At 45.0% G+C, this 106,722-nt stretch overlaps 2 protein-coding genes across 3 annotated transcripts; both read left to right on the top strand.

Moving 5' to 3' along the window:
- The first annotated feature begins 37,712 nt into the window (after positions 1-37,712).
- RNF145 (ring finger protein 145) lies at positions 37,713-89,574 on the top strand. The gene is made up of 11 exons (XM_044281261.1): positions 37,713-37,972; positions 42,027-42,242; positions 46,345-46,453; positions 49,556-49,647; positions 52,735-52,970; positions 55,331-55,506; positions 71,543-71,683; positions 71,806-71,988; positions 72,067-72,214; positions 77,108-77,464; positions 87,897-89,574. Exons 2-11 carry the CDS (start codon positions 42,059-42,061, stop codon positions 88,353-88,355), a joined length of 2,085 nt encoding a protein of 694 aa, XP_044137196.1. The 5' UTR covers positions 37,713-37,972; positions 42,027-42,058; the 3' UTR covers positions 88,356-89,574.
- On the top strand, positions 63,258-68,457 carry LOC122928435. Of its 2 annotated transcripts, none has more exons than XM_044281260.1 (2): positions 63,258-64,010; positions 64,094-68,457. In XM_044281260.1, the coding sequence occupies exons 1-2, from the start codon at positions 63,963-63,965 to the stop codon at positions 65,351-65,353; spliced, it is 1,308 nt and encodes a 435-aa protein (XP_044137195.1). In that variant the 5' UTR covers positions 63,258-63,962; the 3' UTR covers positions 65,354-68,457. The 2 variants fall into 2 exon arrangements, with proteins under 2 accessions (XP_044137195.1, XP_044137194.1); XM_044281259.1 differs by having other exon boundaries at positions 63,259-64,010.
- Positions 89,575-106,722: the final 17,148 nt, after the last annotated feature.

Here is a 106,722-nt window from a genome sequence, read left to right as displayed (position 1 = left end):
TCACCATGGGAACGCCTCTACGTTAGAATATACTGTCGGATATGAGTTAGATCGTGAAACTCAGATCCGACAGTATATTCTAACACAGAGGCGTTCCCATGGTGATGGGGACGCTTCAAGTTAGAATATACTAAGAACTGTGTACATGACTGCCCCCTGCTGCCTGGCAGCACCCGATCTCTTACAGGGGGCTGTGATCCGTACAATTAACCCCTCAGGTGCCGCACCTGAAGGGGTTAATTGTGCGTATCATAGCCCCCTGTAAGAGATCAGGGGCTGCCAGGCAGCAGGGGGCAGACCCCCCTCCCTCCTCAGTTTTAATTTTATTGGTGGCCAGTGCGCCCCCCCGACCCCTCTCTCTCTATTGTATTATTTTCATTGGTGGCCAGTGTGCGGCTCCCTCTATTGTATTCTTTTCATTGGTGGCAGAGTGTGCGCCCCCCCCCCCCCCGGGCCCCCTCCCTCCCTCTATTGTATTCTTTTCATTGGTGGCACAGTGTGCAGCCCCCCTCCCTCCCTCTATTGTATTCTTTTCATTGGTGGCACAGTGTGCGGCCCCCCCGGCCCCCCCTCCCTCCCTCTATTGTATTATTTTCATTGGTGGCACAGTGTGCGCCCCCCCGATCATTGGTGGCAGCGGAGAGTTAGAAGCATCATACTTACCTGCTGCGCTGTCTGTGACTGGCCGGGAACTCCTCCTACTGGTAAGTGACAGGTCTGTGCGGCGCATTGCTTAATGATCTGTTACTTACCAGTAGGAGGAGCTCCCGGCCGGTCACAGACAGCGCAGCAGGTAAGTATGATGCTTCTAATATTGCTAAGTAACCATGGCAACCAGGACTGCAGTAACGTCCTGGTTGCCATGGTTACCGATCGGAGCCCCAGCAATTAAACTGGGACTTCGATCAGAACTCTCCGCTGCCACCAATGATTGGGGGGGGGGGGCCGCACACTGTGCCACCAATGAAAATAATACAATAGAGGGAGGGAGGGGGGGCCGCACACTGTGCCACCAATGAAAAGAATACAATAGAGGGAGGGAGGGGGGCCGCACACTGTGCCACCAATAAAAAGAATACAATAGAGGGAGGGGGGGCGCACACTGTGCCACCAATGAAAAGAATACAATAGAGGGAGGGGGGGCCGGGGGAGTCTGCCCCCTGCTGCCTGGCAGCCCCTGATCTCTTATAGGGGGCTATGATATGCACAATTAACCCCTCAGGTGCGGCACCTGAGGGGTTAATTGTGCTGATCACAGCCCCCTGTAAGAGATCTGATGCTGCCAGGCAGCAGGGGGCAGTCATGTACACAGTTCGTAGTATATTCTAACTAGAAGCGTCCCCATCACTATGTCGGATCTGAGTTTTCACGAAGTGAAAACTCAGCTCTGAAAAAGCTTTTATGCAGACGGATCTTCGGATCCGTCTGTATGAAAGTAACCTACGGATCACGGACGCGGATGCCAATCTTGTGTGCATCCGTGTTCTTTCACGGACCTATTGACTTGAATGGGTCCGTAAACCGTTGTCCGTCAAAAAAATAGGACAGGTCCTATTTTTTTGACGGACAGAAAATACAGATCACGGACGCTGATGAACAATTTTCTGAGTTTTCAACGGACCCATTGAAAGTCAATGGGTCCGCAGAAAATCACAGAAAATGGAACAATGGCCACGGATGCACACTACGGTCGTGTGCATGAGGCCTTAGGGAAAGAAAAGGTATTTGATACCTGGAGTAAAGGAATCGTAGATAAGACCCTACCTAAAAAAATTGTTCAGGGTTGGGGAAAAGTCAGAATGGCAGTGATAAGTGACCGTGAAAAGAGACAATATTTCGTATTATCCATAAAGCAATTTATGCATTTAATCTCCCGTATACTATTGCTCCAGCCCATTACCTAAACCAATGTCCGAAGTAGGGTCGTCACGATACCCAAATTTTGATTCAAGTTTGATACCATAAAAAAGTATTGCGATACTCGATACCATTCAATATCACGCAAAAGAAAAATAAAACACTAAAAAAGCCGTGTGCATTCCGCATTTTATGGAACGTCCAGCCCATAATAGAACAATCCTATCCTATTTTTTGGGGGACAAGGTGACAAAAAAATGGCGAATAACATGTTTTTTATTTATTTTTTCTGTTAGGGCGTTCACCGCATAGGAGATATTTTTTTATATTTTAATAGTTTAGACTTTTTTGGACGTGGCGATACATAATAGGTTTTTCTTTATTGTTTATATATTTTATATGTAAAATTGGGAAAGGGGGGGGGGTGTTGAGGGAAGTGTTGGATTGAAATATACTGTGTTTTCCCTAAAATAAGACCTACTTCTAGTTTTGCCTTGCGCTGTAATATAAGGCATCCCCCCGAAAATAAGGCCTCCCCGATAATAAGACATCCCCCGAAAATAAGGCCTCCCCGATAATAAAGCCACCCCAGTATAAGGCCCCCGAAGCTACGGTACCGTAAGGCGTCTGACTCCTCTGGACCCTACGGGCGCCGCCACGCAGCTCACTGATTGGCCGCAGCGCAGGAGGTGCGAGGTCTCTTTAAATCAGAGAGCCCGCGCCGCCGCAAGGATAAGCTGCCACCTTCTTCCGCCCGCTGCTCGCTCTGCCCTGACTGACAACTTGGCTGGCACGGACACACAGGGATGACAGGTGGGGGGGGGATATCTGATGGAAGGTGGGGGATGTCTGGTGAAGGGGGGGGGACTAAATACCTGGCACAGGGGAGGGGGATCATTTAAAATGACACAGGGGGATCACTTAAAATGGCACATGGGTATCAGGGTGGGTAGGGGGATCATTTAAAATGACACAGGGGGATCAGGGGGGGGGGGAATCAAAATGACATCAGAAGGGGGTACTAAAATGGTACGGTAATCCCCCCCTCTGATTCTCCCGTGCCATTTTGATTCCCCCTTCTGATCCCCCTGTGTCATTTTAAGTGATCCCCCTCCCCACCCTGCTTTTTTTGTTCAACAATAAATGTGTACCGTATTTTTCTTCATGGAAAAATAAGACATCCCTGAAAATAAGACCTAGCGAATCTTTGGGAGCAAAAATTAATATAAGACACTGTCTTATTTTCGGGGAAACAGGGTATATGTATGTATGCGCTTACATATATGTATATACAGTTGCAAGAAAAAGTATGTGAACCCTTTGGAATGATATGGATCTCTGCACAAATTGGTCATAAAATGTGATCTGATCTTCATCTAAGTCACAACAATAGACAATCACAGTCTGCTTAAACTAATAACACACAAAGAATTAAATGTTACCATCTTTTTATTGAACACACCATGTAAACATTCACAGTGCAGGTGGAAAAAGTATGTGAACCCCTAGACTAATGACCTCTCCAAGAGCTAATTGGAGTGAGGTTTCAGCCAACTGGAGTCCAATTAATGAGATGAGATTGGAGGTGTTGGTTACAGCTGCCCTGCCCTATAAAAAACAAACACCAGTTCTGGGTTTGCTTTTCACAAGAAGCATTGCCTGATGTGAATGATGCCTCGCACAAAAGAGCTTTCAGAAGACCTACGATTAAGAATTGCTGACTTGCTTAAAGCTGGAAAGGGATATAAAAGTATCTCCAAAAGCCTTGCTGTTCATCAGTCCACAGTAAGACAAATTGTCTATAAATGGAGAAAGTTCAGCACTGCTGCTACTCTCCCTAGGAGTGTCTGTCCTGTAAAGATGACTGTAAGAGCACTGCTCAATGAGGTGAAGAAGAATCCTAGAGTGTCAGCTAAAGATTTAGAAAAGTCTCTGGCATATGCTTACATCCCTGTTAGCGAATCTACGATACGTAAAACACTAAACAAGGATTGATTTCATGGGAGGATACCACAGAGGAAGCCACTGCTGTCCGAAAAAACATTGCTGCACTTTTATAGTTTGCACAAGAGCACATGGATGTTCCACAGCAGTACAGACAAAATATTCTGTGGACAGATGAAACCAAAGTTGAGTTGTTTGGAAGAAACACACAATACTATGTGTGGAGAAAAAGAGGCACAGCACACCAACATCAAAACCTCATCCCAACTGTGAAGTATGGTGGTGGGGGCATCATGGTTTGGGGCTGCTTTGCTGCGCCAGGGCCTGGATGGATTGCTATCATCGAAGGAAAAATGAATTCCCAAGTTTATCAAGACATTTTGCAGGAGAACTTAAGGCCATCTGTCCACCAGCTGAAGCTCAACAGAAGGTCGGTGTTGCAACAGCACAACGACCCAAATCATAGAAGTAAATCAACAACAGAATGGCTTAAACAAAAGAAAATACGCCTTCTGGAGTGGCCCAGTCAGAGTCCTGACATCAACCCGATTGAGATGCTGTGGTATGACCTCAAGAAAGCGATTCACACCAGACATCCCAAGAATATTGCTGAACTGAAACAGTTCTGTAAAGAGGAATGGTCAAGAATTACTCCTGACCGTTGTGTACGTCTGATATGCAACTACAGGAAACGTTTGGTTGAAGTTATTGCTGCCAAAGGAGGTTCAACCAGTTGTTAAATCCAAGGGTTCACATACTTTTTCCACCTGCACTGTGAATGTTTACATGGTGTGTTCAATAAAAACATGGTAACATTTAATTCTTTGTGTGTTATTAGTTTAAGCAGACTGTGATTGTCTATTGTTGTGACTTAGATGAAGATCAGATCACATTTTATGACCAATTTGTGCAGAAATCCATATCATTCCGAAGTGTTCACATACTTTTTCTTGCAACTGTATATACCTAAATGTAGGCCCATTTTTTGGATCTGTCCAGGTTGTGTGTATGTATATACATGTATACCTAAGTGCCCCCAGGTTGGGTGGGTATATATGTATATACTGATATGATCCCCAGGTTGTGTAATGTATATATATATATATATATATATATATATATATTGATCGGCCTAGTTCTGTTATGACGTGAGAGTGTGTGATGTTATGGTGTGGCAGCTGGGGGGGATGCTCTCATTTACACCTTGGGCAGGAAGTCCTTCGATTCAGTTCAAACATTCCGTCACACGCCCACGATGATGTCATCACCCTCCTGTTAAAGGGGGAGGGGCTGCTTTTGGGCTATATTAGCCCAAGCCAGGACAAAGGCGAGCTCTTGCAACTGGACTACAAACAGAGACACATGAAAATAGCACCCTGAAGGAAGAGAGGCAGAGCACCCCTGGAGTAGGCTGAGTAACCCTTTCCCTCCAGACCCCTAATACCCCTGCCCTGATTTACCCCTATTCCACCGACCATCCCCTAACCCCTGCTGCTGACCTCCTCCAGCATTAACCTCAGCCATGTCTGCCTCTGCCCATATCCTTAACTCCTGCATTTCCTGTGGGCAGCCCCAGCATATGCTTGCTGGGCTGTATTATATCCTGGTCCCCTGCAATAGCCCCAATACCCCTGACCCAGGTAACCCCAGCTGTCCAACCCTGGGTTGACGTCTTTATGTCCATCATCCCCTGCACTGTGATTATCCCTACATTGCAGTGATTGTGTGGTTTACAGCCCCGCTTTACATTGCTGGGCTGTATTGACCCTGTATTCCCTGAACCTGTACCCAGCTACAACCCTGTGTTCCTTGGCCTGCACATATTAACCCCTGCAGTGCCAAAATTGTGTTTTTACCCCTTGTACCCCGTAGGAACAGTGAGTAGCCAGGCGGGTGGGTTACTGATATTTGTGTGTATGTAAATGTATTATTGTAATTGTAGTTAGATCCTGGGGAGGACTTGGATCTGTGTTAGTGTAGTTAGAACCGTATTAGTATGTTGTTATAGTGTGTTTACTTATATTGTTGTGTGCTGCTATAACTATATATGTCTATTCCATTGATATAGCTATATATATTTATAAGCAAATATTGGACTGTAACGTGTAGTGTGTTAATAAATACCTTTTATTTAAGCACAGTGTGTAGTCTTTTGTAGTAGTAAGGTGCTGCAAAAATAGCCGCAGGTAGTTCAGTGTAGAGTAAGGTAATCAGTAATGTTTGTTGTTTATTTAGGCATAAATAGGCAGAGTCATCACTAGACGACTCACGCCTATTTATGAATATTAATTATTGAGATTTGCATAAATGTCAATAATTAATATCCCCTTTAACAGGGGGATTTAAACTTTAGTGTTTGGTTTTTACTTTTTATTTAATAACTATTGTCCTATTCACCCTGATAGAGATCTATTAGGGTGAATAGGACTTTACACTGTCTTTGCTGCTCTGTGGTTTGTGCACACAGCAGCAGGGAGCTTACTATGGCAACCATGGAAAGCTTTAGTAGCATCCTGGCTGCCATGGTAACTAATTGGATCCCCGCAATTTGACTGTTGGGGCTCCGATTGGAAGCTGACACTGCCACCATTGCAAATACTGAGGATGGGGGGCCCTGTGGCCACCAATGAATATAAGGGCTCATGCCTATGAATGTATTTTCTTTCCGTGTCCGTTCCATTTTTTTTTTTGCGGGCCATATGTGGAACCATTCACTTCAATGGGTACGCAAAAAAACTGAGGTTACTCCGTGTGCATTCCGTTTCCATATGTCCGTATTTCTGTTCCACAAAAAAAAAAATAGAACATGTCCTATTATTGTCTGCATTACAGACAAGGATAGTACAGTTCTATGAAGGGCCAGCTGTTCCGTTCCGCAAAATACGGAATGCACACGGATGTCATCCGTATTTTTTGCGGACCGCAAAATACATACGGTCATGTGCATGAGCCCTAACACTGAGGATGGTGGGGGAGGCCACTGCGCCACCAATGAATATAATTAACCCCTTTATACAGCTGGCACCTGGACTCAATGACAGGGATCCCGCCGAACCATGTCAATTAGCCCGTCAGGTTCCGCTCAGCGCACACCTTCTTCTCTAAAAGATACTAGCTTGCGCAGTAGTATCGGAAAATAGCAAATCCTGGTATTGTATTGATCCGGGTGCAGAAGTATTGATTGATTATTGAAAATGTGATACCCGGTGCAACCCTAACCTGAAGTGTGGGTTCTAAAAATTAAATCTCCTACTTGAGTTATGGGAATGCCCGGACTTAAAGGGTCGCTGTTAGACTCGCTGTTAATAAGCCGAGATGAGACACAGTTGCGACCACTTCTAGGGCGGGAAACAGCAGAGCAATCCGGCGCTCCGCTGTCCATTCACACGTCCGTTGTTTCTTTCCTGATCTGTTCCGTTTTTTGCGGAACAGATCTGGACCAGATCTGGACCCATTTATTTTCAATGGGTCCTGAAAAAAAGTCAGACATTGTGCTGTCCGATTTTTTTCAGGACCCATTGAAAATGAATGGGTCCAGATCTGGTCCAGATCTGTTCCGCAAAAAACGGAACAGATCAGGAAAGAAACAACGGACGTGTGAATGGACCCTAACTCTCATTGCCGTGAATGAGAGCTACTGAAACAGTATAGCACTGCAAACTATGCTGCTTCCCTAACTCAGAAACAGCAAAGCTTGTTGTGCTACGCTGTTTCAGTAGCTCTCATGCACGGCAATGTATGGCATTAGTAACGGCGAGATGAGAAAACCCCTTTAAGGAAGCAGTGGGTGGATGTAGGTACATTCATAGGGGTGGTTTGGGGGGGGGGGGGTAAAGATGCCACTCTCTCCTCAATATTGTATTTTTCTCTATGTGCCTACATCTAGAGAGTAACGACTCAGTAGTGCTCTCGACTAAGGGGGCTCATTTCACTTTTTTAGCTACTAAAAAATTTATATTGCGTCATTGACTTGAGCACCAAATCCCAGTGTTAGATTAGGTAAGGCAGGTACTGAAATGCTTATCATATATAAATAAGCTATATACTGAGAGGACAGAGGAACGCAATGGAGATAGTTTATTGAACATTCTTTGACACAACAGGAAATACAATTATTGATGGAACCTTTCAAGTACACGACACGGTAATACATAAAAAAAATAAAAAAAAGGCACCTTGGGTAGGGAGGGAGGATATTCCAGTCGTCACGTAATTGGAGAAGAGGGGACTTGTGGGAGGAGATATTAATGTTTCTGTAGCTATAAGTTCTCTTTCATACTAGCGTGACGGATTAGGTCCGGATGCGTTCACGGTGCGTTCAGTGAAACTCGCACCATTCAAGTTCAGTCAGTTTTATCTGCGATTGCGTTAAGTTCAGTTTTTTCTGCGCGAGTGCAATGCGTTTTTCATGCGCATGATAAAAAAACTGAAGGTTTACAAACAACATCTCTTAGCAACCATCAGTGAAAAACACTTGCTTGCGGATGCAATGCATTTTTCACGCAGCCCCATTCACTTCTATGGGGCCAGGGCTGCGTGAAGAACACAGAATATAGAACCTGCTGCGATTTTCATGCAACGCAGAACTGATGTGTGAAAAAAACGCTCATATACACAGACCCATTGAAATGAATAGGTGAGGATTCAGTGTGGGTTCTATGCGTTCAAGTCACGCATTGCACCCGCGTGGAAAACCTGCCCGTGTGAAAGAGGCCTGAGGTGAACGCATTGCACCCACACTGAATCTGGACCCATTCACTTCAATGGGGCTGTGCAGATGAGCAGTGATTTTCACACATCACTTGTGCGTTGTGTGAAAATCGCAGCATGCTCTATATTCAGTGTTTTTCACACAACGCAGGCCCCATAGAAATTAATGGGACTGCGTGTAAATCGCAAGCATCCACAAGCAAGTGCGGATGCGGTGCGATTTTCACGCATGATTGCTAGAAGATGATAGGGATGAGCAACCCCAGACCCCATTAAAGTAAATTCACTGTATTATTTTCCCTTATAACATGGTTATAAGGGAAATAATAGCATTCCTAATACAGAAAATGTCACGAACTATGGATCCGATCGCTCCGGATCCCACAGCTGTGACGTAGTGGTCTGTGACGGAGTCTGCGCACACACAGAGACCTCACGTGACCGGGGTATTACCATCCGGCTAACACCCCCCACTACACTTCGGTAACTGCCACCACGTGGGTTCCCGGTCCACGAGCCGACTATCCGGGTCATTCACTATCACACAGATCAGTGGATGAATCCGGATATCACTTACTGACCAACCACAGTCAATCACCCCCAGCTACAATTCCTAAATGCAATTTAACTAACTACCTGGTAACGTCTCTTCAAAGGCAAGGTACTTTGTTCAGCAACTTAGAATATGGAAGACTTGGCCACTTAGATTTTATAATCTTTAATAAGCGGTAAAAAGCAGTGCATACAAGTCTAATGAAAATGACTACAAATCTACAGAATAATAATAACAATATAAATAATCACGACAGTTCAAATGAAAGGGAAAAAGATGAAAGAATTCTTAGTTTCTCTGGAGGGTTTCAGATGGTCGTTCATATGTCCTTTTTGAATCCTTGCAAACCCCTGTTCAGTATGTATCAGGGGAGACCCTCAAAGTTCTTCTGATACAGGGATATGCCGTCAATGTCCAATTAAGTGTCTGGTGATGTTCCATGGGTCTCTGTTTTCTGTCCTTGTGCATGGATTTTTATGAACTTTCCCATGGGCAGGAGACTTACTCCTGTCAGCCAATGGCAGCAGAGTGACTGTGAAGCTTAGGGATTGGCCCCCAAGTGTTTTATGACCCTATCAAAGTTCAGTTCCTACAATGAGGATTATACTTAAGCCCGTATCTCCTTGATACATCGGCATATTTTTATACAGAATACATATTTGCTATCCTTATTTATTTACCTACAGAATGAGACCACACACAGTAATGCTGGGACCTGTAGTTCTTCTACCACCCATAGGTCAGCTACAGATTCACATCCTCTAGTCATATTTGATACCCAATTAACCACAATACTCTGTAGAGCCTGGATCTGGTGTCAGAAAGGGCATAAGTTGATTCATAAATGAAATATGAAAGTGGACTGGTTTTATGCCCAGAGCTAATTAAGGGCTATTAGCTCTCCTCAAACCAGACCTGGAAATTACTGACGTCACGCTCCAGCCAGGCTTGACAGCGAGCTGATCTTATCTTAAAGAACAGGATGAGCTGGGCCTGGTATAGCCTTTATGACCTTTTATTGCTGGCCTTACAGAGTAGTGGTAATAAAAGTGTCCATCTATATCATAGGCGACCCAGGCTTCAGGAAGATGAGAGTTCACAGTTTTTTTTACATATGCCAGAAGCATATAAGATGGCTACCCAGAGGAATTATGTATGTATGCCGGCACAGAATGCTTACTAAAATGTTGATTGAGGGGTTAAAAAATTAAATTAAATGAATTCACCTCATCCACTTGATCGCACAGCCGATATCGTTTTCTTACAGGACCTGCAAAAGGACCTTTGATAACGTAATCGCCTTCAGCGCAGGTCCTGCTGAATAAAGATAGAAAGATCCTTCTATATAGAAAACAGTAGACAGGCACTCAGCATCTGGTCCAACATATATAATTTAAGCAATTAATAAAAGTAATTAATGAAATCCACATTTATTCAAATATATAAGTTAAAAAAGCTGAAACCCCAAAGCAAAAATACATTTCAGAAAATGTATATAAGGATAATAAAAAATGAAAAAAATAAAGACAAGTCCCAATTGGAGCTTCCTGTAATATAATTTGAGATGAATATGTTCAATTCCAAAAGTTATTGCTGTAGCTTTCAAACACTAAAATTTAAACAAGCATATGATGAAATGTATTGAACTTTGTTCACATTGCTCCAGGTATTTAAAACAGATAAAAAGAAGTATATAATTGTGGAAATGTTTAAGTCTCTCAGTATGTGTGTATCACTCTGGTAATTCATCTGTATACACACCACTCTGATTTATATATGTAGTGTATACAGCCTTCGTTTGGGTGGTTTATCCCCAAGGTAAGTAAATAGTTAAAATATTAGTCGTTCATCCACACAGATAAGTAGCCGGTAAACATTTGAATGGTTAATATCTCATCCATGTGAAAGCTTCCATGTAAAAACTTGATACAGTAATTAATATTTCATAATGTTCTTCATGGAGAGCTTGTTTACTATTGAAATAACATTAATGTAGCCAACGGGGTATGAAGTATAGATGGTGAGTCTCTTAGTATATTACTCACTGTTCGGTGATCTGTTGTTAGCTGATACTGGTGGCGTCCCACCCGGTAATCAGCTTCACTCACCCTGCTTGCTGGTAGCTTGAAATTTTGGACTCTTTGACCTCGTAGTCAATGCGCTGAAGTTGCTTCTCCCTGTGGTCTCGTAGTCAATGCGCTGAAGTTGCTTCTCCCTGTGGTGTACTACGTAGTTTTGGCCGTATAAGCCGTGCGCCGAGGTCGGCGTCCCATGTGTTGTACCTCATGTCATGTGCTGTGTATCTGTGTTATTGCTCCACTGCTTCTGTTGTCGAGGCATAGTTTTAAAAAGTTGTGATGCCTTTTGAAGTGGGACGAAGAGGGTCTTGGTGGATGGTCTCTGTATTGCCAGATGCGTTTCGAGGTTCTCTGACCTCTTCCTCAGTGGTCATGCTTTTGAGTACAGGACTTCCCTCTCATATACCCACTTGAGCGAAACCCAACCAATAACCTGACATGGAATTAGTGCACTTACATTCCTATACTATTTTTGCTATAAGATAGTTAAAAATACAACCAATCTAATATTTGATCTGTTATCTCTATTCTTCTTGTTCTATTTCTTGATTATATATAGTTTCGTGTTGTATACAATTGAAAAACGCATATGCATTTTATGTGTGTTTTTCATGCTGTCACGAGAAGGGGATGGGGAAGATGCAAACTGACTCCACCCACTTCTAGGTCCCTGCCTACTTGCACTTTTCCATCCTAGGCAACGGAGCGCAACTGGGCGGCGATCCCTAACCTGCGTAAGTGCGGAGGGACAAACAAACAAACAGAGAGAGGTCGAATAGCAAGGTCAAAACCAGGAGGTCAAGGCGGTACAAGGGAAAAGGCAGAAGCAAAGTCAATGAGCAAACCGAATGTCAATACCAGGAGAAGCAAGTCAAACAAATGGAGCAAGCAAGAGACGAATTCAAGTAACAAGCCGAAGATCAAATACAAAGTCCAAAGGCAAACCGAATAACCACAAGGTATAGGACCCTAATCACAGGCAACCTGTGGCCAGCAGGCTGCCTGTTAAATAGGGGAGTGAAGGAGTCATGTTACGTGGCCAGCGTCACATGACTCATCCCCCTGCACACTGCTGAGCGCAGAGTGTCCAGTTCGGCGCTCAGACTTTTTGTCGAACTTACGGGAGCGAGGACGCCGGCCACGCTAAGGAAGTGTGCGCGTCCGGGTCCTCTCCACCCCTTGTTGCCTTGGAGACGAGGATGCAGCACACGTCCTTGCTCCGAAGTTATCGCAGGGCGCCGGCGAACCCGAAGGGAAGGAGGACAAAGCCAGCGCCCTGTGACAGTACCCCCCTTCTACGAGGGGCCACCGGACCCAACGTAGCTGGAGAAGGTTTTTCTGGATGAGCAAGATAACATTTTCTAATCAGCCTAGAAGCATAAATCTTATTCACGGGCACCCAGGACCTTTCCTCGGGTCCATAACCCTTACAATGAAAAAGGTACTGAAATAAATTGCGAACTTTGCTAACATCAATCATTTTAGAAATAATACATTTATTTTGACCATTCACTAGTACCGGCGGAGGGACTGCCTGAGACAGAACTACGGGTGAAATATATTTTTTAAAGGGAGTCTGTCACCTCCATATGGCCATATACAGGGCTTACATGGCTCTGTAGCACACCTATACAGGATTGTAACGGTACCTTTGTCTTTGTCTTTAGACTTGCACCAGCAGGAAAAACTGAGTTTAATTCATATGCAAATGAGCAGTCGCAAGTGCCCAGGGAGGAGTTCAGTGTGTAAGTGCCCAGGCTGCTCTGCCCTCTTTTCACTTTACTCCTCCCCAGCCTCTGCCTTTGCCCGCCCTCCAAGTCTCTTGCCTCATCGATACGTCCGGACTTGAGGGCGGGCAAAGGCAGAGGCTGGGGAGGAGTAAAGTGAAAAGAGGGCAGAGCAGCCTGGGCACTTACACACTGAACTCCTCCCTGGGCACTTGCGAGTGCTCATTTGCATATGAATTAAACTCTGTTTTTCCTGCTGGTGCAAGTCTAAAGACAAAGACAAAGGTACCGTTACAATCCTGTATAGGTGTGCTACAGGACAATGTAAGCACTGTATATGGCCATATGGAGGTGACAGACTCCCTTTAAGCAGAGATTTATGAAATACATTGTGGATACGAAACGAGTCTGGCAGCTTCAACCTAAAAGACACAGGATTAATGATGTCAAGAATTTCATACGGTCCAACAAATTTCCTAGAAGACACTTTTAAGTAAAAGTTTCAGTCACAAAGCTTTGAGACAAAGCATCAGCTTTCACATCCTGGCCTGAAAGTAATAGAAAAGTTAAAACGCGTGAACAATGCCCATCTGGCCTGACGAGGATTCCGGCGTTTCGCGGATTTGAGGAATAATACATTTTTATGATCAGTAAGAACAGTGATGCAATGTTTGGCCCCCTCCAAAAAATTTCTCCACTCCTCAAATGCCTATTTAATGGCTAACAACTCACGATTGACAATATTGTAATTCCTCTCAGTAGGAGAGAATTTTCATGAAAAGAAAGCACAAGGTCTTAAATTAGTGAGGTTAGAGGGTCCCTGAGAAAGACTAGCCCCACCCCATCCTCAGAAGCAACGACCTCCACCACAAAAGGTTTCTCTTGATCCGTCTGAATCAAGACTGGGGCGTTCCCAAAAGATTTCTTAAGAGTTTTGAAGGCTTTTATGGCCTCAACAGGCCAGTTAACAAGATCTGCCCCTTTCTTGGTTAAGACGGTTAAGGGTCTAGCAATTACTGAAAATGTTTTGATAAATTTACGATAATAATTAGAGAACTCAAGGAAGCGCTGTAATGTTTTAAGGGAATATGGCCTTACCCAGTCTTGAATAGCCTGTACTATACCACGATCCATCCTAACCCCTTAAGGACTCAGCCCTATTTCACCTGAAGGACTTGGCCATTTTTTGCAAATCTGACCAGTGTCACTTTAAGTGCTGATAACTTTAAAACGCTTTGACTTATCCAGGCCATTCTGAGATGGTTTTTTCATCACATATTGTACTTCAAAACACTGGTAAAATGAAGTAAAAAAATTTCATTTTTATTTATAAAAAATACAAAATTTACCTTTTTTTTTTTTATTTCAAATTTCCAAGTTTCAATTTCTCTACTTCTATAATACATTGTAATACCTCAAAAAATAGTTATTACTTTACATTCCCCATATGTCTACTTCATGTTTGGATCATTTGGGGAATTATATTTTATTTTTTGGGGATGTTACAAGGCTCACAAGTTTAGAAGCAAATCTTGAAACTTTTCAGAAATTTTCAAAAACCTAATTTTTAGGGAACAGTTTAGGTCTGAAGTCACTTTGTGAGGCTTACATAATAGAAACCGCCCAAAAATTACCTCATTCTATAAACTACACCCCTCAAGGTATTCAAAACTTTGTTAACCCTTTAGGTGTTCCACAAGAATTAATGGAAAATAGAGATACAATTTCAAAATTTCACTTTTTTGGCAGATTTTCCATTTTAATATTTTTTTTTCCAGTTACAAAGCAAGGGTTAACAGCTAAACCAAACAATATCTATGGCCCTGATTCAGTACTTTACAGAAACACCCCATATGTGGTCGTAAACAGCTGTACGGGCGCACGGCAGGGCGCAGAAGGAAAGGATTGCCATACGGTTTTTGGAAGGCAGATTTTGCTGGACAGTTTTTTTTTACACCATGTCCCATTTGAAGCCCCCTGAGGCACCTCTAGAGTAGAATATCCATAAAAGTGACCCCATCTAAGAAACTACACTCCTCAAGGTATTCAAAACTGATTTTACAAACGTTGTTAACCCTTTAGGTGTTCCACAAGAATTAATGGAAAATAGAGATACAATTTCAAAATTTCACTTTTTTGGCAGATTTTCCATTTTAATAATTTTTTTCCAGTTACAAAGCAAGGATTAACAGCCAAACCAAACTCAATATTTATGGCCCTGATTCTGTAGTTTACAGAAACACCCCATATGTGGCAGATTTTGCTGGACTGTTTTTTTTCACACCATATCCCATTTGAAGCCCCCCTGATGCACCCCTAGAGTAGAAACTCCAAAAAAGTGCCCCATTTTAGAAACTTCGGGATAGGGTGGCAGTATTGTTGGTACTAGTTTAGGGTACATTTTTGGTTGCTCTATATTACACTTTTTGTGAGGCAAGATAACAAGAAATAGCTGTTTTGGCACTGTTTTTTATTTTTTTTATTTACAACCTTCATCTGATCATGTGATGTGGTTAGATCATGTGATATTTTTATAGACCAGGTTGTCACGGATGCGGCGATACCTAATATGTATACTTTTTTTTATTTATGTAAGTTTTACACAATGATTCCTTTTTTGAAGCAAAAAAAATCATGTTTTAGTGTTTCCATAGTCTGAGAGCCATAATTTTTTCATTTTTTGGGCGATTACCTTGGGTAGGGTATGATTTTTGCTGGATGAGATGACTGTTTTATTGGCACTATTTTGGGGTGTGTGTGACTTTTTGATCGCTTGCTATTACATTTTTTGTGATGTAGGTGACAAAAAAGTTTTTATTTAAAATTTTTACGGTGTTCATCTGAGGGGTTAGGTCATGTGATATTTTTATAGAGCCGGTCGATATGGACGCGGCGATACCTAATATGTATACTTTTTTTATTTATGTAAGTATTACACAATAATATAATTTTTGAAAAAAAAAAAAATCATGTTTTAGTGTCTCCATATTCTGAGAGCCATAGTTTTTTCAGTTTTTCGATTATCTTAGGTAGGGTCTAATTTTTTGTGCGATGAGATGACGGTTTGATTGGCACTATTTTGAGGTGCATATGACTTTTTGATCACTTGCTATTACACTTTTTGTGATGTGAGTTGACAAAAAATGGTTTATTTGGCACAGTTTTTATTTTTTACGGTGTTCATCTGAGGGGTTAGGTCATGTGATAATTTTATAGAGCCGGTCAATACGACTACGGCGATACCAAATATGTATACTTTTTTTTTAGTGTCTCCATATTCTGAGCCATATATTTTTTTTATTTTTTGGGCGATTGTCTCAGGCAGGGGCAAATTTTTTGCGGGATGAGGTTACGGTTAGATTGGTACTATTTTGGTGGGCAAACGCCTTTTTGATCGCTTGCTGTTGTACTTTTTGTGATGTAAGGTGACAAATAAATGGTTTATTTAGCACCGTTTTTTTTTTTTTTACGGTGTTCATCTGAGGGGTTAGATCATGTGATATGTTTGTAGAGCCGGTCGATACGGACGCGGCGATACCTAATATGTATACTCCCCCCCCCCCTATTTTTTACCAATTTTTTTTTACTTTATTTGGGGAAAATGACGTTTTTGTTTATTTTTACTTGAAACTTTTAATTTTTTGGGGGTAAAACTTTATTTTTTCCACTTTTTTTTCACTTTATTTTTTGTCCCACTTTTGGACTTGAACTTTGGGGAGTATATTCCTTTACAATGCATTCCAATACTTCTGTATTGGAATGCATTGGCTATATGAGTAATACTGTGTGTATTACTCATACAGCTTCCGGGGCCTGTGAGATCCAGGGGGCTGGATCTCACAGGCTCTTCACCGGAAGGCAGCGCGATGCCTTCCTTAGACATCGCGCTGCCTTCCATGCCATCGGGTACCCCCAACAGCCGCATGGGGACCCGATGGCAGCGCCGCACAGCCGCCGCAACCGCAGGTAAAGCCGCAAACCACAGGTCTAAATTGACCTGCGGTTTGCGCCGACCGCCGATACGGGGGGTCACATGACCCCCCCCCCGGCGTTGTGACAGGATGCCCGCTGAATGATTTCAGCGGGCATCCTGTTCCGATTAACCCCGCCGCGCCGCAATCGCGGTTTAAGGATATAACCTAGATATAAAATTTCTTGTACCCCAAAAACACATTTTTCAAATTTTACAGATAATTGATTTTTTCCTAGAATCTCAAGCACTTGTTTGATATGAATAACATGTGAATGCCAAGTCGGGGAAAAAATCTAAATAATTTACCGATAAATTCATAAAAGTTTGAAAGATTGCACTAGCATTACTGAGCCTAAAAGGCATGACCGTGTATTCAAAGTGCCCCTCCGGAGTATTAAAAGCAGTCTTCCATTCGTCCCCTTCTTTGATATGGATCAAATTATATGCTCCTTTCAAATCAAGTTTGGAGAACCATGATGCCCCCAGAACCTGATTGAACAGATCGGGGATCAATGGGAGAGAGTATTGATTTTTAATGGTGATTTTATTCAATTCATGAGAATCAATACATGGTCTGAGGTCTCCATCCTTATTTTTTTACAAAGAAGAACGCCATCCCCATAGGAGACACAGAGGGTCTGATGTGTCCTTTATTTAGACTCTCCTTAATATACTCCCTCATAGAATTGCGCTCTGGCCCAGATAAATTATATATCCGACCCTTAGGGAACTTGGAATTCACCACTAAATCAATGGCACAGTCAGTGTCGGACTGGGGTACCTAGGGCCCACCAGTAACATTTATTTTGGGGGCCCACTGTACAGATACATTCCAATATAATAAATAATCTAACAAGTTTTTTATATGAACATAGGCTGGTTGAGGTGCTGTACATTGAATATATGTCTGTAGTGTAGTAAGTCTACTGTGTTATGTGCCACTTGTGCAGAGGGTGGGAGACTAGGGGCCCACCTTGCTCAGGGGCCCACCGGGGGATTCCCCTGTACCCCTGTGGGCCAGTCCGAGCCTGGGCACAGTCATAAGATCTATGGGGGGGCAGACTCCCCAGGTCAAATGAGGAGAACACATCAGCAAATTCCTCTATATATGAAGGTAACACCTTAGATTCGGCAGAGATACCCGCCTGTAAAATGGGTAAACAAGAGTTACATTCGGGACCCCATTTTTCGACCTCACCTCTGGTCCAATTAATGATAGGGTTGTGTAATTGGAGCCAGGGCATACCTAAAACCATTTCAGCTGGAAAATTTTCTAAGATCAACAAGGAGCAATTCTCAGTGTGGGTGACCCCTACAGTCAGGGTTATTTCAGGTGTACAGTACTTAACAGTTCCCCCCAGCAAGAGGGTAGAGTCAATGGCTACAATGTAAAAAGGATTGAGAGGTATCCCCACCTTAAGAGCAAACTTAAGATCAATAAAGTTAGAGGCCAACCCAGAATCAACAAAAGCACTACCTGACCCTTTGTTTAAACCAAATGAAATAAACGGTACCGATAACTTCTGTTTTTACCACCCCAGGGAGTACCTTATTCTTAAATCCCTCTGGTTTGGGTGATCTTCCGGAAGGAGGGACCTTGGGGCATTGCTGGATCCAATGATCGGAGTCGCCACAATAAAAACATGTACCACGGCGAGGACGTTGATCTCTTCTGGTCAACGCGAGCTGCATAGGTTCGTCAGTACTAGGCTCAGACTTGTTCCCCTCAGGATTTTTCTCTAGTTTGGACATAAACTGTAAAAAGCAATTGCTCCCGTTGTCTCTCCCTAATGCGTCTGTCCAGTCTCACAGTAAGAGTCATGGTTTGCTCCAAGGACCCAGAAGAGGGATAACTTACAAGCATGTCTTTGAGAGTCTCAGATAGACCAGACCTAAACTGACATTTAGGCCTCATGCAGACGACCGTTGTTGTGTCCCGTGTCCGTTGTTCCGTGATTTTCTGCGGACTTATTGACTTTCAATGGGAAACTATCATTTGCATGGCAAACTTGACTTAGATTTTTTTTTTCTTTCCTTCATGTCTGGAGATCCTCAAAAAATAAAGGAAGACACACGGAAACAAAACGGACACGGATCACGGAACAACGGAACCCCTTTTTGCGGATCGCAAAAAAATACTGTCGTGTGCATGAGGTCTTAAGAGCAGGTTCATTCCAACCAGAATGAACGCACCATTTACGAAATTGGGTACAGTAGTCTTCTACCGGTAGGTCACCCTGCAAAAGAGATTTTAACTGACTTTTGGCTACAGGCGCTCTGTCAGGTTCATCATACAAAACTCAAGGGCTTGAAAAAAAACGCATCAACAGACCTAAGACACTGAAAGTCGGGGGGTAACGAAAATGCCCAGTCTTAGGGGTCACCTTGTAATAAGGACATAATAATTCCCACTCTTTGTTGAGCAGAACCAGAAGAGTGAGGGAGCAAATGGAAATACATGAGGTTCCGCCAGTAGTGCGGATGACGAAGAAACAGAAAGGTTTCGGACAGTTTCCTGTGCTTGAAACCTCTCCCCTAACTCCTGGACAATCTGAGCCAGGTTTGGGACATGATCCGTGAGAGTTTGCAACGGATCCATGATATGATAGTATGGCCTGTGATTCTGTCACGAGAAGGGGATAGGGAAGGTGCAAACTGACTCCACCCACTTCTCTGTCCCTGCCTACTTGCACTTCCCCGTCCTAGGCAACAAAGCGCAACTGGCGGCGATCCCTAACCTGCGTAAGTGCGGAGGGACAAACAAACAAACAAACAGAGAGAGGTCGAATAGCAAGGTCAAAACCAGGAGCTCAAGGCTGGACAAGGGAAAAGGCAGAAGCAAAGTCAACAAGCAAACCGAATGTCAATACCAGGAGAAGCAAGTCAAACAAATGGAGCAAGCAAGAGACGAAGTCAAGTAACGAGCCGAAGTTCAAATACAAAGTCCAATTGCAAACCGAATAACCACAAGGTATAGGACCGTAATCATAGGCAACCTGTGGCCAGCAGGCTGCCTGTTAAATAGGGGAGCGAAGGAGTCATATGACGTGGCCAGCGTCACATGACTCATCCCCCTGCACACTGCAGAGCGCCGAGTGTCCAGTTCGGCGCTCAGACTTTTCATCGAACTTACGGGAGTGGAGGACGCCGGCCACGCTAAGGAGGCATGCGCGGCCGGGTCCTCTCCACCACTTGTTGCCTTGGAGACGGGGACGCAGCGCGCGTCCTCGCTCCAAAGTTATCGCAGGGCGCCGGCGACCCCGAAGGGAAAGAGGACGAAGCCGGCGCACTGTGACACATGCGTTTTTTTCCGCATGGATGCGTTTTTGTCCATCCTTGCTATTTTTGTATGTTATGTTGTTTTTCCACCTTAAAACAAAAATACGTTGAAAATATAAGATTTTTTTGGTCAAACTGAAAATGTGAGTTGGAGACCTACATATCAAATAATGGTGTTGATTTCCCATCTTTCTCGCTGTATAGTTCACATGTGTTTTTCGTGCGTTTTTTAAGCTGGTGTATCAGCTTAATAGTTTTTCTCCTTTCTACTCTGTCTCACTATAAGGCCTCATGCACACGACCGTTGTGTGCATCCGTGGCCGTTGTGCCGTTTTCCGTTTTTTTTCGCGGACCCATTGACTTTCAATGGGTCCGTGGAAAAATCGGAAAATGCACCGTTTTGCAGCCGAGGCCGTGATCCGTGTATCCTGTCCGTCAAAAAAATATGACCTGTCCTATTTTTTTGACGGACAACGGTTCACGGACCCATTCAAGTCAATGGGTCCGTGAAAGAACACGGATGCACACAAGATTGGCATCCGTGTCCGTGATCCGTGGCCGTAGGTTGCTTTCATACAGACGGATCCGAAGATCCGTCTGCATAAAAGCTTTTTCTGATCTAAGTTTTCACTTCGTGGAAACTCATTTCCGACAGTATATTCTAACACAGAAGCGTTCCCATGGTGATGGGGACGCTTCTAGTTAGAATACACTGCAAACTTTGTACAAGACTGCCCCCTGCTGCCTGGCAGCACCCGATCTCTTACAGGGGGATATGATAGCACAATTAACCCCTTCAGGTGTGGCACCTAAAGGGGTTAATTGTACTATCATATTCCCCTGTAAGAGATCAGGGCTGCCAGGCAGCAGGGGGCAGACCCCCCCCCTCCCCAGTTTGAATATCGTTGGTGGCACAGTGTGCCAACCACCATCGCCCCCCCCTCCCTCCCTCTATTGTATTACATCGTTGGTGGCACAGTGTGCCAACCACCATCGGCCCCCCTCCCTCCCTCTATTGTATTAAATCGTTGGTGGCACAGTGTGCCAACCACCATCGGCCCCCCTCCCTCCCTCTATTGTATTAAATCGTTGGTGGCACAGTGTGCCAACCACCATCGCCCCCCCCGCCCCCCCCCCTCTATAGCAGTAACATTGGTGGCAGTGTGCGGTCTCAACAGTAGAAGATTCATACTTACCTGCTTGCTGCTGCGATGTCTGTGAACGGCCGGGAGCTCCTCCTACTGGTAAGTGACAGTTCTTTAGCAATGCGCCGCACAGACCTTTCACTTACCAGTAGGAGGAGCTCCCGGCCGGACACAGACATCGCAGCAGCAAGCCGGTAAGTATGAATCTTCTACTGTTGAGACCGCACACTGCCACCAATGTTACTGCTATAGAGGGAGGGGGGGGCGATGGTGGTTGGCACACTGTGCCACCAACGATTTAATACAATAGAGGGAGGGAGGGGGGCCGATGGTGGTTGGCACACTGTGCCACCAACGATTTAATACAATAGAGGGAGGGAGGGGGGGCCGATGGTGGTTGGCACACTGTGCCACCAACGATTTAATACAATAGAGGGGGGGAGGGGGGCCGATGGTGGTTGGCACACTGTGCCACCAACGATTTAATACAATAGAGGGAGGGAGGGGGGGGGCGATGTTGGGGGCACACTGTGCCACCAACGATATTCAAACTGGGGTGGGGGGGGGCTGCCCCCTGCTGCCTGGCAGCCCTGATCTCTTACAGGGGAATATGATAGTACAATTAACCCCTTTAGGTGCCGCACCTAAAGGGGTTAATTGTGCTATCATATCCCCCAGTAAGAGATCGGGTGCTGCCAGGCAGCAGGGGGCAGTCTTGTACAAAGTTTGTAGTGTATTCTAACCTGAAGCGTCCCCATCACCATGGGAACGCCTCTGTGTTAGAATATACTGTCGGATCTGAGGTTCACGAAGTAGCTCATATCCGACAGTATATTCTAACATAGAGGCGTTCCCATGGTGATGGGGACGCTTCAAGTTAAAATATACCATCGGATTGGAGAAAACTCCAATCCGATGGTATAAAAGAACTCCAGACTTTACATTGAAAGTCAATGGGGACGGATCCGTTTGAAATGGCACCATATTGTGTCAACGTCAAACGGATCCGTCCCCATTGACTTGCATTGTAATTCAGGACGGATCCGTTTGGCTCCGCACGGCCAGGCGGACACCAAAACGACTTTTTTTTCATGTCCGTGGATCCTCCAAAAATCAAGGAAGACCCACGGACGAAAAAACGGTCACGGATCACGGACCCACGGACCCCGTTTTTGCGGGCCGTGAAAAAAAACTGTCGTGTGCATGAGGCCTAACTCTTCACGGATATGTGTTTTAGATTCCTGTTTCTATGCATTCTCACTTGGGGATTGAAATAGGGTGATCAACACCATTTTTTTATATGTAGGTCTCCAACTTACATTTTCAGTTTGACCAAAAAAGCATATATTTTCAACGTATTTTTGTTTGAAGGTGGAAAACCAATATAACATACAAAAATAGCAAGGACGGATGAAAAAACGCATCCATGCGGGAAAAAACGCACGAAAAACCTCAACAACAGAACTAGCGGAGCAATAACACAGATACACAGCAACGTCCGATCTGAGAGCACGTGACGCGAGGTACAACACATGGGACGCCTACCTCGACGCACGGCTTATACGGCCAAAACTACGTAGTACACCACAGGGAGAAGCAACTTCAGCGTATTGACTACACGGTCAAAGAGTCCGAAATTTCAAGCTACCAGCAAGCAGGGTGAGTAAAGCTGATTACCGGGTGGGACGCCACCAGTATCAGCTAACAACAGATCACCGAACAGTGAGTAATTTACTAAGAGACTCACCATCTATACTTCATACCCCGTTGGCTAAATTAATATTATTTCAATAGTAAACAAGCTCTCCATGAAGAACATTATTAAATATTAATTACTGTATCAAGTTTTTACATGGAAGCTTTCACATGCATGAGATATTAACCATTCAAATGTTTACCGGCTACTTACCGATGTGGATGAACAACTAATATTTTAACTATTTACTTACCTTGGGGATAAACCACCCAAACGAAGGCGGTATACATATATAAATCAGAGTGGTGTGTATATATAGATGAATTACCAGAGCGATACACACATACTGAGAGACTTAAAGGGGTTGTCCGGGTTCAGAGCTGAACCCGAATACACCTTTATTTTCACCCAGGCAGCCCCGCTGACAAGAGCATCAGAGCATTTCATGCTCCGATGCACTCCCTTGCCCAGCGCTAGATCGTGCAGGGCACGGGCTCTTTTGTTTATCCTAACACACTGCCGGGCGAAAAATTCCGCCCGGCAGTGTGTTTGGTGACTTCACCGGCTATGATGGGCGGGCTTTAGTGCTGCCCTAGCCGTTTTACTGGCTAGGGCAGCTTTAAAGCCCGCCAATCAGTGCCGGTGATGTCAATGGGCTTCCTGGCAGCCCCATGGAGAGGCCGGTTCGTCACCGGAACTCCTAAAAATGCCTTTGCCCTGCGCGATTTAGCGCAGGGCAAAGGAGAGCATCGGAGCATGAACTGCTTCGATCCTCATGTCAGGGGGCTGCCTGAGTGAAAATGGGGATATGTCCGTTCAGCTCTGAACCCGGACAACCCCTTTAAACATTTCTGCAGCACGCCAGACCTGCAGGATATTGCGAAGTGAGGTCACGGTTATGGGCAAACGAGGGTTACTCACTGTTTGTAGGAGAACCCTGGGCAGGCATGTGGCAGTGAAGGAGAGGCTGGCACAAAGTTCCTCTGGGGCACACTCTGTATGTAGGGACCAGCCCTGATGATGGATGAGGTGCCCTGGATGTTGCAGGTGTTTTGAGGGCCTGGGGCAAGGTCCCTTTAAGGATCGTGACGCCAGTGCCTGTAACGGTGGCACACCGATTTCCAGTTGTAATAAGTGAGGTACACAGATGGTATGGTGAACCAAACTTTGCTTTACTTGGAACAGTCCAACTTTATACAATAAGATGGTAATACAGTCCCTTCCAAATGCTTCACAAGCAGGCTAATTTCAATACTGGAAGGTATAATCTTGGCAAGATACTCGGAGGGCAATAATAATACACACACTCAGACCAGGCTGTACCTTCTCCTCAGATATAGAGTACGCTGTTCCTTAGAACTCCTGTCTGGCTTCTATCCCAAGGCCCGGACGCCTAAATGCTGGCTTTTATCCTTGGCAAAATAATCTTCCTCCCGTATTTATCCTTGCACTATATTTGTAATCCTTCTGCCCTTCAGCTTACTTGCGTCTAGCTGGATACACTGGCTCTGCTTGGCTCGAGGGTACTGCAGGTTTCTCCCAGGAGGCACATCTTTTCTACTGGGGTTGATTCTTCTGAGCTGGACATAAACTCAGGAATACTTCAGGCATGCTGTAATACTCCACTAGCCTCCTTGTGGCAACTAGAAGCCTGAACTATCTAGCTGCATGTCAGGAGGAGGCCCTCAGCATATCTCTGGCTGGTGCCCTCTCACTTCTGTCTCCACAGACTCCTGACTACAGACTCACTCCTCCCTGTCTGGGCCTGAACATTTATACTAGGGGCTCCCTATCTCCCTCTAGTGTCTAGGATGCTACACTACACCCCAATAGGCCTGCTGTACATGTCACAGGGGAACAATACATATCAAAACACATAGAAAATACATTAAAATGCATAGTTAAATATAATGCCACTGTCCCTTAGGAGTAGGAGTAACACGTGACCCAATTGACCCTTGTGTAGTGCCCACTCCTACCTAGTGGGACACTACATAACCCATGCTACAACGTTGCCCGTCCCCGGGGCAACATAAAAGGGGCCCTGCCCAGCTGGAGACTGCACCTGAAAGAGAAAAATAATGCAAAGCAGAAAATGCAAATCAACATATGTCCTTGGAGGCTCAAAGAACAAAAATGAGTCCGTACCCGGGTCTTTGTAAATGGCTAAAGCAAGTGATATATACCTGAGGCTAGTACATAATATAGCAAGCAGAGCAGCATCTCAGAGGCCCACATAAATTAGAGTCATCTCTGGGCACATTTCCTTGAAGTATAAGTTGCATATAAAAGTCACAGCACATAAAAGTCCACATTATTAAAAAATGGCATATAAAATAGTGCTGCAATGTCCCTTAATCAACCTGAAAAGGGGGTTAAAGGTGCAAATAAATAGGCACAACTTGGCTTGAGTTTGTGAAGCAGGCAGGAGGTCCTGTAAACAATATGGCAGCAGAGCCTGTATTATTCTCAATGGCCTTGCAACTGTCACTGGGCCGTGGGGAACTGGCAGCAGCTCAATGGTGCCAAAACAAAAGACTCCTGTCCTGAAAGGGTTAATCCACTTGAATAGTGTCCCTTGGCAAAAATGAAGCAGTATTATGGCCTAGCAGGCCTACTCACGGGTGCGCATCAGTTCCAATTGGCACATCGCGGTTCTGCTTGCAAACTGGGCCTGACACAGGGGTCAACATACAGATGGGCCCACAAAATGGTATTGGGTGCCAACTGCAGCATGAATGGCCCCCTTACAGGAATGGGCCCCATAGGCCTGGGGGTATATATTGCCAGAGATCTCAATGCTGCAGATGAATCACTGTACCTGGGCGCACATGAGATGGATGGCTCCACAGATCCAGGTAAGATAACTGCAGGTGGCTCAGTTGATTCAGGGGTGACAGTTTGTACGTGGTGGTGCACAGAATAGGAAGCCCTTCTTGGGGGTCTTACCGCAGCTGCAGCTACTATAGCGGGCCGGCTGACAGGGCTAGACACTTTTACCTTAGGCTCGGAGACGTCCGAGTCCTTAACCCCACTCTTCTCTTCCTTAGGCGGAGACTGGATCCTAGAGGTAGCAAGCTGGCGCAGGCCTCGCAGCTGTAATTCCAGTCGGACGATCTGTTCATCCAGACTCTCAGGTTCCGCGTCGCTGCTGGAGTCCTCCGTCATCACCGCGGGTGCCGGTAAGGGATCCGGCTTATCTTGCGCAGCCGCTGCAGGTTCGCATGTTGCGTCTGTCTTTCTTCCCTTGCGAATATCATCCAGCGCAGCGTGAAAGCGTTCCAAGTTCTCCAACTCTTTAATGGTCTTTTCCCGGCGAGGCAGTTCAGGTGAGGGACACGGGCTCACCCCTTTTTCCACCACAGTCGGCTGCCAAAATATGTTTGGTCCAATGAACGAGCACTGCTCCTGGAAGGTGGTATGGGCCGCCTCTGGGGAACGCTCCGGTTCGCGCCCGGGCTGGCAAATTCTTCTTCCTTCTCCCAATCTTCCGCTTTCGGCTTGGGCCGGGTCACAGCAGTGGCGTAGGGGCCTCGCAGGCCCTCGGCAGGGGTAAACTCTACCTCCTCTCCCTCGTGGAGGTTATGCAAATGTTCAGGGAGGTAGCTCCGTTTGACGGATCTGCGATTCACATAGAGATCTCTGCCGATCTCTGCCGGTCACATAATCTTTAATAAAGCTGAAGCCTCGGTCCTTGTCAAAGGCCACTACCAACCCCATTCTCCTTTCCAGGCGGGGTTGGCGTTCATACACATTTTTCGCCAACTCTTCAAAGTAAATCTTGGTTCGGGTGGTCTTTTTAATCGCAGGCTCCCGTACTTCTGCCATTAACGCCGACCATTGCATCGAGGGCCTGTAAAAGTCCTTCCATGAGCCATAGTAGGGCTCAGACTGGGCCCCTGGCGGCAGGCAGGTGGGTCTCTCCGGTCCTGGAGAGTAGGCCGGCGGTGCGTCATCTCGCTCTTTAGTAGCGGAATCCATTTTTAATCCAGTGGGTGCTGACAACAGTTCAAAGCAGTCCTCACTCGACGACATGCTCGATCCTTCTCTGGAGAGCGACAGGGCGGCACCCAGTATCTCCCCCCGGGTACTCCAACATGGGGGAGGCGGAGTCCATTCCAGCAAATGCTTCACAAGCAGCTAATTTCAATACTGGAAGGTATAATCTTGGCAAGATACTCGGAGGGCAATAATAATACACATACTCAGACCAGGCTGTACCTTCTCCTCAGATATAGAGTACGCTGTTCCTTAGAACTCCTGTCTGGTTTCTATCCCAAGGCCCGGACGCCTAAATGCTGGCTTTTATCCTTGGCAAAATAATCTTCCTCCCGTATTTATCCTTGCACTATATTTGTAATCCTTCTGCCCTTCAGCTTACTTGCGTCTAGCTGGATACACTGGCTCTGCTTGGCTCGAGGGTACTGCAGGTTTCTCCCAAGAGGCACATCTCTTCTACTGGGGTTGATTCTTCTGAGCTGGACATAAACTCAGGAATACTTCAGGCAGGCTGTAATCCTCCACTAGCCTCCTTGTGGCAACTAGAAGCCTGAACTATCTAGCTGCATGTCAGGAGGAGACCCTCAGCATATCTCTGGCTGGTGCCTTCTCACTTCTGTCTCCACAGACTCCTGACTACAGACTCACTCCTCCCTGTCTGGGCCTGAACATTTATACTAGGGGCTCCCTATCTCCCTCTAGTGTCTAGGATGCTACACTACACCCCAATAGGCCTGCTGTACATGTCACAGGGGAACAATACATATCAAAACACATAGAAAATACATTAAAATGCATAGTTAAATATAATGCCACTGTCCCTTAGGAGTAGGAGTAACACGTGACCCAATTGACCCTTGTGTAGTGCCCACTCCTACCTAGTGGGACACTACATTTCCACAATTATATGCTTCTTTTTATCTGTTTTAAATACCTGGAGCAATGTGAACAAAGTTCAATACATTTCATCATATGCTTGTTTAAATATTAGTGTTTGAAAGCTACAGCAATAACTTTTGGAATTGAACATATTCATCTCAAATTATGTTACAGGAAGCTCCAATTGGGACTTGTCTTCATTTTCTGAAATTATTTTTGTTTTGGGGTTTCAGCTGACTTTTTTAACTTATATATTTGAATAAATGTGGATTTTATTAATTACTTTTATTAATTGCTTAAATTATATATGTTGGACCAGATGCTGAGTGCCTGTCTACTGTTTTCTATATGATAAAAACCTTTTGAATCATTAGTGACTGGGTGAGTCGCAATAGTCAGAGCACCAATTCCACGACAGTAGGAAAGGAGAGCTGCTATAAAGATACTATATATATATATATATATATATATATATGTATATATAAAGAAATAATTCACCGCAGCTTGAAAATGGTCCCAGTAAGCGGACCGAAACGTCGCTGCTTGGGTGAATAAAGGATCCCACATTTTTTCACCATTGGATGTGCTGCGGTGAATTATTTCTTTACATTGATTCGACACTGCGGTGAGTGTTGACATCGCTGGCACCCAGTACCCGCAACCAGGTGTGCTGCCCTGAATTTCTGTTGCTATATATATATATATATATATATATATACACAGAATGATCCTTCTATCTTCATTCAGCAGGACCTGCGCTGACGTCACCGCGCTCACCACGTGGTCCTGAAAGAAGAAGAAAGAAGATGATGCTGGCTGCGCGATCAAGTGGATAAGGTAAGTTATTTTTATTTATTTTTTTAGTAAGCATTCTGTATTAAGAATGCTATTATTTTCCCTTATAACCATGTCATAAGGGAAAATAATAAAATCTACAGAACACCAAACCCAAACCCGAACTTCAGTGAAGAAGTCTGTGTTCAGGTATGAGTACCACATTCAGTTTTTTATTACGCGCGTGCAAAACGCATTGCACCCGTGCAATAAAAACTGAACAACGCAACACAATCGCAGTCAATCCCGCAATGCACACGTGACCCATTCAGAGCAAATCCAGAACGCCTGTGTGAAAGAGGCCTAAGGCCTCTTTCACACGGGCGAGATTTCCGCGCGGGTGCAATGCATGAGGTGAACGCATTGCACCCGCACTGAATCCGGACCCATTCACTTCTATGGGGCTGTGCACATGAGCGGTGATTTTCACGCATCACTTTTACGCTGCGTGAAAATCGCAGCATGTTCTATATTCTAAGATTTTCACGCAATGCTGGCCCCATAGAAGTGATTGGGGCTGCGTGAAAATCTCATCCGGAAGCAAGTGCAGGAGGCGATTTTCATGGATTCAGTTTTCTATCATGCGCGTGCAAAACACAGTAAATCGCATTGCACCTGCGCAATAAAAACAAAACTGAATGGCTTTGTTTGCAAAATCGCACGGTTTTCACTGAACGCATTCGGACATAATCTGGACATGCTCATCTGCAAGGGTCCTAAGGGCTCTTTCACACGAGCCGATCCCGTGCAGGTAATCTGCTGCATAAAAGAGAGTCAAGCCCTGCTCTGGACAGCAGAGACACGGAGTATTAACATGATTGATGATGCTCTGTGCCTCTCTGTGATCTTTTTACTACAAAATCACAGTGAGATAAAGTTGTCACCGTGATTTTGTAGTAAAAAGGTCAGAGAGAGGCACAGAGCATCATCAATCATGTTAATGCTCCGTGTCTCTGCTGTCCGGAGCGGGGCTTGGCTCTCTTTCACGCAACGGATTACCCGCAGGGGGTCCACTCGTGTGAAAGAGCCCTAACTTCTAACTACAGGCAGATATGGATGTTACTTTTACTTCCATGTATTATGTTATGATTCTCTTTTGAATGTTATGTAATAGCAAAATCTTATCCAATAAAACATTATAAAAAAAAAAGACTGCTGTAAACATCAGCTCTGGAGGCAGTTGAAGGAGGAAACTGAGCATGTGCGCGGCCTTCTTAGTGAGCTGGAGAAAGGAAATAGGGAAAGAACAAACAGCAGGTGGCGCTATACAGATACATTTTATTGAATAACTCAGTGTCTATACAAACATTTCTATTTATTTATTTTTATCCTTTAACTGTATTCACAGATACAAGTAAGGGTTACAGCGTGTACATCTGCAGGCAACAGAATAGATGCATTGGCGCTCGGCCAACGTTGAGTCATAAACAGATCAGATAAATCCTGCCATCAAAGTCTAAATGTACTCAAAATATGACAAACATCTGACAGAGGAAATGCATAAGAAAGAAGTGAAGCCACTCTATGAGCGGCACAGAACACGTGAGCTTAATCCAATTCAAAGAAAAAATATATAAAAATCACAGTTAAGACTAGACAACAGAAAGGGGTAACACAAGACTAACACACAAAAGGAAAGGTCGACCACATAAGGTTGGGGGGGGGGGGGGGGGAGAACAGCAATAGGATGGAGCAAGTAACAGGAGTAAAACAACCCCTTCAGGTGAATAAGGATTTGTATTCCGGGGAGTCCTGGAAGGTAAACCATACTGTAGTGTCCAGGCAGTAACAAAGGCCTTATAGTATTCTTCATAAACGCCGTTAGTTCCTCCATTCTCCGGATCTCTTCCACCTTCTGAACCCAAAGCTCAGTGGATGGCTGAATGGGGGATTTCCATTTAGCTGGAATGCAAGACCTGGGCACAATAACCAAGTGGCAAATGCAAGACCGGCGGAGCAAACTCCAAGGTAAGTCCGATAGAAGTAATAAGAAAAAAACGGGAATATTCGGTACAGAAAAAGCAACGAGCCATGAGATGCTTCGCAACGCCAACATAATAGGGAGGTCGTCGGAAACATTTTCTGAAAACGGGTCGGAACATAAAATCATCTAGATAGTATTTTGTAGCTGGCCTCTTGATACTTACTGGCAATGGAGGATTTATGAGCCAATTGGAACAGTTTTGGCCATTGGTCGGAGGAGATATCAACTTGCGAATCCTGAATCCACTTGTCAATAAACGGAGGGCGGAAGTCCGAATCAGGTAATACAAGTCTGAATCGGGTAATACTAGCGCTTGATAGAATTCTTAAAGAGAATGACGGTAAACTCCTGAGCTGATACATGCTTTTTCATATGGTGTAAGGGACCTATCAAGGCCCGGGGAGGAGGGGATAGAAGAAAGGAAATTATGTAATTGTCTGGATCTCCATGGTCTGAGGGCACAGGGGTCTGACAACCTCGACAGTTCAGCATACGTAAACCACCATCCAGAGGTTCTAAAGAAAGGTGTACGACACCTACCACTCGAACGCCACTGCACGAAGGGGCCCCAAGAACAACCTGCTGGAAAGTCTGGGTGTCCCAGGATAGGAAACATTGGATAAGGTGTTGGGGAGATCATGGGAACGCGTTGATATTTGTGAAATTGAAGTAAGGTAGGCCCAATAATGGGGTAACTGGAGAGTGCCGTGGGGGTTCTCCTCCCAGTCCATGGCAGGAGGGCCAGAGGGGTTAGGGAACAGAGTTGGAGACCCATTGTTTGAATGGAGCATGTCGGTCACCAATCTACAACCCTTGGAGCATAGAAGCAGCGTAATATTTCCGAAGATCAGGTGTCACATCTGTGACAGGTCCCAGAAGGTCTGAAAGATTATCTATGCATTAGTGATCTGACAGCCTCTTTTGGTTTCACTTTGTGTGTTGCTGGTATGTCCACACCTCCTGTTCAGGTGTGGATCATGTGACCTCTACATCGCCCTATTTAGTCTGACTTTTCCCATCCCTCCTTGCTTGGGATAGCTTCATTTGGTCTTGGAAGAGCTGGAGTGTGGTTCATGTTGAAGTCCTGTTCATCCTTCATCCTCTGAAGTTAAGTGTTCCGCTTGTCGTGTTTTGTATCCCCCCCCCCCCCTTGGTTCTTTACTAGGCCTTAGTGAGACGCTAGTTCCTTCACCAGGGAAGGAACAGGTGGTCTCTGCCCTGTAATTATCTTTAGGGATTCTGAGGATCACCAGGGTTTTCTAGGTTCCCGTGTATGGGTATCTCTACCATCGAGAGGTGTCCATACGGATAGTAGTTAGGGCCAGGAGCAGGGTTTTATAGGTGGTGACCCTTTTCCTTCCCTAGTGGTAAGGCCTAGTGTCTTTCCCCTTCCTTCTTGATTGTCTTTTGGTGTTCTCCCCTACTACATCCGTGACATCAGGTATCCCCAATCCTCCCTTGTCCCTCGGAACATGGAGTAGGGATCTGGCCAGTCTCAGGTTCCCCCCAGCCCAAATGAATCTGAAAAGGTCATGGTGTACACTATCAAAGAAGCTAGCTGGTATGTGTATAGGGAGAGTCTGAAAGAAGTACAGCAGACGCAGAAGAACATTCATTTTTAAGATGGCACAGCTGCCAAACCAGGTATATAAACCTTTAGCCCATCTCTTAAGATCTCCCCTAATCTGACTCAGAAAAAGGTGTAATTCCTGCAGTATACCTCCCTCAGGTCTCTAGGAATCATTGTACCCAAGTATTTGATAGTGCCCGCCGTCCATTTGAATGGAAAAGAAGTCGCCAGGTCAGTTTCAAGGGAGTTTGGCAAGGATATATTAAGTGCCTCAGATTTCAGAAAATACATTTACAGGTTGAAAAGGTTGTGGAATGCATTAAATTCAGCTATTAGGTTAGGGAAGGTGATCTGGGGTTTGGTAATCATGAACATCAAGTCGTCCGCGTAGGCTGCTATCTTGAACTCCTAGTCACCCACTACCAGTCCCAAAAATCAAGGGTGAGAGAGGGTACCCTTGACAGGTCCCATTCCTGATATCGAAAGAGGACGAGAGCACACCATTAACCTTTGTGGCCGCAGAAGGCGAGGTATAAAGGAAGCGGATTCATGTCAACATCGAACCCTCAATGCCCACGTGATTCAACACTGCAAATAACCAAGGCTATCCCACTCTGTCAAAAGCCTTTTTGGCGTCAGTGGATAGGAGACAGAGAGAAGAGCGTTGTAACCTGGCATGATGAATCAAGTTCAGCACTTTGGTGGTATTGTCTCTCGCCTCCCTCGATGGAACGAAGCCTACCTGGTCGGTGTGTATAAGATCAGGCAGGAGTGCGACTAAGCGTGTGGCCAGTACCTTCGCAAATAACTTAAGATCAACATTGAGCAATGAGATGGGACGATAACTAGCGCAAGCTGTAGGGTCCTTACCCTCCTTGTGGACCACTGTAATGTGTGCGTGTGTCATATCTTTGGGAGGGGTTTTTCCGAACCTACCCTATTCAAAGCATTGGTAAGTGGGGTCTGGAGGAGAGGGAGATATCTCTTGTAATATGAAGCTGGCAGGCCATCTGGGCCTGGAGCTTTGCTGGGCTGCATGGACTTCAGTGCCTCTCCAAGTTCCTCAGCGATGATCGGTCCGCCTAGGCGCTCAAGGGCCTCTCTCGGGATTTGGGTAAACCTGACTTGGCCAGGTATGTGTGCATAGCCTGGTCTAGAGACAGGCTATTGGGGTTATGATGTGTGAGATTGTATAGGTTCTGGTAGAAGTGGACGAAGGCCTCTGTTATGGAATCAGGATTATTCAGGACGTGGCCCTGTGGGGGGGCAATCCGGGGGACAAAATTTCTCGCTTTCTGTTCACATAATGATCGTGCTAGAAGTCTACCACATTTATTACCATATTCCAAGAAATGTCTTCGACCCCTTGTAAGGATGGTTTTCTTGCAGACATCTAGCTTGTCCCTGAGCTTACCCCTGGCCGCTATTAGAGCCGAGCAAACGGTCAGTGCATGGGAACGTTTATGTGTCTGCTATAGACTGGCAATTTTCAACAGAATCTGAGAAATTTCAGATGCCCTCTCCTTTTTACGTCGAGCTCCATACTTGATGAATTCCCCTCTTACTACACATTTGTGCGCAGCCCACACCGTAAGAGGAGAGTCATTGTCAACTTGATTTTCCTCAAAACAGCGAGAGAGAACCAAGCTAATTTCTTGAAAGACTTCCAAATCTTGTAACAGGGATTCGTTCAGGCGCCATTGCCAAGATCTGGGAGACGGAAGAGGGGATTTCAAAGAAATCCCATTGGCGTTGATTGATGCAAAGGCAATACCGGACATAGTCAAGGCCTGCAAGAGAACAAAAGGGGAGAGAGAGACAACAGGGGGAAGGAAAAGAACAGGAGGATAGGTGGACAGTACACAAAATTTAATTCAAAGAAAGGTAAGTATGCCTGTGAGGCTAAATACCCAAGTCAGCTAATCCAGGTCAGGTAAGACAAAATTAACCAGATAAGTAGGAAAGAAAATATACTAAATGAATAAACTAGAAATAAACTAAACAAAACTGTAGAAGAAAGTTTCCACTATGCGACTCTTGGCAAGCCCAAAACGAGCAAACCAAGACTCACGGTCCTAGTAGGGGTGAAGGAGAGCAATCAGAAATGCGTTCCTTTCCCCGGGTCTGACATATTCAGACAACGAAAGGAGACTGAAGATACAGAGGACAGTAAAGAGCAAGGGCTTAACAACCACCAACGGAAAAACCTGTCAAGCGAGTAGGTACCACATACTGGCCACTGTATTTACTCTTGATCGAGATCTATACTAGGCACTGCAGATAAAATAACGGGGGCCCACCTCAGCCCACAGGACCCAAAGCTACTCTTGAGGAAGTTCCCTGTCCTGGAGGTTACGACTCTTGGGAACGGTCTCGTAGAGGTCCGACATTCATAAGTGGTGGGAGCCTAGTTGTTGGAGTTGAGGAGATCGGGACATCGAACCAGTCCGGCCATGAAATGGGCGGGATGTCCAGGAAACATCCAAGATCCCCCGACTGGTCCGGGGTGTGTAGGGCAAAAGACGATCCATTCTTATGGATGATCAGGTGGAACGGATGGCCCCAGCGATAGGTGGCTCCAGCGTCCGTAATAGCTTGCAAGAAAGGTTTGAGAGATCGCCTCATAAGTAAAGTTCTCCTAGACACATCAGGTAGGATTTGAATCTGTGATCCAGCGAACAATGTAGGACCCTGCCTCCAGGCTCTTTGCAAAAATTCATTCTTTTCTCTGAAAAAATGGACTCTACACAGAACATCACGCAGAGCTGAGTTATCCGGACGCCTAGGGCCTAGGACCCTGTGAACTCTGTTGAGATCTATTTCTGACTCCACAGGCCTGGAGAGAAGAGAATTGAATATGGTGGACACTGCTTTGCGCAAATTTGTGGCGGGGCACTCGTTGGGAATCCCACGCAGCTTGATATTATTGCGTCGACCCCTGTTTTCTTGGTCGTCTAGCTGTAAAAGCAGGTGTCTGTTTAAAGCCTTTTAAGAGGCCATGGTTGTTTCCACATTCGTGAGACGAGCATCCAGTTCAGTTGAAACTTGAGCTTGTGATGCCAGTTTAGTAGAAACGTCTGTTAGGTCAGCCTTGACCTCTGCTATAGCCTGGTCATGCTTAGATTCGACCCTTTGTATGATCGCCTCCAGGTCCATCTTAGTAGGAAGAGTACTGAGGAGCGACCATATATCTTTTAGTTTCGGGCGCTTGGAACGTCTACCAGGCGAAGAAGATGCAGTCTCTGAATAATTAGAAACGGCTGGAGAGTGAAAAATAGCAGGGGTAGAAGGGAGATCTACATGTGAGTTCTGGGAGGGCCAATCGTACCTGTTCTCAACAGGTAAATAATCCTGGGCATGTGGTGAGAGTGTGCATGGCTGTGCCACTCATGGAAGTTGGATGCCGCCAGAATGTGGGGCCAGTTTCTCAGGCCGACAGCAGAGAGGTGGAAAGGCCGGCAGACTGCAAGTGTGAGGACTGGATGTGGCGCCATGGGGTATATCACTCACCAGGATAGGCAAACAGACGGCATTATCTGCTTCCATAGAGCCAGGTGGGGTCTCCAGGGCCAGTGGAAAAAGGTCTCCGGTAATCGATGCAGGAGGCTGGGGGGCCGTTCGTAATGATGCCGGCATGTTGAGGTAGTGGGTTTGGTCTTGTGGTGCAGGATCAGTTTTCTCATGTGCTCCCGAGAAATACCTTGCGATGTGTGGTTCCGAAGTCAAATATGTGGACCCACGGCGGCCCGAACGTTTCATCATCCTCTTCCAGTATGATAAGCGGTGTCGATGCGTTTAAAAGGCAGATGAGAGGGTCCAGGGTCTGGGAGCTCTGTAAAGTGCGTGTTCACAGCTCCATGCTCAGGCCACGACCCCTATACAAACATTTAATTTACATGCAAAACAAAAGTATCCAGATCCAGGTGCTGGCTTGAAAACTGCAGAATATTTTTCGTGGGACAACCCCTTTAAGTTACAACCGTGGCCACCTTATTCCTTATTCAATGCTAGAATTAGGAGCCAGGCCTACCACTCAGGGCAACAACAAAAAAAACGTCCTTTTCTGTTTGACTACACACACTCCCTTACATGTTGTAGAAGTCGGGTGGTCACCTGATACAGCAGCAGCCGCTGGGAACTGAGTTCTTTTCTCTGGTAGTAAAGCATCCAGTAAGGTGTAGCACTTTAGTACTCTCTCCCTTATTTAGGTTGCAAATAGGGCACAATGAAAAAAAAAAAGTACTTCTTAAAAGGATTACGCTTTTATCCAAACAGTGAAATATTTGGGGGTTTTATTGCATTATTGGACCTCTAAAAGTTCTGAAAGGGAGTGGGGCTTGGGCAGTTGTGTCCAAAAATGTTTTTTTTTTGCAGTTTATTTCCTTTGTGTTTTCATCCCAGCAGTATATTGTATGAACTACTTGTGCTCACTGCGGACCGCACATGGCCGGCCCTATGAAATAAAATGATTGCGGACAAGAATAGGACATGCTCTGTCCTTTTTGCGGGGCCACTTAATTGAAGTACAGATGCGGACAGCACACTTTATGCTGCCTGCATCTTTTGCGGCCCCGTTGAAATGAATGGGTCCTCACCCGTTCCACAAAATAGCGAAACGGATACGGATCCATGAATAGTGTCGTCTGAAGGAGCCCTAATTCTGTAGGAGTAAGCTCATGCAGAGACACACTGCATTATAAATCAGTCTAATGCCGTTTGCTCCTGCCAAAAGAGCAGTGTCCATGATGGGGAATCACGCTCGCACACGGAGTGTGGTATCCGAATACTACATGTTCATCTGAAACAGCCCTTAGGGTATGTTCACATGACTGTAGCTAAATCCCCCGCGTATCCCACAGCAGAAATCGCTGCGGTTTTTGCCATGGGTTCTTATTTTGAATGGTGCAGCCCAACTCTCGGTTTAACTTCATTGAATCTACATTTCCAAGCAAGGTGTCCGGTGGTAACACCAAGAATGGTCATGTATGGTCTGGAAAGCGATACAGGAAAAATACAGGGCCGCATGAACTGCAGAATGGCCTACCATTGAAAACAATGGGAGGTGGATTCAGCGCAGTATTCTGCACCGAATCCACATTGAAACAAAAAAAAAACATGTATGAACATACCCTTATAGTACCCTTTGGCTGGCACAATACATAGGGGCACAGCAGGGCCCAGCTGTTTCCTTTTTTTCCCAATAGCAAACTAGAGCCTCCCTAAAAACTTTTCTTCAAAGCTGAGCATATGAAATAACAAGTACTGAAAAGTAAATACATTAATAACATTGCTCATATGCTGCTGCCGTGGTGACAGAAATACATTTGGGACACTGGATAAAGTGATATTTATTAGAAAGGTCCACCGTGCGCTCCTGTGGGTTTGACCTGCGCATGCGCGAGTTTCGGCTGCCTCGCGTACGCCTTTGGATCACGGCGTTAACTTGTAGGCGGGGTTTAGTCGGTGAGTCATACCGCGCATGCGCGGAGCCGCCGCTGTTTGTTATTGTGGGCGGGTTGCGGGTTGTATGTGGATGTGCAGTTCGTGGACGGCCTGGAGGATTGTTGTGGCCGGAAATCCGTGCTAGAGAGGAGCCCGGAGTAGGGACATTGCGGAGTGACAAGAGCCCGCTGTGCTGTCTGGTACAGGCTGTCAACAGGCGGCGCTGTGTCGTGTGACGCGGGCGGAGAGTGGGCCGAGGCCTCGGATATGGATCCCAGGAGACGCTGAGGAGACGCGCACAGGTACCGTACAGCATTATAGTGCGGGGGGCCGCACCGGGGACTTGTGGGGTGTCGCCTGTCACCTCTGCACTGCTAGTAGGGCCCGGGGCCTGCCGTGCTGTCAGTGGTATGCCAGGCAGACCCTGGATGCCACTCTGCCGGGGCTGCCCATGCCAGTGATGATGTACCTAGTTGCCTTATCAGTGAGTCCTTCATGGGTACAATGAAAAGCTTGATCCCTCTTGACTCTGTGGGTGACGTATGGATGAGGGCTCCCACCCCTTGACCCTGTGTGCACTCCGTCCTTTACCCTGCCCACCACATATCGAACGGAATCACCACTCCTTGACCCTGTGTGGGATTATGGAAGTGGGCTCCCTTGACCCTGTCTGCGACGCATGGATGGGGGGGGCTCCCCACCCCTTGACCCTGTCTGCGACGCATGGATGGGGGGGGGCTCCCCACCCCTTGACCCTGTCTGCGACGCATGGATGGGGGGGGCTCCCCACCCCTTGACCCTGTCTGCGACGCATGGATGGGGGGGGCTCCCCACCCCTTGACCCTGTCTGCGACGCATGGATGGGGGGGGCTCCCCACCCCTTGACCCTGTCTGCGACGCATGGATGGGGGGGGCTCCCCACCCCTTGACCCTGTCTGCGACGCATGGATGGGGGGGGCTCCCCACCCCTTGACCCTGTCTGCGACGCATGGATGGGGGGGGCTCCCCACCCCTTGACCCTGTCTGCGACGCATGGATGGGGGGGGCTCCCCACCCCTTGACCCTGTCTGCGACGCATGGATGGGGGGGGCTCCCCACCCCTTGACCCTGTCTGCGACGCATGGATGGGGGGGGCTCCCCACCCCTTGACCCTGTCTGCGACGCATGGATGGGGGGGGCTCCCCACCCCTTGACCCTGTCTGCGACGCATGGATGGGGGCGGCTCCCCACCCCTTGACCCTGTCTGCGACGCATGGATGGGGGGGCTCCCCTGTTTCAGTTGATGTGTAACTTGATCACGTGGAGGCCGCCTGGCTTATAGGATGTGATGAACAAAACACTCACAATGGCTCATATGTACAAATCCAGTAGACCGGTTGTGTAGACCTGCACCAGATGTGTCCCAGGAGCTCAGGCTGGATGATATATCTGCTGCAGGGACACTTCTCTCTGTATGCCAATTATTGGTTGGGTTACATTAAGAGACATTTTTATGACAGAATTGTTGCACATTGTAGGCCACACCCCTTTTACAAAGTTATACCCCCTTCTGGTAAGCCCCACCTTTTTTTTCACGTTGGAAAAAGTGTAGAAAACCTACTTGCACCACTTTTTGACTGAATTCAGCCACATTAGTGGCTGCGCACGGTAGGTACAGCGGTGCGGGCTGTGGCGGCGCACGGTAGGTACAGCGGTGCGGGCTGTGGCGGCGCACGGTAGGTACAGCGGTGCGGGCTGTGGCGGCGCACGGTAGGTACAGCGGTGCGGGCTGGCTGTTGTGGCTGTGCACACTGGATGTACGCACTACTTGTGGTGATTGATGGTGAATACTGCTTTTTCTGGCGCTTGCTTTCCATTCTTTCTTTAATCTTCATGCCCTTCTAATGTTGGATTAAGTAATCTTCACTATTATATAATCGCTGAGTTGGCAGCTTGTGCTCCATTACCAGGTCTCCTACTGCTAGCATTTCTCTATTATATTGTACGAGATTCTATTCTCAGTCGGTGGGCCATCAAGTCTCCCAAATCTCTTGTAACGTGCAACCCTTCCCCTTCCCACGCAATAATAATGGTGTGGTCTCAGTATCATACTGACCACGGCGCCTAAGTGTTTTCAGAAAGGGTAGCCCATTGGCATCCGGCAACATTATTGTGGGTTAACCCCTTAAGGACCATCCACTTTTCTGAGTGAGCACTCCTGCTGTAAGAATGCATTGTAATCTACAGCTCCAGTTCTTAGAAACGGCCTTTTACTCAGCATCCATGATCGGAGATGGCTCCAATCCCTGCTGTTAACCCTCTGATTGCTGCAGACTGTGACCACATCATGATTGGATGCCAGTGATCTGATATTAGGCTGGGTAAGCCCTACAGTAATCCCACTGTTAGGGCACAGGGGTGTTGTCTGAGACACAGAAGTATGCTAACACATCACAAGTATAAAATAACAGTAATTCTTTAGTGGGATTATAAAAAGATCAAATCATTTTAAATAAAAAAAGTATAAACAAAAAAGGTTTTTTTTTTTTTCATTTAAAGGGGTTCTACACCTTTTGACTAGGTCATCAGCATGTGATTGGTAAGGTCTAACACCTGCCCTACCCCCCCTCCCCGCTGATTGGCTGTTTGAGAAGGCATCGGTGTTGATAGTAACGCCACAGCCTTCTGGTTGTTTCTCGCAGGCCAGGAACGGAACACTACGGAAGCACTACGGAACCTGGGGTTCCGTTTCGTGCCTCCGCACCGCAAAAAGATAGAATATGCTCTATCTTTTTGTGGAACGGAGGGATCGCGGACCCATTCAAGTTAATGGGTCCACGATCCCTATGCCGCTGCGCCACGGTCATGTGATCGAGCCCTTAGGTGTACGTGATGATACATTTGGATGGGCAGAGGTGATGACATAATGTGCATAGACAGAGGCCTTCTTATCTCGCTGTCATACAGGACCCTGGTGAGAAGCCTCCTAGAACTTTCCTGTGATGTCTGGGTAAGATAAGAGTCACACACTGTGATAGGCCCCTCAGCATAAGGGGAAGTCGCCTCCCCGGCCGCTGTCTGTGATTGCCTTCTGTGGGCAGACATGGCAATAAACCTGAATTATATTGCATTCGTAAGATATCTGTGCAAAGGGCTTTAGTTTACAGTCTTGTGACGCCTGTGGTTTATAAAGGTGAAACCCTCAACGAGTTGTCCATGATGTTACTATTGATGGCCTCTGAACTGCTTGTCGGCAGGATACGTCCCCAGCACCCCTACCTGTTCTGCAGTGTGTGGCACATTGTGTAGTGGATGGCGCCCTCATCCCATTCACTGAGACAGCTGATCGGCAGGGGTGCAGGGTGCCGAGCCCTCATGGCCAGAGAATAGGCACCCTAAACGTAGAGGGGTCCTGACGCCATAACGGGCATATTGAGCTATTCACATCGCTGCCAAGGCTCAGAAGCGTGTTTTCTTGAAAGTACCTGTGCCAGTGGAGTCACTGGGGCAGTCTAGCCAAGTCCCATACGGTAAGTCATGCTGGCAGTCCCACCCTCTCACTGTTCCCACCCATCAGCACCTTGCTGGATCAGCGAGCCAAGCTTGTGATGCTGTGCGGTTTCTCCAGGACTCATCCAAGTGTAACACAGCCAACACCATTTCTGTACTTGCCGCTACCTCTGGATTCAGTCGCAACCTGGATGCGGCAGCCGGCAGTTGCCTGGATGAGATTGTTAGATGTCTTATCTTGAGAATGGGACATCTGTCATGTCCTTCAAAAACTTCAGCTCTTGGGATACATTTTAGCTGCTGATTCACTAAGGGTACATTCACATGACTGTATTTATGGGGCCATAAAAGATGCGGACAGCACACCGCGTGCTGTCCGCTATCCCTACTTCCATACCCTTAGTCTTTTTTTCTCACTAGGCCTGATGCCACCCTGTTCCCGCGATCAGCAGGGTCACAGCAGTTGAACCCCTAGAATAGGATATTGATGGCATAGGCCATGGATGGCCAACCTGTGGCTCTCCAGCTGTTGTAAAACTACTACTCTCACCATGCTCTGCTATAGGCTGATAGCTGTAGGCAGTCTTTGCATGCTGGGAGTTGTAGTTTTGCAACAGCTGGAGAGCCGCAGGTTGGCATAGGCAATGGACATCCTGATGGGATGCATGTTAATCCATATCATCCTGATTTAGTGACGTAATGAAAAGAGTGGTCATTTTAGGTTCTGAGTGGTGTAATCCTAGGCTCCCCTACAATTAGGCAGGCGCTCCTAATTCCTTTGCTGTTTAGAGCCGTGTATGTATAGTGTTGTGTAATCCTCTGCAGATCCTTGATAATTAACATCCTTCATTTTTGTTTCCTTTAAAGCTTGACTTCAGTTTGCCGCAAAGGGAACCAACATGGGTGCAAAAGAGAAACTAGAGGCCATGCTGAATGTGGCCCTGCGCGTTCCAAGCATCATGCTGCTGGATGTCTTGTACCGTTGGGACGTCGGCTCTTTCTTCCAGCAGATCCAAAGAAGTAAACTCAACAACAACCCTCTCTTCCAGTACAAGTACCTGGCACTCAACATGCATTACATCGGTACGTCCTTCCTTCCCAAGCACGCCCATTGTGTTATACAATTTAAAGGTGGATTCACACAGATTTATTTATCCCCCCCCCCCCAAAAAAAAATACAAAAAAAAGGTCATAGCCATAGGTTATTTGTAGGACAATAGAAAACTATAAAGTCTCCAGCATACATTATTTTTTATTTTTTTTGTAGTGCCTTTTTAAGACTTTGTTTCCTGAAAAAAAAATAAAGTCTTAAAGGCCAGTAAAACATGAATTCCTGGTGTTTTTTTTTTTTTTAGAAGCCAAGAAAGGCCCTAAAAAACTACAGTGTGGCAGCACCCTACGAGCACTTGTAAGCTATGGCATGCAGTCATTGAGGTCACAGATCAGCCAGGTATACATAGGCGTGGAATGCGGATCAAGTGTTCCAGGCTCTCTGTGTACTTTGCAGAGGGATAATTGTCTCTTCTCCATCTTGAGGGTTGGCCAGGATGTGGTGCAGAGCTGACTGTGTTACGTGCAGTCTGAACTGAGGCAGACGGCTCTCATGAGGGTTGTCTAAGGGGGCTGACGCACGATCAGGTGTTTTAGGATCCAAAACGGGAGCGGATAGGAAAAGGTGGAGAGGTCCTTTCTCCCTTAATACTTTCTTTCCTGTCGTGTTGGCTTCAAAAAGCCTGAAAGTTTGGCAGCACCTTTAGACACCCCTCAGAACTCTGGGCTCTTTAGCTGCTGCCACACTACAACTTCCATCATTCCCTGGGAGTTGTTGATTTGCACCACCTTGCGTTCGGCCAGTGATAGGCAAACTGCGGCTCTCCAGCTGTTGCAAAACTACAACTCCCACCATGCCCTGCTGTAGGCTGAACTGAAAGATGTAGGCAATATTTGCATGAGTTGTAGTTAGGCGAACTGCGGCTCTCCAGATGTTGCAAATCACTGCGTTAGGCTATGATTAGATCTGCGCTAATATTTCCATTCTTCTCTGTTATGGAAGCAGTACAGAGAAAGTAATGGAAATGATGGGGTCCTCGAGTTTGTCATGGGGCCTAGCATTTTACTGCAGCAGGTTGCGCTATTTTGTCTGAATATGAGGTGCCTTCAGTGCTGATGTGACCGGAGCCGTAGTGATTATTCTACATAATATACAGATTCCGGTGCTTCCAGTGGTAGTCGGAGAAATGAGCGCACACTGTTGACAGGATATCTATGGACAGTCTGTGATTTATTGGTGTAGTTTGATTTGCTTGTATAAAAGAATCTGTAGTGCACTAATAGACAAAAGAAATCACTCATTAAGAACCTGCAGTTTCTTCTTTTTTTTTTTTTTTCCTGTTGGGTGTGTAAACCACTGATTGAAATGATATGTTCCATGGTTCTATTTAAAGAGGACCTCTCCCCCCTCCTGACGTCTGTTTTAATTACTACTTGCATTCTCCATGTAATAACGATTCTGGAAATCTATTCTTATGACTGTGTTGTGCCATTCCTTTACTATTACTGCTAGAAGTTCTGAATGAATTGCCAGAAGCTTGCAGTAAAGGTGCAGAGGGGTGTTACCAGCTAGGGGTGTGTCCCTGCATCAGACACACCCACTACTGGTAAGGGCCACAGACTGCTGGCAATGTATTTGTGAACTTCTAGCAGGAATAATACAGCAAGGGCACTGCACAGAGTCATAAGAATAGATGCTCCAGAATTATTACATGGGGAATGCAAGTGGTTACTAAAACTGACATGTCATTTAAAGAGGTTCTTCAGTACAGTGCCTCCTAATGAACACGCCTCAGCTGCGGCAGGTCCTATTTTTGAAAAGGATGAGACAGATATGGTAGCTTTTTGTGGTAAGTTATGAAGAACATTGGGATTTGGCTTTACGTTGCCTGACAAGTGACTTGCTTAGTCCCTGGTATTGATGTCAGCTGTATTAGAGCTGGTAGTCCAGTAACTAAAAAAAACCTTCTTGGGCTACTTTCACACTAGTGTTTTTACTGGATCCGGCAGGGTTCAGCAAAAACACTTCTGTTACTGATAATACAACCATCTGCATCTGGTATGAACGGATCCGGTTGTGTTATCTTTAACATAGCCAAGACGGATCCGTCATGAACTCCACTAAAAGTCAGTGGGGGGCGGATCCGTTTTCTAGTGTCAGAGTTAAACGGATCCGTCTTGCTCCGCATCTCAGGTCGGAAAGCAAACCGCAGCATGCTGCTCTCCGGTATGAGAACAGAATGCATTTTGGAGCATTCCGTTCTGTTCAGTTACGTTTTGTCCCCATTTATTTTCTTATTTATTGTCAATGGGAAGCGTTTTTTCCCGATATTGAGACCCAATACTGGAAAATATTAACGCTAGTGTGAAAGTAGCCAAATTTTTTAATCTTTATTTTCCCCTTTAACTGAAACGAGGATATCCCAAAACCGCTGGCTCCTTCCGCACTCAAGTATATTTGCAGAAATGCTTATTTCAATTTTCCACGAATTCACCAAGTGCCAAAAAGTGATTCCAAACCATCTGACTTGGAAAATTTTCTCCTGGAAAAACAAAGTATTTGTGTCTGAGTTTTCTGATTTCTTAAGACATTCTATTATTTGAGCACGAGACATCTTTACTCGTTAAAGACACAGCACATTAGAGGTGGTTATAAGTGGCCTTGGAGAACACAAGGAAGCCTGTGTCATTCTTAGGGTGCATTCACAGGACTGCAAGTCCACAATAGTTAGGACATGTCCTATACTTCACCTCAGCATGCAGACCATGGACTCATTGAAGTCAATGGGTACGCACCATTATGCTGCATGCGCACGGCCAGTATCCGTATTTTGTGAATTGTGGACTGCAAAACATTTAGGGGGAGATTTATCAAACTGGTGTAAAAGAAAACTGGCTTAGTTGCCCATAGCAACCAATCTGATTCCACCAAAGGAACTGTGAAAAATGAAAGGTGGAATCTGATTGGTTGCTATGGGCAATTAAGCCAGTTCTACTTTACACCAGTTTGATAAATCTCCCCCGCTTACAGTACGAAGGTGCAAGGCCACAGATCCCGGGGCTAGAATATGGCAGAGTTGCGCAGATTTTTATTCATCTATTTGGCATGCGGCCAGTGTTATCATCAGGACCTCCTCCCTAGGGTCTATTCACACGTCCGTAGTGTATTGCGGATCCGCAATACCCCCGGCCGGCACCCCCATAGAACTGCCTTTTCTTGTCCACTGCTGCGGACAAGAATAGGACAGTTCTATTTTTTTCCGGAGCCGTGAACCGGAAGTTCGGGGCCGCGCTCCGGAAATGCGGATGCGGACAGCACACTGTGTGCTGTCCGCATCCTTTCCTGCCCCATAGAGAATGAATGGGTCCACATCCGTTCCGGATAATTGCGGACACATTCTACGGACGTCTGAATGGAGCCTTCCCCCCAGAAGCACGAAAAGCTACATGGTGGCCTATTCATTTATACTCGTCATGTAAGCTGATCATTGGAGGTTTCAGCAGCCTGCTAAACACCAGGGCAACTTCTTTTGAGAAAGGCATTTCTAGTTGGGACAACCCCTTTTAAAGGAATCTTTCACTAGAACCAGACCCCTTTAATATGGTATTCCCACCTTAAGATGGCCACACGCATTAGAATAAAGAAGTCCAAACCTGGTCTACCATCTACTATTGGACTCTCCCCTGACTGCAGATGTCTGGGGAGAGGATCAGGCATTTGGATTTCAACATGTCCATTCCTCTTGGTGAGGCTTATTTGCACACTTGGCTGGGGATGCACGTGTATAGTGCAGTCGAAGGAACGAGCATTTGGCTGAGGGCTATCTAAGATGTGTGACCAGCTTTAGACATTTCTGGCATGTCCACAGATAAATCTGGTTGTTGAACAGGAGATTAGAATTCTGCTGTATAAGGTGCAGATTTTATACGGCTTTATAATGTTCCGCACTTCCACCGCTCACAGATGTAGACTTTGTACAGTTTGTTGGATGGGATCTATGTTGTAGGTCAGCATCTTTCAAGCCTCCGTCTCATGGTCTGCTGACAGGACACATATTGTATTGATCTCATTACCCTCCCATCTCATGAGTATTCCAGTCACATTGTCCTTACCGATTGCTTGTTCTCCTTGCAGGTTACATCCTGAGTGTTGTACTTCTGACTTTACCTCGACAACACCTTGCAAAGCTGTACCTATATGTTGTAACCGCTTTACTGCTCTATACTGGACACCAGATTTCCAGGTGAGAACCAGCCACTGTCCTGGTATCCTGCACTGCTGGCTTATGTATTACAGTTGTATCCATTGGCCATCAAACCCCAGAATCTAATGAAAATTGCACGTTATTGTAGTGCGACTTCACCTTCAGGCTAAATTCACACGAACAGGAAAAACAGACGTCGTACGGCTGTGTTCAGAGCCAATAGTAGTCTATGGGGCTAGTCACGTGGCCAATTTATTTATTTTTTTAACAATCAGTGTATAGTAGCAATTAAAAAATAGAACATATCCTGTTTTTGGACATTTTCACAGTCAGACGGACCCCACTGAAGTAATTGGGTGTTTAGACAGTAGTGCACGCATCTAGTGGCCTTTCAGGGGTAAAAAAAATCCCCCATCCACTTGAATGTAAGGAAACGCTCGCTCTGCAAAGGGGGGACTAGCGTAGTGACCTCACATGTCAGGTCCTCCTCCCTCCAGTGCAGGGAGTGTTCCCTTTCGTTCAAGTGGATGAGGTGAGTTATTTTATATATATTTTTTTCTTTTCCACACTACTGGGGGCAATTTTTATACTGGATAGTGGCCTCTTAGGAGCATTTTACATAGATTGCGCACTGAGGGGGCCTTATACTTGGCATTATAGACACTGGGGGGCATTATAAATACTGGGGGCAATATAGTGGCTATATTGGGGGTGTATAATATATACAGAGGGCTCTGCAGGGGTTGGGATGTTAAAAATAAATATTACATTCATCCGTTTTTCATAGCCGTTTTTAACGACCATTAAAAAGGATGCAGAACGGACAAATGGCTAGAAAATGGATGCACATGTGCATGCAGAATGGGAATGGAAAAATTGAGTTGTTTTTCACTGTTGTGTTAATGTAGCCTAAAGAGTGGGGGGGGGGGGTTATTCCTATTGCTAGTTTATACCGTCCCTTAATGTTCTGTGAGGATTCAACCTCTGGGACCCCCGTAAAATTGTACATGCTCCTCTATCCACTTGCTGTGCAGGGAACTGAAACACCGCACCATTTACATTTACCTCAGAACGTAGACAGAGAGTTCACACATACGTTGACTTGTCCGGTTTTCTCTTCTGTCAAAGGAACAGAAAAGCAAAAAACAGATCTGTTAAACGGAATAAATGATGGGTACAAACAGCTTCCCATTGTAGATGTCATCCATTGTCTTTAACGGTGTGAAAAAACAACAACTCCATTACCTTTGTCGGAAAGAAAACTTCTGCAGACAGGTTTCCGCTATTTCTGGCAGGAAAAAAGTCCTGAGTGGACACTAGCTGCTCATAAGTGATGCATGGAAGCACCCATTTATAACCCAGGACTTATCTGTTCTCCTGAGAATACTAAGGGTGCGTTCACATCACCGCTGCTTTCCGTCCTTCTGATCCATCGGAACAGGGGGAAAATAATCAGATCTGTTATTTTGAGCATCAGTTATGATCAATTTGTGTCACTACTGTCAGATATCAGATATTTTTTGGCAGGAGAAAAAGTCCTGCAAAAAGTACTTTTGCTCTCCAAAAATAACCTGATCTCTGACGGAAGTGACAACAACAGATGAGGGTACTTTCACAATAGCGTTTTATTTTTTTAGGTATTGAGTTCCGTCCTGGAGATCAATCCATTAAGGATGCATTACTTCAGTCCATTTTACGTTTTTGGACTGAGAAAATACCGCAGCATGCTGCACTTTTATCTCTGGCCAAAAATACTGAACACTTGCTGGAATGCTGGATCCGGCATTAATTTACATTTAAGTGTATTAGTGCCGGATCCGGCATTAAGTATTCCGGCAAAACGGACCCGGCTTTCCGGTCTGCGCATGCGCAGACCATCAAAAATGCAAAAAAAAATTTAAACCAGATACGTTCTTCTGGATGATACCGGAGAGACGGATTCGGTATTGCAATGCATTTGTCAGACGGATCCGGATCCATCTGACAAATGCCGTCAGTTTGCGTCCCGATTGCCTGCCGGAATCCTTTGCCGCAAGTGTGAAAGTACCCTAATATCATGCTCAAAAAAAGACTGATCAGGTATGTTTACTACAAACTGATGCTCAAAATAACAGCTCAGTGTTCCCCCCCCTATAATTCTGAAGGATCAGAAGAACGAATAGTTAAACAGTGATGTGAATGCGTCCTTAGGCCGTGTTCACATCCGTAACAAGAGGATCCGGCTGCCTGATCCAGCACAAATGTCAGCTGGATCAAAAACCGTTGCAAACAACTATTCGCCACAGCTTCCCATTATATTCAATAGGGAACCGGCGATGATCTGTAGAATCTGGCAATGCCAGAGCTGGTGAACTCCAGCAGGCTGTTCTCTGCTGGAACAGCCTGCCTGAAACTTTCACCGGAGATGTGAACACTGTCTTAGACGGTTGTTTCTGATGACTTTGGCACAACTCACAAGTGTGTTTTCAGTTGTGTGTTTTTTTTTTTTTTTGGTATGTTCCTAAAGTCATAAAAATATATGTTTTAAAGTGAAAGCACCCATTTATCAAAATTGGTACCCTTTTTAAGCTTTTTTTGTTCCAATAACAGAATATGGAGTGCGGATGTGAACACATACTGAGGATTGGTAGGAATCGCGAGGCTACCTTAGGAAATGATTGTATATCCTAGCCGTATGCTATCATGTACTGTGGTGGGGAAATCCCTTTGAATAGCATTTTATTATATAAGAGTATTCTCGCTTTCATTGACCATTTTCCGTTGAATGGGTATACTGGAGCTTTAACAAGTCCGATACCCACCTCTGTGTTATATGCAATATTAAGACCCCAGATGATGTTTAATGTTTGTTAATCGACAAAAGGATATTTACAAGTATCTGGAGAGGGTAAAGGCGATCTGTCTCCAGGTTTATAGTTATGTCCTAACTAAGGGCAGCATAAACTAGTGATGGGTCCCCTTAGCAAAATTAAACCAGCCATTTTGCTAAAATAATTAGTTTTATTAATAAAGGGGGCGCTCTCGCCGTTTCTTCCTCCTCACATTGATGGCTGGCTGTTGTGAATGCAGTCTGTCAATTACTGTGCAACTGTTTCTATATTCATTTTTGGACATAATGACTGTTTTCATTTTGTGTTTTAGGGACTATGTTCGCAGTGAGATAGAGTCCGGCTACGAGGGACCTATGCATCTGGAGCCCTTGTCTATGAACAGGTTCATCACGGCACTAGTAGGTGAGTGGCCTCTAGTATACATGAAGATACCCCACGTTTATATGCAATGTGTGAGTGAAGGAATTTCAGGAGCGCCAATCCGGGCTGTTTTAACCCTTAGATGCCGCGATTAATAGCGGCCGCTGCATGCGAGTTGTTTAGATGGAGAGAACTCCCTCTGTTTTCCATTGACAGTCCGCGAATGAAATTGTGGGGTGCCGATGTCTTTGGATGGCAGGCCTGGAGTTGGTGAAATAGCAAAATTAAAATCTCCACATATTTGGAATTGTTGCTAGAGATAAGCGAATTTCATGTTATGAAATTTCGCTCAACGCCTCGTTTGGTGGTAAAAGCAAAATTGCGTTATGCATTCCGTTACCACGGATCAAAAAAACAAGAACACCAGAATTGCCACAAAAATCAAGCCTTCCCATAGCTCTGTAGAAGGAAAAAAGTAAAAATAATAAAAAGTAGTAAAATGTATGCATACTGCCTGGTAGGGTTGATGATACGGACAAGAGGCCCTACCGGGCTATATGCCTAGTAGGGTATTGTTGATTTGGGTGACATTTCTTTTTAGTGAATGTCAACCCTTGAACACAATTTAGTTGAGCAGTCACCACCAGGGGGAGCTAAGAGGCTGACTGCAAACTGTTTAATAGTTTGAGTTCATTGTCAATATTGTATGCAGTAGGCTCCCTCTAGTGGTGGATGCAGGCAGCCAGAATTTTATAGCGTTTTCTCATGGCATGAGCCCCTGTACATGATAGGGCTTGTGGACTTTACAAAATATCACACCCAGAACATCTATACATAACATACATTTGCTTTATTGCCTGTCATGTAATGCTGTATTTCCCCTGCAACAGGGTGTAGCTGGGCACCCCCCCCCCCCCCATGATGACCTTGGTCACCGTATCTGATTGGTGGAAGTCTCACACCTGGGACCCCCGCAGATCAGCTTGTTTGAGAAGGCAGTGGCGCCTTCTCTCTGCTCACCAAGCACAGAGCCGTACATTGCATAGCGGCAGTGCTTGGTATCGCACTCGGCCTCATTCACTTGAATGGGGCTGAGCTGCTCCTAGGCCACGTGATGTCACTTGGCCTAGGAAAAGTAGTGAGAAGCTACTTTGAGCGCTGCTGCCTTCTTGAACAGCTGATTAGCAGGTTCCGGACCCACTCCGATCAGATACTGATGACCTATTCAGAGAATAGGTCATCAGTAAAAAAAATAAAAAAAATTATCTTGGAAACCCCCTTTAAGGCTGTATTACGGCAATAAAGCAGACGATTGTCAGGAGGGAAGCATTTCTTCCCTGCAATTGCCTGCTCGTTAGTGGAGGAGACCACTGTTATTACATGCAGTGATCTCCTCCATAGTATGGGGAGGAGCGATCGCTAATGCCATCGCTTGTCCACACACTGACTCAATTGTGATTAGACACCACGATCTGCCGCCAGCAAACAATGTGTTTAAGCCACCTTAAATTCGGCGGCAGTATTACACTGCCAGATCGTCCCTAACAAATCTTTAGAGTTAAAGAGGCTGTCTTACTAAATGCAGTTTTTTAATATGCGGTCTGTGGATGTGAAGGTAAATGGTTTGTGGTCGTAAAACCGAAGGTTAGTCTCCAACAGAGCGACTGCCAGGAAATCACACCCATCTTTACTTTGTGATGTTTATACATTTCCGAGGACCCCGAGAGACCTTTACACACATCTGAATGTACTGTTAGCGTTTTTTTTTTTTTTTTTTAAATACTTCAGTGACCACAAGTTGACTGACTGTATTATTAAATGGATTGCATCATTTCAGCAAATGGCATTTATTATGTACATAAAGTTAAAGGGGTTGTCCAGGTTCAGAGCTGAACCTGGACATACCTCCATTTTCACCCAGGCAGCCCCCCCTGACATGAGCATCGGAGCAGTTCATGCTCCGATGCTCTCCTTTGCCCTGCGCTAAATTGCACAGGGCAAAGGCATTTTTCTGAGTTCCGGTGACGTACCGGGCTCTCTATGGGGCTGACAGGAAGCCCGGTGACGTCACCGGCACTGATGGGCGGTATTTGGCTCTGCCCTAGCCAGTAAAACGGCTAGGGCAGAGCTAAAGCCCGCCCCTCAGAGCCGGTGACGTCACCGAGCACACCGCTGGGCGGAAGTTACCGCCCGGCAGTGTGTTATTGAAAACACAAGAGCCTGATGCTAGGCTCAGGGGGGCTGCCGGGGTGAAAATAAGGGTATGTCCGGGTTCAGCTCTGAACCCGGACAACCCCTTTAATACAAGGCGCTTACTAATGTATTGTGATTCTCCATATTGCCTCCTTTGCTGGCTGGATTTATTTTTCCATCACATTATACACTGCTCGTTTCCACCAGAAAGGCCAGCACTTTTTCCTATAGTGTGCAAGCACGACCACCGCTGCTGGATTTGCAGGGTGGTCCTAACCATGGAAATGAGCAATGTATAATGTGTTGGAAAAATGAATCCAGCCAGCAAAGGAGGCAATATGGACAACCCAATACATTAGTAAGTAGTAGTATTGTATTAACTTTCTCTACATGATAAATGCCTGTTACTGAAGTGAGACAACCCTTTATATACTTGTATTTTGTGTGTAATGCAATCGGCCCTCCCTCTCAATGGTACAAGACTTTAAAGGGCTTCTGTCACCAGTTTCATAGCATTAGATCAGGCTGATCTTAAACCTGGGCACTGGTCTTCAGATTTGATCTGTTTTGGTCCTAACCTGATATGAGGCTGAATTTCGGTGAAAAAAAAAAAAAAAATATGCAAGAGGGGTGTTGTCGTTACTCCTAGCGGCTCTGTACTCCCTGCTGCTACGCCCTCTGCACTTTGGTTGACAGGGCCCTGGCTTCCACGTCTCTGTCCGGTTCACCCCTGGAGCTTCTTTTGCATATATTAAAACTTATTTTTTCACGGAAATGAGGCCACACATCTGGATGGGACAAGGACACACCAATTCTTGTAACCAGCGCAGAGGTCTAAGGTTAACCTGTTTTTAAAGCACTGAAATTGGGGACAGAAGCCTTTTAATGTTGAGTCTCTTTGGGAATGGTCAACCTGATTGTGACATTATGTTCCAGGTCAGCTGGTCGTCTGTACCCTGTGTTCCTGTGTGATGAAGACAAAGCAGATCTGGCTGTTCTCAGCTCACATGCTCCCCCTGCTGGCTCGTCTCTGCCTTGTCCCAATTGAGACCATTGTCGTCATTAACAAGTTTGCCATGATTTTCACTGGACTTGAAGTGCTGTACTTCTTGGCGTCCAACCTGCTGGTTCCCTTTAATCTTGCTAAGTCTGCATACAGGGAGCTTGTTCAGGTAAAACTTTAATGTCCTGTAAGACTTTGGCTATTATCTTTAACCAAGTTTAAAGGTGGTTTTGGACGTGCACGAGCAGCAGATTGTCCGGAAGGAAGCGTTCCAGTCGATTGCTTGCTCAGTAAAGGAGACAGTTGCATGTGGTGATGACCTCCACAGTAGGAGGACGAGGGGTCACTATTGTGATCGCTTGTCCTCATACAGCTGCATTGTTTCTGGGCAGCTGATTGCTATTTAGACCTCACAATCTGCTGCCCAGAAACAATAATTTCGATGCCTGCACGAATGACAGGATCACCTGATAAATGAGTGTTTTGCATATTCATTGGGTGATTGTCTGCACCTTTAGACGGGCAGATTGTCGGAAACGAGCATTCGTAGGAAAGTTCATTCCCAATAATCTGCCTGGTTTTTTTTCTCGACGTGTCAATCCATCTTAAAGGTCCATTCACAGGTCCGCAAAATGGGTCTGCTTCCGTTCCGCAATTTTGCGGAACAGATGCGGACCCGTTAATTTTTAATGGGGCTGGAATGTGCTGTCCGCATTTGCAGATCCGCACTTCTGTTCCGCAAAAAAAATAGAACATGTCCTATTCTTGCCTGCAATTGCGGACAAGAAAAGGCATTTTCTATGAGAGTGCCGGCGATGTGCGGTCTGCTAAATGCGGAACACACATTGCCTGTGTCAGTGTTTTGCGGATCCGCAAAACAGATACGGACATGTGAATGGACCTTAAGAGTTTAAGAAAGGGCAGATTCCAGTATAAACCTGCTTCAATGATAGTTCATTGATAAGCTGAATCTCTATATACAGTGGTCTCCATTGGTTAAAGGGAATGTCCATGAAGACTACACCTGTTAGGTGATTTGGACATTTTAGAGGCTAGAATCCCCCCTCTATGATCAAGAGCAGCTCCATACATGATCGGCCATTCATTTAATGAAGAGTACCCTGGCTGAGGAAGCCGGAAGTCTGGCTTACTGACAACTAACGAAGCCAGCAGATACAAAGGCACACCTCACCAGATACAACAATGATTCTTCAGTAAGGAAGGTGATGTTGACAAAGGTATTTAAGAACATCTAAAAACATGAAGAAAAATCTTGTACATTTAAAGGGAACCTGTCACCGAGATTTTGTGTATAGAGCTGAGGACATGGGCTGCTAGATGGCCGCTAGCACATCCGCAATACCCAGTCCCCATAGCTCTGTGTGCTTTTATTGTGTAAAAAAACGACTTTATACATATGTAAATTAACCTGAGTTGAGTCCTTTTCCTGATTCATCTCAGGGACAGGACTCATCTAAGGTTAATTTGCATATGTATAAAGTCGTTTTTTTTCTTACACAATAAAAGCACACAGAGCTATGGGGACTGGATATTGCGCATGTGCTAGCGGCCATCTAGCAGCCCATGTCCTCAGCTCTATACACAAAATCCCGGTGACAGGTTCCCTTTAAACATGTCCCTACATATAGCGTCACCCCTAATAGGATGAAGATCTCATATTCATTCAAGTCCCTCTACACTTGATTACAGAATAGCCTAAAATAAACAAACAATACCAATTTGATACATGATCATAAATAAGTATAGGTCTCTAAATGTGACCTCCAAGTGCTCAGTCATACCCACGTGGAGGGAAAAGGGGTAAGCCAAACTCTCAACTCTGCCTTTTCTATTTTCTCTAGCTCAAAGTCGCAGATAAATGGCTCCCTTAGTGCCCCCACACAGTTTAATACCCCCTTAAAGAGGTTGTCCGGGAATATATAGTTTGTAGCAGGTTTCCACATTGTGCCTCCCCTACTTAAAAGATTATGCTTACCTGCTCCGGTCCTCCATGCTGGCCCACACGTCTCCCTTTTCCTATATGGAGTTTGTTTACTTCCTCCTCGGCATTGTCACCTGATCCTATCCAGCCAGCCTCTGGCTTCAGAGGTCACATATCTCTTGTGGACACATGTATGGCCGGATACAGCTTTTCTTTGGCAATAAGGTCTATTCTCCATGAGGTTCTAGAAGCCAAGGTGGTGATAGGCTGATTGTTCTAGTCATTGGTGGGGTTTCAAAAACAGCAACCCACAATTCAGATTTCTATCTTATTTAGTGAATATGACATCAATGGTTTATATTGAGAAAGCCCTTATAAGCTCCATTCACTATGTTAGTGGTCTATGATCTGTGACTCCATTCACTACGTGAGTGGTCTATGATCTGTGACTCCATTCACTACCTGCTGTGGATCTACAACTCCCAGCATACCTCTTCAATCTTCAGCTTGAGCATTGTAGACCACTGCACTTCTGCCTGACAGTAAAAAGACAAATGAGTAATATGATCTATGTTGTAACTTCCCAGGTGGTAGAAGTCTATGGCCTCCTTGCTCTGGGAATGTCTCTCTGGAATCAGCTTGTGGTCCCAGTCCTGTTCATGGTATTTTGGCTGGTCCTGTTTGCACTTCAGATCTACACGTATTTCAGTACACGTGACCACCCCACCTCCCGTGAGAGGCTACTCTTCCTCTTTCTTACAAGGTAAGTTTAGTATCTATATAATATTTTGGAATATTTGTGCTTTCCAGAAATATACATTAAATCTAAGCTCTTGTATGCTCATCCAGTTTGAAGTGTTTGCCTTGCTGTATTCTGAGAAGTTTGCTTTTTACACCATGCACTAAACAATACTTTAAAAAAGTATACTCATTTCTCTAGGACAATGTTCAGCATCCTGTGGCTCTACAACTATTGCAAAACGACAGCTACCATTATGCCATGACAGCCTGTTCTATCGGGACATGATAGGAGGTGTTTTTGCAAGAGCTGATGGGGCCACAAGTTGCAGGATATGCCATTTACGTTATGATGAGAGACCCCACTGAGCCTGAGAATGAAGGGGGCTGCAGAGCTGCATCACATTCACTGTTTTTTCATATATAACTGTGCTGCAGCCACACTCTGTGCAGGAGACTGCAATGCTGTCCCATGTGAATGGTGATGGGCTGGAGGGGCATGTGCAGGGAAAACTAAAAATTGTGCTGCAGTCCCCACACTGTCTGATTCACTGGGGTCCCACAGGTCATAAAGTAGTGGCATATCCCAACGATATTCCCTATATTGCACAAACCACACACAGAGAAGAAAGGGGCAACACCTCCGTATCAAAACACAATTCACTTTGACCTACAAATCATAGGAACAGGTAAATATACACTGACCTAAAGAATTATTAGGAACACCGGTTCTATTTCTCATTAATGCGATTATCTAGTCAACCAATCACATGGCAGTTGCTTCAATGCATGTAGGGTTGTGGTCCTGGTCAAGACAATCTCCTGAACTCCAAACTGAATGTCAGAATGGGAAAGAAAGGTGATTTAAGCAATTTTGAGCCTGGCAGGGTTGTTGGTGCCAGACGGGCCGGTCTGAGTATTTCACAATCTGCTCAGTTACTGGGATTTTCACGCACAACTATTTCTAGGGTTTACAAAGAATGGTGTGAAAAGGGAAAAACATCCAGTATGCGGCAGTCCTGTGGGCGAAAATGCCTTGTTGGTGCTAGAGGTCAGAGGAGAATGGGCCGACTGATTCAAGCTGATAGAAGAGCAACGTTGACTGAAATAACCACTCGTTACAACCGAGGTATGCAGCAAAGCATTTGTGAAGCCACAACACGCATAACCTTGAGGCGGATGGGCTACAACAGCAGAAGACCCCACGGGTACAACTCATCTCCACTACAAATAGGAAAAAGAGGCTACAATTTGCACAAGCTCACCAAAATTGAACTGTTGAAGATTGGAAAAATGTTGCCTGGTCTGTTGAGTCTCGATTTCTGTTGACATTCAAATGGTAGAGTCCGAATTTGGCTTAAACCGAATGAGAACATGTATCTATCATGAATAATAGATAGAAGTGGGGCACTCTCTTAAGTATAGGGATCTTTATTACAACAATACATGTAAAATACAATAAAATTGATATAGTACGTGAAATGCGATAGAATTGATAATCAATGAAGTAGATAAACAATAATAAAATCGGCAGCAGATAAAACAGAATTTTGATTCTAAAATGGTATTAAAATGATATTAAATAGCTAACATACACATTGATCCCAGAATAAATAAGTAAATTATTTCATTATTTCTCCACTCTGGTAAAAGTTCATTCATATAATAGTCCTGTTAATGTCTTTTATTAATTTAAATATCAGGATTTCCAAACTTGACCAGTCTTTATTTGTAAAGCTTCAGTGTTTAACTGAATGGAGATTCTCCTATTGAGGAATATTAGACTCCACTTCAGTGAGTCTGCAACATTGTGTGCATATGGTAAAGCGTTCAAAGCAATGTAGCTGTTTCGCTGATTGCAACAGTGTTAGAAGAGCTACTGGTAAGTACAGCGGCGTCCCGCTGTATATTCGGCAAGCGATCGCTATGAAGGCAATGTTATCTTACCCGGCGGTCTTTTAGCTGGACGATACACCCTCGACTCGGCTTGTATAACTTCTGAAGTCCCGGTCTCAAGGGTAGCTGCTTTAGGTTTGAATCTTGGCGCCACTTGGATTTGTTTGGTCCACGTGTATCTGGCGTCTCTGATGTCGTAGTGGATAAGTTTAAATAGATCCTTTTTGTACTGCAGTGTCCAGATCGCCGGAATTGTATGCCTTGCCTTCCTTAAGGGGGGAATATGTACCAGACGCGTTTCGGGGATTTATGATGTTGACCCCTTCCTGTGCAGGCTGGTGGTGGTGGTGTAATGGTGTGGGGGATGTTTTCTGGGCACACTTTAGGCCCCTTAGTGCTAATTGGCCATCGTTTAAATGCCACAGGCTACCTGAGCATTGTTTCTGACCATGTCCATTCCTTCATGACCACCATGTACCCATCCTCTGATGGCTACTTCCAGCAGGATAATGCACCATGTCACAAAGCTTGAATTATTTCAAATTGGCTTCTTGAACATGACAATGAGTTCACTGTACTAAAATGGCCCCCACAGTCACCAGATCTCAACCCAATAGAGTATCTTTGGGATGTGGTGGAACGGGAGCTTCGTGCCCTGGATGTGCATCCCTCAAATCTCCATTAACCGCAAGATGCTATCCTATCAATATGGGCCAACATTTCTAAAGAATGCTATGAGCACCTTGTTGAATCAATGCCACTTAGAATTAAGGCAGTTCTGAAGGCAAAAGGGGGTCCAACACCGTATTAGTATGGTGTTCCTAATAATTCTTTAGGTGAGTGTATATGTAAAAGCTTTTAAAATGCATAGAATACTGACATTGACTTCCGATAAGCCCAAGTTCCCTGCAGGGAAATCGTACTTTGTACCAGCACATGGCTTCCTGAAACGAAGGGAAAAAAATCTATTTCCCCAAGTGCAAAAGAATCATATAAAAAAAATGTGATCCCAGCAAACACTGAGTAAATAGTTGCATAATATATCAAGGATAGGTCATTGAAAGAAGGTTACATAATACGGTACATAGCCATACCCATTATAGAACATAGGTTGCCCAAATAATAAAATGCAGGTAACCTCTGCAGGTTGCCATGCAGCTGTGAGAGACCCCATGTGTATCGCTGCTGAACCAGCTTCCTCAGGCGTACTTGAGGAACCTGAGAAAGCTATCCCCATTATTATTATTTTTTTTGGGGTAACGTACCGTATATCCCGGCTGAGCTGGCTCTTACCTTGTCACTCTTTTGATATAGCATTATTTTGGAGGGCATTCTGTAACCTTATTTGTCATGTGGTTATTTTCTGAGTGTTTGGGGAAAGCCAGACGCTGGCAAAATTTATTGATTTTTCCTGTGGGGATCCTGGACTTTTTTTTTTTTTTTTTAAAGCAGTTCTGTCACCAGGATCAACCCTATTAAACCAGACATACTGCCCGGTAGGGCTCATCATGCTTATTAAAATGGTACCTTCCTTTTGTCTGTATTCTAATTCATATGCAAATAGAAAGTTTGAGCACCACGAGGCAGGGCTGAATACTTGGAGCACTGCTTTGTAACACCCTGCGATCTGCACACCCCCACCCCCCCCCCCCTCCACATAAATAACAGGGCTAGACCCGCTGAGGGCAGAGCTGTGTCCTTGCATCTACAGATTATATACACTATGTACTATAGCTTCACCACACTGAGATCTGCTCAGAAATATAATCCACATATTACTGCTTTATTCACAGGCACAATGTTATTATAAAGACACCAGTGATATGTGTAAGCTTCTAAGCATAGAAAAGACATGCTATGTGGTCTGCCATGCATGTAGTATCATACATACAAAATAAAGGTACTGTTTTAATCAGCATGAGAAGCCCTACCAGCCATTTTGTCTGTTTTTAGTAGGGTTGATCCTCGTGACAGTCTCTTTAAGTGTATGTTTTACCTGTTTCTGTGATTTGTAATTAAAGGGGTTGTCCAGTGTTTAAGTAATAGCCTATCCACTAGCTGTTCACTCTGTCTATGGAAGTAAGGCTGGTTTCACATTACTTTTTTGTCATCCATTCATCGTATTCAAAAAATGTATACGTTAACAGATGCCATACAGTGACATCTTTTCACAATAGAGATACTTTTTTTTTTTTTCCTTTTTTCTTTTTTTTTTTTTTCTTTTTTCTTTTTTTTTTTACAACGGAAATCTTACTAGACGCTGCAGGATACAAAAGCATGGCGTGCTACGCTTTTGTATACCAGCCCCCCACCTCCCCAACGTATACATTAAATGGATGTGAACCCATCCTTAGCGCTGGAACTGTACAGCACCGTCGATATTGTAGTGGCAGGAGCTGACTACTAGAGCGCAGTTCCCATTAACTTCAAAGGAAGCAGTGATGTATTAATGAGCTCTCGCTGCCACAATGTTGCTGGTGCTATATAGCTCCAGATCTGACTCCTATTGACTGAGCTACACAGACCAGCAGAGGAGAGGGTGCAGTGTCTTGGATCCCCACCAATCACATAAAAAAAAACTGAACATCTCCCCAAGGCCTCATGCACACGGCCGTTGCTTTGGTCCACATCCCAGCCGCAGTTTTGGCGGCTCGGATCCGCACCCATTCACTTCAATGGGGCTGCAAAAGATGCAGACAGTGCTCCGTGTGCAGTCCGCATCCGTTGCTCTGTTCCGTGGTCCGCAAAAATATATAACCTGTCCTATTCTTGTCCATGGAAAAGAATAGGCAGTTATATTAATGGCTGTCCATGCCGTTCCGTAAATTGGGGAACGCACACCGACGCCATCAGTGTTTTGCGGCTGTGGGATTTGTGGACGTTAAAATTTGGAAAAACCCTCGCAAAAATATCAGTTTTATTATAGATTTTTTTTTTTTGTGTGTGTCTGCAGTAAGTCTTGCTGGCGCACAACTTCGGGGACACTATTGCATTTTTAACCCCTTAGTGACACAAATTTTAGCCTTAGGAACCAATAATATTTCCCCCTTTTGTGTTCAGCAGTGATAAGTTTTAAATTTTTTCTTCTAAATTATTTTTAAAAAAAATCTCCTCCATATTGCAGAATTAGTTGTAGGTTTTTTAGGAATCATTTTGGGGTGTGTATATATAGTGTATAAAATTTTACTATTACTATTTCCCTTTCCTCCTGCAGTCTGTCAGCTTTGCAGCTGCCCCCTTTCCTCCTCCAGACTCAGAGGGAGGGGTGGGGGGTGCTTTAACTGGTCATTTCTCTGGTTGTAGTATTTTAAAGCTGACATTCCAAGCTTTCAGACAATACCAGAATGACAGCAATATGTTCAGTAGAAGGGAAGATATTACTGATAGAAATAGGGATACAGTGACTGTAGCAGAAAGTAAAAGCAGATTATTCCTGACTCAATTTCTAACAGTGATTTCTCCTCTGTTGCTGGGACTTTAGCTGTCATTTTGGTCTTGTATGAAAGCCAGCTTTCAAACAAGACCAGTTGCTAGCTGCTGCCATTGAGGAGATAGCGGCAGCTAAAGCAGCCCTCCCCCCTCCACTTTCTGCCCGAGCTGAGCTTGGGCAGAACAGGTGGTTAATAAAGTGAATTGTGTTTGGATATTGAAGAGCTGCCCCTTTTTCTGCGCGTGTGCTCTTGTGTGGTATAGAGGATTTGGTTAATACACCGAAACATTCTCTCCAATTTTATTTATGTGGTGCCTACTTCAGTTATTTGTGTGTATCCGAGTGATATACAGTCGGTTTATACAATGGGAATGCCCCTTTAATATTTAGGATAATACAATTGACCAACTGCATTATGCATTGTTGCGCTGGTTTCAGACCTGAGCGTTCTGAAAGGAGCGCTCTGTATGCGCGATTGTACGGGCGTTTGCAATCGCGCATACAGAGACAAGCGAACGCCCATTGTCGCGCGTTCCCGAAATCTATGTACGGGAACGCGCGACGAGACGCCCCAAAGAAGCTCATGTACTTCTTGGGGCGTCGGGCGTTTTACAGCGCGATCATACACGCTGTAAAACGCCCAGGTGAGAACCATGCCGATAGGGAAGCATTGGTTTCTCCTTGTTGAGCGTTTTACAGCGTGTAGGAACGCGCTGTAAAACGCTCAGGTGTTAACTCAGCCTTAGAGTTGTGTCTGACGACAAGCCTGTTGACTGTTTCCAATAGCAACCAGTAGATGTGCTGGCCTATTGGACATGGGTTTTATTCTTATGGCTGCGATGTTCAATAGTTGTGGAATACAGTAATCTTCTTATACGCAGGGACTGGGCATTTGCAGTAGCTGTTAGTAATTTTTAAACTACAATCTCTGTGAAAACCAGCACCAAAGCTAATAAGTCATATAGTCTCTATCAGATACATGTAATCTTTCTGTGTACTGCTTGTCAGCCAAGCAGAAGTGGGTAAGAAGACTGGTCAAGGGTCCTACTGATGTCACAGCTCCTGTTCATCAGAGATAACCTTATAAATATATCGGTTGCTAAGGTGCGGCTGATGCAGAGCAGATAACATAAGCGACCTGTCAGACACTGACCTCAAATCTAGGCCTGGAATGCTACTTTGTCAAGGAGCTGAGCACTCATTGCCTTGGAAAGCTTCTCACATTCCAGAGATGTTCTGCAGATACACGGCATGTTTTCATAAACTAACCTGGAGTTCAGACCGTCACTTAGTGGGATCATTTACTTCTGAATGTTAATTTCATTCACACATTATTTCACATGTTGTTTTATTAGGACGCACATCAGATGAATGATAGGTGCATGGGGATCACACAGGACTACGGTTCGGCAATATAAAAGGAGGCACACGGTGTGGGGGCAGCCACAAGGAGGCATTATACTGTATATTCCCCTTGGGTCTACTACATCCCCATCTATGTGCACTGTACAAAGTACACTGTATACAGGGGTGGCCGGGTGCTGTACACTGTATATGGGGAGGGGTCGGGCGTTCATGTGTATATGGGGGGCAGTAAATGGTAAAGTGGTATATTTTTGTTTTGGGTGCTATTTCTCAACGCTAGAGCAGGCACTGCCATATGCAGGGGCTGCTGCAAAAACCGATGAGCCTGCCAATAGATATGGGATAGGAGATAGTATTACCTAGGAGACATGTTTATTCAATACCCTAGTCCGCATGTGTTTTCCCCCGCTGTGGACAATGGTACAGGCCTGGCTCGCAGCTGGCCTGAGGATGCCATTGTCTTTTCTCCTCTCTCATTGGCTGCTAAAGTTTGGGCCTTCAGGGTGGCCTATGAGTGCCAGTTCTCGGGTCGGTGGGTGGAGTCCAGGTAAAGTAGGAACGAGGAGGGGGCGGTTGCAGTGAAAACTGGCAGGCAATGTGCACAGGCGGCCGGACCCAGACGTTTTAGAAGCGGTCAGTGCAAGTGCGATCGCTCCTATGACGTCACTAATATACTGCGGTAATTAAGAAAGGGTGTTATCGCTGTTTCTTAATACTGCGGTATATCGTTAACACCGGTATATTGCCCAACCCTACCCAGGACCATGGATAAGGTTATGTTCCTGGATATTAGGGCTTCTACAACGCAGACAGGAACTTGTTTTAAAGTGAATATTGACTAAGTCTGATTAATTTCTTAATGTCTTCCCACAAAGTACATTACGGCACTGGAGAGATGTAGCATCCTCACTGTGCTGAAAATGTACAGTTTAGGAGCTGTGCCAGAGCCATCCTCGGCCTCCCACAAGCCCTCGTATACATATCTCGTCAGAAAAATAGAAAAGTTGTAGCTTTCAGAATGGAGAGATGGGAAAAGAAAAAAATGTTGATTCCTTAAAAGATTAAAAGTGTTTTTCCCCTCCCCCACGACAGCACCACTGAGAGATGGCTCCGCCTCCATGGACAGGAAACCTGTAGCATAAAAAGGTGGAGCCGCTCTCCCACCTCAGTGAGGTTTCCTGTCCCTGGAGCAGGAGACTTGTAGTATTTTCTTGCAGGGACCCATGGCTTGGAAATCCTAGGAAAGCCTAGAGAGCCATGGGTCACGCCAGCCCTTACCAGTTCGTTGCTGAGGGACGGGAGTTGGTCCGGGCCAGCTGCTGCTCCTAGGGGCTGAAGACACCGGTCCCTCAAAGGAGAGGCCCGAGTGTGGCCGCGAGGCAGGCGGCGAGGGGGAACATGCCAGAGGGCAGACATCCCTGGCGCGCACCCAGCGGGGACTGCGGGCAGACGCCGGGCAGTGGAGCGTGTCGGAGCGCCAAACCGGAAGTCGCAGGAATGACGTCGATTATGACGTGCGTTCCACTGACGCGACTTCCGGTTCCGGGCCGGATATAGGAAGCGTTTTGCGTTCCAACAGATCGGAACACAGCGGCGATCAGTTGGAGGATAGCTGTGCTCTCGGCTGGACAGAGGAGGACCAGAATTCGGCCAGACTCCCCTTTTTCCTTGCAGTGAGAGGTTGGCAGCATCTTGGAGGCGCTCCCAGGGAACATGCGGAACTCTCAGAAGAGAGGTGCTGTTCCCTGTGCTGTATTGACTCTTCTATTCCCTATACCTCCAGGGTTATCATGGAGGAAGAGAAGAGACCAGAGGAGACGGAACCAGAAAAGCAGCCGGTATAGGACAGGCTTCCTATGGGGTAAGGCACTGAAGTTTTATGAAGTCTCTGATGTGTACCTTGTTCTGTTATTGGTTATAGATGGCAGCTAAGAAAGCCGCATCTAAGAAAAAGAACAAAGAGTGTGCTTTATGTAGATGTCCCCTGGCCTCGTCATATAGTAAAAGGTTATGCCAGGACTGTATTGAAAAGACCCTGGCGGAGGAATCCCCCAACCTTATGCGAGACATTAGGAGTCTCATTAAAACAGAAGTTAAGGAATCCCTTAAGACGTCAAAGAAATCTAAGAAGGTGGTAGATAAAACAGATTCAGAACCGGATTCGGTTAGCGAAGAAGATAGAGATGACCGGTCCGAGGATTCATCATTTGCGGAGGAAGAACAGGAGAAAAGATTCATGTTCCCAGTGTCGGATACAGAGAAATTATTAAAAACGATTAGGGCCACTTTAGAGCTGGAGGATATCAGGGAAGATAGGTCCGTTGCAGATGCAGTCTTTGAGGGATTGCGAGAAAAGAAGAGGAGATGTTTTCCATTGCATAAAAGCATATCGGCCCTAATAGAAAGGGAGTGGAAAAAGCCGGATAAGAAGGCCTTTGTTAGTAAAAATTTTAAAAGGAAATACCCATTCGAGGAAGAGGCTTCCACTTCATGGGATAAAGCGCCAAAGCTGGACGTGGCCATTTCCAAGGTGTCCAGGAAATCTTCATTGCCGTTTGATGACATGGGTTTTTTGAAGGATCCGTTAGACAAAAAAATCGACTCTTGCCTAAGGAATACTTGGGGAGCATCCACTGCCTCCTTTAGGCCCAACATTGCAGCAACAGTTACTGCCAGATCCCTAGCTTTATGGTTAGAGAGGTTAGAAGGTCAGTTGAGGGATAAATGCCCCAGAGACCAGATTTTAAACTCTCTACCGACCCTTCAGAAGGCTGTAGATTTCCTATCAGACGCCTCGGTGGAGGCAGTTCGTTTAGCAGCCAGGTCTGCGTCCACCTCTAATTCCGCCCGTAGGGCCCTTTGGCTAAAAAACTGGAGGGGGGGCGACATGGCCTCAAAGCAGCGCTTATGTGGCATCCCCTGTCAGGGACAGTTTTTATTCGGGCCTGAATTAGATGCCCTTCTGGAGAAGGCGGCTGATAGGAAAAAGAGAATGCCTCAGGAGTCCTCTTTTTCCCAGTTTCGGCCCTATAGACGTCCCTTTCAGTACGGCCCCAGATCTCAGGGGAGAAGACAGCTGGGAGATAGAGATCAGTTTCCCAGGCCCAGGGGTTCAGGGAACAGAGGTTTCATGTTTGGAGGTTCCTCTTCTTCCCAGAAGGATAAACCTTCAAAGAAATGACGCCAGATTGCAGGTAGGGGGAAGACTAAAGTTCTTTCCCTCCGCCTGGAGAGAGGTAGCAGGGGCATGGGTGAGCAACATCATAACAGAGGGCTTAAGGTTGCAGTTTCTAGGTCATCGTCCTCAAAAATTTATAGTGACAAAGGAATCCAGGAGATTATCAGAAGAGGTAGATCTGCTAATAGGGAAAAAGGTGTTAGTCCCAGTGCCAAAAACAGAACAGGGAAAAGGCTTCTATTCCACACTGTTCTTAGTCAAAAAACCGGATGGATCTTACCGTACAATTATAAATTTGAAGCATTTGAACAAACATCTAATAATAAAAAAGTTCAAGATGGAGACCATAAAATCTGCGATTCATTTGGTGTTCCAGGGCTGCTTTATGGCAGTGGTGGATCTAAAGGATGCATACTTACATATCCCGATGCATCCCCTTTTTCAAAAATTCCTAAGGGTAGCAGTGACAGAGGGTACCAATATCAGACACCTTCAGTTCCAGGCTATGCCTTTCGGCCTAGCAACTGCCCCGAGAACCTTTACCAAGGTAATGGCGGAGGTAGCGTCCTTCATTCGGAAAGAAAACATCTTATTCCTTCCTTATTTGGACGATCTCTTGATTATTGCGGGATCACGGGAAATATGTCAGAGATCAGTCCAGACAGTAATTCAGATCCTGGGAAGGCTGGGGTGGATGATCAACTCCAAAAAATCAAGGTTGGAACCCAGCACAAATCAAATATTTCTGGGTCTTCGGTTAGATTCTCTACAACAAAGGACTTTCCTACCAGCAGAAAAGATAGGGAAGATCCAGAACGAAGCCCGCAAGGCTCAGCAGAACCCAGAGATGTCGGTCAGGAAAGCAATGTCTCTATTAGGATTAATGACGGCCTGTATCCCAGCAGTCCGTTGGGCTCAGTTCCATTCAAGGACGTTACAATGGGAGATTTTAAATTGGACAAAACGAAAAGAGATAATGTTAGACTCTCAGATATGTCTCAGCCAGAGGACACTGAGCTCCCTCAATTGGTGGCTAAAGGTGAAAAACTTAGACCAGGGCACTCCATGGAGTTACCCCAATCCAGTAGTAATCACTACGGACGCCAGTCCTTGGGGGTGGGGTGCACATTTTCAGGGTCGGTTGGAGCAGGGAATATGGTCCCCGGTACAGAGACAGTTTTCATCCAACAGGAAGGAATTAAGGGCAGTGTTACTGGCTTTACGAACAGCCCTGCCAGAACTCCAGCACCAACATGTCAGAGTGATGTCGGACAACAGTACAGTGGTTTCGTATCTGAACCGCCAAGGGGGTACCAGATCCCTATCTTTGATGAGGGAGGCAGAGATAATATTCTCAGAGTTCGAGGAAGAGCTAATCCACATATCCGCCCTACATATAAGGGGGAAAGAAAATGTCCAGGCCGACTTCCTGAGCCGTCATCGTCTAAGACAGGGGGAGTTGTCTCTGAATCCAGCCATATTCACAAAGATTGTGGATCGGTGGGAAGTGCCAGAAATAGATCTATTTGCCACCAGGGAGAACAGACAGGTAGAGAGGTTTTGCTCCCTCAATCCCTGCGAATCCCCTTATGGGGTAGACGCCTTCCTCCTGGATTGGACATTCCGCCTAGGTTATGCCTTTCCCCCCCTACAGCTCCTACCCAGAGTTCTCAGGAAGATAAGGGAAGAGAGGTCGGACATGATAGTCATCGCCCCCTTTTGGCCAAAAAGAGCCTGGTTCTCCCTACTCAGATCCATGTCGATAGCGGAACCATGGGTCCTTCCCGACTTTCCGGATCTCCTGAGGCAGGGCCCAGTAATGCATCCAGAGATAGGATCTTTACATCTAACGGCGTGGAGATTGAGAGGGTGTACCTGATTAGGAAAGGCTTCTCAGAAGCCTTGACTTCCACCATGCTTAGTAGTAGGAAGAGGGTAACTAATACCATTTATGCGAGAATATGGAAGAGATTCCTTTCCTTTTCAGGTATAGACACAGAGGTCTGGCCTGAGAAAATCTCCACCAGGCAGGTCCTAGAATTCTTACAGAGGGGTCTGTCGTTAGGTTTGGCCAAGAGCACTTTGAAGGTGCAGGTTTCGGCCCTCTCAGCATTAAGTGGTAGGAGTCTGGCTATGGATCCCTGGGTAGTCAGGTTCTTTAGGGCAGTAGATAGGGTTGCACCTGTCAGGGGCCCCAGGTTCCCCCCCTGGGATTTAAACTTAGTTTTAAAGGCTTTGACCAGCCCCCCCTTTGAGCCTATGGTGGAAAGTTCTATTAGGAATCTTACACTAAAATTAGTCATGCTAATAGCATTAACTTCGGCTCGTAGGGTTAGCGAGCTTCAGGCAGTGTCCATCAACCCCCCGTTTATGTCCATACGGGAAGATAGAGTGATTCTTAGGCCAGATCCAAAGTTTATCCCCAAAGTACCTTCTAGAACTAATAGGGTACAGGAAATTGTCTTGCCAGTCTTTTTTCCAGACCCAAAAACTGAGGAGGAAGATAGATGGCACTTATTGGACGTAAGACGATGCCTGATCCATTATCTGGAAAGATCAAAAGACTGGAGAAAAACCTCTTCCTTGTTTGTATTATTTGCGGGGGCTCGGAAAGGTAATACGGCCTCTAAGAGTACTATTGCTAGATGGATACGAGAACTTATTTCTCTAGCCTATTCGTGTTCTGGTCTTTCTCCTCCACTGTCCCTGAAGGCTCACTCTACCAGGGCAATGTCTACCTCCTGGGCAGAAAGGTCCAATGTTTCTATTGTCCAGATCTGCAGGGCGGCCACATGGGCTTCTCCTTCTACCTTTTATAAGCACTATAGGCTTCAACTCGACTCTGTGTCTGACCTCCTTTTTGGTACTAAGGTGTTAGAAGTGGTCACCCTCCCTTGAAGTTCTATGTAATCTCTCTCAGTGGTGCTGTCGTGGGGGAGGGGAAAAATGATGATTACACTTACCGGTAATCGGATTTTCCTGACCCCACGACAGCACCCGTCTAATTCCCTCCCTAAGGTGGTGGTTGGTGAAGAAGTTCACGTGGTGTGATGCAAAAAAAAAAAAAAAAAAATGTGTGTGTATATGTCGAATTAACCAAAAGGGGAGTCCCTCTCATGCTCTGTAAACCCACTGAGGTGGGAGAGCGGCTCCACCTTTTTATGCTACAGGTTTCCTGTCCATGGAGGCGGAGCCATCTCTCAGTGGTGCTGTCGTGGGGTCAGGAAAATCCGATTACCGGTAAGTGTAATCATCATTTTCCGAGATTATTCTGCTGATTACCTACAACATCTGGGACCCTCGCCGATCAGCTGTTTGAGAAGGCACCGTTGCTGCTGTGAGTGCTGTGGCCTTCCCCGTACCTACCAAGCACAGTCCCCACCCCCATTCACTAGGCCACGTGACCTATGGACTTGTCATCACTGGCCTAGGAGAAGTTTGAGGTGTCAGACCCCACCGATCAGATAATGATGACCTATCCAGAGGATAGGTCTTCAGTAGTAAAATCTCAGAAAAGCCCTTTAATATATCCTCATAGTGGTTGGAGCTTTGTGTTTTTACAGAGCTCCATGTCTCCTGTATAGACACATTTAAAGTGGGTGTCCCTAAATAAAATATTAATTTACTCTGTTAGATCACACAAAATGTATGTTTTCACTTGAATGTCTTTAGAAAGAATTGTCTAGATGTTGCTTTTCCTACCTGGCGCCCCCTGCTGCTCTTTTGATTCCCTCCCAGAATGTCCCCCTGTGTGTCCAGAACTGATGGGAAGAATCCTCTTCTAGTGTGCTAACTGCACAGTAGCAGGAATCACTCTACTGCCCATGTAAAAGAGGATCCAGGGAGTGAAACTAAGCTACAGAGCATGTGTGACCACCAGCACTGGACAAATGAGGAAGTAATTAGAGGAAATCAACTGAACAGCAGGGGGCACCATAACAAGGCTGTAATATCAATATCTAGATACAGGAGCATTAAAACAAACATTCCAACTGAAAACATGCTGTGTGTGATCTAATTATGGGACAACCCTTTAAAGGAAATTGCATGTCGGCAGCCACCAGTAAAGGGAGCTCACTGGATATTGCTATACATTAAGCTCGGTGTATCCAATATGCTCCTAAGTGCCCTTGACTGATGGTTAAATGTTAGACTTTAAAGGGACAGGACTCATCTCGGGTTAATTTGCATATATAGCAAATCGTTTTTTTACACAATAAAAGCACACAGAGCTATGGGGACCGGGTATTGCGGATGTGCTAGCGGCCATCTAGCAACCCATGTCCTCAGCTCTATACCCAAAATCTTGGTGACGGGTTCCCTTTAATATGCTAAGACCTGGCGACAGATTCCCTTTAAGTCTATATCCATAAAGGGGATTTGGAGCTCTGTATCAGAAATTCAGCTCTATTATCTTAAGAAATTAACCCCTTAAAGGAGTTGTTCACCCCCTGGGGAAGTTTCAACATTGGTGGACCTGCAGAGGGAATCATACTTGCCTGATCATTGCTGCTGGCTTTCGGCACCATCACCCTGGGGGGCTCCACAGCTCTCCAGTCTTCCCGTGCCAACATCCGGTTTGATCCGGGTCACTTGGCCGTTGCAGCTAATGATTGCCCGCAGCAGTGACTTGTCCCCCATGCATCATGTGACCCAGTGATGAGACATTATTGGCCACTCTTGTACCTGATGTTGACACAGAGAGACCAGAGAGCTGCAGCGGCAGGGCAGCAAAGGAGCCAAAACTCATCAAGGATAAGAATGATTCCCTCCATAGGTGTGGCCATGTTGGGAGGTCCAATGGGGATGATCAACAGCTTTTATTCAAAATGACATACATAATATACAAATAAACTATAAAAAAGCATTTATTGTGCACAGATGTTGGTCCCTATCGCCGAAATGATACCATTTAAAAACTACAGTTCTCCCCACAAAAAACAAGCTGAGGGGCAGAATATGATGACCCAAAGCAGTTTTTTTCAGATTTTATTTTATTTTTTTAAAAAGTAGTAAAGCATAATTAAAACGATAAATTTGGTATCTCTAAGTGTATTAACCGACGCAATAAAGGTAGTGTCATTTCTAGTGCACAGTGAACACAACAAGCAAAAAAGAGGCAGCATTGATTATTTTAATATTTGTTTCTCCGCACAAAAAACGTTTCCCCCTTTTTCGATACAATGTAGACTGTGCAGATACCTGCAGCCCCTTCAAACAGCTGATCGTCAGGGTGCTAAATGTTCACGACCGCCTGATCATTATTAGTACCGTGTGGTAGCCTGTGGCTCTACACTGCCACCCAGTGGTAGAAGCTGCAGATGTTGTTAATAAAATAAAATAGAACTGTGATTGATGTAATCCTTACTAGAAATCCTGACTTTTCATCATTTTCCTGAGATGCTCGCCCCCAGTCAGAGGCCGCCTCATACGCTGTGTTGCGCCATATGGATTCGCAGAATCTTATCTTTTAAGACTCCTCATCTCAAGATTCAGCAATAAATTCTTCAAACCTGTGGTGTGGTCCTGAGTTTAGACAGTAAACATTAGAGGTTTCCGTGCTCTACAGGCACGCCAAATGTTCACTCGTTTTTCCCCATTGACATCTGACAAACCAGATGGGAACAGAGCAGGTCAGACCTCTAATGCTGGCAGGATACTAGTACACATTGCTGTAGTGCAGTTATGGGGCTAACAAGTATTTAGATCCTGGTGTTAATCCCTCTGTACAATCCTAGTTTAACCCTTTCACACCATAAGCTAGTGCAAACTGACGTACTGATATGTCAAGGTTATGGTTCAGGGAAAACATCTTCTACGTTGCACTGTCGTGGCTGAGATCTGAGAGGACTCTGATCTCAGCCATCTAACCCCTTAGGTTCTGTGCTCAGTAGCGACTGAAGCATCTAAGGAGTTTAGTAGAGTGAAGGGACTCCCTCTGTCACCCTATCAGCGCTGCCCCAAATTAGTTACTATGCTTTGTTTTTTTGCAAAAACCCCTGCATCTGGTATATGTATTCAGCAGGATAGAGAACACACTCTGCTGTTAGAATATGCTTTTCATCTTCTGCATGTAAAGGTTTTAATTTACTGACCGTAAACAGTGATTTTAATGATGAGGAAAGTTTCTGAACTGTAAACCTTATAACTGATCTGGTTGATTGCTGCTTTCTGTATTGCTATCTTTGACAGTATTGCTGAGTGCTGCAGCACACCCTACTCTCTCCTTGGTTTGGTCTTTACTGTCTCCTTCATGGCTCTTGGCGTGCTGACACTGTGCAAGTTTTATCTGCAAGGGTATCGGGCATTTATGAATGACCCTACGATGAACAGGTGAGTGTACGCTCTTCTTCCATCCAAGCTATGTCTCTACAGTGTTCAGAATGGAGGGCCATGCATAGTTTATTGGGCATGTTTGATGTGATTGTCCTCATGATGGTTTATGTCCTGTCTAGGGGAATGACCGAGGGGGTGACTCTACTGATCCTCGCTGTACAGACGGGGCTGATTGAGTTACAAGTGGTCCATCGTGCTTTTCTCCTGAGCATTATCCTGTTCATAGTGGTGGCCTCCATCCTGCAGTCTATGCTGGAGATTGCGGACCCTATTGTCCTGGCTCTGGGAGCTTCTCGAGACAAGTGGGTAGAGTTTAGATCTGTTAATGTCCAGTGAGTCCTAAGACCGTACTTATACATTGTATATTTCTTGTTCCGCAGGAGCTTGTGGAAGCATTTCCGAGCAGTCAGCCTCTGCTTGTTCCTCCTGATTTTCCCTTCTTATATGGCCTACATGATCTGTCAATTCTTCCACATGGATTTCTGGCTCCTGATTATTATATCCAGCAGTATCCTCACTTCTCTGCAGGTAACGTCACCTATAATCTCTTCTGCAATGACTCGTCTGAATATATTGTTAACCTCTTAAGGACACAGGGCGTATGGAACATGTTCTATCTTTTTTGGCGGGGATGCAAAACGGAACTACGGATGCGGACAGCACACAGTGTTCTATCAGCATCTTTTGCGGACCCGTTCATACGGCCATGTGAATGGGCCCTTAGAGCTGATCTGCTGATTCAGGTCTAATAATTTGGTTGGTAGGGATGGAGTCTATTTAAAGGGGTTATTCCATGATTAATGTAAAAAAATGAAAATCGGACATCATATAGTAGATGGCAACCTCTTTCTAACAAAATAAAAACCAGCCCTGTACCTCACATGGATCCAGATCTCTCCATTCATTGCTTCAATTGCTCTGCTAGATCTATTTCAGTCTGGCAGCTCAGGGGACGTGTATTTCCGGGGGTTGTTTCCTTTCTTGTGCACCTGGTGGCAGTTGAAGGACGGAATTGAGCTTGTGTGCCAACATCAGAAAATAGAGGCACGGAGTCTTAGGAGGACTTTAATCTAAAACAGGAGGCTTCAGAATAAACATGGAGGGAATTTATCAAGCTGCCTGTGCCGGAAAGATGGTTCCAAGTCGCACGTTTTTGTGCAGCTGTGGGTGTGGCCAACTTGGCCTGACAAATGTACCATTATTATGCCTTTTTTATAATTGGCACCTATTAACCCAGCATATCTATTATGACTAGCATATGAATGACTGACTGGTCTTATTAGATTTCCTGAGTTTAAAAGTGTTTTCTAAGACTTTTCTACTGATGACCAATCCTCTGGCTAGATAATCCGTATCTGATTGGTGGTGGTCCGACACCCGGGACCCCCGCCAATCGGCTGATTGAGAAGTCACTGGCGATCCTGTGAGCACTGTGACCTTCTCTCTGCTCACCAAGCACATTTGAAACGCTGCTGTGCTTGGTATTGCAGCTTAGCCCAATTAATTTTAGTGGGGCTGAGCTGCCCCTAGGCCATGTGACCAATAAACGTGACGTCATGGGGTCTAGGGAAAGCTGCAAGGAGGACATGGCACTATTACGAGTCCTGTTGCCTTCTAAAACAGCTGATCGGTGGGAGTCCTGTCTGTCGGACCCCCACTGATCAGATACCCACTGATCAGATACTGATGACCTATACAGAGGATGGGTTATCAGTCGTAAAGTCTCAGAAAAACCCTTTAAGGACCAGTTCTGAAGGACTTACATAATATAAACCAGAAATAAATGGCCACATTTTAAAAACTACACCCCTCAAATTATTCAAAAATGATCTTTTTTAAAGACGATCTGTCACAAGGTGTCTGTAACTAAAACCATGTGCATGTTCAGATGTGCGCCTGTCAGCATAGTGCATTGGTCTTTCTCCCATCCTTATCCGTGCTCCCAATTGAAATACAAGGGCAGTGCCATTGCACCAGAGACTGTTCACTTGCCTTGGTGTCTGTTCCCCGCCCCACCACTTTGACTAACTGCGTCAGGCAGTGTAGAAGTACTCACTCCTGACCCTGAAGTCTCTGGAGCACATTTAGGGCATGCGATCTACATGGCTGGAGATCATGGGGCCTTTATTTTATTTTATTTTTTATTAGTTTACTCTTTGAGTCTCCCCAAAAGGTCATACAAGACCTTTTTTAAGTTACAGGCGCAATACAGCCCCCAAAGAGGTTGCACAGTGCTGTACAACCTCACTGCAGAGCTGATCTGGGTCTGTTAAGACTAGAGATGAGCGAACTTCTGTTTTAAGTTCGGCGTCTAAAGTTCGGGGGCGGGTTAGCGGAGAATCCCGATCTGGAACCGGATATGGATTCCGACTTCCGTTGTGGTCCGTGGTAGCGGAATCAATAATGGCCGATTATTGATTCCGCTACCACGGACCACAACGGAAGTCGGAATCCATATCCGGTTCCAGATCGGGATTCTCCGCTAACCCGCCCCCGAACTTTAGACGCCGAACTTAAAACAGAAGTTCGCTCATCTCTAGTTAAGACCAAGCAGCTCTTGAAGACTCCATGTGACTGCTGGGACTAGATCCAGGAAGCGGCTTGGCATTTCCTGATCTCTATACACAGTGCTCATTGAGCGCTAGGGATGGTGAAAAAAACATCCCTGCCTTGTCCATGGGAAGCCCAGCCGTCACTGACAGCAAGCTCCCCGCTCCAGCAGCTACCAGATTAGCGTGCAGCTGTGATCTTTGAATGGACATTTAAAACTGCAGTGCAGAGAGATGTCCCGACCACCTGGATGTTTATAGTGTATGGGCAGTCGGGAACTGATTAAATGCAACTACGTGAGCCAAAAATTTGTTAAGCTAGTAGATAGGTGGTGTAAACTTTCACTAGACAGTCCAAAGATGTGCCGATTTATTTAACCCCTTTTGTGTTAAAGGGATTCTGTCATCAGATTTGTGCCCTATAAGCTAAACATATGGCCATGTCGGTGCTAATAACATGAATCCTAAACTGCCCTTATTAAACCTGCTTGTGGCTCTATTAGCCCAAAAAACAGGTTTTTATAAGGTGCCCAAGGGGTTTTACGTTGAGCCAGGGTGCCCGCCTGCACCCCTCACCGTCTGGTGTCCAGCGCCGCCTCCTCAATCCACCCGTCCCTCTGCCAGATCCGGCGCCTTTCGCACTAGGCTCAGCCTGATGCGCAGCGGACTCCTGGCAGCGGCTTCGTTGAGCGAAGTGCGCATGCGCCGGCCTGATGCGCATGTGCACTTCGCTCAACGAAGCCGCTGCCAGGGGTCCGCTGCGCATCAGGCTGAGCCTAGTGCGCAGGCGCCGGATCTGGCAGAGGGACGGGTGGATTGAGGAGGCGGCGCTGAGGTGAGGAAGGCGGCGCTGGACACCAGACGGCGAGGGGTGCAGGCGGGCACCCTGGATTAACGTAAAACCCCTTGGGCACCTTAGGTAGGTGAGTGACAGCTTATAAAAACCTGTTTTATGGGCTAATAGAGCCACAAGCAGGTTTAATAAGGGCAGTTTAGGATTCATGTTATTAGCACCGACATGGCCATATGTTTAGCTTATAGGGCACAAATCTGATGACAGAATCCCTTTAAAGGGTTTCTACCACTTCGTTTGCCCCTAGCTAGTGTCTGCTGTACCAAACAATCCTAATCTAACAGTTTTTTTGTCCAGCCGTTTTGCGGAGAAAAAAACAACTTTTATGGATATGCTAATGAGCCTCTAGGTGCTATGCGGGCGTCTTTTCAGCACCTAGAGGCTCCGTCTACCTTCACATAATGCCGCCCAGCACGCCCATTTCTGATGGAATCCGATCCTCCCTCTGTTCCAGCCGTACAAAATCTCGCGCCTGCGCCGTGTGCGTCTGTAATCGGCGCAGGCGCAGTGAATGTTGCCTGTTCAGACATCTCCACTGAGGTGCTGAAAAGACGCCTGCATAGCACCTAGAGGCTCATTAGCATATCCATAAAAGTTATTTTTTTAGCAAAACGGCTGGACAAAAAACGGTTAGATTAGGATTGTTTGGTACAGCAGACCTAGCGGATCGCTAGTGTCTGAAAGCTAAATAGGGGCAAACGAAGTGGTAGAAACCCTTTAAGGGAATTTTTGTCAATGATGAAAACCAACTTTAATTTTTTGTATTTGTATTTTTTTTTTTCAATTTCACCCTATAATATTTTTCCCCGTTTTCCAATACAGTGGCTTCATAAAAAAAAATACAATTTGTCCTGCTAAATCGAAGTTCATTGCCTGGGCAAGATGCTAAATACAAATAATAAATAACTTTGTGAACGACAGCTCCCACTTCAAGGCAAATAACCCACACAAACACGGACAGGATACCCCAATTGTAGAAAGACCAGAAATGTGTCCCAAATGGTTCCCTGAACATTACACTAGACCAGTGCACCCTCGGTGTGTCAGGACTAAAAAAAAATTGTGTGCCCTCCTGTATCCACACCCCCAGGTTAAATGTGTGGGGGGGAACAGAAAATTAACAATATGCAGAGTGTCTGAAGAGACAAAGTAAGCACATTAGGAGGCTAAACGGTGCCTGAAACCAAGGCAGGGTTCAGTGTGGGTAGCCCATTTATTATCCAGACACTGGCACAGAAAGGCCTCCCTAAAAGTGTCCCTGCATTAACACAAGTCTTCGCTCGCTATACAGTATAACTTGTAATTTATCCATTTAAATTCCTGCTCATTCTTGACTTTGAAGTCAAGGAGGCAATCCTATCAGTGATTGACAGCTATATGTTTATACACAGTCATAGAGGGAAGGCTGTCAATCACTAATATGACCGCCTCCTTGACGTTAAAGCACATAGTAAGCAGGGATATAAATGAATAAATTACAACTTGGGGTCCATTCACACGTCCATAGTGTATTGCAGATCCGCAAAACACCCGGCCAGCACCCCCATAGAAATGCCTATTCTTGTCCGCAATTGCAGACAAGAATAGGACATGTTCTATTTTTTTTTTTCCGTGGCCGTGCTCTGGAAATGCGTATGCGGACAGCACACTGTGTGCTGTCCGCATCCATTCCTGCCCCATAGAGAATGAATGGGTCCACACCCATTCCGGATAATTCTGGAACGGGTGCAGACACATTCTACAGACGTGTGACTGGACCCTTATACTAAATCTTTTTCATAAAACCATGTATCAATCTACTCAGCTCCTACATGCTGCCTGCAGCTCAAACACCATGCCCAACATGACAGGTTCTCTTTGAACCAGACCTTTATTCCTTACAGCTGCATTAACTGTGTACAGCCGCTGCATGATGGCACTTCAGCCTCAGAATTTTTCTTCTAGAACTTTCTTGCCTTGTAGGTGCTTGAAATGTGGTGAAGTCTTGAATTTTTGTAACGTTCCATCTTTTCTCCTCAGGTACTGGGCACTCTTTTCATCTATGTTCTGTTTATGATTGAGGAGTTCCGCAAGGAACCAGTGGAAAACATGGATGACGTCATTTACTACGTGAATGGCACTTATCGCCTGCTGGAGTTCCTCGTGGCTCTTTGTGTGGTGGCATATGGGGTCTCAGAGACTGTGTTTGGAGAGTGGACAGTAATGGGTTCCATGATAATCTTTATTCACTCATACTATAATGTCTGGCTGCGGGCACAGCTTGGATGGAAGAGTTTTCTTTTACGCAGGGATGCAGTGAATAAGATCAAGTCATTACCCATTGCCACCAGTGAACAGCTGGAGCAGCACAATGACATCTGTTCTATATGTTACCAGGTGAGTACACTGATTGTAGACTGCTGTAATCTGTTGGGAGCTCGTGGAACTTTGCTGGCGCATGTGACCACATGAGTGGGGAAAATAAGTATTTTATATACTGGCGATTTTGAAAGTTTTCCCACCTACAAAGAATGGAGAGGTCTGTCGTTTTTAGCGTGGGTACACTTCAACTGTGGGAGACGGAATAAAAAAAAAATCCAGGAGGAAGTCAAGGTGGAAGGAGCCAGCGAAGAGGAAGTCTGTCTTTTCTTATGTAGCATTGAAGCTTTTAACTGTGTCAGGGTTGGCCCTCAAGAAAGGGCATCTTGTCCATGAATGTTCCTAATTGAAGTGCAATAGGGAAGAAAAGTCTATGGGCCACATTATCCATTGCTTCTTTTTCAACGGCACTTGCGCAAATATATCTGCGCAAGTGTCGTTTCTCAGCTGCCCTCGCCACTTTCCCAAAAAGGGGGGATGGGGTCAGCAGCCCCACCACATTTATCTTCTACCCCGTAGAAATCTGTTCAGGCACACAATTTCTGATGAGGCGTGAGATCTGTTGTGCACATGACTGCCCCTTGAGGAATGAGACACATTGTAGATTTGATCAGCTCCATTTTGAATTCTTAATATTTTATCCATCTGTTCAGAAGCTTTAGGATTATTATTGTTCTGTAAAATCAGTTCGTTCCTTTGAACCTCTGAGGAACTGGAATTATGGCTCCTAACTGTAGAAGTTTTGTTCCGTCTTGCAGTAGTACAGATTGTTTCCAATGATACGGTATGGATCAGAATTTTTTTTGTGGAGGAGTCAACTCAAATTCTATTCTGTAGCCTCCTCTTATAATCTTCAGTACCCATGGACCACAGGACCAAGCAGAAAAAAGACAGTCTTCCCTACTTTGGCATCATTGTTTTTTTAAATCGGGAATCCTCTACTCTTACTACCCCCCTTTGTCTGCTGCCTGGGCTTATTTCTTATCTGCTGCCTTCTCTAACTCCGCTGTGGCATCTGCCATAAATGCCGTGGCCATTTTTAAAAGGGATAAAGACTCCTCTCTCCAGATGTCTTCATTCTTGGGTATGACTAGTTGGTTCAGCCATAAAAACATTGATCTGGCCACTGATGTTGCAGCAACGTTAATAAAGAGTGTATCTGCATTTTATCCATGGGATCTTTCAGTTGGCACATGTCTTGTAAGAGAATAGTTGTCGTCTTAATTACTTTTGCTACGGGCACGTCAACCTTAGGCACTTCCTCCAAGAGTTTGGTATCTTCAGAATTAAAGGGATTCTGTCACCTCCCCTAACCCAAAAAACGATTTTAAAGCAGCCATGAAGCACAGCTTACCTTGATTAGGCTGTGCTCTTTTATCTTGTAATCCGTCCAGCAGTTTCTGAAAAAAACGAGGGGCGTTTTGTTCCTCTTAGAGAGCCCAGTACCGCCCCTCTTACAGTGCCCAGCCCGCCTTCCTTGCACTGTCTATCCGCCCCCAGCCTGCCACAGCCTCTCCTCCCCCCTCCCTCACGCCGAACGAACTTTCGCACAGGCGCAGTACCCACTGAGGGCTGCGCCTGTGCGATCAGCAGGAGACTGAGGGCAGGAGCTTCATCCTCGTCACTGGGCATGCGCCGAGCCCAGTGACGTCCGATGCTCGCTCTTCCCTCAGTCAGCAGGGAAGAGCGAGCATCGGACGTCACTGGGCTCGGCGCATGCCCAGTGACGAGGATGAAGCTCCTGCCCTCAGTCTCCTGCTGATCGCACAGGCGCAGCCCTCAGTGGGTACTGCGCCTGTGCGAAAGTTCGTTCGGCGAGAGGGAGGAGAGGCTGTGGCAGGCTGGGGGCGGATAGACAGTGCAAGGAAGGCGGGCTGGGCACTGTAAGAGGGGCGGTACTGGGCTCTCTAAGAGGAACAAAACGCCCCTCTGGGCACATTCAGGACTCATTTGCATATCAATAAAAGTCGTTTTTTTCAGAAACTGCTGGACGGATTACAAGATAAAAGAGCACAGCCTAATCAAGGTAAGCTGTGCTTCATGGCTGCTTTAAAATCGCTGGGTATTTACCGGAAACTCTTTCCTCTTTGCCCTGAGACCCATGCATCTTTTATAGACCTGGTTTGTGGTACCTCTTTGATATCTTCGATTCATGTTCTTTCTAATTGCTGTCAACAGAGAATTTATATAATCTGAGAAGTCATATTTTATTTCCTCTTCTATAGAAGTAGGCAGATGAACATCGTCCTTTTTTTCCAATTCTTCTTCAGAAAAATAGCTTCCCTCTGAAGAGTTGACTTGGGGAGCAATAGCAGACATGGAAGGCTGGACTTCTTCCCAGATCATAAGCCTCAGGTCTGGTAGGAATGAGGGTTGTTTATCCGTAACCACTTTCACAATACAATCAGGACAGAGTGGTTTCTTCTAGACATCCTGCAGACGTTTGGTGCAAGTAGCGCATTTTATCCCCTTCTTTTTTGCCTCTGCATGAACTTTTTGCCAAAGGTATAAAAAATAAAACCCCAAACAATTTTTAGCAGATTTAACTGTAACAGTAGGGAAGCCAGAGAACATGTATTGTGACCACACTTGCTTGAGTCCATGAGGCTCTGGGGAAGCAATCTCTGTACTTCGAGTTCTGGGCTTCCATAGCTACAGGCAAGACTAAGACCCTGTCTGCTGTCCTATAATCTGTTTTACCTGCCCAATCCTGTTATCAGTAAGCTCCTCCTTCTCTTCAGCTGGGAACTCGATCCTCCTGGAGAGTTCCTCAGGCAGGAAGCATATCAGCGAACTCCACAACTCCATCGTTCCTCGTGTCGAAAGCCTCCTCCAGTTCTTGGCGTCTGAATTGGAAGAGACAACAGATGCCCTGGAGTGTCGCTATTCCGGAACCCCCACCATCTTTGGAGTACTAGAGGACGCTATGTCACTGTATACAGGGTTACCGTATCCCAAAACCTAACTTGGGGATGCGGCTTTCTTTTTTTATCCCAACCTTGAGACACGTGTCCCCGGAGCGAAACATGAACTTTCGTGCAGCTGCCAACTACAGGTAACTGCAGGGTCTAAAAAAGACTAAGGACTTTCTCGTAGGGGCAGGAAGAACACTTGTGGGAGGGGGTCTTTTAGCATCTGTTTTCCTGTTCCTACAAAGAAGTGTAGCACTGTGGTGCTGTCCTGGAGGATGCCCTCGAAAGAGGATGTATTAAAAAGGGAACCAGTCTGTAGAGCAGATGCATTACCCTATTCTGCTTTTAACATTTGCAGGTAGAATTTTATTAAGTGTCTTCAGCATGTTCCTGAAACAGTCTTGTGGAAATCCCTGCACGCAGGGATGAGGAGGAGGGAATGTCCCTGCTGTAGCCAGTTGTGTGACAACCATATGCAGACACAAAATGGGATCTAAGGAGAAAATAGTGGAGTAGGGTTGCACTAGGTAACAAAGTCTCGATACTTTGATACCCAGTTCTATTCAATACCGGAATTACCCATTTTTTAACACTAAGTTATGCTATTGCACGGCTTAGTATCAGTTCTTATCAGAGAACACAAAGCTTCCCTTGCCAAAGTGATGAGGCTGACCACCAATGAAAAAACTGAGGGGGAATCAGCGGAGCCTGTGGGAGCCCAAGTTACCCCGCACAGCTTGACTATCCCCAGTTCTTGCAGTGTATCCCGGAACCTCAGCCTCTTCTGCTGTCCCCCTGCACCCTAGTTGGCAGGAGAAAGCTGGCAGTACGGGAGAAGAGTGTTCCTTAGCACCAAGCAGATACTGTGTCGGGAGGCCAAGTTTTTCCTCTACCACCTGTGCCAAGAGGAGATGGAACAGACGAGGTGTCCACCACATCCCAGTGGTGGCCCAATAAATGTATTTCTTCTCCAGGAGTCCATGTGCCTCCTCCTAACTCGTCTCACGGTCAGGTTGGGAGGAGAATTTTCCTGCTAAGGAAAGCTCTATCGTGCTATCCCGTACTACTAACATACAGCCCCAGTCCAAATTGGACAACCCTTCTAGGTGTTTTTTTTTTTTTTTATCGGATCATTTTTGTTAATAGCTTTTTGGGATGTACCATTAAAGCACCTTTATACAATCAAGTACAAAATGTAGCTACATATTGTGTTCATATGATTACAGAGAATAATTTCCTTCAGATATTAGAAACATTTTCCATTATAACAGTGCCCGAAAGCACAACTCCCAACATACCTAAACGCCCTCCCCACACTTCATCATTGACTGACCATTTGAGGGTTAACCAATATTGCTCAGCCATTGGTTTCAGAGCTTTTCACATTTTTGAGGACAACCCCGCTTCAAGAAAACCATTTTCTCATATGTCAGCATCGTGTTTACTTTATTTCGGAACTCTTCCAATCCCGGGGAACATGCTTGGATCCAATGTAATGCTATAGGTTTCCTGGCTACATATAATAGCCATCCCACTGCTATCCTATCTGTCTCATCCACTCCAATTTCTGTCATGAGAAATAACGTTATGTAGCTGACTGACATTAGCGATGTACTAATGTCAGCTGTACATAACGGTATGCTTTAACTCCCTAACAAAAAAGCAAGTGGAGATAATATACCAAAATATAAATTTATTATCAAATAAAATGGGGAAAAGACAGGATGGCCGACAGGTAGAGGTGATTATAATACAAGGACAACCGAATCTGCATAACAAATAGTAGTGACCCTCAATTAGGGCTGTATACTATATGGCAAATCCAAATAATAACTGGATGTCCATGAATAGCACCTCACGTCCAAGGAAAGTAGACAACCAGGACTAAAACGTATAGAAAGATATCTCGAGTCAAGTCTATCACTAAATACCAAGATATAGTGATGACCCAACAGAATATATCCTGGGCCTAATATGGATGTAATAAAAAACCATGTATAGATATAAAGCAGTACTATACATGGGACGTACATGAAGACATAATGAACACAGGAGGATACTAGCCCTGAGCGCAAGACCTCAACGCGCATTTCACCTCAGCGGCTTCGACCTCCTATACGTTTTAGTCCTACTTTCCTTGGACGTGAGGTGCTATTCATGGACATCCAGTTGTTATTTGGTTCTGCCATATAGTATATAGCCCTAATTGAGGGTCACTACTACTATTTGTTATGCAGATTCGGTTGTCCTTGTATTATAATCGCCTCTACCTGTCGGCCATCTATGCTTATTGTTGCGTGGATACATATGTAAATGCAGTTGTGTATACTGCCCTTTGCTTCTCTGTATACTGTCTACCATCCTGTCTTTTCCCCATTTTTTATATTTGATAATACATTTATATTTTGGTATATTATCTCCACTTGCTTTTTTTGTTAGTAGATTAGATGTCGTACAGGTGGAATGTTTTGCTGTCTAGTTTAGACAGAGAGGTTTTTGTAGGTTAATCATGCTTTAACTTCCTGCCTGCCGTCGTTCGCTTAAAATAAAGACTTTTAAAATATGCTAATGAGCCTCTAGGTGCTATTAGGTTGTTGCTTCAGCACCTAGAGGCTTGGTCTACGCACCCTTTGGCACGCCCAGGTCCCGTTGATTGACTTTCGAGTTCTCAGTGTCCCGTAAAGCCTGCGCTGTCTTGTTTAGTATTCGGCGCAGTGAGTGAAGAGCATGCACCTGCTGCCGTCTTCCTTTCTTCGGCGCAGTGAAGAAGCCAGCAGCAGGAGCGCATCCTTCACTCACTGAGCCGAATACTAAACGGGACAGCACTGGATTTACGTGACGATGAGGGGAACTCGATAGTCAATCAACTGGACCTGTGCGTGCCAAAGGGTGCGTAGACCAGACCTCTAGGTGCTGAAGCAACACCCTAATAGCACCTAGAGGCTCATTAGCATATTTTAAAAGTCTTTATTTTAAGAGAACGGTGGCAGGCAGGGAGTTATAAAGCATACTGTTATGTACTGCTGACACTATCACATCGCTAATGTCAGTCAGCTACATAATGTTATTTCTCATGACAGGAAACCCTTTAAGAAGGCTCTTTAAATTAACTCCAGTACAGCCATCCAGAAACTATCCAGTCTTGAGCACTGCCATAGCATGTGTAATAAATCTGGTTCCATCTGACATAGCATGTGTAATAAATCTGGTTCCATCTGACATCTTGGACATTTTGCATCCGTTCTGATGCCATTGCGATGTAAAAACACTGGATTTATGTAAACCCTATGTATGATAAATAGTTGCGACCACTTCCCACTTTCACTCAATGACACTTTTGGTGTGGCCTCTAGGATGTCATCCCATTGTTCTTTCGGTATCTTACTTACGTCTTATCCCACCCTCTTATTCTGGATAATGGATGTGCCTCCAGAAATTTATCTGAGAGCATTTGATAAATTATGGATATTAGTCCCCTTTTATCACCCCTCCCTACCATTAACTTTAAAGGGGTTGTCCGAGTTCAGAGCTGAACCCGGACATACCCTTATTTTCACCCCGGCAGCCCCCCTGAGCCTAGCATCGGCTCTTTTGTTTTGAATAACGCACTGCCGGGCGGTAACTTCCGCCCGGCAGTGTGTTCGGTGACTTCACCGGCTCTGAGGGGCGGGCTTTAGCTCTGCCCTAGCCGTTTTACTGGCTAGGGCAGAGCTAAATCCCGCCCATCAGTGCCGGTGACGTCACCGGGGTTCCTGTCAGCCCCATGGAGAGCCCCGGTACGTCACCGGATCTCCAAAAAATGCCTTTGCCCTGTGCAATTTAGCGCAGGGCAAAGGAGAGCATCGGAGCATGAACTGCTCCGATGCTCCTGCCAGGGTGAAAATGGAGGGATGTCCGGGTTCAGCTCTGAACCCGGACAACCCCTTTAAGGAGGTATCCCTATGTATCATATCACTATTGTTTTTAAACGTTTTGTTAGATTCTGCTCCTCAAAGTCATCAAGACGAGGTGAAATGTTTATCCCCAAATATTTAATAGTTTTAACACAGTGAATATTCTTCTCTATAGCAGTTGTCGAGGAGATCTGACCATCCAGAAACATAAGTACTAACTTATGCCAGTTTATAGTCAAAGCAGACCGCTCCCCAAATCGGCCAATCAGTGACATGGTCTCCAAAAAAAAGATGTGGACGTATCCCCCCAAAAACAACAGAGTGTCATCTGCGTACATAGCTACTTTGTTATAGACTGATCCATATTGGAAGCCCTTTATCGCTGGGGACCTACGTACTGCTGCTGCAAGTGGTTCAATCGCTATTGCAAACAATAAGGGGGACAGTGGACACCCCTGACGGGTCCCTCTAGCTAGCCTAAAAAATGAAGATACCCCCCCAATTTGCTCTAATGCGTGCTCTTGAATCTGAGTACAGTGTTTGCACCCACTTAATAAAACGATGACCAAAGCCCATTGCGCGTAGTGTACACCACAAATATCCCCATTCCACACTATCGAATGCCTTTAGTGGCGTCAAGTGATAAGATTGCCCCATTGTCCGCCCCAAACTGTAGACTGGTGAAGACTCTACGTATGTTGATGGCCAAGGATTTTTGGGGCATAAATCCCGTCTGATTTGAGTGGATTATGGACAATATCACTTTGGATACTCCTCAACGCAAGAGACTTGGCCAGTATCTTAACGTCCGCTGCAAGCAACGAAATAGGCCTATAGGAGTCCGGTAGTTTGGGATCCTTAGGTATCACCACAATGAGTGCTTCCTGTATTGATTCAGGGAGAGGGCCCACCTCTAGGGAGTGCTGGAAAACCTTCAACTCCAGGAAGCAACACTCCGCCAAACTTTTTATATACCTTAATCGGAAGACCGTCGGTACCTGGGGCCTTTTCATTTGCCATGGCATTCAATGCTGTATCTAATTCTTCCAGGCATAATGGGGTGTCTAACATTTCCCTATCTTCCCTTAATAATTTGGTTAGATCAGTCCTGTCCAGAAATTCCACAATCTCTGACTCTGCGCAGGAGGTCTTAGATGTATATAAAGAGGAATAAAAGTTCTCCAAAATCTCCCCTGTACTTTTGCTACTCTGTCCTTGAGGATTCACTAGTTCAGTAATGCAGGATGACCCCTGCTGGGCCTTAGAAATGACTGAAAGTAAATGCCCCACTTTTTCTCCTTCTGAGAAGAAGCGTGGTCTATAACATTGTCTTTCTGTCTGCCACTTGAAGCAAATTAACATCTCAAATTTTCCTGTGCTTCCTTTAAGTGTATACTACAGGTCAATGAGGGAGCTGAAACAAATATCGATTCAGCTTCCTTTACCCTTTCATGCATGTGGACAACTACTTCCCTAGAATGGGATTTATGCTTGCATATAGATTGGATCAATATCGGGTTGTCCGGGTTCAGAACTGAACCCGGACATCCCTCCATTTTCACCCAGGCAGCCCCCTGACTTGAGCATCAGAGCAGTTCATGCTCCGATGCTCTCCTTTGCCCTGCACTAAATCACACAGGGCAAAGGCATTTTTTTTTTTGAAGATCCGGTGACGTACTGGGCTCTCCATGGGGCTGCCTGGAAGCCCGTTGAGGTCACCGGCACTGATGGGCGGGATTTAGAGCTGCCCATGCCAGTAAAACAGCTAGGGCAGCCTGTGCCTGCGCGATTTTAGCACAGGGCAAAGGACCGCATCGGAGCCTGAGAAGCTCCGATGCTAGCCTCAGGACGGGCTGCCTTGGTGAAAATAATGGTATGTCAGGGTTAGGCTCTAAACCCCGACAACCCCTTTTTATAAATCCTTTCATAGCATCCCATATAGTGTGTATTGATGCTGTATCTGCATTAAACGAAAAGTATTCCCTCAATGCACCCTCAACTTCATATCGCCCAGAACTTGCAGCCAGAAAGCATTACACCTCCACATTCTGCCCTACCCCTGTTAACCAATCCATGCTGCAGTGTGTTAAACCCTCTCTCACAGACCTTTTAACCCGCCCAACCTGGGCAAACTCTCTTGAACATGCCCAACATAATGTGCAGTATAGCCTAGCCCTGTGCCTAGAGTCACACAAACACGTCTCTTGATAAAGTCACACATATTACTCGCGCTCCTGCTGCTAGGCTGCTGTTGGTACCTTTCAAGTATAACTTTAAGTCCCATTCAGGTCTGCACCTCTGGAAACGTCATCTCCTTTTCCCGCTGTATCAGATAAAGTTAAACGGGACATGAAGGGAAAAGGGAAGGAGACAAACCATAGAACAGAGGGGGACACCCCCAACGTGGGGTGGTGGGGAGCTGAACAAGATAGTAAAGCGACTCCTCCACCGGATCTTCTCCTCTTCAGGTGCCTGCGTCCCTTGTCTTTAGTTGGTTCTTGTGTAGATCTAGCCATTTCAGTGCCTCCTCCGGATCGTCGACTAATTTTGTGGTCCCCATGGCCGCCACCCACAATTTCGCCGGGAACATCATGGAGTATGGAATTTGAAGAAGCCCCTTTTTTTTTTCTGGACTTCAGTGGAATAGTCCGGAAAGAATAAAATCTGTACTCCATTAATAACTAAATCTGGATGATTTTATGCTTGTCTAAATATAGTGTCCCTGTCTTTGTAATGAAGTATTTTAGCTAGAATCGGACCTGGTGGTCACCCTGGGTGGACCGGTCTCGTGGGCTCCCTGTGCGTCCGTTCCACAGCATAAAGAGACGACAGGCCCTTGTCTTAGAACTTTTGCGAAATCCACTTCTCAATATAATTAGTAATGTTTACTCCTTCCGCTTTTTCAGGGACACCCACAATTCTGATGTTGCACCGCGACCTATTCTTCAGGTCGTCTGTTTTGGGAAACAGAGCAGCAATATCACGAGCGGTCGTATTGGCCGCCATATTGAGAGGGACGGTTTCGTCTTCAGAGTCTGTTCCTTCTCAGAGGAAACATGTCCTTTCCTGGCTGCCCGTGTTTGCTTACGAGGTGTTGTACGTGCCCGGGCCCCATCATCTCTGCTTTCCTCTCCTGAAGATCTCTCCCCTTCATCTGACGAGAAATCTGCCACCATCTCGTCTCTGTGCCTCTCCTTTCCCTCATCAGAAGCGCGGGCATATTTGCTGAGCCGCGCAGCTATATCGCGCCTCGGCCTGTCTTGAGGGTCCTCCCCTTTCTTCCTCACTGGCGCCATGTTGTGGCTGTATCTCCTGCTCTGTTCTGGGTGCCGATTTGGCCTTCCTGGGCATTTTTCTTTGCTCCAGAGGACTCCTTACTATTGTCCCACAGGTCTCACCCCTCTCTTGTCCCTCCAGGATGCAAAGTACAGGTACCGTGTATAGGTTTGTCAGGATACTAGAAGGAGCACTTTACATGTGCGTCTCACACCATGCCGCGTCGGGCCACGCCATTTTTAGTGAGTGTAACCTTTTCATTCTGGATTAAAAGTGCTTGTGTGTGAAATGTAAGAATTTCATCCATTTCAAAATGTAAAGGCAAGCTTATTCCTAAAGAACCTCTCACTTTGTTTTCTCTCTTTGCAGGACATGAATTCAGCTGTCATCACCCCTTGCAGTCATTTTTTCCATGCTGGATGCCTTAAAAAGTGGTTGTACGTACAGGAAACTTGTCCTTTATGTCACTGCCAGTTAAAATCTCTATCTCAGCAAGGAGGGGCAGAGTCTGGAACTATTGTCAACCCTGTACCTGATGCCAGCGTACCCAATCCACAACCTGAAAACATCTCTATGGGAGTAGAAGGCAACGTGGTCCCTGCAGAAAGACCTCCTGAGCAGGGCAGTGCAGAGTCTGGGCAGAATAGAGACCCTAAGTCCACAGAACCTACAGAGACAAATCCAGAACCGATACAGGACAGTCTACATAAAGACACGGGGGGGCTTGATAGTATAGAGGAGCCTGGGAGCCTTTTGGGTGCTGTGCAGGCCAAGGACTTAAGAGAGGAGTGTTTTTCCCAAGCCAGTGAGGTTTGTAGGGGGATCTGATGTTATCTTCTGCCTGCTGGAACGTGTCATTTCCAAGCCAAATCCTATCCTTGCCACTTGCAGCATTCTGCATTTCCCAGAGAGGACGTGAGGACTTTAGCACTGACACTCATCAAAGCGTATGCAAAGTTTTTCCCATGTGCAGAATTTTTGTTTTAATATATATTTTTTTTTTATGTTTCAATATCAAAAGAAGATCAGTAAAGCTAACAGAATAATCTCTTCTCACTGCTGCCAGCCACTGCCAATGGATAGAGTACTGCTAATGCTGGTGGGTGCTTTCTATGGTGGGGGAATTTAAATTTTTTATTTTTTTTTATTTTTTTTTCATTATTCTAAGAATTCGGGAATATAACTTTTTCCACTCTGAAGAATTTCAGGCCATCAGAGTTTACACAGATGATAACAAATCTCATTATTTTGCTTTTTGATAAATGCCTAAAAGCATGGGGGAAGATTGACTCTGTTGGTGTGAAAAAAGGGAGGCTGCACGCTTGCATGCTCACTTGCTCGCACTCAAAATATACACAATCTGGCAAAATTATAAAAAAAAACTAAAAAATTGGGGGCGTCACTGGAATTTTAAATGATGGACCCTGACAATGTGTTTTTTTTTTTTTGGTCTTTTCTTTTCTTTTTTTAAAGTTGGTATTGCATTGCAGTTCTGCATTGCCCTTATATGAAGTGTAATTGGAGCTCAAGTGATCATGTGACTATGGGATGAGCTCCACTACACAGAAAGGGGCGTGCAAAATCCTGTTTCTGCAGTCTTTTATTTATGAAAAACAGTGTTAATGGCGATATTTGCACTTTTGGAAATGAGTACATACCTCTAGTGTACGATCAAATACAGCAAATGCCATAGTTAGGTATCGGTAGATGATATATATTTTTTGCTTTGTTTTTATGTTTTTTTCCCCCTTTATTTGCCCTGGCCAAAAATGTTATGTTAATTTTTACATTTGATTATGGCTTTAGATGGAAGAAAAAAAAAAAATGCTGAAAAAAACCCTTTTTTATGTGAATTTTGATATAAAATAAAAACAGAGAAACCATTAATTTATACTAGTATACATCGGCTGTAAAGAGATTGACAACTCAATATCACTGATGTGACTTTATTTTAGAGAAGTGTTTCATTTGCTCTTTTTTTAGTGGTACATTTGGATGTAGACTGACAGACATAGCTGAATGTCTTAATAAATTATATTTAAACATGGCACAGTGCTGGGGCATTGTGTATGGTCTCTTGTCTGTACATTGGAGTGTCCGGTATTCACCCACCCAGATGTTTTATGAAATCAGTTGACTTATTTGCCCTTATTTTTCTCTCTCCATACCCCTTTAGTGGGTGGTCCATGCTTTTTGCTCTGGGCCAGTCAGATGTCTCTCCCTTCTGATCTTGCTCCCATCTTCCCCTTAGGCCTTATGCACACGACCGTTCCGTTTTTTGCGGTCCGGCCGTGTTCATTTTTCCCCACGCCTACACAATGGCACCACCCGGAGGGTACCCCATCTCCCCAGGGGCAGGAAACAACTAGGAGACCAGTGCTTTAAAAGCCTCCTCCCTCTTTTTTTTTTTTTCTTTTTTTTTTATCAAACATAATTTTTATTGTAATATATTTTGTAAAAGATACAACAAGTAAGAGGTGTCTCCTTTTTCCCCTTAAAATTTCCATACATCATACAATATTTGACACACATTGCATCAGTAGCAAAGTCAAATCATATACAGATTATAGATATATCCAACATCATATGACAACCATCAATGAATTGAAATCCGCTCCACGGACACCCCCCAACATAAAAACTAAGCCCTCCCACCCATATTCCAACTGTATCCCATAGGGGTGACACTACTTATACTCCAGCTCCATACCACCTAAATCTCTTCATGTGTGAAAGCAGATATAGCGTAAAATGTTAGGGCAGTTTATTGTAAGGTCATTAGTTCTCTTCCGCGTTCAGTTCTAAAATAGGGACATTAACCGATCTCTCAGACAAAGTCTTCTCCCTCTTACCTTCTCCAGTTCTATCCTGTCCCTTGGGATGCAGGTGTGGATCCGCGTGGAGGTTGCGGAAGCCTTTAGGTTTATCAACCCTGGCATGTTCCAGGAGGGCTGCTGCAGGAGAAGGACTGCAGAGCTGCACGTTTAGGCTCTCCCTTCCTCCAGATCAGGCATCCTCAAACTGCGGCCCTCCAGCTGTTGCAAAACTACAACCCCCAGCATGCCCGGATAGCCTACAGGTATCAGCCTACAGGTATCAGCCTACAGCAGGGCATTGTGGGAGTTGTAGTTTTACAACAGCTGGAGGGCCGCAGTTTGAGGATGCCTGCTCTAGATGTAAGTCAGACGGATGCCGGCATCCCCGGGCTTCCAAATGCTTCCTCGGTTTCATAGATGCATGGGGCAGTGGATTGGGGGTGTTCTCAGGGCTGGGTAGAGGAGATGCCCCTTATGCAAAACAGTCCTTTCTACTTTATGTAAAAAGAGCACTATGCGCAAAATGTACTGAAAATGTGGCGTCTGATGAATCCCCCCTCATTAGTAGAAAATATTAGAGCCAGAGGGGGAAAAAAAAAAGCAGGCTGGTTTGAGATCTTAATTTATACAAGCAGGGTGTTGCACAGGTGAGTAGTTAGGGTGTGGCTATCCAATTAGGAGAAGTTAGAAAGCTAGTCTTGAGGGCAGCTCACTCCTTTGAATCCAGAGGGGAAAAAAAAAGCAGGCTGGTTTAAGATCTGCATTTATACAAGCAGGCAAATAATGTAAGTTATTTAAGAGGCAGCTGTGTTGGGGGATAATATGGCTAAAAGGTTGGAGAAGTGTTTAAACTAGGGAAGATAGTGCAGATAGAGACCGGAGGCAAGGTAATGGGACGGGGAGGAATGGATCGAGGGACTAGAACAGTTCAGAAGGAAAGGTGTAGGGTAAAAAATATACATAAACCTCTTAAATGTATGTATACTAATACCAGAAGCCTGACTAATAAAACTGGGGAACTTGAATTAGTGATGTGTGAGGAGGACTATGACATGGCTGGATGATAGCTATGACTGGGCAGTTAATGTACACGGTTACATCTGTTTAGAAAGGATCACCATAACCGGAGAGGGTCTGCCTTTATGTAAAGTCCTGTCTAAAGCCCATAGTCTGAGAAGATATACATGGAGGTAAAAACAATAATAAATTACTAATGGGAGTTTATTATAAACCACCTAATATACCAGAGTCCACGGAAAATCTGCTACTAAACAAGATAGACAAGGCAACAAATCATAATGAGGTGTTTATTATGGGGGACTTCAACTACCCAGATATAGACTGGGAAACTGAAACTTGTATATCTCATAAAGGAAACAGGTTCTTGGCAATAACCAAAGACAATTACCTTTCCCAACTGGTTCAGGACCTGACTAGAGGGATGACCATACTGGACTTAGTATTAACCAATAGACCTGACAGAACAACAGATGTGCAGGTTGGGGGACACCTGGGAAATAATTGGATTATTTCTTTATAGACACTATCATTCAAAAGAGTGTTTCTTCAGGGAGGAACAAAAATGCCAAACTTCAAAAAAAGCTAAATTTAGCCAACTAAGAGAGGCCATAGGCCTAACTAACGCTGATAAAGTCCTCAAAAATAAAAATATAGCCACAAAATGGGATATTTTTAAAAGCATCCAAAAATCTAATTTGTGAGAGGTACATACCTTATGGGAATAACAGGTTAAGGAACGAGAAGAAACCAATGTGGGTAAATAGAACTGTAAAGAAAGCAATAAATGACAAAAAAAAACACTTAAATCACTAAAACAGGAGGGTAAGCGAGGAAGTACTGAAAAACTATAAGGAAAAAATAAATAGAATAAGTAAAAATAAATAATAAAAGCAGCCAAATTTGAGACCGAGAGATTAATTGACAAAGAGAGCAAGACTAACCCTAAAATGTTATTCAATTATATAAATGGTAAAAAGTATAAATCTGAAGGTTTCGGCCCTTTACAGAGTAATGAGGGGGGAGTTGCAGAGAGCGATGAGGAGAAAGCAAAGCTATTAAATTATTTTTTTTCTCCACTGTATTCGCTAAGGAAAATAAAATGTCAGATGACATGCCGAATGTAAAAATAAATTCCCCATTAAAAGTGCCCTCTCTGACCCAGGAAGAAGTACAGTGGCGTCTTAAAAATATTAAAATTGCCATCCAGTCCTGGCTATTTGTCTTACACTCCCGTATCCTAAGAGAATTAAATAATGTCATAGCCAGACCCTTATTTCTGATATTTAAAGGGAACCTGTCATGTGGATATTTGATTATAATCTAACAAATTATATACAATCATTAACTACTAAAAAGTACCTTTAGATGTATTCACTTACTGGTGTGACAGATGGTTACCTCATAATATACACACAAAGATGCCGCATGCCACATGCTAATGAGCTGATTCGAGTCCGGCGTGATGTCATGGAGTCCAGCGTATATTTAATTCAGAGCTAATTCCCCTGCCCACCTGCTGCTGATTCACATGGAAGCTCATAAATATTCATGACTCATCATTTTCAGCTGGAGCTTTTCGATACAAGATGTTGGCAGATTCACTGGGTCAATTAAAGAAAGTGACCCAGCATTTTACTAAGAGAATCAGTCACTTATTTATGTTGCCCTTAGTTAGGACACCATAAAACTGGTGACAGGTTCCCTTTAAGGACTCTATACTGACGGGGAGTGTTCCACAGGATTGGCGCATAGCGAATGTGGTGCCAATATTCAAAAATGGTCCAAAAACAGAGCCCAGAAACAATAGGCCGTTAAGTTTAACATCTGTCATGGGTAAACTGTTTGAAGGTTTTCGAAAAGATGCTATCTTGAAGTTATAGCGTTATTTGCTTATTTTCATTGACATATCAGCATGACTTCATGAGGGATCGGTCATGTCAAACAAATTTAATCTGTTTCTATGAGGAGGTAAGTTCTAGACTTGACAGCGGCAAATCAATGGATGTCGTATATCTGGACTTCTCCAAAGCATTTGACACTGTACCGCATAAAAAGTTAGTATATAAAATGAGAATGCTCGGACTGGGAGAAAACGTCTGTGTGTGGGTAAGTAACTGACTCAGTGATAGATAACAGAGGGTGGTTATTAATGGTACACACTCAAATTGGGTCACTTTCACTATTGGAGTACCTCAGGGGTCAGTATTGGACCCTATTCTCCTCAAAATATTTATTAATAATCTTGTAGAAGGATTGCACAGTAAATATAAATTTTTGCCAATGACACTAAGCTAAGCTAAGTAATTAACACGGAAGAGGACAGTACTAATGCTAATTTTTTTAGATAGGAAATTTGGGTTTTCATGAGCTGTATGCCAAAATCATCAATATTAAAACAATAAAAGGCTTGAACTAATTCAGTTGGTGTGTAATGAATCTAAAATATATGAAAGTCTAATGTTTATCAGTACATTACAGAAAATAATGAACTTTATCACAATATGCTAATTTTTTTAGAAGGACCTGTATACTGCTACAGATGGATCTGGATAGATTGGAGGCTTGGGCAGAGAAGTGGCAGATGAGGTTTAACACTGACAAATGTAAGGTTCTGCACATGGGAAGGAATAATGCAAGTCACCACTACATACTAAATGGTAAAACACTGGGTAACACTGACATGGAAAAGGACCTAGGAATTTTTGTGAACAGCAAACTAAGCTGTAAAAACCAGTGTCAGGCAGCTGCTGCCAAGGCCAATAAGATAATGGGTTGCATCAAAAGGGGTCTAGATGCTCGTGATTAGATGTGATTAGAACATAGTCCTACCACTTTACAAATCACTAGTCTGACCAGAAATGGAGTACTGTGAACAAGACAGACATAGCAGAGCTGGAGAGGGTTCAGAGGAGGGCAACTAAAGTAATAACTGGAATGGGGGGACTACAGTACCCTGAAAGATTATCAACATTCGGGTTATTCACTTTAGAAAAAAGACAACTGAGGGGATGTCTAAGAATTGTGTATAATTATATCTGTGGTCAGTACAGAGATCTCTCCCATCATCTATTTATCCCCAGGACTGTGTCTGTGACAAGGGGACATCCTTTGCGTCTGGAGGAAAAAAGGTTTGTACACAAACATAGAAGAGGATTCTTTACAGTAAGGGCAGTGACACTATGGAACTCTCTGCCTGAGGAGGTGGTGATGGTGAGTTCACTAAAAGAGTTCAAGAGGCGCTTGGATGTATTTCTGGAGTGTAATAATATTATAGGCTAGATATACTAGAGATGGGTCGTTGATCCAAGGAGTTATTCTGATTGGAGTCGGGAAGGAATTTATTTTTCTCATAAGTGGGGAAAATTGGTTTCTACCTCCACAGGGTTTTTATTTTGCTGCCTTCCTCTGGATCAACTTGCAGGATACCAGACCGAACTGGATGGACAAATGTATTTTTTCGGCCTTATATACTATGTAATAATAAAGGAAGAAGTGGGGGCTGCTATTGAAGAAAAACTGGCTGCAGCTCCGTCTAGACCTTCCTCATCTAAAGCTTTATCCTCTCCACCTGAAGAAAATGATTCAAATCTAGATTTATTATCCTCAGACACCAGCTTTTCAGAGAACACGTCGCGTTGACAGTTTCGCTCCTTTAAGAAAACTGAAACACTTAAAAAAAAATATTAGGACCACTATAAATCTGGAAGAATCAAAAGAACCTTTGTTTATACAAGACCAAATGTTTTTGGGTCTGGTGGATAGAATTAAGTGTCTTTCCAGTCCAAATAATATTAAAAAGCTTGTTCTTAATGAGTGGAAAGATCCAGATAAAAGGCAGACTACATCCTGAGTATTCAAGAGGAAATACCCATTTATGGAGAAAGACTCCTCTTGGGATAAGGCGCCTAAGGTAGATGTCCCGGTGGTGAAAATTTCGCTTTGCCATTTGAAGACTTAAGTCTTTTGAAAGAGCCAATGGACAAAGTGTGAGTCTCTGCTCCAAAAAGCCTGGGAGTCCTCTACCGCTATCCTACGCCCAGGTATGGCAGCTGTATATATGGCCCGAACCCTTTGTCTTTGGCTTTCCCAGTTGGAGGAAGATATTAAGTCAGGAGTCACTCATAGGGAAGATATTTTAGCCTCTATCCTGATTCTTAAGCAAGCCTCTAACTTTCTGGCGGAAGCTTCTGTGGACTTGGTGAAGCTAGCATCCAGATCTGCCGCTCTAACCATTGCCTTCAGAAGAGCCGTCAGGCTCAGAACATGGTCAGGAGATGCTGCCCCTAAAAGCAGGCTTTGTTCAATTCCATGTGAAGGGGATAGACTGGAACAGCGTTAGATGATGTATTCGAGAAGGCTGCTGATAGGAAAAAAGGATTCCCTATGGAATCTAAGTCTTTCCACCAAAGACTCATTTCGAAGCCAAAGACATCCTAGATTTGTCCAAAAGAAAAAAGATACAGGGTCCTCCTGGCAGCTTGCTAAAGGGAAAGGCAAAGGTTTCTTTAATCAACCAAGAAAAGCCTTCTCATCCTTCCTCCCAATGACGCCAGATGTCCTGTGGGAGGAAGGCTAAGAAGCTTTGTCAGGGCCTGGGAGAACATTCAGGCATCTCCTTGGGTGTTAGGCTACTTTCACACTAGAGCTTTAGTTTTCCCCTATGATGGATCTCAATACCGGAAAAAACTCTTCAGTTTTGTCCCCATTCATTGTCAATGGGGACAAAACTGAAGTGAACAGAATAGAATGCTCCAAAATGCATTCCCTTCCGTTTAGTTGCGTTCCCATACCGGAGAGCAAGCCGCAACATGTAGTTTGCTTTCCATCCTGGGATGCAGAACAAGACGAATCCGTCATGACCCCCAATCTGCCATCCTTTGACTTTTAAGGGATTTCATGGCGAATCCGTCTTAGCAATGTTAAAGATAATACAACCGGATCCGTTCATAACGGATGCAGATGGTTGTATTATCAGTAATGTCGGATCCAGTAAAAACACTAAAAGTGAAAGTATCCTTATCTGTAATAGAATTTCAACTAGAGTTTTTAAAAGTTCCTCCCAACAGATATTTGATAAACAGGAAACTAAAAGGACAAGACCAAAAAATAATGGCTCTTCAAATCTCTCTACTGAAAAGGGCTATAGTCCCAGTCCCGATTCACGAGAGGACAAACTGATTCTATTCTTCAATATTTCTGGTAAAGAAACCAAATGGAACCTTCAGGGAAATGATCAATTTAAAGACCCTCAAAGAGTATGTAGCATACAAAGATGAAAACCGTGAAATCCACAGTCAACTTGTTAACAAGAATCTGTTTTATGGCAACAATAGATTTAACCAACGCATACTTCCATATTCCAATCCACAAACCTTATCAAAAATATTTTAGGATGGCAATGTGGTTTCAGAATTCTCCAATACTTCCAATTCCAGGTTCTGCTCTTTGGCCTCAGTTCAGCACCGAGAGTCTTCACAAAGGCGATGGCAGAAATTTCCAGGTTTCTTCGCCAATCAAAAATCCTGTTAATCCCATAACTTGACGGCCTCCTAATAGAAGCTCCAACAGAAGAAGCTCTCAGAGCTCAGCTACAGGTTGTAATAGACACTCTATCAGAACTGGGTTGGATACTCAATGTTCAAAAATCTAACCTGGTCCCTGCCCAGGAAAGAATATTTTTGGGAATCCTCCTAAACTCTCGCTTCATGCCATCCTTCCTTCCGAGAGAGAAACAAATCTGCCTGACGGAGAATGAGAAAATTTTGCCGGGAAGATTGGGTATCTTTCAGACACATCATGACCATCCTTTGGCCTCTTGACCGCTACGATTCCAGCGGTCAAGTGGGCTCAGGCTCACAAAAGGACACTTCAAGCATTCCTATTAAATTCTTGGGACAGAAGATAGACATCCTTAAACAAAAAGGTGAAAGTACCATCTACAGTAAAACAATGGTGGTATAAGCAAAATAATCTGTCTCAAGGAGTGGAATGGCGTCAGGCAGATCAGATAATAATGACAGATGTTCAGAAGACTAGGATGGGGAGCTCATCGGGAAGAGTCCATAGCCCAAGGACATTGGAAGAAAGGCCTATTAGAAGCATCTTCAAACATGAGGGAACTCTCCGCAGTATGGAAAGCCCTAAAAGCCTTTTCTCAGAGGATTCAAGCTATACATAAAAATCCTGTCAGACAACACTACGACAGTTGCATATATCAACAGACAGGGAGGAACAAGGAGTTGTTCTCTGGCCACAGTGTCCCAAAATATATATTTGTGGGCCAAACAGAATCTCAGATCCCTAACAGCCGTTCATTTAAAAGGTAAAGAGAATCTACTGGCCGATTTCCTGAGCAGGGAGAGATTAAAAGAGGGAAAATGGAGAGGAACATTTGTGTGCATGAGCCCTTACATAGTTTCTGCATACAACCCTGACATTTGTACTGACAAGGATTTTGAGCTCTTCAATGGGTTGAAAAGGTTAGGCTTCATTGGTAGGCTGAACTATGATGCTGTAAGTTCAGACCATTACTGGGTGATCCTTAAGCTGGTTGTGTTGGGATTTGCAGCTGTGGTATGGATGCTAAAATGCGCCCACATTAGGACCTTCAGAATGAGGCCTAATGCTGCTGGCAGGGGATTTGTATAAGTAGTGGCTGTGGCTGTGGCTGTGACAACAAGTTACAGAACATGCCTCAGAAATTCTTTTAGAGTAGCTATGGTAGTTAGTCAGCAGCCACAGTAGCACTCATGGGGCTAATTTCGGTCACCAGGGGTTCCCAATTAACCATCAGGTTCTTGTAGAAGTCAGTGACATCACTCTGTTTAGTGACCTACTTGAAGTGACATCACTGAGGTAGGAAGTACCTAGATCAAGGATCAGCAACCTTTAGCACTCCAGCTTTTGTGAAACTACAGTTCCCAAGATACATACTCCCTCAGCTTTTCTCTAAAACTCCCATGTTGGGAGTTGTAGTTTAAAGGGATTCTGTGCCCAAGTTTTAGGCTATAGAGCTGCGGACATGCACGGCTAGATCGCCGCTAGCATGTCCGCAATATACCGGTCCTATAGGGCTGTGTGCTTTTATTTTCTTTAAAAAAAGATTTTAGAGATATTAAAATTAGTCTTGTAAGGTGCCCATGGGTCTGTACGACCCTTCCTGGTGCCCAGCCACGCCCTCCTGTGAAGGAGCCCAGCACTGCCTATGTCCTCCGAATCTCCTCGTTTCGTCCCCGATAGATTGCCGTAATCTCGCGATGCGCAGTGCCGGTATAGTGTTCCTTCCCTGTGCTGGCATCAGCCTCAGGGAAGGAACTGCGGCAATCTATTGGGGACGAAAGGAGGAGATTCGGAGGACAAAAGCGGTGATGGGCTCCTTCACAGGCGGGTGTGGCTGGGCACCAGGAAGGTTCATACAGACCCTTGGGCACCTTACAAGACTCATTTACATATCTCTAAAATCCTTTTTAAAGACAATAAAAGCACACAGCCCTATAGGACAGGTATATTGCGGACATGCTAGCGGCGATCTAGCCGTGCATGTCCGCAGCTCTATAGCCTAAAACTTGGTGACAGAATCCCTTTAACAGCAGCTGGAGTGCTGAAAGTTGCTGCTCGATTACCTAGATTCTTGGCTTTAAACCAGAATTCAGTATTGTTGATGGCCTGGGACTTGATCTGTGAAAACACGAGTATAAGGTGCCTGGATGGAATGACTTGCACAGACATTGTACATGGCCTGTATGTTCTCTTATCTTACAAACCATTTGACATCTCCTGATATGCGTACATTCACACGACCGTAAGTGTTTTGCAGATACGCAAAACATGGGTACCGGCAATGTGCGTTCTGCCCAGCCCTATGATAGAAATACCTATTCTTGTCCATAATTTTGGACAATAGGACATGCTGTATCTTCTTTTTTTTTTTTTTGGTAGGGCTGCGGAATGGAACTATGGATGCGGACAGCACACGGTGGGCTGTCCGCATCTTTTGTGGCCCAAATGAATTTAAAATGTCCTGTCATATTGTGTCAACTTCTATATGTATCTCTGTAATTCGAAGTGTACAGCTTTTTATGTTTTGGCACATAAGGGAAAAAAAATGTATCTGTTTCAAAATTAGCATCCCTAACGCTAGGGTTACACAGCGACGCGACGTTGAAAAGTCACGCAGCATTTTTTTATACTGATAGTCAATGGTGTTGCATGTGTCTGCTGTGTCGCAGTTGCAGGATGTTGCAATGCAACACCATTGACTGTCAGTACAAAAAATGCGGCGCAACATTGGTGCAAAACGTCGCAGTGTCAGACTGAAACCTTGCATTTATGCCAGATTCTTTATAGTCAATGGGGATACGATGGTACATGCTCGTGTCTGAAAATGCTTGATATGGTGAGCTTTGGTAGACTGTTCGTCTGTCAGATCAGGCTTCTGGAATACCAATGCAAAGGTGATCCAAGTTTCATACTGTAGAGGTCCATTATTCCAGCACTGGTCTGTCCTCCTAAAAATAAAAGTTAAGAATTTGCTTGAAAACATGGCCCTGGACTCCTTCTTGGGTCTTCACAGTGGAGTCAGCAGAACCTGCATCATCCTAGGCAAGTTAAAGAGGACCTTTCACCACTCCTGACATGCCTATTTTAATAGCTTCATACATTCTGGTTGTAATAACAATTCTGGAGCATCTATTCTTATGTCTCTATGCTGTGCCATGCCTATATTATTTCTACTAGAAGTTATGAATGAATCGCTAGCAGTCTGCAGTAAGGGTACAGAGGGGAGGTAACCATTTGGGGGTGTGTACCTGCTCAGTCTCACTCTATCCAATCAGTGCTTCCATTTTCAGACTGTGCAGGTACACACCCCAACTGGTTACCACCCCTCTGTACCCTTACTGCAGACTGCTAGCAATTCATTCATAGCTTCTAGTAGAAATAATAAAGGAATGGCACAGCATAGAGCAATAAGAATAGATGTTCCAGAATTGTTATTACATGGGGAATGCATGAAGCTATTAAAACAGGAATGTCAGGAGTGGTGACAGGTCCTCTTTAACTGGAATTTTCAGTAGATTCATTGGAAACCTTGATTATGGGGCACTTTTTTTTTTTTTTTATACAGGCATGCAGTAAAAAGCCTTTACATACAGCATGCCTTTTTGGCCACCCCCATGGAGGGTGTGCACCTTAAACGCAGATAGATGCAGGTCCCACCTCTGGAACCCTTGCCTATCTCTAGAATGGGGACCCTCCGACTCCCAGTGGCTACCACATCTGGTCTGTGGGAAGTGGCTGGGTTTACAGTAATAGCTAAGCTCACTGTGCCACACTGCCTCTGTAACTCCCACTGACTTGGTTTGCAGAAACTGCATAGTACTGTGAGTTTGTTTCTGTAAATCTGGCCGGTATGTAGTGATACCCCTAGAATTAGGGGTCCTAGATATGGGATTTTAAAGGGGTTTTCTGGTTATAACAAGTTATCCTCTCTCCACAGGATAGGGGATAACTACCAGATTGGTCAGGATCCTAGCCTTGGCACACCCACCAATCACGTGAACGAGAGCCTCCCTGAAATGGACGGAGCGGCTGGTTGGAAATGCGTGCCGCTGCTTTATTCATTTCTTTGGGATCGCCGGAGATAGGCAAGCACTGTACTGCACTCCTACAGAAATTAAGAGTGGTGGTGCACTTTTCTTTATGGGTGGGGGTTTCAGCAGTAGGGCCCCCACCAATCTGATAGTTATCCCTTGGATACAGAATAACTTGTTATAACCGGATAGGTATTCCACCTCAACACAAAATGACAGTAGTTGGTATAATGCTGAGGATGTAATACCTAAAGAACGCCACTAGATGGTGGTGGTGTATTACAGAACTCTGAATACTACACTAGATGACAAAGTAATATAACTTAAAGAGGCTTTCCAGTTTAATTTAGATAAGTTCTATGATTGATTGTGGCACAACTGTTTCCCTGTAGGAAGACAATGATGCCATGATACTCCAGGATTCTACTATGACAATTACATGACCAAAATATGGTGCCCCAGCCCTTACTTTTTCTTTCATACCTTCAGCATTTAAAAACTGCCACAAAATTAACTATTTTAAAAATAAAATAAAATCTGCATTATATAGCAATACGTCATAAAATTAAACACTTAGTGGGATCCAAGATTGAGTAAATTCCTAAGGCTTTAATGGAAAGAGCTGCACAGACCTACAGCCACCCCTCTATTTGTTCTCCTCCTGTATGTGGCAATAGACCCCCATTCTGCTCTGGTTTCCAGGGGTTGGTCCTCCGCTGTTATGTGTTTGTCATAACTTGTGGATGTGCCCTTAATAAATACTGTAGACTGCTCTCAGTTTTTGTATCTTCGGGGGACAGGGTGGGCTACGAACCTTTTACAGACCTGTAACTTCAGAGGGGAGCTCTGCTTGGTTCATTAGTGCAGTGTCTTACTCTGAAATCCTACATTTCATCTCAGCCAGGAATGCAGCTTCAGATGATGAGGAAAACGGTAATTAATGGAAATTACCAACTTGTTTATTTTACTACTTTCTGCTTCATATACAAAGTTGCTGAAATTTTAAGTTTCAGAGCAAAATACATGAGAAGATAGTCACAGCTCCTGGTGCTACTAATTCATATTATGGTTGAAAAAAAAAACCCATATGTCTATCATATTCAACCAAGAAGAACTGTCAAGGGCTTGTTAACCCACCTTTTCCCAGATGAGGATAGAAGCATGACCCATGGCTCTCTTCCCCCTTTCTCTCATTTAGTAATGTTGCAGTGGCCACACTTTCCTTGGGAAAGTAGGATTAAACTAGCCTCAGGTCCATCTTTTCAGGGAAGTACATAGAAATCATAGGGCTTCAATCACAAAACAACTAATTACGCCCTCCAAATCTCCTGCTTCCCTTCATATGGGAATAGATTCTAGAAATCTGCCTGCCTGTAGCAACCACTAGAGGGAGCTATCTGCATACAAACTTATACACCTCCTATTGAACTCATCGGTTGATGTATAATTCTGTATGCAGTGAGCTCCCTCTAGTGGTAACTACAGGTAACCAGAATCTTACCTTTTAACTGTAGTAACGTGATTGCTGCCCACTGCCAAGCCATCTTGTACCACAGTAACCATAGCAGTGGCATAGTTTGCCTCTATGGTATGCTCACAGCTGCCTTTATGATCTCCACATTGTAGACTGTCATTCACCTACAACTTCATCTTGGTGAATTTGGTAGGAGGAGTGCAGTGCACATGTGACAATGAGATGGTTTTCTTCAATGTCAAGGTATTTTGATATCTCCATGGCTTTATACGTATCTGGTTCTCTTCTCATTTGTAGGTTGACAGAGACTGAACAGACACCGGTACCTTATCAGTCAGTATACTAAGATCTTTCATATCCTCAAGGGACATTTTAAAATTTTCATTTATGGTAGGAGGTAAGTGTGAGAACAAATAGTACTGCTGCTTACTCCTGCATGCAGAAATCTCTATACATCTGCCTGTGATATATTCTAGCTAAGATAAATGATGTGTAGGTGGATTCTAAAATAGTGACCTATCAATCAACACGAGGTTGTATTGAGGTGCTTGTAGTCCTCGTGGATAAATCAAGGATAGGATGATCTGCACTTAAGTCTGCCCTGTGTCCCAAGATAGTGAAGATCACACTTGGTTGACACCAATTAATCATCTCTACTGTTCACATTGCAATAGTGTAGTATACAAAGACATCAGACATCATCTGGCCTGCAGCATTCTTCTGTTATAGACGTACTGTAGCTGTGACTGGTCAGTGTATCTCCAAACTTTAACAATTTGGCATGTCATCCAGAAACCATATGTCACATTGCACTTTCTGACAGCACAGTGGCTCTGTTTACTGCAGGGGCGTTGCTAGGGTCTGAAGACATCCGGGACACGAGCCTATGTAAAGCCACGCCCCCACCCCATGAAGCCACGCCCTCATCACCACCGGGGGGGGGGGGGGCCTTCACAGTAGTTATTAACCCCTTTCAGCAGTCCCCCCTTCATTGAATGGGGGACTGCTGAATGGGGATAATAACCACATTGAAGGGCCTAGCCCTCCCCACAGATCATCCATAACAGTGCCATCCACAGATTCCCCCTCCCCACCGCTCACAGGAGTATACATTTATAAACTGTAATCCGTATCCTGCAGTAACTTTAACTTTTAGGCTACTTTCACACTAGCGTTCGATCGGATCCGTTCTGAACGGATCCGATCATAATAATGCAGACGGAGGCTCCGTTCAGAACGGATCCGTCTGCATTATTTTAGCATATAAAAGCTAAGTGTGAAAATAGCCTCGTACGGATCCGTCCAGACTTTCAATGTAAAGTCAATGGGGGACGGATCCGCCTGAAGATTGAGCCATATTGTGGTATCTTCAAACGGATCCGTCCCCATTGACTTACATTGTAAGTCTGGACGGATCCGCACGCCTCCGCACGGCCAGGCGGACACCCGAACGCTGCAAGCAGCGTTCAGCTGTCCGCCTGTCCGTGCGGAGGCGAGCGGAGCGGAGGCTGAACGCCGCCAGACTGATGCAGTCTGAGCGGATCCGCTCCATTCAGACTGCATCAGGGCTGGACGGCTGCGTTCGGGTCCGCTCGTGAGCCCCTTCAAACGGAGCTCACGAGCGGACACCCGAACGCTAGTGTGAAAGTAGCCTAAATCAGCGCTCATCTCTTTACTACCTTACACTCAGCTCCAGACAGTAACAGGCAGTGCAAGCCGCATCGCTCACTCACTGACGTCGCGCGCCTGCGCCGCCGCCTAGTGGGAGGAGCAGGCGATTGGCGTGAGTGAGCGCCGCCCACACTGCCTGTTACCGGAGCTGAGTGTTAGATAGTAAACAGATAAGCGCTGATTTAAAGTTACTGCAGGATACGGATTACAGTTTATAAATGTATACTCCTGTGAGCGGCGGGGCCAGTGTAGAGTAGAGCGGGGAGCGCTGTGACTTCTATTGCGGCCAGAGCGGCGCCCCTGCATTCGGGGCACTGGACAAAACATCCGGGGCTCCAGCCCTGAATGTTTTGACCGAACAACGCCTCTGGTTTACTGATAGGTAAATTGGCTTCCTGGGGATCGGTTCTAGTGTGTGTGTGTGTATGGGATATGAGAATTAGATTGCGAGTGATTACCATCTGGTCAGTCCACCCGGAAGTAGAGGTGGCTTCACACACACCGGAGCTGCTGGAGAACATTTTGCGGACCGCACATAAGAGACAAGAATAGTACATGTTCTATTTTTTTCAGGATCGGAATTGCGGACCCGCAAATGCGGAATGGAATTGCGGATGTGTGAATGGACCCTAATGCACATGCCCGTCTCAGTTTTGTGATGCCCAAATCGCATATCCACACGACATGGATGTGGTCCATGTTAACTTCTATAGGGCCGTGGGCTGCATTTTGCAGACATATTCTATCTTTTTACAGAACAGACATATAGATATGAAAAGCACACGGATGAGCCGCGTGCTTTCCGCATCTGTATGTCCATTCAGCAAAAAGAACATCTATACTTTGCCACAAAATGTAGACCAAAGACCCATTGAAGTCAATGGGTCTGCAAAAACTGCATCTGCATCATGGATGGTATCCATGATTTGCGGACTGCAAAATACATTTGGTCGTATGCATGAAGCCTAAATTACGCTGCACCACCAATGATTATTAGTGAACCACAGTGCAGGTACCATTAAATTGGGCTGTATAGCCCTGTCAACCAAAAGTGAGGAGGAGTGTACTGAGCGGAGTAGCAGCAGCAGTGCTCCAAGAGCTGCGGTGGCCCCTCGGTGCTCCAGCTGCCTAGTTTGCATAAAGTAATGATAACTCCACAACACTGCAAGCGATATGCCTGATTTAATAGGGTTGATCGTGCTGACAGACGTTCTTTAAAGGGGCATTCTAGACGGGTACAATCATTTTCCTTTGCATTGTCATCAAACATTAAAGAATGATAGTGGTTATTAATGTTGTAGTACATCGTTGGACAGAATTATTCCTAGAGTTATTTTCCCTCACACTCTTGCCCTGCACACTTGGCAGGAAGCAAAGAAAAAAGTTCTTCCCAAGAAACTGTGTGACTGATGTTAGAGGTTATTCCATGATTAATGTAACAAAGGAAAATTAGACAACATATAGTACATGACTATCTCCTACTAACAAAGCTAGAACCAGCCCTGTACCTCATGTATTAGAGACTTCCCCATTCATTAATCCAATTGCTCTGCCTTTCTCCTGTAGCTCTCCCCCATCACAGCTCAGGAGGCAGTTGAAGGATGAAACTGAACATGTGTGGCCACCTCAGTGAGCAGGACAAAGAAATAAGAAAAAAATAAACAGCAGGTGGCGCTATACAGATATATTTTATTGAATAACTCAGTAGCTATGCTAAATTTTTAATTACATTCAATTACAAAAGTATTCAGATCCAGGTGCTAGTTTGAAAACTAGAATATTTTTCATGGCACAACCCCTTTAAGTCAGGAAAAATGTGTGCACTTTATTTTGTCTACTGCAGGATAAGAGAGGGCAAAGCATGAAGGGAATCTGGTTGGTGTCCTTTAAACCTATGTGTCATGCTCTGTCCCCTTACGTCTGGCATTAGACATATTAGTGTATTGCTTTTTCCCCAGCGGGTTCCTCTCAAAGGGGTTGTCTGAGATAACAAAAAAATTTTGCATATGCCCTACAATTGCTTGAAATAAAAAACAAAAAAGCCTGCAGCGCTAGTCCAGTTCTCTTTACTATATTTTTTTACAAACAACAGTAGTAACGTGCCTGGATGCAGTATGTGACTACGGCAGCCAATCACTGTCCTCAGTAATAGACTGCTGAGGACAGTGATTGGCTGCAGCGGTCACATGCTGTATCTTGATACATCTCTGCTGCAGTTTGTAAGCAAACAGTGGTAGGAGGATCAGATCAGCACTGCAGAGGATGGTGCTGGAGAAACCAGTGAGTATAACATGTGTGGTGATGTGTACGGTAAAGTGCTGGAGGTAGTGTATATCTCAGGTTCCTCAGCTGGGTGAGATAGCTGAAATCCACAAAATATGCATTTTCTTTTTCCCCTAGCCTGAGGTGACCCCAGGTGAGGCCTGTAGGCATCATCACTGGAAAAATAAAGCAGACCTCAGAATGCCAGTATGGGAAGAAGAAAGCCTGAGAGGCTTTGTGTGGTCACAGCCAGGAGGGGGGATTGAAGGCTGGAGAGAGGCATCATGTGGTCAGTGAGGAGGAATGTTGAACTGTGATCCTCTCACCAAGGTGTCATGTTGGTCATAGCCAGGAGGCTGCTG

This window comes from Bufo gargarizans, chromosome 2, assembly GCF_014858855.1.
Source record: "Bufo gargarizans isolate SCDJY-AF-19 chromosome 2, ASM1485885v1, whole genome shotgun sequence".
Lineage (NCBI taxonomy): Eukaryota > Metazoa > Chordata > Amphibia > Anura > Bufonidae > Bufo > Bufo gargarizans.
The sequence above is the reverse complement of the archived record's forward strand: the minus strand, read 5'-3'. Positions and strand labels throughout refer to the sequence as shown.

What these genes read in the sequence shown, in the direction of transcription:
- RNF145 (XM_044281261.1), top strand. Translation starts at nt 42,059, where the DNA reads ATGGGTGCAAAAGAGAAACTAGAGGCCATGCTGAATGTGGCCCTGCGC. An exon ending in ACTCAACATGCATTACATCG is followed by an intron (nt 42,243 to 46,344) that starts GTACGTCCTTCC and finishes TTCTCCTTGCAG; the next exon opens with GTTACATCCTGAGTGTTGTA. An exon ending in CTGGGAGCTTCTCGAGACAA is followed by an intron (nt 71,989 to 72,066) that starts GTGGGTAGAGTT and finishes CTTGTTCCGCAG; the next exon opens with GAGCTTGTGGAAGCATTTCC.
- LOC122928435 (XM_044281259.1), top strand. Translation starts at nt 65,420, where the DNA reads ATGGGTGAGCAACATCATAACAGAGGGCTTAAGGTTGCAGTTTCTAGG.